At 41.4% G+C, this 139267-nt stretch overlaps 4 protein-coding genes across 6 annotated transcripts; 3 read left to right on the top strand and 1 right to left on the bottom strand.

Moving 5' to 3' along the window:
* Positions 1–6601: 6601 nt before the first annotated feature.
* On the top strand, positions 6602–28102 carry LOC124135349 (flavin-containing monooxygenase FMO GS-OX4-like). Its single transcript, XM_046500637.2, has 5 exons — positions 6602–6876; positions 8536–8674; positions 24047–24186; positions 24574–24751; positions 25496–28102. Exons 1-5 carry the CDS (start codon positions 6677–6679, stop codon positions 26144–26146), a joined length of 1308 nt encoding a protein of 435 aa, XP_046356593.2. The 5' UTR covers positions 6602–6676; the 3' UTR covers positions 26147–28102.
* Positions 28103–30421: 2319 nt separating this feature from the next.
* Positions 30422–63018, bottom strand: LOC124135350 (methyltransferase-like protein 17, mitochondrial). Its single transcript, XM_046500643.2, has 15 exons — positions 62882–63018; positions 61861–62044; positions 61016–61147; positions 58903–59017; positions 58141–58222; positions 55137–55210; positions 54102–54196; positions 53832–53902; positions 53248–53355; positions 48251–48319; positions 47565–47609; positions 37798–37890; positions 37474–37540; positions 32762–32882; positions 30422–32458 (listed from the first exon to the last, which is right to left on the bottom strand). Exons 1-15 carry the CDS (start codon positions 62972–62974, stop codon positions 32119–32121), a joined length of 1689 nt encoding a protein of 562 aa, XP_046356599.2. The 5' UTR covers positions 62975–63018; the 3' UTR covers positions 30422–32118.
* Positions 63019–63046: 28 nt separating this feature from the next.
* Positions 63047–77130, top strand: LOC124135351 (diphosphomevalonate decarboxylase-like). Of its 2 annotated transcripts, XM_046500645.2 has the most exons (13): positions 63047–63244; positions 63722–63792; positions 64746–64813; positions 65515–65561; positions 66133–66270; positions 66748–66802; positions 67733–67877; positions 69053–69220; positions 69880–70002; positions 72185–72343; positions 73920–73956; positions 74191–74219; positions 76715–77130. In XM_046500645.2, the coding sequence occupies exons 1-13, from the start codon at positions 63193–63195 to the stop codon at positions 76796–76798; spliced, it is 1176 nt and encodes a 391-aa protein (XP_046356601.2). In that variant the 5' UTR covers positions 63047–63192; the 3' UTR covers positions 76799–77130. The 2 variants fall into 2 exon arrangements, with proteins under 2 accessions (XP_046356601.2, XP_046356600.2); XM_046500644.2 differs by lacking the exon at positions 74191–74219 and having other exon boundaries at positions 63048–63244; positions 73920–73985.
* A 17374-nt stretch (positions 77131–94504) lies between these two features.
* Positions 94505–132131, top strand: LOC124135352 (b(0,+)-type amino acid transporter 1-like). Of its 2 annotated transcripts, none has more exons than XM_046500646.2 (13): positions 94505–94968; positions 105995–106162; positions 107352–107453; positions 108219–108482; positions 110457–110582; positions 119311–119410; positions 121533–121577; positions 123416–123539; positions 125158–125261; positions 125985–126081; positions 127211–127360; positions 128917–129085; positions 131595–132131. In XM_046500646.2, the coding sequence occupies exons 1-13, from the start codon at positions 94956–94958 to the stop codon at positions 131660–131662; spliced, it is 1530 nt and encodes a 509-aa protein (XP_046356602.1). In that variant the 5' UTR covers positions 94505–94955; the 3' UTR covers positions 131663–132131. The 2 variants fall into 2 exon arrangements, with proteins under 2 accessions (XP_046356602.1, XP_046356603.1); XM_046500647.2 differs by having other exon boundaries at positions 94506–94968; positions 105972–106162.
* Positions 132132–139267: the final 7136 nt, after the last annotated feature.

The following is a 139267-nucleotide window of genomic DNA, read 5'->3' on the forward strand; positions in this document are numbered from 1 at the left end:
GAAAATAATCGACTACATGGAACTTCTGTTTTATACCAGACATAAATTTATTGCTTTGCAGCCAGGATTATATGGGTAACCCGGTATATTTTGATTCAACACTAAACATATGGCAGAACTAGTGAAAAGAAACCCACTTAAAGGGGCACTGATCTAACGCAATTCCCCGGGACTGGTTGTTGCCTTTGTTATTGTTTTTTCCCAGTGAGAACCCGGATGAATAGCAGAAATCTAGACTAGTTCGCGACCTCTGCTGCGCCTTTCGTAAGCGCATTAGTCACTTTTATGGATACTGGTAGTAATAAGGGCGTATGGTCACATTGATCAACAAAGTGAAATACAGTTTTCGAGATAATAAGGAAATGTAGTTATCTTTGTGGGTAGCATCGGTAATGGTGACGAAGTTTTGATAAGTCACTTGCTTGGTAATTTTGCGATTTTCGTTTACACTATTTTGACTTGCAACACAAAGTAAATATTTCACCTGAGCATTGCTTTTTTATAGTGTGTATATTATTTTACTGTCAAAATGTGTAACATATTTATTAAACGTCTAAATATTCAGTTATTTTACAAATTGACTGAAAAATATTTCCATCTCTATTATTATGATAACGAATTCCAAACATTTGGATGTTAAATGTCATCACCAAGAGACTGAAAATGGTACGTTGAAAAGTACATTTCTATGTTGTTTGGCTTCTAATCCTACATAATAATCTGTTGTGATGTTTGTAGGCCCTTTTGATAGTCTTAATCAATCTGGACAGACTTTTTAGTCAAAATGACTGAAATATTTACACATTTTATAAATTGCCTGAGAGAATCACATTTTACAAATTGACGGTAATATATACACGCTTACAAAGGAAAAGACCTGTGAAAACAATGTCTATCGCGCATTGAAGAATTTCCCAACCAAGACGTAGAGAAACAAGAACGAATTATCGGTTTAAATGAAGGGAAACAAATTGCAAATACCATAATTACAACCTACCAAATTTATGTGTATAAATGTTAGGCAGCTTCCTTGTTCGAGGAATGTATCCGTGAATATCCACACAAAGGAACAATATCCCACTCGTCTGCAGCTGTACAAAGAAACTTATTTGATGTCACGTGTCTCAGTAACAATCAAATATTTTAAAAGATATATATCGTTTCGGGATATTATAACCCGTGTTCGTTTCTCAACTGATCACTTGGATTGTTTCAGGTGTTTCACATAGGTGTCAAGTCTCAAGGGTCGGCTGAGAAGGCCCACGTGACAACTATTTTCATAACGTCCACGGTTCCTAAAAAGTCCATTGAGTGATAGATAACAATGATCAATCAATCAACGTATTATCAGTTTACCCTTTGAACAAAGTATGTTGTTTTTACATCGGCACTTCACGCCATGATATGAGTGTATTCCCTTTGTTTTAGTAAACCTAGACATGTAAACACTCACTTTTGACATGTCCACTGTGCAAGATAACAGTGATTAATCAATCAACGTATTTTCTGTTAATCCTTTGATGACTAGGAACGATCCGTTGATTTACAAAAAAAAGTAAATCAACTGATCATTCATCTCTTGCTGGGCTGCCACGTGCATATTACATAACACCCATTTCACCTCACTTCAAACCTGGATTTAGATTGAATAATATTACCCCAGACACAATAAATGCCAAATGGGAACCTTTGTCAGGTAATCTCAGTGGTGCTACCACTAATTGTACCTGTAATAAATTAATTAACTGAGCATCAAGTGAATGACGACAAATACACAAGTGTAGGGTTATACGAGAAAACGTGGATGACAACAAGGGAGTAGTAATCGTATTATCGACGCAATCCGAAATCCGAAAATGCTTTCACTGCATGGATACTTTTTTTAGTATTAAACTATAACCATCTGGGGTATTTCCAAATGACGACATCCGATGAGCTCCGCCGTTCTTTTTGTCTGTTTGTTCAGGCTGAAGAAATTAATTAACAAGCGCCCTCTGTCAAAATCTTTATAGATCACAGTTAACCAATCAGTGTTTATGCAAAAATGCGTAAAACAAATATTGCCTCCAGCCTCCAAGTTTATTTAACTGTCCTTGCAGACGGTAGCCCAGTCTCTGGTCACGCTCAGTTGCGTTGCGTATCATCCGGGTACTCACGGGGAAAAAACAATAACAAAGGCAACAACCAGTCCGGGGAATTGCGTTAGATCAGTGCCCCTTTAAAGCACAGTGTAATTCACGTAGTAGACCTTGGTATTAAGAAATTTAAAACAGTAACAGTCTCAATGAAGAGAGGTAGAAAACTTCCTAGACTGCTTTTCTAGCTCCTCGAGTTAAAGAGAACCCAAGCTTAGTAGGGGGTGAGTAATAACTTCATCGTAGCTTGTTGTTGGTACACTTAAATTCTAAAGGACACACCTTAACTTCTATATAATCACCCTGTAAACTTGAAAAATAATACATTTCAGTCCCATTCATCACACACCCAACCTCAATGCATCCCTGCTCACAGTGTCCTAATCAGCTCGAGTCATCTTGTTTACTGCATAAATGGCTACCAAGTCACTTGTTAAATTACCACTTAACAAGATCTGGGGTAGAATAGGTCTTCAGCAACTCATGCTTGCCGTAAATGGCGATTAGTCTTGTCATAAGAGGCGACTATCGGGATCGGGTGGTCAGGCTCGCTGACTTGGTTGTCATGGTATCCCAGTGGCGTTGATCGATGCTCATGATCTCAATCACTGGATTGTCTGGTCCAGACATGATTTCTTACAGACTGCCATCATATATACTAAAGGGTAAAAACAGTGTTCGAAATACCTGCCTGCCCAACCGTCCGAGACGGGTTGATTTCAACTCGGGCTGCCAGATTTTCAAATCCCCCTGCCCGACGGTCGGGTTATATTTCATATGTGACAATATTCTAAATATTTCCCGATGATAATCATTAATTCACATGTAAAGATGAATGATAAAATGTAACCAAAAAGAAATCCCGTTAGCTTATCCTGAGAAACATATGATTATAGTGGGCAGGCAGGTTTTGGTCAGGGCTGGCAAGTATTTCAGCTAGCCAGTCCTGTTTCATACCCTGGTAAAAAGTAACTGTTTAAGTTGAAATTAGATAATGCATCTTTCAATACATATTCATGAAGACATGTCCTCAAGTTGAAAGTGCATGCTTATGCATGACCTACAATTTGAATGTTTTCTGTTTGTTTGGAATATGTCACTAACACACATGTTTTTTAAATGTGAACAGCACACAATGATTGTTTAGCTATCAAGTGCTCATAGAAACACTTATTTTTTAACCTCAAGTACATGGAGTAAACTGACTATAAATGTCCACCCTTTCTGAACAAGGCTGGAATTTTGGAGTTATATTTTGGCTGGACTAACGAGTCTATGGATAGTCCAATCGCGAGTAATGAAATCGACATCCGGTTCGTAAGCTGCTGTGTAGATTTCAGTTGATTGCAGTATTTGAAAAGTATGTGTACCGTCAACTTGGCGTCATCAGATATTTTCCAAATCTTTTCATGTTTTTAATTGAGGTGCTTGTGGGATTTGATGCACTTCACGAAGTAAGACCCATTTTACAATATACATTTTACAATATAGATCTTGATTATCGATCTTATTGTCTTGACTGAGCGCCACCATTTTGTTTGAAGCAAATGCAAGTGATATGAGAGGTGGGATCTGATTGGTCAATAGGATGGACACAGAAGGGAAATTATATGATCGAGCCACAAAATTCCAGTCTAATTCGGCAAGGGTGGAAATTGGACAGTTACAGTCAGTTAACTCCCCTGTCTCGGGAAGATGCCCCTATGTAAGGCTTACAAAATGTCATGGCTTGCTGAATATCAACATTTACATGCTGTGGGTATGGGAGGGAGGGGGGGGGGGAGACGGGAGGCCCAGTCGTCTGATTCGCTGTGCAGAGTTGCGTCCCTATGATTGTGGGTTTCAATCCCAATTCGCCCTGATTATGTTTCGAGGTTTGTCAGCACCATACCCATGCCCGTGGGTTTCACCGAAATGCTAAATGTCTGAGACCTGCATCACTTGGGGCTTTCCTCCCACATAAAACTGACATGCCGTGATATAACTGGAATACTGTTAAAAGTGGCGTTAAACCCAACTCACTCAATCACTTCAGCAGGGTAACACTTATGATTGCCACGGGCTGGTCATCAACGTGTGATGTTGTGTCAACAAGACAACCATATACAGATGGTGCATCTAGGCATTCGATGCCAATCTGACACATTAACAGCTCAGACAATTCTTGGGTTGAGACCAATTAGTGACAGAACAAAACACAACTGGTTGAGGGAGCACAACATCTGGCCCCGAAAGTCAATGATATGTCCATTTTTGCTTCCATGTCACCATCAGGGGCAATGTGGGCGAGGGAGGGGGATGGAAGTGTAATGGTATGGTGGCATCACAACTCATCATTGTTAATGACACATGCTCCCAGAATGACATCGTTTGAGATCATATTCTACCCTTTGTGCAAATGCAGTGATGTAACATCACATTGCTGCAGGATAATGCCTGCCCACATGCTGTAGCAAACTGTTTGAGGCAGCTTAACATTGCTGCACTGCCATGGCCGGTTGTCTCTCCAGACCGCTCCTCCACAGAACATGTCTGGGATGAGATAGGACACCTATGACAGGACCAGAACCAGCCAGCTCAGTTGGACCAAACTTTGGTTGACATTTTGTACAACATCCAGGGATAATGTACGACTTTATGAATAACAACCTCTGGTTTATTGCATATAGCGACGTTTTGCTGTAGATTCTTACACCATTATCAAGCTGGAGTGACAACAACCAAGTGATGAGAGGTATATATGCAAGACATGTTGTGCCAATATTCGGCCCCACATCCGCAGCATATGTATTTAAAAATTCCTGAATTGGAATTATGAATTTCCCAATTCATGTAATAACCAATAAATAATTTCATGGCTTTGGAAGGTAACCTGTATTTCACTGATACCATTACCAATTAAGAGTAAGAGGTTTAATGCTAAAAAACTAAGGAAATAAGAACTTTAAAATGCTCAAATTGCATGCCAGGGGCACTTTTGAAACCTAGATAAATACCTGATATCCCCCAGGCTGTTTTCTGTCATCTTATTGTTAAGTGCTGTGATAGACAACAAACAAACAAAGACTGAAGCTTCATGTCAAAACGACCGCCTCCGTGGTCTTGTGGTAGGGTGTCCGCAGAAGGTCCGGGTTTGATCCCCGGCTGCGTCATACCGCGTTAAAAGATAGTACTTGTTGTTACCCTGTCTGGCACTCGGCATTAAGGGACTAAAACAAGGACTGGTCTGCTTGGAGTCAGTATACTGTGTCTGAGTGGGGTATTCATGTTAAAATGCGGCATGGTTTCTCTGTGAGCTAGCACTATAAATCGGCATCAGTCTGGACTAGTACAAGCAGCCAAATACACACGTGCATGCACGTCGCTATATAAGCGCAATAATCTTGGACGCGACGTTAAACCCAATTTCACCTCACCTCACCTCACCTCACCTCACCTCACCTCACCTCACCACACCTCATGTCAAAACAATAGTACAGAGCAACAAGAAGTCAATGTTATCAACATATTCATTCAAGATGACGTGAATCAATTAAATCATGTTCAGCTTCATTCACACAAACTGAAATCAAGGGAGATTATGGGTTAGAATTGGTTCCTAGCAACACATGTAGGTTGCAAGAGATAACTTAATGGATCCTGGTGGTCTGACTCGGTGGCTTGATTGATGGCATGTCATGGAAGTTTCCAGGCTAAATTACAACACTGCTATAGTACAGGGTTGAGGGAATGCCACTTGCCTGACCTGGTGGGCTGGTAGTCATGTCAAACATTCCTTTTAGTTGACCCTGTTCAAATTACTGACTCGTATCTCAGTACAGTTTTAGTCTGCATTTTCAGAAACTTTCTATAGATGGGGATAATAGTACTTATTACATTTGTATTATTAATATGCAAGGTGTGTTGTATGTGACTAGTAAAGCAAACAGTGGCTCTATTCATAGCAGATTTAACTGCAATTGTCACCAAATCCACTGCATAATCAGAAATATATTATGCCTATAAAATTCCTGACAAGAGGTCATCAATGGATTTTGATAGTTTACTTGCCCATGTAAAAGTGAACATTTTTCCAATTCCTCACTCTTGTAAAATATATTGAGGCAGGGAGCCAAGTGGCTCCTATTTAAAATACATCAGGAGCCATTTGTATCATATATAGGCCACAAGATGAAGGAAATTTAACCCGAGAAAAACCCCTATATGAATGTCATGAGATGCTTAATCTCCATTCTGATAGTCAAACTATTACCCCTGGTGTGAGTGTCACGCGTGGTGTATGGCCCATCTGCAGCTCACACTTGTCAAAAGAAGAAAGATGGTGGCAAGCCCTGAATAAGTACTTTGTCAACAATACAGTGGTATGGAATATTAGGCACTTTATCAGTTGGCACAAAGAGAATGAGTAGGTTGGCAGTTGGGATATTCGCCTGGGTGAGCTGGCAGGCTTTCTGCTAAGTTAGTCATCCATAACTATATATACCTGTGTTGGGAAACAAGCATGTTGTTACAAGCTGTCTCTATGTTGTAGGTAGTTCAATATGGTGATCCGTGTGGCAGTTATCGGTGCTGGTCCGGCAGGTCTGTGTGCCATGCGGCATCTACTGGCTCGATCTGATGTGTTCGAAGGAGTGTGTTTCGAGCAGTGCTCAAAGCTGGGGGGCATGTGGATCTACAGGGACAATGCCCTTGAGGATGAAAATGGAGTGCCCATGTTAGCTTGTGTGTACAAAAACCTCAAGTAAGTAAACAAAATGGCAGATGGGATATGGACACATGTACATGAGAGGTAACAAGTTGGCTCGTGGGAGATATCAAATTGACAGATGGTATATCAAACTGATACAATGTGGATATCAAGTTGATATAACTATGGTAGATGTCAATTTGATGTGTGGTGTATCAAGTTGACACCTGGTAGCTATCAAGGTGACACCTGGTAGATATCAAGTTGATATAACTATGGTAGATGTCAATTTGATGTGTTGTGTATCAAGTTGACACCTGGTAGCTATCAAAGTGACACCTGGTAGATATCAAGTTGATATAATTATGGTAGATGTCAATTTGATGTGTGGTTTATCAAGGTGACACCTGGTAGCTATCAAGGTGACACCTGGTAGATATCAAGTTGATATAATTATGGTAGATGTCAATTTGATGTGTGCTGTATCAAGCTGACACCTGGTAGATATCAAGTTGATATAATTATGGTAGATGTCAATTTGATGTGTTGTATATCAAGCTGATGCTTGGTAGATATCATGTTTGCAAAAAATGGTAGATATGAAGTTAACATTTGGTAGATATGAAGTTGACATCTGGTAGATATCAAGTTGACACCTGGTAGATATCAAATTGACACGTGGTAGATATCAAGTTGACACCTGGTAGATATATATTTGACACCTTATAGATATCAAGTTCACACCTTATAGATATCAATTTGACACCTGGTAGATATCAAGTTGACACCTGGTAGATATCAAGTTGACACTTGGGACACATGACCCAGTGACTGATCCAGTAAATGGGAACATGACCCCAGTGATTGATCCAGTAAATGGGAACATGGCCCAAGTGACTAATCTAGTAAATGGGAACATGACCCTAGTGACTGGTCCAGTAACTGGCATCTTCCCGAGGAAAGAGAGTTAACTGACTTTAAAAGACAGTTTCCACCCTTACCGAACTAGGCTGGAATTCCTGGGCTCGATCGTAGCGACACCAGTGGTTATTACGAGTTATGTCCCTTCTAAGGTGAGGTGAAATGGGGTTTAACGTCGCGTCCAAGATTATTGCACTTATATAGCGACATGCATGCACATGTATGTGTGTGTGCGGCTGCTTGTACTAGTCCGGACTGATGCCGATTTATAGTGCTAGGACACTGAGATACCATGCCGCATTTTAACATGAATACCCCACTCAGACACAGTATACTGACTCCGAGCCGACCAGTCCTTGTTTAAGCCCCTTAATGCCGAGCGCCAAACAGGGTAACAAAAAGTACCATCTTTTAACGTCTTTTGGTATGACGCGGCTGGGGATCAAACCCCGGACCTTCCGCTCTCCGGGCGGACGCTCTACTATTAGACCACATGTCCCTTCTAAGCCTCTCCTATGGACCAATCAGATTCCACCCCTCATATCACTTGGCCCCAGTGACTGATCCAGTAAATGGGAACATGGCCCCAGTGACTGATCCAGTAAATGGGAACATGGCCCCAGTGACTGATCCAGTAAATGGGAACATGACCCCAGTGACTGATCCAGTAAATGGGAACATGACCCCAGTGACTGATACAGTAAATGGGAGAGGAGTCAGTAATGGCTCTCTCTTTGGTTACTTTGTGGAATGGTTCAAACTGAGATGAAAACATTTTTTTTTGATTTCTAGAACAAATATCCCCAAGGAGATAATGGCATTTCCAGACTTTTCCTTCCCGGAGGGCCTGCCCTCCTTTGTTCCCCATGAGACGGTGCTGCAGTATATACAGGACTATGCCGAACACTTTAACATTGCAGGCAGGATAAAGGTAAGGTCAGATCAGTTGTTTTCTTGTGGATTTCGTGGCGAAAAAGACAATAGCACATTGTTATTAGGGTTTATTGGAGGTTAATTACTCAGAAGTGGCAGTATTTGATCTCCCCAAACATAATTTGATGTTCAAACGCGATTTGTATTGATATTCTTCATTTTTAGCTTTTACCATTAAATACTCGTGTGTGTGTGTGTGGGGGCGGCGGTCGGGTAGCCTAGTGGTTAAAGCGTTCGCTCATCACGCCGAACACCCGGGTTCGATTCCCGACATGGGTACAATGTGTGAAGCCCATTTCTGGTGTCCCCCGCCGTGAAATTGCTGGAATATTGCCAAAAGCGGCGTAAAACCATACTCACTCACTCACTCATGTGTGTGGGTACAGTCTAAACTACAAGATGGTTACTCTTACTGAACAAGAGCAGTGCATTAGATGTGAGGTAAATACAGCTTCAGGGCTGGCTTTTGTTGTTGGGAAAATGGTTGTATCTTGTTCAGGGGTCACTTTTGGCATGATTCTGTGATTTTGTCTCATTACATTCTCTGATCGTGCAAAGATTACAAAATTATTACAAAACTATTTTTGAAGTACATCATTCTGACAGAGACCATATACCGATATATGGTCTCTGATTCTGATCATTCTGGGCATGTGATACAGTAGCTGTCAGTGGTAAACAGTAGCTGTCAGTGGTAACCAGTAGCTGTCAGTGGTAAACAGTAGCACTCAGTGGTAAACAGAAGCTGTCAGTGGTAAACAGTAGCTGTCAGTGGTAAACAGTAGCACTCAGTGGTAAACAGTAGCTGTCAGTGGTAAACAGTAGCTGTCAGTGGTAAACAGTAGCTGTCAGTGGTAAACAGTAGCTGTCAGTGGTAAACAGAAGCTGTCAGTGGTAAACAGTAGCTGTCAGTGGTAAACAGTAGCTGTCAGTGATAAACAGTTGCACTCAGTGGTAAACAGTAGCTGTCAGTGGTAAACAGTAGCTGTCAGTGGTAAACAGCAGCTGTCAGTGGTAAACAGTAGCTTTCGGTGATAAACAGTAGCTGTCAGTGGTAAACAGCAGCTGTCGGTGATAAACAGTATCTGTCGGTGATGATAAACAGTAGCTGTCGGTGGTAAACAGAAGCTGTCAGTGGTAAACAGTAGCTGCCGGTGGTAAACAGAAGCTGTCAGTGATAAACAGTAGCTGTCAGTGGCAAACAGTAGCTGTCAGTGGCAAACAGCAGCTGTCAGTGGTAAACAGCAGCTGTCAGTGTTAAACAGTAGCTGTCAGTGGTAAACAGAAGCTGTCAGTGGTAAACAGTAGCTGTCGGTGGTAAACAGAAGCTGTCAGTGATAAACAGTAGCTGTCAGTGGTAAATATTGACTGACAATGGTAAATATTAATTGTCATTGGTAAACAGTAGCTGTCAGTGGTAAACTGTAGCTGTCGGTGATAAACAGTAGCTGTCAGTGGTAAACAGAAGCTGTCAGTGGTAAACAGAAGCTGTCAGTGGTAAATAGTAGCTGTCGGTGGTAAACAGAAGCTGTCAGTGATAAACAGTAACTGTCAGGGATAAACAGTAGCTGTCAGTGGTAAACAGAAGCTGTCAGTGAAAAACAGTAGCTGTCAGTGATAAACAGAAGCTGTCAGTGATAAACAGTAGCTGTCAGTGGTAAACAGCAGCTGTCAGTGATAAACAGTAGCTGTCAGTGGTTAATATTGACTGACAATGGTAAATATTAATTGTCATTGGTAAACAGTAGCTTACAGTGGTAAACAATAGCTGTTAGTGGTAAACAGTAGCTCTCAGTGGTAAACAGTAGCTGTCAGTGGTGAACATTAACTGAATGTGGCAAAGGTCAACTGACAGTGGTAAATATTAACTGACAATGGTAAATATTAACTGTCAGTGGTAGGAGTAGCTGTCAGTGGTAAATATTGACTGACAATGGTAAATATTAATTGTCATTGGTAAACAGTAGCTGTCAGTGGTAAATATTAACTGACAATGGTAAATATTAACTGTCAGTGGTAAACAGTAGCTGACAGTGGTAAAAAGTAGCTGTCAGTGGTAAACAGTAGCTGTCGGTGGTAAATATTAACTGACAAATTGTAAATATTAACTGTCAGTGGTTGGAGTAGCTAACAGTGGCAAACAGTAGCTGTCAGTGGTAAACAGTAGCTATCAGTGGTGAACATTAACTGACTGTGGTAAAAAATAACTGACAGTGGTAAATATTAACTGTCAGTGGTAAATATTAACTGACAGTAGTAAATATTAACTGTCAGTGGTAACATTAACTGACAATGGTAAATATTAACTGACAATGGTAAACATTACTGACAGTGGTGAATATTAACTGTCAGTGGTAACATTAACTGACAACGGTAAATATTAACTGACAATGATAAACATCAACTGACAATGGTAAATATTAATTGTCAGTGGTAACATTAACTGACAATGGTATATATTAACTGACAGTGGTAAGCATTAACTGACAGTGGTAAATATTAACTGTCAGTGGTAACATAAACTGACAATGGTAAATATTAACTGTCAGTAGTAACATTAACTGAGAATGGTAATTATTAACTGTCAGTGGTAAATATTAACTGACAATGGTAATTATTAACTGTCGGTGGTAACATAAACTGACAATGGTAAATATTAACTGTCAGTAGTAACATTAACTGACAATGGTAAACATTAAGTGACAATGGTAACATTAAGTGCCAATGGTAACATTAAGTGACAATGGTAAGTATTAACTGACAATGGTTAATATTAACTGACAATGGTTAATATTAACTGACAATGGTTAATATTAACTGATAATGGTAAACATTAGGTAACAGTGGTAAACATTAACTGGCAATGGTAAACATTAACTGACAATGGTTAATATTAACTGACAATGGTTAATATTAACTGACAATGGTAAACATTAACTGACAATGGTAAACGTTAACTGACAATGGTAAACATTAGCTAACAGTGGTAAACGTTAACTGACAATGGTAAACATTAGCTAACAGTGGTAGACGTTAACTGACAATGGTAAACATTAGCTAACAGTGGTAAACTTGAGCATCCAAAAGAACTCCAGATATTTGTTCAATGCTCATTGAATAAGACAGATTCAATGTAGTCTTTGCAGGTAGCAGTTCATTGACAATGAGAATACAAGCAGCATGAAAAGCTCACACAGGCCCCTGGATAACACATTACATGTATTTGCAAATTGTAACTGGACTAGCTAGTGAGAAAGTAGCATCTTGCATATAGTGAGGAAATATCATTGTGAAATAATTTTATGTTACTTTTGTCTACTTTTGGTTTTACAAGACTTGTTTATTATTATGGAAGCACTGCCAGACGTGATTGTGATTTTCGAGAATTGATTCAAGAGTGTGAAAATGTAGTACATATACATTATCATGTTTTGTTTTCATGTATATATATATATATATATATATATATATATCAGTAGCAGGAATTTGAAATGTTGTATACAAAATGCATCCTGATCATTGATATTTAAAGAGAAAGGATGACATAGATTGTCTTTGAAATGTTATTTCACAAAAATACAAAAGAGAAAACTGCAGAAATGATTGTAAAGTAGCGTTGATGGAAATGCCATTTATTCTGGCACAAAAGGGGATTTTCTCCCATATAGACTATTTTCCAGGGTATACCTTGCTGGTGCCCTCAAAAGAGAAGAGTAGACCACACCTAGTGGCCTATGGCTAGCTATGTGGTAAACTAGATTAACATGAACATAACACCACATCACAAGACCACAATATGATGAAAGGTGAGAACAGACATGCTTGTAAGTGTATTAACGGTGCTTCTCATAATGTCCACTTTAACATGAAGCTGGTTGTGGCAGGGTCTGCTGACTTTGTGGATGCAAATCCCAGATTCACCCTGATTAATCTTTGTTGTCAGTACCATACTCATGCCTGCTTGTTTCATCAAAGTGGTAAATGTCTACAATTTTACCTTATCCTGACTGATACTAAGTATCTTATCTCTTCTTCCCGAAAGGTAGTGGAAACGACCTGTGCTGTGTTTCCAGTGAACTGAAAACATCTCACCCAAACGCACCCACTCACACACAGGCGCAACAGAACTACGTGACCAACCTATCTGACTCATCACTCTCTTATTCTCGCGCCATTATTCTCAGTTAGCTGGGTGGGAATTTTTTTCTCACAATTCGAATCAACCTTTTTATTGCCCTCCCCGATTAGGTATTTGGTTTCGATTAACTTTTCGATGATTTTTGTTTCAAATTTTAGCAAAACAAAACAATTTCCTTTTTTGGCACTTTGAAAATCTGCCTGTTTTCATAATGAAAACATGTACTGTGTGTAGGCTACGTATCTCCGATCGTGATCCCCATCCCATTTGTCCTACTTGCTCTACACACCACTGTACGGCAGAACATAAATGGGAATTCTGCTCCCCCAGGATGATGAAGAATTTGCTGAATATATTCATGTTGTGGAGTGGAAGAAAATAGGAAGAGATCTTCATGATCTCCTTCATAGTCTGAGACCATCTCCAAGAAGCAGACAGTAGAGCGTCAGACTGCATCCTCCCCTTTCAGATGAAGAAGCAAGGGTTCAACATCAAAGATGATATTCAGATTGATCTTCCCTTGTCGCAGACTGCTCCTGTCGTCTCAGCTCACATTTCTTCCCTTGTCAGTAGGAGGCTTGACTCACTACTGAAGGGCGCCTCAAAGTCAAAAAAGGAATCTCCAGCTATCTTCTGACCCTGGCAAAACTTCAAACATGGGCGAAGAAAAGACAATTCATTGTCCTCTTCGAAGGCCTTCAGCTCCACGAAAACAAAGTCATTACCTTCACGAGGGGTCCCACAAAACCTTCCTCCTTTGGGAGTGAAGATGCTTGTGAGCAACCTACCACCACGCGCAGTGTCAGACCTTGTCAACATCTGACTTTGACACAGGCTCATCCTTTCACACAGACACAGACACAGACACAGACCTTTGTGCAGCCTCTAGCTTTCGTGCAATCTCCGACTTTTTGCAACAGTCTGCCTTCACACAGCCTTCAATGTTTTGCGCAGCCTCCCTTTTTTTGCCGGTCTCTGAACCTGTTTTTTCTTCAAACATTGACTTGGCCGCCAGTGTTGTGCAGTAGGTTCTTTTAGCCATGAAACAGCAGCAGCCTTTGGGCATACCCTTGGCTCAATCGCCAGATTACTCTAAAGCAATTTCCTGGCCGTCAGTCAGTCTTCCACAGCCCTTAACCGAAGTACTTCTTATCGCTTCCAAGAGGAGGACTTATTTGAACCTGACTATGAGTGAGTGAGTGAGTGAGTTTGGTTTTACGCCGCTTTTAGCAATATTCCAGCAACATTACAGCGGGGGACACCAGAAATGGGCTTCACACATTGTACCCTTGTCGGGAATCGAACCGCCCTGAACCTGGCTATGAAGAGGATTCACCTCACTCTTAAGAATATCCTTCTTTCAATGAAACTCACGAGGTGTTGGCATTGGTTGCTGATGGTGTACTTATTTCGTATCTCCAAAAAACATACAAGTTCAGAATGATCCACCTACCACAACTAAAACAAATGATAAAACAGGACAATTATCTGGCAAGCATCAATCTGCTGACCTTCACATCCCAGCCTCCAGGAAATATCTACATTTCCTGTACAAGAGTCAACATTACCAATGGACAGTCCTGCCCTTTGGAATTTTAACGCCCTGTGGTTATTTACACGGGTGACCAAACCATTTGTAGTCTTTCTGCACAAGGGGATCTGTTGTGCTTTCTATTTGGATGACAGGATTCAAGCTCATCAACAATTAGAGCTACTCAGACTCTACTGAATTTCACTCAGAAATTACTAACACAGTTAGGATGGTTAGTGGATTATCAGAAGTCCAATCTCCAACCATCCCAAGATCTCAATTTCTTAGGGATCAGGTTCCTGAAGGGGCAGAACCTTGTTCAAGTTCCAGAAGATCGTTGTCCACAGTAATATTCCAGCAGTAATTCACAAACAGATATAGGTCGACCAGTGGGAAGTGTCTACTCACTTCTGCCCAAGCTCTGACAGTATGGGGCAGACTTCCCCTGCATCCCACATATATTAATTCCACAAACCATTCTTAGATCAACACGAACTCAAACTTCTTCTTCCACAACACCTAAAGAAACATCTCCAATGGTGGGCAATCATGTCGATTGTTTGCAGAGGAACTTACTTGAACGTCCTGGAATACAATCAACATCTATTTGTAGAAGCCTCACTTCAAGGATGGGGCACCCACCTAGACTTGAATGTAGCATCAGGGCTGTGGCCCGCAGAAGAAAAGCTCCTCCACATCGACCCCCTAGAGTTCGAGGCAGTAATCTGGACAATATCTCATTTGTCACCACAGTTGAGAGACTTTGCCAGGTTCACGTGTGGATCTTATTACGGAAATCCTTACAAGACGAGGCTACTTGACCAGGGCAGCTAAGGCAGTCTCCTTAGCACTTCATAGCTCCACAAGGAAGCAGACAAGTGGAAGAGATTTGACCAGTTAGCGAGAACAAAAGTTTTCACAGCAGCAAAAGCTACTTCACCACTAGTGGCAGATTTCTTGTGTCATCTCTGGAGCACAAGAAACCTCATGGGTTCAGCCTTAAGAACGTATTTGGCAGCAATCAGCTCCATCTTACCTCTGACTTTACAGAGAAAAGGTCACTAAAGCCCTACTGAGATCCTACAAAGTTGAGGATCAACAGAAAACGTTTCGAGTCCCAGCTTGGGATTTAAATATAGTGCTGCAATATCTTACCAGTGATGTTTACAAACTACTAGAAGAAGCTGACTTCGAACATTTGACACAAAAGACATTGTTTCTCCTGGCACTACCTACAGCAGCCAGAATGTCAGAATACATGTGCTCGACTTAGGCCTTACCAGGTTTGACAGCGGTAAACATGCATCGGACCATCTTGGCTTGAGAAAAAACAGTTACCTGGACAACCAGATGTCATGTCCCAGTGCTTTCGGACATTCTAGGATCACAGGACATCAAAGACTTGTCCCTTTGCCCAGTTAGGGCATGTATCTTCAAAGGACAAGCTCTAGAAGAAGAAGAAGACTGTGAAGACTGTTCATCCTGTTAACAAGATATGCTTATTGAGAAGTTTCCAGAACAACTTTCTGTATGAGAGCAGTCATCCTTTGAGCTTACAGGGCAGCAAGTTAGGACCCACCTGAAGGGTCCATCCCATATGAAATCACTGCGATAGCCCAACTGCTCTATTCTAACTATTATGGAAGGATGCTTCTGGAGATCAGACTCTGTCTTTGTGAATCATTTCCTCAGAGACTTCACCACCGAAGAAGTCACGGACCATTGGTAGTAGCGCAGCAACTAACGGTGCCCACCAGAAGATACTGGAGGTTCTTTCTCCCACATATCACGCTGACTTTGTGACATCAGGTTGCTGTCCCATAACCACCAACTAAGAGTCCATGTTCTCCTGTATTACGATGTAATTCAGAACATGAGTGACAACGACTGTGCTAAGATTACGTTCTTCTCTTGACACTAAAGTTGTTTATAAAGCAAGCTAGAATGATATTCTATGTAGCAGGGCGTGGTGTCATTCCACAGATGACACCCTTACCTTGTCACCACACGAAGTTTCCACTATTTTTCAGGAATGAAAAGAGATATGCATATTAGTTTAAGTCAGGATAAGTAAAAATGACATTTTTTATCATATAAAAAAGTCATTTTTGAGTATCTTTCGGCTTTCCTCTGAAATCCAGCTGACCTGCCAATGTCATAAAAATCGAAAATGTTACTCCGATACAATACCTGTATGAAGATCTGAGGACGCTCCCATAGAAAGTTGTACATTCTAATAAGCCAATCGGTGTCAAGGCTTCGACATTTTCCATACAAATGAACCAAGCATCCATCAGCACAGATTTTTGTATCTCGAAAATGAAGTTAATCAGCCTGTTCTGATTGGAAAGGATAGAGGCCACACCATTATGTTGTTTGGATATTTTATGCACTATGTCGTTTCATGGCATCTATACCCAAAAGGGAGTACCATTGAAGGATTACTTGTTTTCTGTGTGGGTTTTCTTTTGTTAAAATCGAAGTTTCTGAATTTAGGTGTTAAAGAAATGGAGCAAATCAGTTTAGGTAGCATTTTCATTTAGATTAGGTGGTCAAAGACGCGACTTCTTATGGAGGTATTGTCAGATCTTCATGCCCAGAGGTATTGTGTCAAAATATAAGATCTAATTTAAATGAGATTGGCTGACATGCCTATGTATAATTGAAATAATGCTTAAGCAGTGTTAAACACACATGTGCAGTCAGTGTTTGACTTATTAGTGACATTAACCTTGATATGTTTACAAAATTCAGGGCTTAGCTTGAAATAGACTGTCACTTGTCTATATATACACATAGAAAAAAGTATTGCAACATCCCATATTTGTCATGGTACTTTATCCAATGTAATCAAGCATCAGTTTACAGCACCATCATTATAATTTAAACTTTATGGAGTAAATGAAAGGCAAAGATTATCTCAGAAAAGCTATTTTCTTATGTTCATGTGATGGGAAATACAAGGCAGAAAAATGACATGTAATCATGTGTTGACAAGCCATGCAGGATAACTTCATGAACTGTCACTGACTGTATGAAATGTTGAATTTGACACCAAATTCCTCCCATTCCTGCTTGGTCCAGTTGGTCAAGACTTTACGACTGATAATGTCCCAAACATGCTCCAGTTGGTCAAGACTTTACGACTGATAATGTCCCGAACATGCTCCAGTTGGTCAAGACTTTACGACTGATAATGTCCCAAACATGCTCCAGTTGGTCAAGACTTTACGACTGATAATGTCCCAAACATGCTCCAGTTGGTCAAGACTTTATGACTGATAATGTCCCAAACATGCTCCAGTTGGTCAAGACTTTATGACTGATAATGTCCCGAACATGCTCCAGTTGGTCAAGACTTTATGACTGATAATGTCCCGAACATGCTCCAGTTGGTCAAGACTTTACGACTGATAATGTCCTGAACATGCTCCAGTTGGTCAAGACTTTATGACTGATAATGTCCCGAACATGCTCCAGTTGGTCAAGACTTTATGACTGATAATGTCCCGAACATGCTCCAGTTGGTCAAGACTTTACGACTGATTAAGTCCTGAACATGCTCCAGTTGGTCAAGACTTTACGACTGATAATGTCCTGAACATGCTCCAGTTGGTCAAGACTTTACGACTGATAATGTCCTGAACATGCTCCAGTTGATTAAGACTTTATGACTGATAATGTCCCGAACATGCTCCAGTTGGTCAAGACTTTATGACTGATAATGTCCCGAACATGCTCCAGTTGGTCAAGACTTTATGACTGATAATGTCCCGAACATGCTCCAGTTGGTCAAGACTTTATGACTGATAATGTCCTGAACAAGCTCCAGTTAGACAAGACGTTACGACTGATAATGTCCCGAACATGCTCCAGTTGATTAAGACTTTATGACTGATAATGTCCCAAACATGCTCCAGTTGATTAAGACTTTATGACTGATAATGTCCCGAACATGCTCCAGTTGATTAAGACTGTATGACTGATAATGTCCTGAACATGCTCTAGTTGGTCAAGACTTTATGACTGATAATGTCCCGAACATGCTCCAGTTGATTAAGACTTGGAGTCCTGACAAGCCAGGGAAGCGTTGATATTACCTCCTGATGTAGGAATTAGATGACACTGCCGAGTGTTGTCGCCAGTGAAGACTGGCCTTCTTAAGAGAGGGTGGTGGTCAGAATGTGGTACAACCACCCTGTCTAAGATGTCTGTAAGGTGCCGTTGTTCATTTGGATTTTGTTTAAGAGAGGGTGGTGATCAAACTATGGTACAACCACCCTGTCTAAGATGTCTGTAAAGTGCCGTTGTTCACTTGGATTTTGTTTAAGAGAGGGTGGTGATCAAACTATGGTACAACCACCCTGTCTAAGATGTAAGGATTTTGTCTGACTGTGTCAGGCTCGAGTTTACAGTCACATGACATGCAACTCCATACCATCATTGAGCCTCGACTATATGGAACATGCTTTAAAATGTTTCTTGAACACATGCTTTGTTCCTGCTCTTCCATTGGTTGTAAAGAAAAGAAATTGACTTTGTCAGGTTTTTCTTTCCTTATATCTGGCTAATTTTGCACTGTTTTGTCAGACAGGAAACCATCAGTGCTTTGCAAACGATGCACCGTGATTCACCTTACAACGGTGCGCTAACTTTCAGCCGCTTGCTAGCGCAACAACCGCTGGCTGAGGTGGCTTCATTCTCAAACCAAAATGGCGGCTGAGTTTGACAACAGAACAAGAAATTCTTGACTGAATCAGCTGGGAAATTAGCAAAGGCAGCTAATGTGGCACCATCCTCAGTCTGCTCCACATCTACAAAGTAGTCATAAATGCATCTCTTCTGTTACATTCTTCATTAGGGCAAGACAACCAAGTGGTTGTTGCACCGCCATTTTGGAAGAGTGTGCAAGCGCTTCGAGCTGTCCCTGGGTGAGCAATTACTTTGCTTAATCTAAGCGATTCATGGCTTGCAACGCGCCCCAGAGAGACATTTAATACTGGCATTGCATTAATTTGCCGTCTTTCTTCTAGTGTGAGTTCCATTGTGAATTATCAACACAGAAATCAATTGCTTTTTTCAAGAGTAATTACAAATCTTGAAACTTGGTTTTTACCATGAGGGGAACATGTATTGCATGTGCTGTCGCCCTATAATCATGTTTCTTTGTTTGTTGTTTAACGCCACACTCAGCAATATTCCAGCTATATGATGGCGGTCTGTAAATAATCGAGTCTGGACCAGACAATCCAGTGATTGACATTATGAGCATCGATCTACGCATTTGGGACCGATGACATGCATCAACCAAGTCAGTGAGTCTGACCACCCTATCCCATTAGTCGCCTCTTACGACAAGCATAGTTGCCTTTTACGGCAAGCATGGGTTGCTGAAGACCTATTCTACCCGTATCTTCACGGGTCCCTATAATCATGACAGTTGCAAGCCCAAACATAATATATGCTCCGAAATAGTCAGAATTGTCCTTCAAAAAGAAATCATAAGGGAAAAATATCAAAGTGCAAATGAGGGCAACCAATATGGGTTTTGCGATACTCATTTCCATGTGTATATATCTTCCATTCTGGATAAATCTGAAGATCACTTGGTCAAAAACTACAGCAGCATACATAACCTTTTTAATCGCTTTATTCAGTTTGTGAAAGCAATGACCTTTTTATAAATATTTTTGTTTACCTTTTCCATAATATTTTACATTCCATTGTCATCCATAGAGTGTGCACGCATTAGATGTTACATTTAGCATAGTTATTATAGCGAGATGTGGTTTATTCTATAAAGACCAAGGCCAAATTAAAAGATAATTACAAAAATACATTATGGGCATGTTTGTGGCATGGACAGATCGAATGTCATAATTATAAAGGGTTTCTAAATAATACCTGTATATTAGACCAGCAGGCAGGGAAACTTGCATAATTACGATTTGAACATGTAGTACATTTTCTAATTTCATGTATCAAGTATTTCTTTTTGAATTATTAAAAATAATTTTTTGGGCTTTTTTTTCTATTAGATGTGTAAAGAATATATTTTGTTAATAATTACTGTTTGAGTGAATTGTTATTTTTCTTTCTAAGTCCAAGCAATATGTGTTCATTACTAAAATTAACTCTGGTGGTATAGTTTCCATGCCAATCTGAAAGTTTCATCCATATATATATATCAGCAGCATAGTGACAATTACATAATACATGAGTAATTGTTTCAGATGGTATGTTACATAATGAACAAACTGGCGATTAAACATATCCAATTTTAAATAAATAACAGTTAGTACTTAAAACATTAAGTATAACATTTAACTGAACCCATCTTAATTCAGTACTTTGTGTACACCTTTTTGCCATAAGGTAAAAGTTTATCCCTGTATACTGTTTCAAAACAATCTTCACATTTACTGTAACACTTTCGTTTTATGAATTCAGGGTTTAATAGGGCTTTATAAAATACATTGCCTCCCTTTTTATTGTTATTTTTTATATATTATTTGGCACCATAGGCCTTTGGCAAACTGTAACAATGTTTTTTATTTTTATTCTGTAAAAAACAGGCTATTGGTATTTTACTACTTGAAAGGTAAAATATTTTGTCTTCAAACAGTACTTTTGTTCTTATTCGTCAAAATTACATAATTTCCCTGTGTCATGAATGAAGTCATGTATACATGGTATACCCTTTTGGTGCCACTGTAGACATAAATAGACTTACCATCAACTTTGTTTTCATTATCATGCCAGACAGATTTGCTCATATCGTCAACAGATGGTTTAACATCATCACAACAATTCAAGTTTACTGACCACCATAACAAAACTTCCTTCCAAAAGTTATGATTAATGTTTGGAATAATATTTTGTTAATATAAGCAGTATCTGCCAGGTAAATTACATTTGCATTGACTACAGTTTCAAAAAAGAAAGCTGCCCATGTCAGTGTTCCCGCTGGCGTTCGAAACAGCCAGTCCACCAGGACTGGCAACTTTAAAATTTACCAGGCCCACCTAATCTTTGTCAGTCCCAACTTTCAACAAATAAATAAAAAAAAGAATAAATTGCCTGGTTTTTATTCTTTCAACATCATGTTCAATGCATTGACGTCATCTCTGAAGTTACTTAGCTAGATCTACATGTCATTCACGCAAAGTTCAGTCACAATTTTCTCTTTTGTTTTTGAGTATTTCGAGACTAAGTCACTACAAGTATATATACTCCTCAAAAGAAGTTAAGGATCACCTGATTCTTTCATATTACAATAGTTAATCTCTCATGCCATGACAGATTAACATTACCAATATGAAAGAATCGGGTGATCCTTAACTTCTTTTGAGTAGTATATTTAACCTCAAAGCAAAGCAAAATGTTATTTCCTTACACTAAAAATAGACAAGAGAGAAAATATTTCATATTTATAAGGTACTTTATTTGCCGGTCCACAGGGACTGGCAGTCACATGAATTACCGGTCCAAGCCTAATTTCACCGGTAAAAAAACTGGTAATTACTGGTAAACGGGAACTCTGCCATGTGGAATAATCATATATCAGTCTCTTAATCCTAATTCTAGTTGTAGAAAATATTTTGAGTGTTTTTCACCTTGTTCTAGCCATTTAGCTTTTGATCTAATAAAAGAGCCTTCAGTTCTTATTCTATGCAGATTTAGCTGTCTTTAGTTGTTCCATTAATTCTCCCTTCACTCTCTCTGTATTTGTTCTCCTAACTTATTTTCAAGCCGATTTAAGTCTTGTTCTATTCAGGATTCCAAAGGTACATTCTCTTTTTTACGTGTTGATGAGAATAATATTGACCTTCCCCTAATATTTAAAAATATCATTTCCCAAAGTAGTTGGTCATCAATACTCTCTCATTTTTAGCTATCTTGTCTTCATATTGATCAAGAGTATCATTAATTGTCTTTTTCACCCTTGCAACAAAGTGTTTAGCTTTCAAAAGTGAGTTATTAAATTTCCAAAAGCCTTTTCCCCTTTGTATATCTGATAGTGAAACAGCAAGAGATATGATAGAATTGTCAGAATTTATACTGGGGATTATATTGCTGTCTTCAACTTAATGTGGAACATTGTGCAAGATTAAAAAATAATCGAAATGAGCTGGCTTTAGTGGTGTGGGTTGTCGCCAGGTGAATCTCCTTGTAGATGGATATAATTCTCGCCATGGGTGTTAAGATCGGTTGTCTCCAAAGGTTCTTTCTTTGCTTTGGGGTTATTATTATGTTAATAATTACAAGAATTCCGTTTGATCAATTAGTAAATTCCAATCTCCACATGTAATGATTCTTTCTCCTGTTTATTCTTCAGTTAGTTCATTTATTTTTTAATACATTCTGGTTTGTCGGAATTTGGTCCATATAAGGTAATTATATAGAAACGGGCTCCGTACGTCCGTCACATTTCGTTTCCGGAGCATAATTCATAAACCGTTCAATATTTTTTCATCAAACTTTGCAGGTCTGTCAGGTACATATGCTGAACTGGTGCCTTTTGCTATTTAGAAATTTTAGAAATTTTTATTTTTTACGCTTCCATGGCAACAAGATGGACTTAGGTTCTGTGAGGGTAGGGTTCGTTTCCGGAGCATAACTCATAAACCGTTCAATATTTTTTCATCAAACTTTGCAGATCTGTCAGGTACATGCTGAACTGGTGCCTTTTGCTATTTAGAAATTTTCTAAATTTTTATTTTTTACGTTTCCATGGCAACAAGATGGACTGAGGTTCCAAACTCATCTTTTTTTTACAATTTCCGTGACAAGTTCCACCTCGGTTAAAAAAGGTTAGGGTTTGTTTAGATTTAATTATGTCATAAATTTCTGCAACTGGGGCGGGGGATATAACCATGTTAGTGGCAAACTCTTGTTATTATTATATTTTTCTTTTATTGTTTTTATAAAGACGTACCTGTAACATAATATGCGTTTCCGCCCAGGGTAGCAGAAAGCCCATCACGTACAGCACAACTTATCAGTACATCTTAGTTTTTTTTACAGAAAATAACATACTTCTCACTCACACATTCACTCTAGTAATACAAAAATAGTGCATATATAAAGTATGCATAAACTATTAAAGTTTATATATCATAATTATGATATTGCAGTGTAGGAAAGTACATGGTCTTAAACATTAAAGTCTTAAGTATAAAACTAAAATTAAAATGAAAGCTGCTCCTCATTTTTGAAAAGTTGATGATACAGCATCCAAGCACCATAGAATTTCTGTTGATTACCGGTCTTGAAAGCAATATCTTTTTCAATGTTGTATCATGAAAAAAGCTTCCTTTTTATAAACATGAAAATAAGGTTTTGTATTTTGGAATTTGCATCTATAAATATAGATACGAGTTAATTATTATATATATATTTTATCAATACTAACATCTAATGCCACAAAGTTACCTTCATCTTTATCTGTAATTGAATTAACTTGTTATTAAATACGCATTGACCTTGATGGGATATATAGGTCACTTATGTCTTGAGTTTTGTATGAACATGTTTTTTTGAGGGTATGTTCTTGGGAGTAACCCCTCACATTTGACTTTAGTGAAGCTATCTCAAACATGTTTCTTTACAAATTCAAAATGATTGATATTGCTTGAAAGGGTGAGATAATGCAGTAATTTGAAGAAACTGACAAGTATCTTTCTCATTCTCGCTGACAGTTTAAAACTCAAATTGAGCGGGTCAATCCAGTCAAGGGAGACAACTCTGAAGCAGTCCGATGGGAAGTGACCTACAGTGATGTAGTTCATAGAGAGAACCGGACAACGGAGTTGTTTGATGCTGTCATGGTCTGTATTGGGTAAGAAAGTTGTATTAGTATTTTCTTAAGCAGATATATTTCAGTGATCAATCTTTGCAACATTATTGGAAAAAACAATGCCATTGCCTTTTATCAGGTGTTATTATTGGTATCTTCACACGTCGTCTTCTGAAACCCCCAGATTGATGAAGTGGACATTTGTCATGCTTCTTCCCAAATATTGACACTGACATTTCTGATGTAAGTTTGATGAATTTCTTAAAGGCAACCAGATTGTATTATATACATGTAGTTTGTAGTGAGGATAACATTATTCATTAGAAAATACTGTAACGGTTTCTCGTGCCTTGAACAAAAGGTGACGAAGGGTTTGTTTCTGTTTTGGAAATACTTGCAAACACTTTTCTAGTTATCTGCTTTTTTCAGAAAATCAATGAATCCACGAATGCCAGACCAGCCTGGCCAGCACCGGTTCGAGGGACAGATCATGCACAGCTGTTGTTACCGGGAACCGGAGCCCTTCAGGAACCAGGCGGTTGTCTGTCTTGGTGCACAGATGTCGGGGCTGGATCTAGCTGTCGAGATCAGCAGTGTTGCAGACAAGGTTGGTCAATAGTAAATCAATGAGGGAGGGAATGAATGTTATAGCACGCTGAAATTGGCAACATTCCAGCTAAAGTTCGGGTCAGACAAGGTAGTTGTTGATCTCGTTAGCAATAAGCAACGTTGGGTACAAAGATCCACGCTCAGTACAAAGTGAGTGAGTGAGTGAGTTTGGTTTTACGCCGCTTTTAGCAATATTCCAGCAATATCACGGCAGGGGACACCAGAAATTGGCTTCACACATGTTGGGATTCGGCGTGACGAGCGAACGCTTTAACCACTAGGCTACCCGACCTCCCCCTCAGTCCAAAGACAAAGACATGACCTGGGTCTAATTATACTATTAAATTACACTTATATAGCGACGTGCATGTGTGGTTGCTTGTACTAGTCCGGACTAATGCTGGTTTGATAGTGCTAGCCGTCACCGAGATGCCATGCCACTGTTCAACATGGATAACCCACTCAGACACTCTTTACTTCACAATCTTTTAATGTCTTTTGGCCACTCTCCAGGCAGATGCTCTATACACTAGACCAGGAGGCAGTACTTATTGCATGGTTTCAACAGATATTCTGTATGTCATTGGAATTTCAGGTCATATATATTTTTGTCCTTTCTCAGTTTCTATGATCATTATGAAAAATGAATTACTTTTGAATTACACTGACTAGTCAAAGTGTGAAGTTTAAAGATCCATCTTTATACAATGACAGCATTGATGTTTTGATTTTAATCTTGTAGGTTTTCCTCAGCCATAACAAAGACAAACTGACAACCGTCCTTCCTGCTAATGTCATTGAAGTTCAAGGAATCAAGTCCTTCAATTCACACTCGGTTGTTTTCTTGGATGGTCTGGAACAGCCAGTGGATTCTGTCATCTTCTGTACAGGATATGAAAATAGCTACCCCTTTCTCACAGACAACTGCCATGTCAACCTGCAGTCGGGCAGTAGAGTTACCCCCCTTTACAAACACCTAATACACACTGAGTTCCCGTCCTTGGCCTTTGTAGGACTTTGTAAGATGGTGAGTCCCTTCCAGATCTTCCACCTACAGACTCTTGTAGTGCTGGCTGTGCTGGAGGGGAAGCTGACACTGCCTTCAAAGGAAGAAATGGATCAAGACACCGAAAAGGATTTTCGGGAGCACTTAGCCAGTGGTTTGCCTGTTCATGATGCACATAGTTTGGATGATCGCCAGTGGTCTTACAATGACAAGTTGGCTAAACTGGCAAACTGTCAACGTCTTCCAAGGGTGATTGAAAAGATCTGGAAGAAATATCAAGCTACGTATCATGAAAATACACTGACTTATAGAAACATGAACTTTACTAGAACCAGTGATGAGTCTTTTGATATGGTTTACCAAAATGACATCTCATCGAATCTTTGACAGTTTGCACTCTTCAGGAGAGGTGGTTTGGACTTTCCAGACTATCAAGATCATAATTATTTTTTTTAATGATAATGTTTTATATAAACAATATTTGGTGATGGAAGTCTTGTTTAAGTGTTCCAGACCAGAAACCTAACACTTATGTGACTGTTCACATCACCTTCCCCACCAATAAAACACTAACGTGACAGCCCTCCCCACCAGTAAAACACTAACGTGACTGCCCCCCCCACCAATAAAACACTAACGTGACTGCCCTCCCCACCAATAAAACACTAACGTGACTGCCCTCCCCACCAATAAAACACTAACGTGACAGCCCTCCCCACCAATAAAACACTAATGTGACTGCCTTCCCCACCAATAAAACACTAACGTGACTGCCCTCCCCACCAATAAAACACTAACGTGACTGCCCTCCCCACCAATAAAACACTAACGTGACAGCCCTCCCCACCAATAAAACACTAACTTGACTGCCCTCCCCACCAATAAAACACTAATGTGACTGTGCCTCCTACTCATCAAAAAATGATTTGTGCCCTCTCCACAAATGAAAAACCCTATTGAAACACTAATGTGATTGTGCTTTCCCCACCAATGAAAAACTACTGCGACCGCACCCTCCCGCACATCAGACACTGCCCTCCCACATGAAATATGCCCACATAACCAACAAGCAAAGGATAGTTGAAACATTTTGACTTGTGAGCAGAACCTCCTGCCCATGAGATTACAATCTCATTAAAATCAGATCTAAGTTCTCGCTGCCGCTAAACAAAGATCTGAGGACATCCCTTTGCAGGTCACATCAGAACGACCTTTTGCGAACTTTGACCGACCACTGAAATGAACAAGAAGTCGACATCACCCAATTAGAAAGCAGCTTTCTCGAGCTTAAAGGCACTCGTTTCAACCTGGCGACCTCCATTTCAGTCTATGCTTGAAAAATATGTTGACACAGTTCTCAATTAAGATTTTGATGACTTAACAAACGAACATTCCGGAATGTCTAATATATGTTAGAGATTGCATGGCAGTGCTTCCCATGTACTGTGCAACGTCTCCTCCGTTCAAATGTTTTTCCCACGGAAACGTGAGAGATAGACGATAGTTTTGACGGAATCAGTCGTTCTGGCCGAAACTGTCGTTCGGAATACCCTGTGTTAACGTTTTTGAGGTTGCATGATTAGATAACACATTCCAACTGTCACTTTCATGATCTGGTAAGCGATGCTTTGATTGGTCGGATGAAAGGTTGTTCTGATGTTGCCCGTAATGGGATGACCTCATATCTTTGTTTAGCGATAGCGAGAACTAAGATCCGATTTTAATGAGATTGCACATCATAAAGACACGCCCACTATGTGTGCAGCAGGAGAGGAGTCATTCTGTTGTCGATACTGAAAGTCTTTTAGACTGCAAGGAGTAGCCCTTGTCACCCACTTGGCAAGAGCCAGATGGAGTGGCCCATGTCACTAAACAGTGAACAAAACCTGTGAAGTGAAGATGGATCTTAATAGTACTTAACTTTTCTTTATTCATATATTTGGAAAACAATTTTCATATATCTGTATGTACACATGGAAAATTGTGAGGCACCATTCTTTGTCATATCCTGAACTTTGATGTTTCTGTTGAAAATATCTATTTACTGGTATGGCATTAATCTCATTTTGATAACTGGACAGTTGTAGTCGAAAGGACACTTCTAAAATTTCTGTCTCTTTCAAATTGCTGTACAGGTCTATTAAATGGGGTATCAACATTGCCACACACTTCAGTACTGACTTGCTGTGTGTGTATTAGTTCGCTGGAGTGAGAAGAAACATCAGACCTGAATTTGTTTGTTCACTCAGCCGGGTTAAAGCGACGATATTTAATCAGGAGCATGCAGACCTTTTCCGAAGTATGCACAAATCTTTATTCAAGAATAAAGTGTTTAAATGATCACCACAGATTTGTATTTATTCACGCTAGGGAATTCCCAGATTGTTCCTAGGGAATGTGGAAGTACTACCCGGGTACCCGACCCGACCCTACCTGCTTTAGGTGGTGTTTGTTCTTTAATGCCACACTTAGCAATATTGCATCTATATGATGGCGGTCTGTAAATAATCGAGTCTGAACAAGACCATCCAGTGATTGATATCATCAGCATCTATAAATGAGATACAATGACATGAACCAACCAAGTTGGAGAGCCTGACCACCCGATCCCGTTAGTCACCTCTTACGACGCTATGTACGGCAAGCATAGGTTGCTGAGGACCTGTTCTACCCTGGATCTTCACAGGTGACCTGCTGTTGGTCTCAGAGTGGAGCCCTGGCAAAAGTATTAAGATACAGATAAATCGATCTCAATCATCTGGTCATGCATACACTGAAGCTTTATCTTGATTCAGACATATAAAAGGAATGCGTGCATACTCAGAAAGTAATGCGAACATTGGCGACTTGCAGTGTAACCATGGATAGAGTACCTGAATTACACGTCCCAGCCCAACTGTCTGTGTTTCTCTCTTCTAGGACAATTTTGTGAAAAACATACGCTACCGAAAAAATGGCGTTTGTAAGAGTGACTGACCTCTCGTTCAATCAAACAGCAGTATATTGTGTGAAATTCACATTTATGAATTATTTCACAGCTGTAACCTGTGTACATAGTACAATATCGCTATGTAAAATTTGGATTTGTTCTAATTTAAAAATTTAATCTTCCTTTATCCCAATTAAACACCCTTTTGGGATTTTGTTTTTATTGATGTGCTTCTACACATCTCCATATTATACATTATTTTGACCGCAACTACTTCAGGTTCATATTCTCAAAAATTAAAGTCAGTAAGTTCTAATAGGAGCAATGAGCAGGATGAGTGAGTATGGTTTTATGCTGCTTTTAGCAATATTCCAGCAATATCACAGCGGGGGACACCAGAAATGGGCTTCACACATTGTACCCATGTGGTGAATTGAACTCAGGTCTTTGGCGTGATGAGTGAACGCTTAAACCACTAGGCTACCCCACCTCCTCCAAAGGGGCAATGACCTTTGATAGTTGATCCATAGCTAAGGCACACAAGTAGTCATTTGGTGATTGCTGAAATTGATCTGCTGATGTTTTTGGGGTTAAAGAATATTCAAACATCTCACGGAAAAATCCACACCTGATCAAGATTCACAGGTACCGGTAGTTGATTAAGATTGGAGGACATTGGCTTGAAAACCCTCCGATTGACCTTGACACAAAATAACAACACAGAGTAATCTTTCTTGGTATCCTTCATGTAACAATCACGGAAGAGAATCTGCGAACAAAATTTCCACGACATTTTAGTGACCACAAGTGTGTTCAAATCTGATGGCTTCCCCAATAAACACCCCCAAATAATGGACCACGCTCCATAGCAAAGATGTTTCAGCTGAAAAGGAAAATATCCATTCTCATCCCTGAACAATAAATAAGCATGACAAAATAACAAACTGATATTTTACTATTCTTTGCAACACTGACACATTGACTGGGAAACTTGCTGTGTCAGCAAATCTTGACTCTGTGTCCATCACACTGATGCTTTATGCTCATTATCATTATCATCCCCACAACCCTGCGGGACTCCTGGGTTAGAGTATGTCCTCAGCAACCTGTGCAGGTCATAACCTACCGTATTCGACATAATAAGCGCCCCGCTCTAAAAAGCACCCACAGCGATATTTGCTAATATATTGGCAAGTGAACAATCCCAATTAGCACAAATTCCAATTGATCAATGTAAACAAGACTTATTTATTCACGTATAATACGTACTCGTGCGTTATGTGCACCCTTAATTATGGGCAATTAAATTCTGGAAAAATATATCTGTCATATATAAACATTTTAGGCTGTCAGCATAAACCATAAAATTCATCTTTTAACTCTGTTTTTTCCACAAAAATAATATTCTAATATGAGCCCCCTATTTTGAATTTTGAGAGCGCCCTGGGTGCTTATTACATTGAATACGGTATAATTGGTTTATTGCGTGTCAACTGTACCCTGACAAAGTGGATCATTGCTCACAATATCTGGTCCAGTCTCAGTTATGTTTCATACAGCTAGAATACTGCTGTGTCAGTGTTTAAAAACATAACCAAACAAATTATCCCCACAAATTCATTAAATTGAACTTAAATATTACTGCAAAATGCCTCTTCACGATCAGTTGGAGAGAGTGAGTGGATTTGGTTTAAAGCAGCTTTAAACAGTAAGAACAAGGCATGAAAACCGTGAAGTCTTTGATGTTTATCACTTGGTGAAGACCACAAGCTTGGGTATGGTGGACATAACTACAAATGACCAGGGCAAATCTGGGATTCAAACTCATGATAACATGTTTCTGGCACACCAGGTTTCCTTTCACAACTGGGCCTGGATCATTCCTGTTCAGTTGGACACTGAAACCAACCAATCCGTCGACAACACCACTACATTGTATTCACAGGAAGTGTCTGATACATTCTGGATTATATATTCTACAAATCATCCGTAGCCACAATGAAGCACTATCCAACAGCACTAACCAGCAAGGGCAAACTTCCCTTCTTATTCTATGTATCAGTGAATGGCCTTTTGTGTCGGCGACTAGACCTGTAGGTAAATCACAACAATCTGCTAATTTTACAGCTTTATCACACTGGTCTACCAATGATGCAGTTCTATCACACTGGACTACCAATGATACAGTTCTATCACACTGGTCTACCAATGATACAGTTCTATCACACTGGACTACCACTGATACAGTTCTATCACACTGGTCTACCAATGATACAGTTCTATCACACTGGACTACCACTGATACAGCTGTATCACGCTGATCTACCAAATATAGTTACCGTATTTCGCATTGGTCTACCAATGTTACAGTCATATCACACTGGTCTACCAATCATACAGTTATATCACACTGGTCTACCAATCATACAGTTATATCACACTGGTCGACCAATCATACAGTTATATCACACTGGTCGACCAATCACACAAAGTTTATCATATGACAGCAATACCATAATGGTAAGTTAGTCTTTCACCAGAACTGGAGAAGACAAGCATTGGATGCAGCACTAGTACTGATGAATGACCTTGGGTAGGATGACATATCTGTTCAGCCTCTACTGATGACAGCAAGTCTTTTCTCACAGGAGGCCACCAGACACTAGCGTGAACTGATACTTGTAGGACGCAACCTCGCTTATCACCCATTTCCATCAAATACAATAACAAGCACTGTGTCCGGTTGTACCCAGATCAATGGGGCTTGCATAATGATCACAATAATGTCGTTGATTAGCACCATGTTTGACCATTTCCTTTTAGGACATCCTCGGGGTATACAACACTATGTTGGTGATGAGAACAGTCTGACAGGCACCCTCCACGTAGGCATCCTCGGGGTATACAACGCTATGTTGGTGATGAGAACAGTCTGACAGGCGCCCTCCACGTAGGCATCCTCGAGATATACAACGCTATGTTGGTGATGAGAACAGTCTAACAGGCACCCTCCACGTAGGCATCCTCGAGATATACAACGCTATGTTGGTGATGAGAACAGTCTGACAGGCACCCTCCACGTAGGCATCCTCGAGATATACAACGCTATGTTGGTGATGAGAACAGTCTGACAGGCACCCTCCACGTAGGCATCCTCGGGATATACAACGCTATGTTGGTGATGAGAACAGTCTGACAGGCACCCTCCACGTGGGCATCCTCGGGATATACAACGCTATGTTGGTGATGAGAACAGTCTGACAGGCACCCTCCACGTGGGCATCCTCGGGATATACAACGCTATGTTGGTGATGAGAACAGTCTGACAGGCACCCTCCACGTAGGCATCCTCGAGATATACAACGCTATGTTGGTGATGAGAACAGTCTGACAGGCACCCTCCACGTAGGCATCCTCGAGATATACAACGCTATGTTGGTGATGAGAACAGTCTGACAGGCACCCTCCACGTGGGCTTCCTTGTTGTCTCTGTCCTCACCGTCTCCCTCCAGGATTCAGACACGAATGTCTCACTGCACTTGTTTAAAGTCACATTCTGAAGCCTGTCCTCAGAATAGCTTCCAGAATCAACAATCCCCGGTTTGGCACTGGAGTCGTCGCACACATCTGCAGTCTCTCCTTCCATACCGTCTGTGTCACCACCGCCGGGGTTTGTGTCGGTGTCACAGGTGTCACCGGTGCTGCCGTCCTTCAGGTGGATAGGAAACAGGTCTCCCCAGTTGGAGGCTCGCACACAGCTGTACACGTCCCTGCAACACAACACCACATACGTGTTACCAAGGGTGAAACGCTATATATGGTCCTTGATTTGATGCATGATACAAACAGACCTGTATCATGATACATTATCATACAAAAAAGGTTGTGAGTGAGGGAGTGAGTGAGTGAGTGAGTGAAAACATTTGAAAAATAAAAGGACATTGGGATGTTGATCATTTACAGACTGCTGTCACATAGCTGGCATATTGCTTTAAACAACAAACAAACAAACAAACTTTACATCAACAATGATGTGAGGTGTGACCTTTAGGAAATGGGAGGGTGATACTCACTTTCCATGTTTCCTGGCGGTGAGGATATCGTGGCTGAGTTTGCCATCCGGCCAGCACAGGTGACAGTGGACATGCTTGGATGCCCGGACAACTTCCTGGATCACACGAGGCCATGCTGCATCTGTCAGAAACATATAGACGGTCAGCCTTGATATAAACTTATTACATGTGCTGAGCTCTCTTGAGCTACAGAAAACTCCTTGCCTCCAGCACCTAAAACGTTCCTCCACCAAAATTACAGCATTCATAAATTCTTTTAACCATTGCATATTTACTCATTTTGGTAATCGGGTATTACTTGTTTTCTTTCTGTATTCAATATATTTTCACTCCCTTGGGTCCAGTTGATTGGATATTTTTAAACCAACGAGTAGAATTTTTTTTAGATAATTCTCTTTAAAATGCTGTTTCAAGTGACCCAAAATTGGTATCTGTTCATGTGCTGCTCCTAGTTTGTAACAATTCACATTAACTCAACGGCAACGACATACGTGTCCAACAATAAGCAAGTCAAGCATTTTCCATGCATTGTTCACTGCAGTAGAGTTCACGTCAAGGGTGAGACCGGAAACTTGGGTACTCGGGTCAGGTGGGTACTGAGTAGGACCCGGATACCCACCGAACTACCTAGACCTGTGGTTAGTCACATGATTATATTGTTTAATGGCAAAAACTATCTGGAACTCTATGGTTACACTATAAGTGACAAATGTTCACATTTCTTTCGGACTTTACATGTTTGCATAAAGATAAAACTTCACTCAGCTTCAGTGTATGCATGACCAGACCGGTTTATACATGTATCTAAATTTATTTTGACAGGAGTACGGTCAAACGTTTCCCAATCGGACATTTTGTACCTATCTCTTGAGACCCGGGTAGGGTCGGGTAACAGGGGGATGGGTACCCGCATCGTAAATTTGGACTCGTGCCAGCCCTAGTTATAGCATTGGTTTTTTAAACTGTACACAAGCTTTGAATGAAGTAATGAACACACAATGACATTTTAGAAAGTGGTCAAATGTAACAAAAAATGTTATACTTGGGATAACACTTTCTAAGTAAAGTACAGATTCTAGTACCTTTTTGGGTTGAATCCCACCTGGGATTCGAACCCACGCTGCCTAATTGAGGCACCTAATCGCCAGCACACAAAGTCAGTGATCTTGCTTTAGCTCGCAATGCTGAATGCCAGGCAGGGAAGTACTTTCTTTGGTACTGTGAGAGGTAAGATTGAGGACTGTGAGAGGTAAGATTGGGGACTGTGAGAGGTAAGATTGGGGACTGTGAGAGGTAAGATTGGGGACTGTGAGAGGTAAGATTGAGGACTGTGAGAGGTAAGATTGAGGACTGTGAGTGGTACGACTAAGGACTGTGAGAGGTAAGATTGGGGACTGTGAGAGGTAAGATTGGGGACTGTGAGAGGTAAGATTGGGGACTGTGAGAGGTAAGATTGAGGACTGTGAGTGGTAAGATTGGGGACTGTGAGAGGTAAGATTGGGGACTGTGAGAGGTAAGATTGGGGACTGTGAGAGGTAAGATTGAGGACTGTGAGTGGTACGACTAAGGACTGTGAGAGGTAAGATTGGGGACTGTGATTGGTAAGATTGGAGACTGTGAGAGGTAAGATTGAGGACTGTGAGTGGTAAGATTGGGGACTGTGAGAGGTAAGATTGAGGACTGTGAGTGGTACGACTAAGGACTGTGAGAGGTAAGATTGGGGACTGTGAGAGGTAAGATTGGGGACTGTGAGAGGTAAGATTGAGGACTGTGAGTGGTACGACTAAGGACTGTGAGAGGTAAGATTGGGGACTGTGATTGGTAAGATTGGGGACTGTGAGTGGTACGACTAAGGACTGTGAGAGGTAAGATTGGGGACTGTGATTGGTAAGATTGAGGACTGTGAGTGGTACGACTAAGGACTGTGAGAGGTAAGATTGAGGACTGTGAGTGGTAAGATTGGGGACTGTGAGTGGTACGACTAAGGACTGTGAGAGGTAAGATTGGGGACTGTGAGAGGTAAGATTGGGGACTGTGAGAGGTAAGATTGGGGACTGTGAGAGGTAAGATTGAGGACTGTGAGTGGTAAGATTGGGGACTGTGAGAGGTAAGATTGGGGACTGTGAGAGGTAAGATTGGGGACTGTGAGAGGTAAGATTGAGGACTGTGAGTGGTACGACTAAGGACTGTGAGAGGTAAGATTGGGGACTGTGATTGGTAAGATTGGAGACTGTGAGAGGTAAGATTGAGGACTGTGAGAGGTAAGATTGGGGACTGTGAGAGGTAAGATTGAGGACTGTGAGTGGTACGACTAAGGACTGTGAGAGGTAAGATTGGGGACTGTGAGAGGTAAGATTGGGGACTGTGAGAGGTAAGATTGAGGACTGTGAGTGGTACGACTAAGGACTGTGAGAGGTAAGATTGGGGACTGTGATTGGTAAGATTGGGGACTGTGAGTGGTACGACTAAGGACTGTGAGAGGTAAGATTGGGGACTGTGATTGGTAAGATTGAGGACTGTGAGTGGTACGACTAAGGACTGTGAGAGGTAAGATTGAGGACTGTGAGTGGTAAGATTGGGGACTGTGAGTGGTACGACTAAGGACTGTGAGAGGTAAGATTGAGGACTGTGAGTGGTAAGATTGAGGACTGTGAGTGGTACGACTAAGGACTGTGAGAGGTAAGATTGGGGACTGTGATTGGTAAGATTGAGGACTGTGAGTGGTACGACTAAGGACTGTGAGAGGTAAGATTGAGGACTGTGAGTGGTAAGATTGGGGACTGTGAGTGGTAAGATTGAGGACTGTGAGTGGTAAGATTGGGGACTGTGAGTGGTAAGATTGGGGACTGTGAGAGGTAAGATTGAGGACTGTGAGTGGTAAGATTGGGGACTGTGAGTGGTAAGATTGGGGACTGTGAGTGGTAAGATTGAGGACTGTGAGAGGTAAGATTGGGGACTGTGAGTGGTACGACTAAGGACTGTGAGAGGTAAGATTGGGGACTGTGATTGGTAAGATTGAGGACTGTGAGTGGTACGACTAAGGACTGTGAGAGGTAAGATTGAGGACTGTGAGTGGTAAGATTGGGGACTGTGAGTGGTAAGATTGAGGACTGTGAGTGGTAAGATTGGGGACTGTGAGTGGTAAGATTGGGGACTGTGAGAGGTAAGATTGGAGACTGTGAGTGGTAAGATTGAGGACTGTGAGAGGTAAGATTGGGGACTGTGAGTGGTAAGATTGGGGACTGTGAGAGGTAAGATTGGGGACTGTGAGTGGTAAGATTGGGGACTGTGAGTGGTAAGATTGAGGACTGTGAGTGGTACGACTAAGGACTGTGAGAGGTAAGATTGAGGACTGTGAGTGGTAAGATTGGGGGCTGTGAGTGGTAAGATTGAGGACTGTGAGTGGTACGACTAAGGACTGTGAGAGGTAAGATTGAGGACTGTGAGTGGTAAGATTGGGGACTGTGAGTGGTAAGATTGAGGACTGTGAGAGGTAAGATTGGGGACTGTGAGAGGTAAGATTGGGGACTGTGAGTGGTAAGATTGAGGACTGTGAGTGGTAAGATTGGGGGCTGTGAGTGGCAAGATTGGGGACTGTGAGTGGTACGACTAAGGACTGTGAGAGGTAAGATTGAGGACTGTGAGTGGTAAGATTGGGGACTGTGAGTGGTAAGATTGAGGACTGTGAGAGGTAAGATTGAGGACTGTGAGAGGTAAGATTGGAGACTGTGAGTGGTAAGATTGGAGACTGTGAGAGGTAAGATTGGGGACTGTGAGAGGTAAGATTGGAGACTGTGAGAGGTAAGATTGGGGACTGTGAGTGGTACGACTAAGGACTGTGAGAGGTAAGATTGGAGACAGTATGAGGTAAGATTGGGGACTGTGAGAGGTAAGATTGGAGACTGTGAGAGGTAAGATTGGAGACTGTGAGAGGTAAGATTGGAGACTGTGAGAGGTAAGATTGGAGACTGTGAGAGGTAAGATTGGGGACTGTGAGAGGTAAGATTGGAGACTGTGAGAGGTAAGATTGAGGACTGTGAGTGGTAAGATTGGGGACTGTGAGAGGTAAGATTGGGGACTGTGAGAGGTAAGATTGGGGACTGTGAGTGGTACGACTAAGGACTGTGAGTGGTAAGATTGGGGACTGTGAGAGGTAAGATTGGGGACTGTGAGAGGTAAGATTGGAGACTGTGAGTGGTAAGATTGGGGACTGTGATTGGTAAGATTGAGGACTGTGAGAGGTAAGATTGGAGACTGTGAGAAGTAAGATTGGGGACTGTGATTGGTAAGATTGAGGACTGTGAGAGGTAAGATTGGGGACTGTGATTGGTAAGATTGGAGACTGTGAGAAGTAAGATTGAGGACTGTGAGAGGTAAGATTGGGGACTGTGAGAAGTAAGATTGGGGACTGTGATTGGTAAGATTGGGGACTGTGAGAGGTAAGATTGGAGACTGTGAGTGGTAAGATTGGGGACTGTGAGAGGTAAGATTGGGGACTGTGAGAGGTAAGATTGGAGACTGTGAGTGGTAAGATTGGGGACTGTGAGAGGTAAGATTGGAGACTGTGAGTGGTAAGATTGAGGACTGTGAGAGGTAAGATTGGGGACTGTGAGAGGTAAGATTGGGGACTGTGATTGGTAAGATTGGGGACTGTGAGAGGTAAGATTGGAGACTGTGAGAGGTAAGATTGGGGACAGTATGACCAGGCTTACCGTGCTTCCTCTTGCCTTTCCTCAGGATCACATAGCTGTATCTTGACGTCTGCTTAGCTTCAGTACCCTGGAACACATTGGCTAGATGAGAACGACACTCCTTTACATCCTGGCAAAAGTGCGTCAGTGAGTGAGTTTAAACTTTAAAGATGCTTTGAACAGTATTTCTGTTTCATCACGTCATGTCAGCTTGATGTGAGAGGAAAACAATAACGATCATAGGTTTCTGGCACACCTAAGGGGTGTAACTCTGCACAGCGAACTGGGGCAGCTGAGTCGTCTGGGCCACACATGCCACCCTACTGTGATGGCATAGCTACTTACTTGTGGTGACATGTCGAGGGGCTTGTAGGTGACACCAAACATGCAGGGGCTGTTTCTTTCTGCCAGTTTGGGACATGCCTTCTCGTGGGGACACTGAAACATTCAGTCATCCATCAAGTACATAACATTCACCCCAGGGTGGGTAAGTCGGTGGGTGTTATATTGTGACATAATATTCCAGCTATATCTAGGTGATCAGTAAGTAGCTAAGTCTGGACCAGGCATCCCAGAGGTGTAGGCTATGAGCAATGATGACACACACTGAGTCAGAATTGAGATTGTAACCAGTCAATTACTTGGCCCTCGGTCAAGGATGGTGAGGTGTGTGTAGTGTGTGTGTAGTGTGGTGTGGTGTGGTGTGGTGTGGTGTGGTGTGGTGTGGTGTGGTGTGGTGTGGTGTGGTGTGGTGTGGTGTGGTGTGGTGTGGTGTGGTGTGGTGTGGTGTGGTGTGGTGTGTGTGTGTGTGTGTGTGTTTGTTTCTGCTTGTACTAGTCCGGACTGATGCCAATTTATAGTGTTAGGCCACGGAGATACCATGCCACAGATTAACATGAATACCCCACTCAGACACATTTCACTGACTCCGAGCAGACCAGTCCTTGTTTATGTTTATGCCCCTTAATGCCGAGCGCCAGACAGGGCAACAACAAATACCATCTTTAAACGTCTTTTGGTATGAAGCGGACGGGGATCGACAGTATACTGCCTCCGAGCCGACCAGTCCTTGTTTTTGCCCCTAATGCCAAGCGCCAGACAGGGGAACGACCCCTGGACCTTCCGCTCTCTGGGCGGACGCTCTACCACTAGACCACGGAGGTGGTCTCTTAGTGAAGGGTGGGGTGCTGGGTACTATTTATTCTATCCCAGATTCCTCATCAACATTGCTCATGAAGGATGGAATACCAGCGCACTGTTCTACAACACATTCCCCACCTTAAGACTCCCCAGTTGTTCTATCCTGGAATCAAGCATTGGGATGGTGTGAATACTGTTGGGGCCAGGAATACAGGGAGATAACAATGTGGAAAAACCTGTAGAATTTTCCTATTCGGATTATTCTATAAGTAATACGTTACCACTGTTATACCGAGGCTGTTGTCCCCCACAACTGTTCTTATAGCAAAATCTTCCAAAGAGATCTCAATCACCTCATGCAGCACGTGCGTAGCCACCTAGCTGCCATGTGACACCCTTGACTCTTGCCTCTTGCGAGAGCAAGTGCTCGGGGGACAGACGGGCGGGCAGCAGCCCAGTGGTAACGTATTACTTATAGAATATTCCGAATAGGAAAATTCTACAAATTACATTAAGTAATACATTACCACTGTTATACCGAGGCTGACTACCACAGTAGGCGGTGTGGGGGCACCTACAACCCGAACCTGACTGCTCGTGTTCCTTCCGACCAGCGGAAGTAAACAACAAGGTGGAAGCACTCGATGCGAATGCTCCCAGCTTGGCGTTACCATATAGGGATACCAAAGCACTGTCAAGCGCATAACGCAATCGAGTTGTGAGTTATGTCAGCAGTCCGATTAGGGTTACACGATATGAACAGACGGTCACGCCCTTTTCTACGTTCATTCGAAGCCTTAAGATAAAACTTAAGGGCCCTAACCGGACACAGCGATCTGTCCTCGGTATCAGCAGGATGTAAGATTTTTTTTAGGGATCTTACAGTAAATTCTCTCTCAGTTTGGCCAAATTTCTGATTTTTAGCGACGAAGCCCATGAGCAGGCCCAGGCGGACCGCTCCTTCGTCGCCCCTATCGAATCGTACTTTGGTGACATCGAGTGCGTGTATTTCCGACACTCGTGCCGCCGTGGCAAAGGAGAGGAGAAATGCTGTTTTCCAAGTCACATGCCGGAACGAAAAACTACCCAAGGGTTCATACGGAGCCTCCGTAAGTGATTTCAACACTAAGGAGAGATCCCAGGCCGGTGCCCGAAGGCGGCCTTTTTTAAGATCTTGCTGTTTGAAACCCTTGATAATACCCCGTATCACCGGCTCTTTGGAGAGACTGGTACCCATAGCAACGTCCCGTACCGTAGCAACGGACGAGACATAGTTGGCAATGGAACCCCTGGAGAGTTTCCTGGTCTCTCATAAGTGAAACATGAAACGAGTAATATCCTGCACAGATACCTTATCTGGCGAATGAATGTGATGTTTACAACACCACTTCGTGAAAATAGCCCAACATGCATTATACACCTTCTGGGTAGAATCACGATGCATACTAACGTATGCCCGAGACGCCCGACGAGAAAAACTTTTACAAACCTGTAGAGGTTATGAATTCTCTGATGAAATCCTCCTTGGGGCACTTATTGCATTTTCCTTGCTCAAGAAAATCTACATGACATAGTTGTAACCATTTTCCTTAATAAAAAATGTTACCACACAAAAAACTTCGTTTTTGTATGATATACGACCACCCTTACGGGGCCTCACCCCCAATGGCGCCTCACGCCAGGGGGAGCAACTCTCACCCAAATCACTTTCCATATGTCAAATGCTGACGGAATGTGGGGAGGTGGGTGGCCGTGCCCCAAGGAGGATTTCATCAGAGAATTCATAACCTCTACAGGTTTGTAAAATTCTCTTTCTGATTAAATCCTCCTTGGGGCACTTATTGCATCAAGACAGACTCCCAAAGATAATCTAGGAAGTGGCATCCGTCAGCAACAGGCGTAAATAAATACATCGTATTTGATTATTCAACAGAATAAAATATTGAGTTCAATAAATGGAACCAACCTTATCGTGAGGCACCACCGTCGAAAGGCGGGGGCTAGAGACAGGGCGTGGTCGACCATATATTATGATAAAGCCTGTTTTTGCGGCTTGTCATAAGTTGGGAACTCGAAACACCTCCCACCCCCCCACACTTTTTTTTTTTTGAACAAGTGATATAAGGGCGTAGATCATGAGAGACCATAACCAGCGCTGAGCTAGGCCAGAGGGTCCCCGAGGATCGAAGGAGTGCGTGCGCAAAATACGAGTATTATCGAGTAGTAAGGACTGATATTTATCGACCGCAAAAGATAAAATCCGGACCATTACTGAGCAGTATAACTGGAAGACTGTCTAAAATCTCGAATGCTCAATCAGCTTGAGATTAGAACTTTGCCCAGTTCGGAGAACTGACTGAACAAACCGAGTACGCTCGCTTGAGTGTTTGTCGAGTTGGTAAGGTTTGATGAATCGTGCTCGGCTGGCTCCAAATAGCCGCGGAGCAGATCTGCTCAATGGGCAGAGCCGTGGCGTACGCTTTTGACGCAGCCACTGCTCTAACCTAATGAGCCTTCAACCTGGTAGGGGGGTCCCTGCCTGTAAGCGTATACACTGTACAAATGGTTGAAACTATCCACCTCGAGATAGATTGTTTACTCGCAGGTGAGCCAACCTTCCTACCGCAGTAACAGCAAAATAGTTGGTTATCCTTACGGACACCCATATTTCTGCTGATATAGGCCTTGAGAGTCGTGCGGACATCCAAGACATGAGCATGTCTTGCAGTGGTCCCCGACGAGGAAGGCTGTGAAAGAGCAGGTAGCTCAATAGGAGCCGTTCACGTGGAATCGTGTGCGACCCTAGGACGGTAATAGTCAGGTAGACGAAAACTGACTGTCCCGGTGATATTTATCGACCCCATGGAAGACAGTTATTTTGGGATTGGCTGGCATAACACGAATGTCGCCTACCCGTCTGCCGGACGTTACCACCACAAGGAACGCCGTCTCCCAGCTCAACAGCTGAAGAGAGAGAGACGACAGATCCCGAAAGGAAGGACCGGACAGCCAATCGAGAATGATTGACAAGTCCCAAGGGGGACTGATCCGCCGGACTGGCGGTCGGATCCTGTCCACACCTGCTAAAAAGCGCTGCACTAATGGGTGTGCACCCAGAAGTGCCCCGTCGACAGGGACGTGAAAAGCTGCGATAGCTGTAGAGTACCCTCGGACTGTTGATGCGGCCAGGCCGTCATCTAGTCGCGACTGGAGAAACTCAAGCACGGATACGAGATCTGCAGAAAAAAGATCTGCAATCCCTCTATCGACACACCAGGGCGCATAGCAGGCCTATCTATCGTACTGAACGTTTGTCGAATCCCTCCGCGAAGCCAGTATTGTGTCTGCAACTCGTGCAGGAATACCGCTCTTCTGGAGGCGATTCCTGACAGTGGCCAAGCCACCCATTGAATCCTGAGATTCGGGTGGAGGGCCCCGTTCTGGGATAGGAGGTCCGGTGTAAAGGTAATATAACAGGAGGCTGAGCCAGAAACCTGAGTATTACTGGAAACCCACTCTGCGCCGACTAAAGAGGTGCCAGGAGCACAATTAGTCGCGCAGGCTGAGTGCCTAGCTGAGACAGGACCTTGGAAATCAGAGGTACTGGGGAGAATGCCCACAGAACTGTCCGTCCAATCTAGCTGAAAGGCGTCCGGTGCCACCGACCTCGGGTCGTGAACTCGGGAGCAGAACGTTGGTGTCTGGTTATTTAACCCAGACGCAAACAGATCCACCTGTAACGACCTGTATAACAGGGAGAAAATCCCGAATATCCCCGGGTCGAGCCTCCACTCGTGAGGAGCGAGGATCCGGCAAGACAGAGCGTCCGCACGGACGTTGTCTACCCCAGGGAGATAAACAGGTAGCACCCTGATATCGTTAGAGTCGCACTATAGTAGAAACTGCCACGTCTTTCTTCGAAGCGACGGAGACGCCGTTCCCCCCTGCTTCCGGATGTAAGTCATCGCCGTTTGGTTGTCCATCTCTAGACGAACCACTTGGCCACGAAGCAGATCCGGGAAGCGTTGGAACACCAACCTGACCGCTCTCAGTTCTAGCACATTGATATGCAATTTGATCTCCTGCTGGGATCATAGTCGCGAGGCAGTGTGATCATTCAGAACGCCTCCCCAGCCGGAGAGTGACGCGTCTGTTTGAACTGTGAGAGACAGAACGGGAGTGATTCCCGACCTCGGTCCACCACTGGAGGTGTGTAATGAGCCACTACGGAGTCTCGAGCACAGTCTCGAGATCTTCCGAGTTCGCCCAAAGTCGTCGGAGTGCTTGTTGAATGGGACTCATTCTCAAGCGCGCCCGCCAGACCAAATCCACTGTCGCCGCCATGTTGTCCAGTAACTGGAGCCATGTACGAGCAGTGTGACTTGCGCTTAAGGGACTTGATATCTTGTGACAGAGATACACGTCCTCTCACCGTGTTGAAATTAGCCACTAGGAAGACTAGATTCTGAGTGGGGCTCAGATCTGACTTCTTGAGATTGACCATCCACCCTAGAGTGATCAGAATATCTATAACTTGTTGTGTAGCTATCTGACTCAGGGATTGCAATAGAGCTCTTAGTAACCAGTCGTCGAGGTACGGATGGCAGAACCGACCTTTTGACCTGGCCACTTGGGCGGGAATCAACATCAGCTTGGTGAACACCCTCGGGGCCGTGGAGATCCCGAATGGTAGAACCCTGAACTGATAACACCTCCCGTCGAAAGAAAACCTCAGGTATTTCTTGAACTCGGGGTGTATTGGTATGTGGAGATAGGCGTATTTTAAGTCTATTGACGTTAGCCATTCTCCTGTCTCCACAGTTGAGATCACTGTTTGGTGACTAGGAAACAAGTCGAGTAGAAGCCATCGCTTTCCTGTCCCTCGGGACCCGGTTCGATCGCAGCTTTCATAAGAAGTGCGTCGACCTCGGCACGGAGGAATTCCGCCTTCTCTCGGGTAGCAGACACCGGAGTGTGCTTTATCCCGGAAAAGTGGAGGAGCGGATGAGTTTTCCACCGAGGCAAATGGCCATCCCTTAAAATGGACGGGGTCCGGGGATTGTGATGTAACTGTCTCCCATTCCTTCAGGAATATAGCCAGTCGGCCGCCTACGGGGACATCCGGCTGGAGGCAGTGGACCCCGGCTGGAGGCAGTTCGATAACTTGCGACTGTGGGTTCACCCGGGGCTCTTCGGGCGCTAATGGGAACCCATCGTTCCCAGCCCCGCGAAAAAGCTGTTGGCCTCGACCAGCTGCCTTGCCCCGGCCCGTGCCTCTCTTGCTCCTCCCGGCGCCCTTATACCTGAAGGAAGCGGCGGCTTCCAAGCAGGTGTGGACGTCTGACCCGTGCGTTAGCGTAGGAGGGGACAATTAGAGAGGCCCGCTTACGCGGTTTTAACGCTTGGTACCTCCAACAAGGCCTTATGAGTCTTTGATGGAAGTATACAATTGAGCAGCCTCTCGGACCACCTGCTGAGCCCCAGGGAAGAGGGTGGCACCCTCTTATACGGCAAAGCAAGTAGGTCTTGGCGTGTGTAAGTCGAGTATTTAGATACCGACATCCACCACCTGCGCATGCCCATAACAGCGCACATCATCTGCGAGGCACAGCTACGAATAGCGTCCCGCGCAAGATAACTGAACTTCCGTTAGTTGCGCGGCCAACTCCGAAGAGTCGGCCGGCCCCTCTCCCGCTAACTCCCTCTGTACAGCCGACAGATACGCGGAGTGTACAGGCACACGGAGCTGTTGGCATGCATTATAATATTGCTCCTCGAAGCATATGAAAGCAGCCTTCAACTCCGCACCGCACACGGGAAAGGGGGGGCAAACGCGGGCCCTGCTTGACCTTAGTCAAGTTGGGTGTCTCCGACTCTGGCATGGGCGCAGCCACCTGAGGCAGTACCTGGACAATCCTGTCCCGCACGTGTCTCTGCACCCGGCCCGAGGCCGAGTCCCGGTGCCGAGGTGCCGGAGGTCCAAGGGAACCCCCCTGGCTCCGGGCTACGAATCCACTAGTGAAAGCCTCGGCCTCGGAAGAGGCGTCTGGCTCCGCTAGGGAAAAATTGTGCGTCGGTAGTGCACGGGCCGGCGCCCGCCACCCCTCCCCTGGGAAGCGACCTCGAGCCGGCGCCGAAGCCCGGTCTGAGATCGTCCCCGAGACCAAGTGGCCTGCCTCGGCCGACGCCGGGCATATCACAAGGTCTCGAAGCCGCGTCCGGCGCCGACAACGGGGAAGGCTCGGTCCGCATCTCCTCTCGGAGCTGAGACTTTACCTCCTCCATCATCGACGCCATCTGCGACTTAAGTAACACAGAAAAGTCTGCCAAAGACAGTGCAGGAGAGGGTGCAGTGCTTACTACGGGGACCCTCGAGCCTTCTCCCCCGGCCCCCGGAGAGGGAGCGGGGGAGACAATCTCGGCAGCTTTTTTTACCCTTTTTAGATGGGGAGGGGATGTCTTAGTAGATCTGATATCTACCCCCGCCTTTAATAGACCTCTTTAAAGTGGAACAAGTCAACTTGTCTCTTTTTGGGGGCCCCGGGGGGTAAAGGCAATGTCCTCCGCCAGACATATTAGGCAGCGTTCGCGCCTGTCTTAGAACAACCCGTACACAGTTTGAAGGTCTTGTAAACAAGACCGTAATTTCTGAGGTTGGCGGGAAGGGTATCAACGTGTATCAGTGCGATATAAAGATCGGAAAGAAACGTGCATAAATTGTGAAACTAGAAGCAAAGGCGTAATGTAGAATGCGATTTGTAACGCGATACTAATAGCCAATGTCGTAGTATAATTATAACACCAAAGGGGCGTGTTACGCGCTAAGGTGTAAAACCCGTAAAAAAGGTAAGTGTAGTTTATGAATTAACACACCACCTTGGGTTTTGTAAATGAAAAAATTGTAGACCAATGCTGTATGATATAACAAAACCCCAAGCCGTTTCTTAATGGCCTTGGTGTTACATGTATCAGCCCGTGGAACTACAATATGGACGCCATTACGGCCATTTGAATTCAAAGGTACCGTGCACGTGGCGTATTATTACAACTCTATAACTTCACAATGCGAGGTATTACGCCTTTGCAATGAAAGAAATGTACCATACATACAGTTTGGTCAGCCATGGTTCTTGTCGAACGATAGATTTCTCTTATTTTTTGTCTTGTGTGAAAAATCAACACGTCTGTCTCTTACAGATGACATAAGGAAAGTGATTTGGGTGAGAGTTGCTCCCCCTGGCGTGAGGCGCCGTTGGGGGTGAGGCCCCGTAAGGGTGGTCGTATATCATACAAAAACGAAGTTTTTTGTGTGGTAACATTTTTTATTAAGGAAAATGGTTACAACTATGTCATGTAGATTTTCTTGATCAAGGAAAATGCAATAAGTGCCCCAAGGAGGATTTAATCAGAAAGAGAACTTTACTCCTCAGACGCTCGGTGACGACATCTACGTGTGCAGATTGAACTGCCCTGCGTTTGGATGAAGCTGACGGGTGTGAGGGTGGATCAGGAGATCCCGTCTCACAGGCAGTGGAAGTGGCGACTGCGTGGCCTGGGTCAGCAAGTCGGGATACCACGTTCTGTTCGGCCACATGGGTGCGATCAGTAACATTCTACAGCGAACTCCTTGGAGCCAGCTGAGAATGAGTGGTATTAACGCCGTCGGCGGGTAAGCATAAGCGTCCATGCCCGTCCAGTCTAACGCGAGAGCATCGTGATCGATGGCCTTCGGGTCCGGGACTGGTGATACAAACAACGGGAGTTGATTGTTGAACCGTGTTGCGAACAGGTCTACCATCGGACGACCCAAATGTTCGCACAGCCACTGAAACACTACTGGGTTTAGCATCCACTCCGTGGGGCTCGGATCCCGAGGCCTCGATAGAGCGTCGGCCAGTACGTTCCGCACACCTGGGATGTGACGGGCGCGTACCTGGCACGGGACACTGTCCACCAGAGCGTAAAACTCGAAGCATGAGCCGGGCGTCGACGAGACGATGCTTCCAGTGATTGACTGCGTTGATCACTGCCTTAAACTCGAGACAATTGATTTGAAGACCTAGTTTGTCTACGCACCACAGCCCTGAGCTCACCTCCCCCTCTAGATGGGCGCCCCAGCCCACTAGAGAGGCGTCTGTATACAGGTTCAACGTGGCCCGGTAGGGCCGCATAGAGACTCCTGATAAGACGTTGTAAGGGACCGTCCACCACTCCAGATGCGGCCGGAGCCTATCCGGGAGGGCGACGGTCGCACTGTTCTCCTCCTGTGCTAACAACTGGATTAGAAACCGTTGCAGCGGGCAGAGTTGGAGACGAGCCCGATGGGTGCAGTCCTGGGCTGACGCAAGTAGCCCTAACAGCTGTTCCCAAAAGTGAACAGTCTGTTGCACCGCTAAGACTTTGGCAATCATCGCCTGAATCTTGTGCCACCGGTCTGGGGGGACAAAGAGGTGATGGGTCACCGTGTCGAACCGACCTCCGATGAACTTTAAGTTCTGTGAGGGGGTTAACTCGCTCTTGGGGAGATTGACAATCCACCCCACGATATACCACTAAAGGTGGACGGAAAACACAAAGTGCCGACGCCGCACCCTGTTAGTAGCGAAAAAAAGGCGGGAAACTTTTCTAAGCGCCGTATAACGAACGCCCCGTAAATTACAGTTTACTTAGGACTAAGAAACAGTAATAAATATCACCAAGGATAGCAGGAGGCTGGTAGAACGCAGAGCAGTCGATATATACGTCTTGCGAAGGCAAGCAAAGAGACAAGAGTGAAGGGTGTCACATGGCAGCTAGGTGGCTACGCACGTGCTGCATGAGGTGATTGAGATCTCTGTGGAAGATTTCCCTATAAGAGCAGTTGTGGGGGACAACAGCCTCGGTATAACAGTGGTAACGTATTACTTAATGTAATATTATCTTGTTGTACATTGTATTTTACTAGTACCCCGGTATTCAGAAAGTGTACTCACAGGTGCAAAAACATGACCCTCTAGTTCATCATGTTCTTCAGAAAACTGAAACATAAAGGCATTATTCCTTATAACATACTGTCACTGACAAACAACTGTACATAAATAAGAAAATAAGGCTAAAAGAATAATAATCTTGGTTCTCAGACACCGCCCGCATCATCACAAAGTCTGCCGCACGTTTCGTTTTTATTTCCATGTAAAAACCCACTAAAAATCCTTAAATATTCCGAATCCAACAGTAGTCAAATACTGTATTCCAGTATTTTACTCATCAAGGAATACATTTATGTAGTGAGGCCCTTTCCCAGGTTGATTGTACATAACTTTTTATTTGGTTATATAACTGTTTATTTGGTAACATACTAGTTTGAACAACCAAAAACAAAGACACTGACGCTAGCACTATATTTTCAAAAACCAGTGCCTGAGAACCAATTCTTTTATTTTATTGAGCCTAATGTAGTCCCAGAAAAGGTTTGTTTCCATGTAAAATGCAAACATTTGAAACAAACCAACATTCTGTGGTCACATCGTATAACGTATTTTGTTCTTAACAACTTCAGAATATGCATCGTCACAACCATTTTGATAACGATATATTCATTATATTTCGAACTGGCAATATAACATGGTGTTTAATGATGGTTCTGTTTATTGTCAACAGTAGACAGTATGGAACTTACTTGAAGCAGATACTCTTTAGCCTCGTCGATCAATTGAAAACCTGCCTTACTGCCATTTTCCACAAGTACCTGAAATGTCCAGATTCCTATTTGTCAGAGAAATGAATGAATATGGTTTTACACAGCTCAGAGCACTATTCCAGCAATATCCTCGCAGGGTACACCAGAAATCTGCCTCTCACATTGCACAATGTTGTACCCAAGGAAGAATTGAAATAGTAAGCAGAATTAGTAATATCTAAATATTTTTTACATTTGTAGACTTATCATACATTACTCCTAAATGCATTTACTGCTATTTGTTTACAGAAAGCAGAGCCTGTGTGAGGTTCAGCTGAAGAAGAAGTTGTTCCAACTAGTTGTCTGGCTAATCCCACTGCACACAGCCCACGAGACCACAGAAGTGATGACATCATGAATCTTCACATTACTGCTTAATCGCAACATGTTAAGACAACGTGGGGAGGCAGCTCTGTGACAGGTGGGCCTCTTTAGATGTAGTAATGCAGGATAAGTATACAACTGTAATAAATATTTCGATTTTACTAATTTTTGTACCTTTTCCTGCATTACTCAATGGATCTGAATTAACGGTATGGAGGTGGGCATACCTTCATATGTGATCCTCAGGAGACCCTCGTCAAAAAGTCCAGAAAACTGTTCCAGCATCCTTTTGCAATGATCGGTCCTGCCAGACAAAAACGAGAGTGAGGAATGTTTGACGTCCAGGTATAAGAACAGTCATTGAAAAAAGCGTACGCTAAAGTCTAGGACTGACTTACTGAGTCAATGCTTGCAGCGTGTAAACCTTTCTGTCTGGGGTGCAGGCGCTAGAGAGTTGAAAGGTCGCCTCTGGACTGCTGGAGAAATTAATGACATTTGTGGTTGGTGACCAAAACTGTGGATGCCCGTGACGTCCTCCAAGGCCACGTCTTTCAGGTATTGGCTGGCAAAGACTGTGTAGGATCTCCAAAAACAACTTTCCATGATGGATCTGATGGAGATATTGCTGTTGAGAGCCATGGTAGATGAGGCTGCTCAGATAGGGTTGTTGGTCCTGGGACGATCCAGGCCAGCGGCCTCATAAGCTTGCAAGATGATCGCTCGTATCCACAAAGATATTGTGTTATGGCTAACTTCTGTCTGGAAAGCCGTGGAAACAGGAATGAATAGTTGTCTCCTTGAACCATGTTGAGCCTTAGATCGGCGGATGTAACACCTCAATGCACGAAACGGGCACAAGTGGAGTTCCTCCTCATCTTCAGCACCCACGGTCGAAGAGAGTGGTGGGATGGTGAAGGACCTGTTGGGCTGTCCTGGAAGTTGATTCTTGGCTATGAATTCCCAGCACAGCCCAAGGTGAACGGCTCCATTCGCCCTGCATGCAAACCGGACATAGGTGATGTCAAGTGTGAGCAACCCGCTTACCCTTGCCGCTGTAACCAGAGCAAAGAGGAATACCGTCTTCTTTGTCATTTTGTGATCTTCCAGGAGAGCCAACACTGAGTTGAGGGCCACCAGGTAGGTAGTAATGGTGCTGCCTGTGAGAGGGCGGGGGAGATGCAGAAGTGAGGTCCTGATGCTTCTCCTTACAAAAAGACTCAAAGAATCGCCACTTGTCGTCGAGAAGTAGGTGTCAAGGAGACTCCTCCTAAGACATTCGATTCCACCGTCCACCACGGGAGTTGAGGCTTGAGGTATGTTGGATGATGGAGACCAACTGATCCTGGTGCCTGATGAACTAAGCTAGGAACTCCTGAATTGGGCACAGATGTAAGCAACCTCTGGATGTTCGATCCTGCACCGAAGTGAGTTGGCCCAGAATAACTTGCCACTGGCGATGGTAAGAGGCTGTTGCAGAGCTGAGAGCCGATGGCGCTGGACCTTGTACCAATTGTCCCTTGGGACAGTCAGAGGTCCTGGTCTGTCTTGAACAGGCCTCCTATAAACTGGATGGAGTGAACTCCGACTTCAGCTTGTTCACAATACACCCAGCTATTGCAAGGTGCCTGGTGAAACCCCGGTGTAGCAGGAAAGTCTCCGAGTCCTGGGTGCTGTGGAAATGGCAAATGGGAGTTTCACATATTGGTAGTGGACACCATAGAAGAGGAACCGGAGGAAACAGCTGTTGCTGGGGTGGATAGGCACAAGCAGGTAGGGTTCCTGCAAGTCAAGGCTGACCAGGAAATTGTTGGAGTTGATTCTGGTCCTGAGCAGCGTCAACATTGTCATGTGGAAATGTGGCAGGAGTTCTAGGTAATGCTCATTGAAAATTGACAGATTTTGAATCAGCCATAGCTTGTCAGAGTCGTTCTTGGGAAAAAGGAATATGGGAAAGTAGAAGAGGAGAATCGGTTAGCAGTGAGAGACGATACCCCTGGGTGAGGATGTTAGTCACATGAGGGTCCTCCAAGATGGCACAATTTTGCCAAAATCAGCCTAGTCTCTCTCCTACTGGTGTGTTGATGACTGGAATGACTGGGGGTAAGAGTTCCCAGCAGTTTAAGTGCTTCCCCTGCCTTCGGCACCTCTGCCTTGGTACATGTCCCGGCAAGGCAGGTAGCTACCCCGACCTTTGCCATGAACAGATGGGGTGTCATTGTCCTTGAGAGAAGTCGGACGTGGCTGATAGTTCCCAGACATGGAAAACTTGTGAAAGACGTACTGGGACATACTTTCGTAAGCCTTGCGGGCAGTCTCAACTCGAGCATAGGTAGAGACAAAGGAATGTGTCTCAGATATCTCTCCATTGGAAAGTGAAGAAGCAGACCAAGATTGGTATTGTAAGTTCTCTTAAATTCAGAGTTCCACTCAGTTAAAAGCCAGGTAGCTAGGATGCTAAGTTGTAGTGATCTCAGCAAAAGCAGCCTTGAGATGATTGCACATGTGATCTATTTGGCGTTGTTGGAAGGCCATAACTGTCCTCAGATGATCCACACAAATGGGATTAGTCTCTATTAAGTTCTGATCAATGGCTCGAGAAGAAGATGCAAGAGCAGACAAGGGTTCAAGGGAGCAACAAATCTCTATAAAAGCTAGTCATGTGTCTGGGATTTTGACGGTCGTAGGCTTGGAGGAGCCAGTCGTGCGATGGAGATCCTCATTAACGGCATGAGCCACATCTGCCACTTCAAATGCGGGGATAGGGAAATCATCCTTCCAGAATCAAAGAGCTTTGAAATCCGGCGTGGGAGACAACTTAGCAAAGTCCTTGTCCAATGCCACAATCATGGTCTTTCAACATTGTGTCCAGTGAATTGGAGGTAGACTGGGACCCGATAGTATCCTTCTAATCCACACCTGGGCCCAGGGAAGGAGCAACGGTCAAACAGTCAGCCATCCAGTCCAGCACCTGGCTTAGGCTTAAATGAGTGTTCTTCTTCGGGGAGGAACCCCCATTGTTAGGAACGAGGGAACCTTCTGACGAGTCTGAGCTATAATTGTATGATCTGTGGACAGGGGAATGGCTCCTGAAGCGGCGGCTGGACCTTGATGACCTAGTGCTGCATTGAGAGGAGGTGTAAGCAGGAGGTGTGAGCAATAGCGCTGGCGGGACTGGAGGCGCTACAGATGTAGGGACGAGCTGAAGTGCATCAACTGCGGAAACATGGACTCCATAAACGTCTGCATCCAAGAGGGATGCATGTAGGCCGCCTGTAAATGCTGAGGTGGCACCTGCTGGAACGGTAAGCTAGGTGGTAAACCGAATGCAGGAGGCATCAGCGCTAAAGGAGCGATATGCAGTCACAAAGCATAAGAGTGATATAATCGCAAAAGAACGTTGAAAAAATAAAACAAGCAAATGGATGCCAGTGGAATAGCTATATTGTACAGGACTTCTCAGTCTGGTTGACAAGCAGCTTATGTGAAGACACGTGACATCATCACTTCCATGGTCATGTGGGTGCTGTGCGATGGTATAAGCCACACAACTAGTTGGAATAACTTCTTCCTCAGCTGGACCTAACACAGCTTCATCTTTCTGTAAAAAAATAGCAGTAAATGCATTGCGGAGTAATGCAAGACAAGATAAAATAATAAAAATTTATCATTCAAAACTGGCTCCAACAGGAGATATCTCCTGGGAGATGTTGCTACAATAAACTTGCACTGCCATGCTTTGCACACCATGTCAACTACATCAGCTTCCATGACGTCACATCCCATGACATCACCAATATCACTGCCACGGAATCTGGTTAGCTGTACTTTTTACACTCAAGACACTGGTTATAACTGTTTATGATCAGAAAGTGAGTGAGTGAGTGAGTGAATGAGTTGGGTTTATCGCCGCTTTTAACAGTATTCCAGTTATATCGCGGCGTGTCAGCTTATTGTGGGGGGGAAAGCCCGAAGCAATGCAGGTCTCAGACGTTTACCACTTCGGTGAAACCCACCAGCACGGGTATGGTGCTGACAAACCTAGAAACATAATCGGGGCGAACCGGGATTCGAACTCACAATCATAGGTTTCTGGCATGCCCAAGGGACGCAACTCTGCACAGCGAATCGCGGCGCCTTAGACGACTGGGCCACCCGTGCCCCCATGATCAGAAAGAGTTGGAAGAGTGATTTTGGATCATAGAGTCCAAATTTACTACCCGGGTACCCGACCCCCTATTACCCAACCCGTGTACCCACAGTAGGTCTCAAGAGTAGGGAACAAAATGTCTGATTGAGAATTGCTCTGGCAAGAACTGTTTAGATACATGTATCAAACGATCAGATCATGCGAACACTGAAGTTGACTGAAGCTTTAGCTATACTCAAACATATACAAGTCAAAAGGAATGTGTGCATCGTCAGAAAGAAATGTGAACATTAGGGACTTGTAGTGTAACCACCTAGCTACAGTGAGTTTTGGTCATTGAACAATATATCATGTGACTAACCACGGGTCGGGTAGTCGTGTGGGTACCCTGGCCCTACTCAATATCCACCGGACCCGAGTACCCGAGTTACCAGTCCCAGCCCTAACATAAAGAGTGGGTGATTACCAGGAAATCGTCGGTCATCTGCCACAGGGACAGTAGAGTCTCGAGTCTCTTCTCTCGACTGGGGAGTTCCAGCAGAGTGTAGGAGCTGGTCACGATGTTGAAGGAGTTCTATACAACACAGAAACATCACACGTCATGTAGGGGACCACCAAGTTAATACTTTCACATACATCAAGATAATGCTCTTTATTTATGTTTTTCAAATCCCACATATACACTGAATATATCTTTGACATAAATCTGAAAAAGTTCAGAGCTGCACCTACCAAAGTTAGATATAGTTCACAAGATTTAAACACTGACAAGGGCAGATGCTTATACCAAGTGAAATGGAATTGTGCAAAAAATCATAAAAGCAGACAAGTTTCACTTATCATTAGTCTGCAGGAAATATGAATGTCTAAAAAGAAAATACTTTAAACACAAATGGTATGGTGTAAAAAATCATAAAAGCAGACAAGTTTCACTTATTATTAGTCTGCAGGAAATATGAATGTCTAAGAAGAAAACACTTTAAACACAAATGGTATGAAAACCTAACTCTTAAATGCTTAAATGTACTGTATGTATATACACAGCCCTACCTGTTTTTGAGATGGCAGGAACTGACGGAAATACACGCCACTGATTGTCATGTCTTTCTTCTCTTCACCTCCTGTAAAATGTACAACACGCTGAACACTCACTCACTGTAGAAGATACTCAATGGCTAGGCACAAATGCACAAAGCAAGTTACAATCTTCTCCCAGTTACACCAACCTTCCATGTTTATACATCTACAAACTGGAGTTTCATGAATCAGTCAGTCTGGATGTGACACAAACAGACACAAGTCAATGTGCTGAAGGTTTACCTTGCAACAGAAGTCTGGCCAATGTGTTCATATCTTGGGATGGGTCGACGCAATAGTATTCATAAATGTTCGGTCCCCACACTCTGTTTCCAGCCCTGAAAAGTACACCAAATGTTACAAATCAGTTATCCATTATCAAAAATTTGAATTCAACTACATGTATTTGATAATGTTACATCTTAATCTCTGCATATATAACAGTGATTAGCACAACAAGAAATACAATTGAATTGGTAAATCATCATGTCAAGTGATGTTGAATCACAAATATCATATTTCCATTTACAAAGTTTGTTATCTCTTTTTAGTTCACCAAGGGTTAGAAATTGGCACTAGTCCTGTAGTCCTTGCCAAACTACCCAATAGTTAAGGTATCATAAGGACTTGTAGAAATTTGCCATTTTTAAGTGTTTTGCTATTTGTTATCATTACAAGGACTAGTGGACTAAAAATGTTAAGTTTCTACCTCTGTAATCACCTAATTACGACATAGTTTCTGAAAGGGCACAATTCACAATTCCGGAAATAGCAATTATACTGAAGAGCACAATAAAATATGACATTACCTAACCAACATTCCATGTATAACGAGGGAGTCTCATATATGAGGGTCATCCATTGACCTCAACACATTATGGCAAGGGATGACTGGATCATTGAAGTAAAACCCTAAACTTTATCATGATCCTGTCAGTTTAAAAAAATATACAATGTGCTAAATGATGTCACTTCAATAACACAAACAAATGTTTACGGACTCATGTCAACAGGATCCATTCAGAGTGCAGTGCCATCATCCTACAGTAATGAACATTCCAGATTGGGACAATTTAAATAAACATTTAATAATGAAGCACACTCAATAGATAGCATATTCATACCATTTGAGAAAAACTATAATGAAAATTCAATAAAAAATCCAAACATTCCAAAAATATGCTTGACAGATGAAATTCTGGGTTCAAATGCTTTTGCCTTGTAACAACTTTTCAACCAATCAGATCTTCGCACATATTTACACCATAAAGTACCTACCAGACGGAGGAAGCCAGGCCAGAACCAAAGTCAAACATGGATTTAGGGCTGTACTCAGGATCTCTCCGAGATATCTGACGACAGGAAAGGTAAGTATTTAAAGGCAACTCATTAACACACAGATTAGTTTGCTTGTTTGTCTGTTGTTTAATATTGCACTCAGAAATATTCCAGCTATATAATGGTCTGTAATTAGTCGAGACTGGACCTGACAATCCAGTGACTGACAACATGAGCATCGATCCACGCAATTGGGAAGCAATGACATCCAATCCAAGTTAATGAGCCTGCCTGTATGACAAACATAGGTATCAGCCTCAGCCTTTACAGGTGCCCTACATGCATCCGTCTTGGTTGCACAGAACTGAGGACAGTTGATGTGCAATGTCTTGACCAAGTATGATAAGTTAAAATGCAGTACAATTATAGTCGGATCATAGGTTTTTGGAAATCATACGTTTTCGGACGGCCTCGTTTATCACAATTACACAAACTATAACAAGGGAAGTGGTATCACACAGACATTGTAATTACCCAGATGATGGCTTGTTTTTAATATTAAGTTGTCTTTTATAAGTGTGTGAGATGTTTTACAGTTGTTCATGTGATTAGCAAGAAAACTACGAATGTTTCAAGGTTCGAAAATCTATACTCTGCAAAAATGAATAAATGCAAAAGTGATGTTAGATGTATATTTTAGATGAATATTTTATATATCATATAAATAATCAACAGATGGTAATCGATTGTTCAAAATTGGCACACATCATTGTCATTGACCCAGGCTCCATAAGGCACACATGGAACAGTAGATTTTCAAGGTGAAGGTCATCTGTTCTCAATATCTTGTATGGCCACCATTAGAGTCCAAAACTGACTGACGTCTTCGTCTCATGGAAGCAGTCAGATCCCGAATTTTGGCCTGGGGAATGTTCACTCACTCTGCCTGCGGAGCTTGTGCTATTGGTCGGAGGTTCTGTGGTTGTTGCCGATGTGCTCGCAGTCATTGATTCAGTGCATCCCATAAATGTTTGATTGGGTTTACATCTGGAGTCCTGGAGGGCCATGGCGAGCCTGGATGTTGTGATTCCTGAAAAAGGCAGCTGTCAGTCTTGCACAGTGAGGTTGTTGGAAAATGATGTTCTCTTGTTTCGGATGTGGGGCTGAAGAATCTCATCCCTGCAACGCTGTACCGTTAAATTCCCTAGAACTTGCACCAAGTCTTTTCTACCAGTTTTGGAAATGGCTGCCCACATCATCACACTACCGACACCAAATCAGTCCTCTTCCTGTATGCAGTTTCGTGCATGACATTCCCCGCGATTTCTGTAAACATGATGTCTACCATCTGCATGGCGAAGAATAAAACCGTTGTGGCCATACTCTGTGACCTTGACACCACTGACGTTGCAGCCGATGATGTATTTCCATCAAAATGACATCTTGAACCGGTCGTCTAGCGTGAATACCTTTGGTGCGTAAATGGTTCCTCTCTGTCTGGGCTGATATCCTACACAATCCTGGTATTGACGCAGTTGTAGAGGTGGCCATGGTGGTTCTTTCACATAATGTTACATGCATCAACCAAGTCAGCGAGCTTGACAACCTGATCCCGTTGGACGGCTCTTACGACAAGCATAGTCACCTTTTACGGCAAGCATGGGTTGCTGAAGACCTTTTATCCACAGTCTTGTAATGGTGCTTGGTGCTAGATGGACAAACCTGGCTACAGCTGAAGATGAATTTCTTGTTTGCAGTCGGCCGATGGCGTTGTTGCGTTGGGTTTCTGTCAGTCGTGGCATGTATTGCTGTTCACTTGCTGTAAAGTGATGTTGCACGTGCATGTCATGTTGGCGTGTTTTGGCGCCAGGCTCTCACCTGGTTGTCTCATTCTTTCAACACAAATCAATCCCAATCCATGCAGAAATGACCAATTCATTTTTGGTATTAATTTCGTATGGATGTTGGCAAGACTCTGTCTGATATTTACGATTTTATTACTTTTATGTTTCTCTTGTTCATAACACGGATACTTATGGTTAACAATGTATTCAGTCAAACCACTGCTGTCCATTTCCCATCCTTGTGTGTGTGTGTGTGTGTGTGTGCGTGCGTGCGTGCGTGCGTGCGTCTGTCTGTCTGTCTGTATCTCTCTGCTATTATGATAAATGCCCAGCATCATTCACCACCATAGCCAGTTTCAAATGACACAATGCCATCCAATCATATTTCACTATTCTTTTATGACTAAAAGAAGGGAAGGTATATCACAAGTACCGGTACTTGGTATTCAACTTAGCTTATTATTCAACAGGCTTAAATTCAGCAGGGAATGCCTGGCAGCATAAGGAGTTCCCTTCCCCTGTCTCAATATTCAGGAAATCATATTTTCCAGTGAAATAATGTATTACAGTCTTCTGATTTGTTGCAAACTCCTCAACACGCATGTATTGAGAGCTTGCTTTGAATGTATTGCTATGCACAATGCACAAAAGAAAGTCCGTCATAAGGGAGAGGGAGACAAAATGAATCTATGTTGGCAAAAGGGTCCAACTCTATTATCTTGACAGAATGGAGATAAAATACATTACCTCATCGAGTTTGCTTCTGATCCCTCCAAAATTTCACAATTTAATAGTCCCTGTTTGTCCCTAACACTCAAACTCTACCTAAAGTCTTAACATGCTTTAAGAAGTAAAGAACAAGTCCCCATAATGGCCATAAAACAAGTACTGTAAGTGATGAACTGAGTTAGATGTAACATAATCTAATATCATCTTGATGTAAGTGGAAAGTTTTAAGTGAGGCAGGGCTTACATGATTACTAGATTGCTGAAACCCATGAACATGGGTATGGTGCTTACAAACCCAGCACAGGATTCAAACCCATGATCATAGGTGTCTGGCACATCTAGGGGATGCAACTCTCAGAACCTCAGACCAGTGGGCCACCTGTGTCCCCCCGAACAAATAGTGTTGTGATATCATCATGACATATGCATACCTCAGTAAAACACTTCATCATGACGCTGTAGTTGTGTGCCATCCGACTGTACAGATATGTCATACATGTAGGGGCATCAAATCTGAAACACAGATTTTATCATGTTAATACATCGTGTTAATCGAGGATGCGATAATTATCATTTTGGTCCACAAAATCTCTAACATATCTTACAACAAGAGTTGAGATACAAGAGGTCTGTTTCTGCATACCCAAAACCTTATATTACATTAGACTGTAAAAGTCACGTTTCCACCTTTGCTAAACTAGGCTGGAATTATAGAGTTAATATTTGGCTGGCCTCACGAGACTATGCATAGTCCAATCAAAATCGGGTAATGAAATCGACATCAGGTTCGTAAACAACATGGATTTCAACGTGCTGTTTGGTCGACTGCAGGATTTGCAAAGGATGGGTACCATCAACTGGGCATTGATGGATATTTTCCTAATCTTTTCATGTTTTTAATGAAGGTATTCATGTGATTTGATTCACTTTGTGAGGTAAGACCCGTTTTATACAATATAGATCTTGATCATCAATCAGATCGCATTGACTGGGCGCCGCCATTTTGTTTGAAGTGATATGAGAGGGGTACTCTGATTGGTCAAAAGGAGGGGCATGGAATGGACATAACTCGTAATAGTCACCGGTGGTGCTACGATTGAGGCCAGAAATTCAAGCCTTGTCCGGCAAGGGTGGAAACCGGACTTTTACAGTTAACTCCCTTGCCTTGGGAAGATGGTTTAAGTGACACTTACTTGAGGGGCACCCAGTGGTACTGGGTATAGCGAAGCCTCTTCAAGACCTGGAGACTGATCTTCTTCTCATACTGCTTCTGTTCCTCGGGGGACATGGTGGAGGTGTCAACTTTATCTGGGACAAGAAAAATAATTCAACATCAATGTTTGGGACAACTAACTCATAAAGCAAATCAAAGTTCTTCAACTTTGTCAATATATCTTGGGTTTGAATCCCAGATGAGCTCCAGTTATGATCCTTGGTTGTGCCTGTTGCCATCACAAAAGACTGTATAACTGGTGAACATCTTTGACCTCCTTCCCTTTGGGTTTTCTTCCCACAAGAAAATGATCCATAATTACAAATAAACACAATGGTATAAAAATATTTTGTAAAAGACTATTTTCTGACAGTATACACAAGTCATCACAGGAAACTATACTACCCATCTTTTGATATGGATAATCAGTTATGTCGGATATATTTATTTATTACTTGCCCATGAAGAGATCATCCGTCAAGTGATCACCTGTTTAATAAACATACAGCTGTATTACACATTGTGTAATACCAAAACGCGTGCTTATGTACTCTCGGAACACGTTTCATGAACAAATATTGAAAGCTCTCAACATCCCTTGGCTTATTCAACGACATTGCTTGTGGAGATGATAGATAACTGAGAGGAGCTTATGCACACTATCAAGAGTGGAGTAGTATATCATGCTTAAGTTTGTCAGTTGGCTCACCTTTACTAAGGGACTGGCCATTTATCATAGGGAGGGTGGGAGGTGTCATGAAAAAAGTGCTACATGTATTCAATGAAGGGGTTGTGGGAGTCAGCAAATATAATATGGTCCTAAGACCAAGTCTACTCACTCCCCCCTCACACCCTTAATAATACATGACAAGTCCCAATCTCATTAAAATCAGATCTAAGTTCTTGCTTCTGCTAAACAAAGATTTAAGGACATCCTATTACGGGTCACTTCAGAACGGCCTTTCGTGAACTTTGACCGTCCAATGAAACTACAATTAAGGAATCGACATCAGCCAATTAGAAAGCAGCTTCCTCGAGCTTTAAGGCACTCGTTTCAACCTAGAGACTTCCATTTCAGACTACACTTGAAATTTTGAAAACTGAACAAACTACCATTCCGGAATGTTTACTATATGGCTGAAGGCTTCCCACATACTGTGCAAGCCTCCTCCGTTCAAATGTTTCTCCCATGGAAGTGAGAGATAGGCCATAATTTTGGCGGAATCAGTCGTACTGGGCATAACTGTTGTTCGGAATACCCCCTTTTAATGTTTCGAGGTTGCATGATTAGAAAACACATTCCAACTGTCACTTTCATGATCTGGTAAGCGACGCATTGATTGGTCTGATGAAAGGTTGTTCTGACCTGTAATGGGATGTCCTCAGATCTTTTTTAGCGATAGCAAGAAATAAGATCTGATTTTAATGAGATTGTTACAAGTTCCTAAATATGTTTTGGATGGGCTTCTATTCATCACCTGGTACCTTACTATTGCGATTTGTATTGTATTGCAACAAAGCATATTGTTACAGCCCAAAGTGGCAATGCACTTTTATCAACTAGTTTGTTGAACTCAGCAATATTCTAGCTATATGATTGCAGCTCGCAAATAATCTAGATCAGACAAACCGGTAAATCACATAATCTAACTTCCCATCCTTTCTGCTGAGGAACTATTCCAACGAAGAATCGGGGGGCACGGGTGGCCCAGTCGTCTAAGGCGCCGCTATTCGCTTTGCAGAGATGTGTCCCTTGGGCACGCCAGAAACCTATGATTGTGGGTTCGAATCCGGTTCACTCCGATTATGTTTCTAGGTTTGTCAGCACCATACCCATGCTCATGGGTTTCACCGAAGTGGTAAATGTCTGAGACATGCATCACTTCAGGCTTTCCTCCCACATTAAGCTGACATGCCATGATATAACTATAATCCTGTTAAAAGCGGTGTTAAACCCAACTCACTCACTCTCTCTAACCCAATAGGGGGCTTCATCAAATAGGCCTGCATAAACCATTGACATTGGTTCTGGCTTGCTGCACTTGTGCTGTTTTCACCAATTGCTCTGCCCAATATTGATGCTATGTACTAACCCTTTTCTTTAATGTTATTTTGTATTTCCTGGGCCAGTCGAGTGAGAGTGTCTTGCTCTGTTGGGGGATGTCGGGAGTGCAGGTAGTTGTTCAGCTTTTCACTCCGCTTGTTCAGGTTCTGTACAGGAAAGGCTAATAACAGACAGTAAAATGTTTAAAACACCAATAGTATCTCAAATATTTTATGACAAAAGTGACATTCATTATCAACCTCATTAAAATCAAATCTTTTACACTGATTTGCAAAGAGGTCTCAAACTGGAGTAATCAATCTCTGCAGAGAGGTATCTAATCGAAGTAAAAGATTTGATTTTAATCATGTTAATATTTTGCATTCATAATAGTTCCTTTTTGGACAAACATTGCATTACCGTAGGTATTATGAGAGACGGAACCCCTTTCTTATGATATAATGATGATTGAAAATAGGCAGCCATTTATTCAGTTTATTCATCCAAAAGTTTCACTTTCACAAAAAATTAATGATACATATGCAGTATGTCCACAACTAGTTTACCAATCTAATGTCCAATATAGGCAAGAAAAAGAACAATACTGGGATGGTTACAAAAGCTATAGAAAAACACGAGAAAAACACATACAGCAAACTATGGTTATAATGAACCCAAAGTGACCACTAATTTTAGTTCGTAATAACCATAGTTTGTCATAAGCATTTACACAGCATATATACAAAAAATATCCGGGACTAAAAACTAAGTTCGTTATATTTATCAGTTTGTTTTAAACGTGTTTGTTATAAACATAGTTTACTGGGTTTCTTTTTTGGTATGAAGCATTGTGTTTCATATGTCATCAGGTTGTTTATTTCTAGTGTAACGTACTGTCAATAACTTTCTTGATGGTGGTGCTCAGCTTCTCTGGCATCTTGACTGGCCTCAGAGTCATTATCCCAGGGTGAGTTTTGAAACTAATGCCACCCTTTGTCATAGGTTTAGCAACATCCGGATCCACACAACACTCTCCAGGTTTGATGTGCCGTGCTTGTTTAACTTTTGAGGAACAGCTCTGAAATAACATGTGGTTGACAACATAGTTACAAGAAAAAAATGTACTGAACATGCTAAAAGTCTGTTAATTAGGGTCAAATCCTTTATATAGTCGACACAGATTGTATATTTACAGATCAGATGTAGACAAGTTGTGATAAAACTGGAACTTCAATTTACAGCATCAAGATTTGCATTTTTGTATAAGAAAACATGTAACTCGACCCACTATATATTCCTCTATGACCTCTAGTAAAGGTAATGGTAATATATTTATAATAAAAAGTTAGAATACAAGTTACAATTAGCTTTTGTCTTTGGCAAATCAAGCTCAAGACAAACATTCGTCAAATTTATTCATTATTTTTCATGTGATCAGTGGTCGGGTCAGGGAAACTTTTTGTTTGTTTGTTTGTTGTTAAACGTTGCACTCAGCAATATTGCAGCTATATGACGGTGGTCTGTAAATAATCGAGTCTGGACCAGACAATCCAGTGATTGATATCATGAACATCGTTCCACACAATTGAGATACGCGATGGTATGCCCACACCACTCAATAAAAGTTGATTATATTATTGTGATCGTGTAACATTGTCAAATATTTGTCATTGGGACACTGGACATGTCCCTTTCTAGAGCATTTAGGCCAAGCGTTTTGATTGATTACCCAAATACATTGATTACATTATAACATTAACTGTTTTTATCAGCTGTTATGCATGAAGTAATGTCAGCACACATTCAATGACAAAACCTCTGCCTATAATAAATGCGATATTTTCAAAACCAAACAAGTAAAAAAGTTGATTTGCGAAATGTCGGATCTGACATGTAACAAACAGATGATGTGTACCCTTAAATGTGATTTTGATGCTTCGCGTGTCAGTAATGACGGTATACGATACAAGCAGCATGCTTGTGTTTTCATTCTCATGGACGCGGCCATTTTGTAGGCTCGCACCACTTTTGATGAATACTTCCATTGGTCAATCAACAGGCACCTGCTAAGGGTAGGTAACTCCCATCGTCTGCTTAACCAATGATGAAAACGAGTTGGATCACCTCATGTGTGTGGCCTAACCATGTAAACATCAGCTGTTGATCGGTCAGTATAGTGATGTAGATATCAGAAGTTTGAGAAATCGGCACGATATAGACATCAAGATGAGATCTGTTACGTGCACAGCGCCTGTCAACATAGCTGTCATCAAGTATTGTAAGTCAGATTAACTTTGTGTACACGCTGTAGTAAGTTCTGAACTAATATGTGTAGTTTGGATCTTGAGTATTTCCAAACGGTGACATAGCCAATAACATTTTATATTGTTTTCAGTGTAGCAACATAATAGTTTTCTCCCAAGTTTATTTCTAATTAACCTAGCCGAGAGCCACGATGGGGTCCTACAGTAGCGGCTCCCGGCTATGTATGTAACCATGTTAACTAAATCAGTATTCAATGGACTTAAAGAAACTATCAAGGCAAGTATGTGTATAATATCCAGCATTCAATGTGTATTGATCAAAACAGAAATGAAATTGGGTGATTATATCAACTATGATTATTATCAGGAAAGTTTTAACAATTGTAGTCAATATTGTGAAAGAAAGAGAAGATGTAATCGGGGATGTAGTGCATAATATAGAACATATTGAATATTGAAAATTAATCAATATTGTTTTTCATACATTGCAGGGGGTAAACGAGATGAGACTCTCATTCTGCCTATCAACTCTTCCCTCAGTGTCACACTGGGACAAAATGAGGTCAGTCACCATGTCACAGTTTGTAGTAATTTCATATTGATTAACAAGTTAATAAAGTGAAGTTTGTTATTAATGTATTTACAAGGAACATGCTGTAATAAATGAGTAAAAACTGATGTTTCTAAAGCCTTGATAATTGTGAGTACACAATATATGTTTTTTACAAGGCAGTATTTCATACATACATTGTCATCATAGTAAATGAAATTTTAAAAGGGAACTTTTTGTTAAGGAAAATAAATAAATGAGGTTTGCTCTCATTTCATGTTCATTGTCCTTGATTAACCTCTTGGAGTGGTTAAGTATCTGAAGTGTATCAATAACATGCCTGAAAATAATGATTCATGAGAAATTGAAGTTAGTTTTCCAATATGGATACTGGTTTATTAGAGGGAATACATCTCTTTCAATTCCAAGACATCATTCTCTACATCTTGTCTGTTTCACCTTGGAGTTGAGGAGAATGTCGAAACGTGACCACTGACTGTCTAATATGTGGCAACTTTGCCATTCGTGTTTACGATAATATGAAGTCTTTGTCAGTTATGTCAAAAGTGTGAGACATTGTCAATGTGGCAGGGTGTAGATCATCCCACAGATGACATCCTTACCTATGTCAGCTTGCTGATGGGGTTACCTCTTTCAGCATGTGGACAAGGCGTCGGACCTCTGATCAGAAGGTCCAAGGTTCTAACTCGGAAATTTTATAGCCGCTACATTGGCACCCAATGAGTCAAGGTGTGATTAAGGAAACAACTAACACTATCCCAAACCCAGTTTTGACACAAATGATGTTAAAACACAGAAAAACAAATGTGTCTATAAATCTATGATGTTAAAGCCTGAGATAATATGAACATTGTTTGGATTTTCAACATCACTGAATGTATTGTTGGATATTGTTTTAAAAAATAGTTGAAGCTTCTGTCATGTTACATTCTTCTTCCCCTCAGCTGAGAGCCAAGACGACCGTTGCTATAAGTAAATCCTTCAAAGAAGACAAGATATGGTTAAACGGAAAGTATGTTTATGATTTCATACTATGAACTATGAACACTACAATTGACAATATATGTTTTCAATAACCAATACTCCTCACATATAATACAGAACTGCATGGGCATTATGTATTCACAAAGTTTTGAACCAAGTCTGAGGTCATAGATGAGGTGAGGTGAAATAGGGTTTAACGTCACGTCCAAGATTATTGCACTTATATAGCAACGTGCATGCACGTGTATGTGTGTGTGTGGCTGCTTGTACTAGTCCGGACTGATGCCGATTTATAGTGCTAGCTCACAGAGATACCATGCCGCAGTTTAACATGAATACCCCACTCAGACAGAGTATACTGACTCCAAGCCGACCAGTCCTTGTTTTAGCCCCTTAATGCCGAGCGCCAGACAGGGTAACAACAAGTACAATCTTTTAACATCTTTTTGTATGACGCGGCCGGGATCAAACCCCGGACCTTCCGCAGACCCAGACAGTCTCGGAGGTCATGGAGGTAGCTTATTGGATGGAGAGCTAGTATAGGAGTGCTTCTTCGTACATTGTGTTAATACACTAGTTGTTTGTTTGTTGTTTAACAAAGTAAACTGCCGCCCTTACCGTACCCATACTTTACCATCTTTAAAGTCAATAAACCCAACGCCCACAAAAGAAGAATTGTGTTTTACTTCTACAAGATGGATCTGGCTACACATGTGTTTTGTTTTCCAGAGAACAATCTGTTGATTCTCCAAGAATACAGAATGTTTTGAAAGAAAGTAAGTACTCATAAAAACTGCTCTTTACGTATCATTTATAGTCCAGACTGTTCTCTTGTTATGAGATGTGACACAAACAATAGATTGTTCTGTATATATGACCAAAACAATAGATTGTTCTTTAGATATGACCAAGACAATAGATTGTTCTTTAGATATGATCAAAACAATAGATTGTTCCATAGATATGACATAAAGAATAGATTGTTCTATATATATTTATGACCAAAACAATAGATCATTCTTTAGATATGACCAAAACAATAGATTGTTCTTTAGATATGACCATAACAATAGATTGTTTCATAGATATGACCAAAACAATAGATTGTTCTTTAGATAGGACACAACAAACAATATTCACCATGTTCACCCAATGCATCTAATCAGAAACTGACAAATGAAACGGAACCGTGTTGTAATAAATGTAATATTTGGAAGAAAGTGATACATGTCTTAGAATGATCTGTACATTATTGATTATGAATATTGAAAGTTTTCTTTTGACAAATAGAAAGACATGTCAAATAACAATACATGAAGCCGATAATAAGTGATGTTTCTTGTCAAGTTCGCCGTCGAACACGGAAGCGGTCAACTGGAGATGTCAGAGAGGAAACCTTGAACATGAAGGTTCACATCTGTTCCGAGAATAATTTCCCCACAGCGGCAGGTTTGGCCTCTTCTGCTGCCGGATATGCCTGTCTTGGTAAATATACTTACTGCCTTGGAATACTTAAAACAACATTGCTCATAGTTTTGTTTTCATTGGTGGTTTAGGGGGTGCATAGGTGGCCCAGTGGTGAAGGGTGCCAGATGCTGCTGTGCGGTATTGTATACCTTAGCCAAGACGGGTTCCACTTGTTGTAGTTTTGAAACTCAGATCTGTGCAGTTTGGGTAGCCTAATGGTTAAAGAGTTTTCTCTCACACTCAAGACCTGGGTTGAGGTTACCCACATGGGTACAATGTGTGAAGCCCATTTCTGGTGTCCCCCACCATGATATTGCTGGAATATTGCTAAAAGCAGCGTTAAACCATACTCACTCACTTTCATCCAGATGTCTACACACAGCTCCACAGGTTGATGTAACTGAGACACTCACTTTTGTTTGGAAAGACTATACTGTAGGTATGTTTTGTTTGTAGTCACATGTTTTATCCATTTTTATGTTATTTCTTCAACAGTCTATTCTCTGGCTAAGCTATTTGGTGTGAAAGGAGAGATTTCTGATGTTGCAAGGTAAGTAGTAAATGCTATAGCAGCTCTTATTGCTTCGGGTTCTCTCATTGCTAAGGATGGTTTTGATAAAAAATGTCTGTTCCTTAAAATTCTGGACAAAAGTACTTAGGTTTTATGTACTCAGCATTTCAAAAAAGTGAAGAAGGAAGAAACAGCCTTAAAAATGCCTCCTCAGTCAGGATCCAAGAGGTGACTAAATTTGAAACCCGTGTGGATTGCATGTTAGAACTGGTCCCAACAGCCTATGCTGGTCGTAAGAGAAGACTTAATGGAGTGGGTGGTCAGGTTAGGTGGTTTGGTTGATGACATACCCAGAAGGCGTGGGTCTTTGCTCGTAATATCAATCACTGGATTGTCTGGTTCAGACATTTTTACTGGCTGCTCTCATATTGCTGAAATAATGCTGAGTGCGGTGTTAAACAACTAAAACACACTCACGAAATTCATCTGTTCCCATGACATACTGGATATTCTGAAAAAAATGTCTGTTGGGTCCATCAAAACGGTTTGCCCAGTTGTCTATTTTCTGTGCAGATTTGCATTCCTTCCGTGTGCCAGAAACCTGATCGTGGGTTTGAATCCTATTCGCCGTGGTTATGTGTCTAGGTTTGTCAGCACCATACCTATGCTCATGTGTTTCCTTCCACATGAGGCTGTCCCTTATGTACTTGCTGGGCTATAACTGAAATACTGTTCAAAGCATTGATAAACTAAACTCACTCACTCTGCAGGGGTTGCATGAGGAGGAGACACTAGTCACTAGTCCGGTCGTATCAAGGCTGTTGAAGACCTTGGATTACTACTTCTCAAATCTATGTTTGTGACGTAAACCGCCTGTCTAAATTGAGTTGTTTTTTTACATGTGTCTACCACTGTGACTAACATCAGTTTAACCTGCAACTGCTGAGTCACATGTACATATCCTTGCAGACAAGGGTCTGGCAGTGCCTGTCGGAGTGTCTATGGTGGCTTTGTGTTATGGGACATGGGCAAGGAAGAGAGTGGGAAGGACTCACTCGCCAAACAAGTTGCTCCTGCTGATCACTGGCCCCAACTCCGGGTTCTCATTCTAGTGGTGAGATAAACTGAATGTGTTCTATTTTCCACATCCCATCATCAGAGACACAGCCTTCACACCCTTCACACCCTTCTTCTCTTGTAATCATCCACACCACTAGTTCCTCCCTTATATGAATGGGTGACCTACTCTAAGACACTGAGGGATGGTCAGGTAGCGTAGTGGTTAAAGCGTTCACTTGTCACGAAGACCCAGGTTCGGTTCCCGACATGGGTACAATGTGTGAAGCCCATTTCTGGTGTCCTCCGCCTAGAAATATTGCTAAAAGTGGCATAAAAACATACTCACTCACTCTTAAGACCCTGCAATTTGCTGTGCAGAGTTAAGTCCCTTTGGAGGGCCTGAAAACTTTGATCCTGGGTTCGAATCCTTGTTCACCTTGATTATGATGTGTTTGGGCTTGTCAGCACCATACTCATTATTGTGGGTTTCACCAAAGTGGTAAAGGTTAAAGTGAGTGAGCGAGTATGGTTTTATGCTGCTTTTTGCAATATTCCAGCAATATCACGGCGGAAGACACCAGAAATGGATTTCACACATTGTACCCATGTCTTCGGCGCGACGAGTGAATGCTTTAACCACTAGGCTACCAGACCGCCCACTACAAATGCTAAGAGGCATGTTCCTCGTGAACTACCGGAAATCACAAATGCCGCGATACGATATCAAGGCAGGGGACACCAGAAATGGGCTTCAGACATTGTACCCATGTGGGGAATCTCACCAAGATCTTCGGCATGCAAGCGAACACTTAAACCACAAGACTACCCCACCGCCCCATAAACGTTAAAGACTATGGGGTTTCCCCCCACATGAGTTTGCGATGCTGACTATTAGTTGATACTGTTCAGGCAGTGTTGAACCAAACTCGCTCACTCCAGTTAGATTGTATGCACATTAAACAGTGAGGTTTTACAACTACGTCTTCTATACAACGGTATTGTTACTGAATCATTGTTCAGGTGTTGCTGAGGTGTTGCTTAGATATCATGGAGGTATTCTGGCAAATATTCTAATCAAAGCTTTCTGGCATGCACAAGGGACACAACCCTTTTGACCAGGGAGTGACATTGAATATTGATTGCATGAGAAGAAAGGTAACTATTTCATATAAACGTGTTATGTTCCCTGGGGCACATTTGGAGTCCACGATATTTGTGTCCCTGCTGCAGGTGAGTGACCAGAAGAAACATACAAGCAGCACGGAGGGGATGCAGACCAGCGTCAAGACGAGCGAGCTGCTCAAGAAGAGGGTGGACGTTGTGCCACAGAGGGTCAACGACATGGTGGACGCCATCAAACAGAAAGACTTCCAGATGTTTGCAGAAATTACGATGAAGGTGAACATGTCTTCAGTTTACTTAGAAACAGAGATTACATTCCAGATTACATTCCATTCCATCTGAGAAGTCTATTAATGATAGGCAGTTTGTTTTTGGACAATTTTAAACATGCATTTAAAAGTTTGCATTTCTTTCATGTTTGTGGAATAAGACACAGCAGTAAATTTGTTTACTATGTATTAAAGTTCTTTTTTGTTCAATTTTGCCTCCAACTTCATTGCATGGATCATTGTTCACTTTATTATACCCCGGACCTAAAAGGTCGGGGGTATATAGTTATACCAAGGTTCCGTCCGTCCGTCTTTGAAAACTTTGTCCGTGCGATTTCTCTTAAACTATTCAGTGGATTCATCTCAAACTTAGTACACATAAGCTATGTCACATGGAGGGGTGCAGTCAAAAGAAAAAAAATATTTTTATTAATTTTCCATTTTTTTATGAATTTTTCAAACCCTAAATCTATCCTAGCTATATAATTTGAAACTACTGACACACTAGGCGGGTCGGGGGTATTAGTGAGCCACGCTTACTTTTGCCCTTGTTAATCACAGGTTTGTCAGGCCAGCTTAATTATTTACAGGCCTCCACAATATAGGTGGAATATTGCTGAGGGCTGTGTTAAACAAACAAACTTATGAGTATGTTTTGTGTTGAAGGAGAGCAACCAGTTCCATGCTGTTTGTCTGGACACATACCCACCCATCTCCTACATGACCGACACATCCAGACAGATAGTCCGACTGGTCCATGCCTTCAACAAACAGTGTACACACACAAAGGTATGGACAGAAATCTGTCATTAAACTTTATCCATTCTTGCTGTCTGTGTGGCCTGTTTCTGTCTTGTAAAATCCCACAGAAGTTGACTGGCTGGCATGTGCATATAAAGCTGAAAAAGAAACAAGGTCACGCCAGCTATTTCCTGATTGGATGAAACTAGATGGGGGCGTGTGTTGCATTGTTGTGCTGAATGATGTCACTGATTTTATAAGGTTGTCTACAGTTAGATTTGTGTTAATTGTTATGTCTTCTCAATATACCACAGTATATATGGTTTGAAGATAGTAGGTTTATTGTGCTGAGTGTGGAGTATACATCCACATGGTCAATCAAGCTCCTTACAGCGATAGTCCGTTCGCGGAGCTCTCTATACCATCGCTGCCACCAGTCAAAACTCCCCACTGAGATAAGGTGGCCCCAAACATGCTTGGAGTTGAACTCGCAACTGAATGATCGTTATGTTTACAAACAAGTGACGACTGTCGTGACGCCGAATACACTTACATCTGATAAATTACTTTCTTTCTTTGTCAATTTGAATTTCTATTTCATTAAAAGTATCATCTTTAATTGATATAGTAAGAATGTAAGTGAGAGGTTGGTTGATTTTCCGTTTTCTGCAATCTCGAACCAATCTGATCATTAAAACAACAAAGTAAATTCATCTGGAAAACATGGTCAGTCGTAAACCTTTTCAAAATTCACTATGATGGCATTCTCAAAGACATAAACAAAAGTATAAACGTTACTAATATGGGGTTAGAGGACAAATTTCAAGATTCTTGTAATGGCCGCGCCAACACTGGTGGCAGCGATGTTACCGAGAGTGTAACGAAGGTGTCATACGCTGGGAAGGAGCTTGATTATATAAGGGAGATTACTCTCACCTCTCTACAGTCATGCATAACAGAGCTAGCAGTCTTTAGGCGGTAGATCACCTAACCATTGTCATATATAATATGTATAACCCTACATTAATCATTACATTAGCAATCTATGAAATTATTTTTGTTAAAAAACAATGCGCAAACTTTTTGTAAATCCGCTATTGAAGTCAATTCTTAAGTAAGTTTTTGACCCTCATCATGGGTTTTTATACACTACATGTAGGCTAAAACAAATAGTAGTCTTGGTTCTCAGACACCGTCCACATTATCATAAAGTCTGCCGCACGTTTCATTTTATTTCCATTTTAAAAAAAAATAAAAAAAATCTTTAAATAATCTTGTATCGAACACACAACCCCGGCAGTTAAATGCTACAATACTCAAGAACAACATGATTTCCCCGAAATTATTGTAAACAAAATTTGGTAGCTTGAACACTCCCAAAGCCATTGCTTGAGAACCAATTATGTTGTTTTTTTAAGTCTGTCCATCAACTGTGAATGCAAATATTGTGCAAGTCCCTTGCACCTAAATCAGTCAAACCAGGTTGTGTTGCACCAATGGGAACAGATATATAGTTTGACTTGTCCAAGGTTCAACTCATCTGACTCGACCTTATAACTATCTGACCTAGCTGTCAGATAACGTCAGACAACGTTACACATCATGCACGTTTATGCAATCATCACTGCTTCTCATACTGAATGTGTTGCTATGAGTTAGTTACAGACACATTGTGTTCAGGCCATTATACTGGGAACATGTTCTAGCTTGTGCAAAGTTGTGTTCTTCATAGGTTTTTACTTTGACTTATCATGGTCAGGTTTAACTCTGTAATTTGAGTTTGAGACAAAAGGACATTTGACATATCAAGTTTGACACATCCAGGTTATTAAGATGGTGATAAATATGGTAAGAGTTTCCCGGGACGAGACTGTGAGTTTGACACAACCAGAGATTCGACAGATCTGAGATTGAGACAAAACTGTGAGTTTGACACAACTGGGGATTTGACAGATCTGAGATCTAGACAACATGGTTTTACTGTATACCAAACTATATCAGTCCCGCTAACATTGCTCTATTTGTCACCTCTGTGTGTGTTTGTGCATGCAAGTGTGCACACGTGTTATTTAATACATTTTTTTTCCATTAAGATGTTTGAGTTGGTTAGTTTAGTTGAAAACAATAATGCTAATTCTGTTTAAATTGCAGGATGTTTAATATTTTTTGGGTAACCTATAATATATATATTCTGTTGAAACTAATGCTTGAATTCTTTCTGATTTCATAGGTTGCATACACATTTGATGCTGGGCCAAATGCATGTTTGTATTTATTGGAAGAGGATGTAGCAAGAGTTGTGTCCCTTATTAAATACTACTTCCCTATGAGTGATAACAATACTGACCTTGAGGTTAGGGGACTGAGTGTGGAGTCATCATCTGTAGAAGTAAGTTGGCAAATAGTTTAGAATGCTTGTACAACAATAACATTACCAATATGGTGTCACATTGTCGTATCTATTTAAATTTGACAAAATGATTGCACAATTTTTAAGAGTGGTTAGTCAGGCTTGAGTCAGTTGGCACTCCCAGTAAGCATGTGTCAAGGCATCAGCTATTTGAAATTTTATGATGTAAATCATTCAGGAAGTTAACAAATAGCCATGGCACCGATCATGTCTCAGTTTTACACATGGCACCGATCATGTCTCAGTTTTACACATGGCACCGATCATGTCTCAGTTTTACACATGGCACCGATCATGTCTCTGTTTTACACATGGCACTGATCATGTCTCAGTTTTACACTGATCATGTCTCAGTTTTACACATGGCACTGATCATGTCTCAGTTTTACACATGGCACCGATCATGTCTCTGTTTTACACATGGCATTGATCATGTCTCAGTTTTACACATGGCACCGATCATGTCTCAGTTTTACACATGGCACTGATCATGTCTCAGTTTTACACATAGCACCGATCATGTCTCAGTTTTACACATGGCACTGATCATGTCTCAGTTTTACACATGGCACTGATCATGTCTCAGTTTTACACATGGCACTGATCATGTCTCAGTTTTACACATGGCACTGATCATGTCTCAGTTTTACGAAAGGAACCGATCATGTCTCTGTTTTACACATGGCACTGATCATGTCTCAGTTTTACACTGATCATGTCTCAGTTTTACACATGGCACTGATCATGTCTCAGTTTTACACATGGCACCGATCATGTCTCGGTTTTACACATGGCACCGATCATGTCTCTGTTTTACACATGGCACTGATCATGTCTCAGTTTTACACATGGCACTGATCATGTCTCAGTTTTACACATAGCACTGATCATGTCTCTGTTTTACACATGGCACTGATCGTGTCTCAGTTTTACACTGATCATGTCTCAGTTTTACACATGGCACTGATCATGTCTCAGTTTTACACATGGCACCGATCATGTCTCAGTTTTACACATGGCACCGATCATGTCTCAGTTTTACACATGGCACCGATCATGTCTCAGTTTTACACATGGCACCGATCATGTCTCAGTTTTACACATGGCACCGATCATGTCTCAGTTTTACACATGGCACCGATCATGTCTCAGTTTTACACATGGCACTGATCATGTCTCAGTTTTACACATGGCACTGATCATGTCTCAGTTTTACACATGGCACTGATCATGTCTCAGTCTTACACATGGCACCGATCATGTCTCTGTTATACACATGGCACTGATCATGTCTCAGTTTTACACTGATCATGTCTCAGTTTTACACATGGCACTGATCATGTCTCAGTTTTACACATGGCACTGATCATGTCTCAGTTTTACACATGGCACTGATCATGTCTCAGTTTTACACATGGCACCGACCACCACGTGTTGACCTAGACTGGAGGTTAGTGCCAAGCAGTAGATCATAGCTCATTGACCACATCCGCCAAGTAAAGATGTGTTTTGTTGATGAATGGTAGAAAATGATCTTTGTGTTTCATCTTTCCAGGAACACATTAATAACTTTGAGATGCCCCGGACTCCAGATGCAATCAAGTATATCATACATACTCAGGTAAGTCTAGATGCAGTCAAGTATATCATACATACTCAGGTAAGTCTAGATGCAGTCAAGTATATCATACATACTCAGGTAAGTCTAGATGCAGTCAAGTATATCATACATACTCAGGTAAGTCTAGATGCAGTCAAGTATATCATACATACTCAGGTAAGTCTAGATGCAGTCAAGTATATCATACATACTCAGGTAAGTCTAGATGCAATCAAGTATATCATACATACTCAGGTAAGTCTAGATGCAGTCATGTATAATCAAAGATACTCAGGTAAATCTAGATGTTGTCAAGTATATCATAGTTACTCAGGTAAGTCTAGATGCAGTCAATTATATCCATACATACTCAGGTAAGTCTAGATGCAGTCAGGTATAATCAAAGATATTCAGGTAAATCTAGATGTTGTCAAGTATATCATATATACTCAGGTAAGTCTAGATGCAGTCAGGTATAATCAAAGATATTCAGGTAAATCTAGATGTTGTCAAGTATATCATACATACTCAGGTAGGTCTAGATGCAGTCAGGTATAATCAAAGGTATCCAGGTAAATCTAGATGCAGTCAGGTGTATCTTACATACTAAATTAAGTCTTGATGCAGTCAAGTATATCAAAGATTCTGTGTTGTGACTCTGACTGTATGACTGTTGTGACTGACTGTATGACTGTTGTGTCTCTGACTGTATGACTGTTGTGACTCTGACTGCATGACTGTTGTGACTCTGACTGCATGACTGTTGTCACTCTGACTGTATGACTGTTGTGTCTCTGACTGTTGTGTCTCTGACTGTATGACTGTTGTGAATCTGACTGTATGATTGTTGTGTCTCTAACTGTATGACTGTTGTGACTCTGACTGTTGTGACTCTGACAGCATGACTGTTGTGACTCTGACTGTATGACTGTTGTGACTGACTGTATGACTGTTGTGACTCTGACTGTATGACTGTTGTGACTCTGACTGTATGACTGTTGTGTCTCTGACTGTATGACTGTTGTGACTCTGACTGTATGACTGTTGTGACTCTGACTGCATGACTGTTGTGACTCTGACTGTATGACTGTTGTCACTCTGACTGTATGACTGTTGTGACTCTGTATGACTGTTGTGAATCTGACTGTATGACTGTTGTGACTCTGACTGTATGACTGTTGTGACTCTGACTGTATGACTGTTGTGACTCTGACTGTATGACTGTTGTGTCTCTGACTGTATGACTGTTGTGACTCTGACTGTATGACTGTTGTGACTCTGACTGTATGACTGTTGTGACTCTGACTGTATGACTGTTGTCACTCTGACTGTATGACTGTTGTGACTCTGTATGACTGTTGTGAATCTGACTGTATGATTGTTGTGTCTCTAACTGTATGACTGTTGTGACTCTGACTGTTGTGACTCTGACAGCATGACTGTTGTGACTCTGACTGTATGACTGTTGTGACTGACTGTACGACTGTTGTGTCTCTGACTGTATGACTGTTGTGACTCTGACTGTATGACTGTTGTGACTCTGACTGTATGACTGTTGTGACTGACTGTATGACTGTTGTGTCTCTGACTGTATGACTGTTGTGAATCTGACTGTATGACTGTTGTGACTCTGACTGTATGACTGTTGTGTCTCTGACTGTATGACTGTTGTGACTCTGACTGTATGACTGTTGTGACTGACTATGAATGTTGTGACTGACTGTTGTGACTCTGACTGTATGATTGTTGTGACTCTGACTGTATGACTGTTGTGTCTCTGACTGTATGACTGTTGTGTCTCTGTCTGTATGACTGTTGTGACTGACTGTATGACTGTTGTGACTCTGTATGACTGTTGTGTCTCTGACTGTATGACTGTTGTGACTATGACTGTATGACTGTTGTGACTCTGACTGTATGACTGTTGTGTCTCTGACTGTATGACTGTTGTGACTATGACTGTATGACTGTTGTGACTCTGACTGTATGACTGTTGTGACTCTGACTGTATGACTGTTGTGACTCTGACTGTATGACTGTTGTGACTCTGACTGTATGACTGTTGTGACTCTGACTGTATGACTGTTGTGTCTCTGACTGTATGACTGTTGTGACTCTGACTGTTGTGTCTCTGACTGTATGACTGTTGTGACTCTGACTGTTGTGACTGACTGCATGACTGTTGTGTCTCTGACTGTATGACTGTTGTGACTCTGACTGCATGACTGTTGTGTCTCTGACTGTATGACTGTTGTGACTCTGACTGTTGTGTCTCTGACTGTATGACTGTTGTGACTCTGACTGTTGTCTGACTGTATGACTGTTGTGTCTCTGACTGTTGTGTCTCTGACTGCATGACTGTTGTGTCTGACTGCATGACTGTTGTGTCTCTGACTGTATGACTGTTGTGTCTGACTGCATGACTGTTGTGTCTCTGACTGTATGACTGTTGTGACTCTGACTGTTGTGTCTCTGACTGTATGACTGTTGTGACTCTGACTGTTGTGTCTCTGACTGCATGACTGTTGTGTCTCTGACTGTTGTGACTCTGACTGCATGACTGTTGTGTCTGACTGCATGACTGTTGTGTCTCTGACTGTATGACTGTTGTGACTCTGACTGTTGTGTCTCTGACTGTATGACTGTTGTGACTCTGACTGTATGACTATTGTGACTGACTCTATGACTATGTTGTGACTCAAACTGTCAACTGTATGACTATGTTGTGACTCTGTGGCTCTGTTCCCCAGGTTGGTGAAGGTCCCCAAGTGGTGGAAGACTCCAGTGAATGTCTACTGGATAACCAGGGCCTCCCCATAAATGTTGTCTCCTGATGGACCCCAGTCATTCACTCATCACTTTATCCAAGCCAGTATTGCTTCTGAATTTCAATACATATCATCTTTGGATTTGTTGAGATTCTTACTTCTGGAATAATTCTCACAGTTAGAGTTACGGGTTACTAGTCTCAGTAGTGCCTGATCTGTTTCCAAACTCTCATTGTTGAGGTGTTGTTACAAGTACCGACATATACACAAGCTGTTCAAGCATCTCATGTCTTCCAAGTCATTGTAAACTGTATGGTATGGTTGTTATCAGAGTAACTGTGTGTGATTGACAGTTGAAAGTTACATATAAATGATTGAAATAAAATTATTTGTTATTACTCAATTGTGATTGTCATTGATTTAGATATCAATTCATATGACAGTTACCTCAGCTGGTCCTGGTCTTTGCATACGATTGAGTGGCACAGTGTACACCTGTCATCTGCAGACCCAGTGGTACTGAGTTTTGGTTTGGGGATAACTCAAGCAGATATCATGGATGGCTGTGAATCAAAGGACAAGGTTTGATAAGGCCCTTTTCATCTTCCTGAGGCAAGGGAGTTAACTGATTATGAAAGTCCAGTTACCACCTTGCTGAACTAGGTTGGTATAGTCAACGTGCATGTTGACGGGGAATTAGCTCTTTGGGGAATAAAGGACAAAATCGACATCACTGTCGCGGAACACTTTATGCACAACATGTAAACAATAAACAACAATTGCACAATGAGCAGAATACCTGCTCTGACAACACAAACACAGCGATGAGCGGACCTTCCAGCTCAGGCATACATGAGGTGAGCGGAGCTCCAGCTCAATCTCAGGATGTTTCCTACGAGTGGCACATCCTGCTCGAGGTCGTCCCTAAACCAGCACTCGGAAAACCAAGCTTGACTGACACCGTAGTAACTGTGTAATGGTAGTACATATATAGTAATGAACAGCAATGGAAAGACAATGAGGTTGCTCTGGACATGGGACTTCTGGGGGTGATGAACCGACACAGCTCAGGGTATGAACCACGTAAGGCAATAAATGTCATACTATAAATAACAGTAATTAACGGGAAGTGATATAGTAGCCCAGGTTGGCTGTCAGTCAATATACAATTAAATGGTGAGGATTAACAATGGGGATTAGCGCCTAAAACCTAATGACAAGTTATGGAGACATGGCTACATGGAGTCAAATGTATTTCAGACAATGGTAGTCGTAAATCACTCACTATGACAGTATAATGAGTTTCATTTTGGCTTGACTAACGAATTTTGTGCATAGTCCAAGTCAAAATTGCATAACGAAATGAACATCCGGTTCGTAAAATTCAATGCAGATTTCAGACTTTTGCAGAATTTGCAGAGCATGCGTTCCATCAACTTGGCATTGACAGATATTTTCCAAATCTTTTCATGTTTTTAATCAAGGTGCTCAGCTGGTTTGATGCATTTTGTGAAGTAAGACTGGTTTTATTACAATAAATATCATGATTATCGATCAGATCGTTTTGACTCAATCTCATTAAAATCAGATCTTAGTTCTCGCTACCGCTAAACAAAGATCTGAGGACATCCCAATTGGGGTCACGTCAGACTGACTGACTGACTGAGTATGGTTTTACACCGCTTTTAGCAATATTCCAGCAATATCACGGTGGGGGACACCAGAAATGGGCTTCACACATTGTACCCATGTCGGGAATCGAACCCGGGTCTTCGGCGTGACGAGCGAACGCTTTTACCACTAGGCTACCCGACCGCCCCGGGTCACGTCAGAACAACCTTTCATCCGACCAATGAGAGCGTCGCTTACCAGATCATGAAAGTGACAGTCGGAATGTTTTTTCTAATCATGCAACCTCGAAAACGTTAACACAGTGTATTCCGAACGACAGTTACGGCCCGTACGACTGAATCCGTCAAAATTATCGTCTGTCTCTAGCTTCCGTGGGAGAAACATTTGAATGGAGGAGGCGTTTGGCAGTACGTGGGAAGCACTGCCATGCAACCGCAACCATATATGAGACATTCCGGAATGTTCGTTTGTTCAGTTTTCAAAATTTTAATTGAGTACTGTGTCAACATATTTTTCAAGCGTACTCTGAAATGGAAGTCGCCAGGTGGAAACGTATCGTAAAGCTCGAGAAAGCTGCTTTCTAATTGGCTGATGTCGACTTCTTGTCAGTCGTTTCAGTGGGAGGTCAAGGTTCGAGAAGGTCGTTCTTACGTGACCCGTAATGAGATGTCCTCAGATCTTTGTTTAGCGGCAGCGAGAACTTAGATCTGATTTAAATGAGATTGGTTTTTACTTCACGCCGCCATTTTGTTTGAAGCAAATGCAAGTGATATGAGAGGTGGATTTTGATTGGTCAGTAGGAGGGACATAGAGGGACGTAACTCAAAATAGTCACTGGTGACGCCACGATCGAGCCAAAGAATTCCAGCCTAGTGGAAACGGGATTTTTATAGTCAGTTAACTCCCTTTTTGGCCCATAGGATATGCAAAAATTATAAATGAGGAAAACCTTTTTGAAATCATCATGAATACAAAGTTGGCATATGTGTTCATATGAATAAGAACTAGACTTTGTTCTCTTGAACTCGATGTCTATGTAATGTTAACATGTGTCAAACAGGATGATGTTAGAGGTTTTCAGGAACCTTTTTTTCTAATTGAAACATGAGCAAATCTTTGACCCCAGCTGTGTTTGTCGGCTATGTAGATAGAAACAGTACAATCATTGGGTAAAAAAATCATCTCAGGCCACAGAATTTGTGTTGAAGTTAAAAAACCTTCCAGTTTAGCCAAACATATGTAGGTGGTCATGTCAGAAACTTGAAAACTTCAAACGCCATTTGTCATCCATTTGAACATGTCTGATAATTGTCATACCAATATTTCAAAGTGTTCAACCATCTTTGAACAGAATGTAGGATCCTGCGTCGCCCTTTTGCTTGAAGACAATCATCCTAAACAGGTCAATTAGGAGAGAAGGGGATGTCTATGTGTGGGTTGGTCCTATTCTGTCCGTGAAATACACACTGGGGTTACAGTTTCAGGTGTCCTTTTGGAAAGAGATGTCAATTTGTAGTTGTTATTAGTTTAATAAAAGCCTAACCTATTAAAATCAAAGAGGAATAGGTAGACTCAAGTAACAACCATCCTTCCCTAGAAATGTGTTGTTTCTCCCTGCGTCAAATTAAGATATCTGTGCATCGGTTCAAATGTGGAAATGAAGGAGGAGGCCATAAAATATATTATGTTGCAGCTAAGGGTCTTACGATGATGCGGGCATAAAATGCCGCGATGTCTGTGTTGTTTAACACCACAGTCAGCAATATTCCAATCACAGCAGTAAGCACAGTGGCCTGTAGATAATCAAATCTGTGCAAATCCAGACATTGATCATAAAAGCTACGACCGACACCCAAACCACCAAATTGCAATTTAGCCGCTGAATTTGTGTTCACACGTCTTCGCCCTGCCTGCGGGATAAGTTGGCATAAGGCACTGTAAAGAGGGTGAGGTTTTTCAAACGGTCGCTTCTTCATTAAACAAAGGACATTTGAACCAATAGTTTGCACCTTAAAACCCGATAGAAAAATACACATTGTTTGACATTTTCAAACATACAGACGTTAAGGCCAAATTTGTAAACTTACTTAAATTACGTTATTGAAGGTGAAATGCGTTTCATATTAGGAACCCGTTTAAATCGTTTAATTTGTGCAAACTGATTTTAATAATCATATCTCTATAAGATTTCTTTTAACAGTATTAATCGTATTATTAATCGGCAGTAGTTTAGACACTGGGGCTACGGCGTCACCCTACCCTGGACCAGATCCAGGTCCTGAAAATGCTTCCTTGGAGGTCATAAGTTTGATCAATTATGAGCTGTCGGTCATTTGATCGCCATCCATATATAGCAGTTTGCTACATTCTGCTAAGCGGTTACTACATTTTACCGTACCCTCACTGCGTATGCGACTTCCACAAACAACGCTATGATGCTAAATTATGAACCATTTCAGTAAATTTACTATCCAAACGTTAGACGGAATAAAAGCTTAATTTTCGAGGTCGTCATGTCAGTTGTGGAAATGAGAATATTATGGTTAATCTAACGCGTCATGTTATACAATTTGCAGGATACAATAATCGACTTATAATTATTCATATATAATTATTATAATCCTAATTTCACTTTGTTTACCGCCGTTGCCATGGTCGTTTCCGTTTTTAAACCAATCGATGATTTAACGATTCAGACTGTTTTTGTTTATAATTGTTTAAGACGAAAGTTGCTAATTTTTAGAAATAAAGAATCATGAGTGTTTTCCTTTTACCAAAGAACCAAACATTCTGATCAAATGAAAAACATCATTACATGATAAAGAACATATCGGACTACATGCCACTCATCTACCAGAGGCAAGAGATTTAACTGACTATAAAGGTCCAGTTTCCACCCCTGCCGAACTAGGCTGGTATTTTGGAGTTACATTTTGGCTGGACTAACGAGTCTATGCATAGTCCAATCAAAATCTCGCAACGAAATCGAAATCCGGTTCGTAAACTGCCGTGCAGATTTCGGTCGATTTGCAAAGCATGTGCACCGCCAACTCGTCAACATATATTTTCCAAACCTTTTCATGTTTTTAATCATTGTGCTCGCGTGATTTGATGCACCACGCGGTGTAAGACCCGTTTTATCACAATATAGATCTTGATTATCGATCAGATCGTCTTGACTGGGCGCCGTCATTTTGTTTGAAACAAATGCAAGTGATGGAATCGGACTGGTCCATAGGAGAGGCTCAGAAGGGACACAACTCATGATAACCACTGGTGGCGCTACGATCGAGTCCAGGAATCCCTAGGGCCTTCACAAATCGTCTGATCCACTCAATGTACAGGAGATGTGTGGCAGTGATCAATGCTAATGGTGGTCACACCAGGTATTGACTGACATTTAGGGTATTGGCCCGAAACTGTGTAAGCCCTTAACATTTGAAAAAAACAATTATGTCATCCGCCTTTTAATCCATTAAACTGTCTTCAGTCATATTTTTGTCAATCTTGCCCTATTAGTATTTCTTGTATTTACTGTTGAAAGTAAATAACATGTATACTGCATACTCGACTTGCGTTTCTTTCTGCGTGTGAGTATATTAGTAGAAAATTCACTGGCATTAACACAGCCTTCGTTTAAGAATTAGATCTAATGGACACCGTTTTTATCGGGGAAAATGTATTCACCTCCAAAACAAAGTATGCGTGTTTATGCAGCTTCACACACTGTGGGCATTACCGTCAAAAATACAGTAACTACGTGTAAAGTTATGTTGGTATAATGTCCATTGTTTTTCTCACAGTAAAATTGGCCTTTCTGTCCATATTCGCGGCGGCAAACCGTAGCCATGGCATGAGAACCAGCAAACGGTAATGAGCCGTGCGATAGATGCATTCGGGGACAGCAGTTGGCGACCATTCTTTTAGACTATGTTTGGTGCAGGTAACATTCCAATGCCAATAATCACGCTCATAATACTCATAAACAGAAATAATGTGTTTGTGTCGAGACGGAAATCTGTTGCCAGTGTTCGTCGTAATTGCTTGTTTGACACAGTCTTAAACAAAAAAATATTTCATATTTGTATCGACTGTGTGTCATTGCGTGTCCACAACATTTAATCAGCTGACACCATCACCTTCACAACACGCGACGTCGAACCACGCGCACCTGTCCAGACGACAAATTCACGTATACTAAGCCAGCTGACGGCTAGGCACCATGAGGGTTAAACTCACCTGCCCCCGGCCTCGAAATAGGAACTCTTTTAAAGAAGTGAACGCTAAACTTCTAATGATGATGATGATGTTGATGATAATAATTATATGCACTGTAATATATGTATTTGTAGAACATATAGTATCTCGAAAGTCATGATAATATCATCTGCTTCAGGACAGACGCATGGCGAAATAAACATGTTATTGGCGAGAATTGATTCCCACATACCCCGCCTCCCACAAGAGATTGATATTATTGCCTAGCCCCCACACAACCCCCGAACCCTCGTGATGACGTTCTTTCATGCAGGGTCTGACTTCAACGGTGTGTTTCGAGGTTTGCATCGCTTCAACGGTGTGTATCGCTTCAACCGCGTGTATCACTTAAACGGTGTGTGTCGCTTCAACGGCTACTACATTTTGTTTTTATTTTGAACGATTTCATACAAATAATTAAAACATATTGTCATGAACGAAGGCAATTAAGGTATTGCAAGTAGTCATAAATACTTATATAATTTTTTTAACCAACAATCAGTCGTTTAGAAATAAAATGCATGTCAGTCATGCCATAATCATTTTACAGTCAGTTTATCAGAATATTTACTAAATGACCACATTGAACCTAAATGTATCTCTTGTGACGTAAGATTTACGTCACAGGCACGCATATGTTACTTGGCAGCCATGACTGTGCCTTTCTGTTGTAAAGCTGAACATCTAAAATACCCCTGTAAGCGAGAAATCAGTTTTATATTAAATTTGTGATATTTAGTAAGGATACGAATTTATGGATAAACAACTTCTTTATTACAAGTAAGAGCGACGTTTCGGTGTAGGTTCTAACACCGTTATCAAGCAAGTGATATACAGATTGTAGTAGGCAAGTATATATACAAGTAGGAGGCAATGTCTATACAGTAGAGTAGATATTGTTATGTTGGAGAAGAGAAGCCTGTTATATACACACAAGGGTAGTGATGACAATCATCGGTGAAGTCACTGACTCCTACTTGTATATATACTTGCCAACCACACTCTGTATATCACTTGCTTGATAACGGTGTAAGAACCTACACCGAAACGTCGCTCTTACTTGTAATAAAGAAGTTGTTTATCCATAAATTCTTATCCTTACTTGGTACTCAAACTTCTAAATGCCTATCAAAGAAGTTGTGATATTTACCTTACTGTGAATAATTTTTATGAATGTATAATTTTGTATCGTCACTATTTGACCCAAATAAAGCCGGTGCGACATTAATTATTAATTCACTCACTCATTTGACCTCTCCATGGTTGCTAGGTACATTCCAATTGTTTTGTATGAGCAACTTTGCTATTTGAATTACTTGATGACTCGATCGATCGATATATCAGTGTTACAGCTGGCATCTCAATGACAAACGGTGTGCTTTCTGTTCTCAAAGGCAAGCTAACTACTTACTGAAATTGATAATAATTCTGATGCTATGGGCCTTGCAGCTTCACGTATTGATCATTCCTATATTAAACCTGTAGCCTGCAACCTCGGGTTATCGCGGTACTTGTCCTGTACGCTAAACAGAACAAAATGCGCTCACTAACCTTTATGATTATTCGTGTTCTCTTTATCAGATGTCATTAATTTTATCTAACAATGCATATTTTACTGATAAAAGTTCATTATTTACATCAGTAGCTCTGAGTAAAAGCCAGGCCTCGCGCTCAGTTTGACAAGGGAGAGAACTCCATCGTATCACCGTACAGAGAAAAGTTGTGTATGGAGATCCGAATTGGACAAAAAGAGGACATAATTCTGCCAACCACTTAGTATGATCATGCCAGACATCAGTGATTTGTCCAGACAAGGGACAAGGGCAAAGACAGGACAAGTAAAATTTTAAATGTGTTATCAGTAATAGTTATTCAATGCATATTTACCGAAAAGTAAGAGAAAAATATTTAAAAAAATGATATTCTAAGATTGTTTTAAAAAAAAAATGGATGACAACAATTTGTCACAAAATGGAAAATGTTAAAAGTCAACAATAAATATATCAAAAGCACTCCTACTAAGCCCAAAGTATGTATTTATCTTTTGGCTACAAGTGAAGAACGTATTTCTAAGTTTGGCATTAAGGCCCTTATGATCTCCCAAGAGATTCTGGGCACAGAGCGGGAAAACATGTGCGGACTACGTAACTTCCGTTACGTTATTACTCGCCATGAATATGCAGACGATCTAGTTCAGGCAGCCTGGTTCCCTGGGTATGCTGCGCTAGCGCTACACTGAGCATACCCAGGGAACTAGGCTGTAGTTCAGGTCGATAGAGAAAGTTTACTTTGGGAACTGCGGGTTATATCATTGGCCATTGATAGATGGGGGTAAGGCAATATTTAAAAAAATGCCAGAAGTAAGTATCATCGCATTAATAACTCCTTAATTTTACTTACAACAGACGGAACATTCCGTGGAAATTAAAATTGTTTATGAAGTGAGCACTTCCTGGTTATTGATTTTCATTAATAGACAGCCGCTAAGAGGCGTGTCCCGCGTGAACTACCGGAAATCACAAATGCCGCGATACGATGAATGCCGCGGTACCACGGGTCCGATTATTCATAATAAACCACCAACCAGGGTAGCTTGATGCAGTTTTAGTGCAAATTGTCTCCTGCAAATGGGCTGCACACATTGTAACCATGTGGGGAATCGAAACCGGGCCTTCGGCGTGTCGAGCGAACACTTTAACCACTGGGCTACCCCATCGCCCCTTTTCAACTAAAGAAACTAAACTAAAGAACACAGAACCCTGGGCGGAATTCGAACTGAAATTATTTTCATTTTGTTCAAAACACACGGAGACGTGGATTCAACGGTTAGACTATACCAGGCTAGTAATTATAAATTACATGTTACAAGTACAATGTATACTTATTCCATGTATTCTTTAACAGGTCACACAATACTTACATCATACACAGGATAAAAAACAACATGATTTATGCTCACCAGATGTTACAACTCGTTTCAGTTAAAGTTAATCGAACCTGAAAGTTGATCTGTATGGGCTTGAGTCAAACCTTTAAAGTTGAAAAATCGTTTGATAAACTGTGTGGTAATTGTGTTTCCCTGTTTTTTTTCACGTACGTGTGCATACAGTTGTGTTCCGGCGTGCAAGTGAGGGTTTATTGAGTTTGGTTTAACGCTGCTTTGAACAGTATCCCAGTTATATGACAGCGTGTCAGGGTGCTTGATGGGGGCGAATAGCTCTCGGTTGTGCGGTTCCTTAAATGTTCACTACTTCGGTGAAACCCACGGGCACGCTAATGGTGCTGACAAACCAGACAACATTATCACGGCAAGAAAGGAATGAGGCCCTCGATCATTGGTGCCTGGGACGCCCAAGGGACGCAAATCCGCACAGTAAATTGCGGCACCTTAGGCGACTGTGACACATATTGTGAAATGATGTTTGTTTGTTTGTTGTTAAACGCCGCACTCAACTGGTGTTGTGTGAACGTTGTAACAACTGTGGTGTTGTGTGAACGTTGTAACAACTGGTCTCGTGTGGTGTGTGAACGTTGTAACAACTGTGGTGTTGTGTGAACGTTGTAACAACTGGTCTCGTTTGGTGTGTGAACGTTGTAACAACTGGTGTGGGTTGAACGTTGTAACAACTGGTGGTGTGTGAACGTTGTAACAACTGGTGTGGGTTGAACGTTGTAACAACTGGTGGTGTGTGAACGTTGTAACAACTGGTGGTGTGTGAACGTTGTAACAACTGGTGTGGGGTGAACGTTGTAACAACTGGTGTTGTGTGGTGTGTGAACGTTGTTACAACTGGTGTGGCGTATGAACGTCCTGAGAATTTCTAGGGCTTTGTTCCTGTGCCACATTGAAACACCTGGGCAAGTGACTTTTTTCAAACGATGCCCCTGATCACCGAGCAGTGAATGTATCCGGTAAAATGAAATGGTGATGTTACTGTTAACCTCCTAGTCCCAGCTTGGAGTGTCTACTCCCCAGGGAGCCGAAAATGGAATTCGAGCGCACTCCACGTAGCGCTTCCATCTGCCACTTGAATGGAATCTCAGGCATTAAAAATTAAGCTCATTGTTTAATATATGTACAATCCCAATGACAGTAACAGTACACCAGCTTGTTTATTCGGAGAGTAATGGAAGCAGCACGAATGCGCATCTTTGCCAATCATAATAAAATGCGATGATGAAAATAATGTAATTGCCAGCTGTACGTCCATACACTCGTGGTACAATGTATATAAATGTAGTTTCCTTGATTGCTCGAGGACCACCAGCATATATAATAATTTTGAATATAGTTGACACTAGTTGGAAGAATGCTCGAGATATATTGCAATATCTGCTGACTAAAATCAAAAATATTTGTCGGTATGACCAGTCATACTGACCACAGGCTGCGTCAGTGGGAGGGTTACTGAGTTGTGTGTGTAGTACCTGCTGTTTGCTCCACGTTACCACTGGGAGCGCGCGGCCTGTTCTCTCACCGATTTCAACCGGATTGAGCTTGAACTCCATTGACACTGACATTGTTTATCCCATACATAACACTTACAGTGGCGCATTGAAATATATACAAGAAAGTCATTAGAATAATAGAAGCATTCGCGTAAGTATGAGAGTACACATTAGAATTTTTTAAGTATACACGAGACAAATCTGCTGAGGTTTCTTAGCAGTGAGACTATAGCAGTACAAAATAGTTGTTGAAGTGTATGGTAATTAGGCTAGACATAACAATACCTTTTAAGAAATCACTGACGATCAGTTTCCTGATTGGTACATCCAAACAAGTAAAACACTCCGACAGTAATATTACAAAGTGAGTGAGTGAGTTTGATTTTACGCCGCTTTTAGCAATATTCCAGCAATATCACGGTGGGGGACACCAGAAATGGGCTTCACATATTGTACCTATGTCGGGAATCGAACCCGGGTTTTCGGCGTGACGACCACTAGGCTACCCGACCGCCCCTAATACAAAGTGAACTGATCCAAAGTAGAGTGAATCCATCCATCGTCCCCTCTCAACAGGTAGAGGGTGACTGCTAGTTCTAAACTCAATGGCAGCAAGTTTTTGTTATTTTTATAAATATAGGGTTCAAGGCCAAATTCTGGTTTGATACTAAGTTTAGAGTAAAATGTACCTCTTGATGACATAGTTTGATCATTGTGCCATACCTGTATAAACTGGTCTTTAAGCCTACTTTCTACAGTGGACAGCTACCATTGTCTGTTACTAACACTTTGATTTTTCCATACAAAGTGAGTGAGTGAGTGAGTGAGTGAGTATAGTTTTACGCCGCTTTTAGCAATATTCCAGCAATATCACGGCGGGGGACAGCAGAAATGGGCTTCACACATTGTACCCATGTCGGGAATCGAACCCGGGTCTTCGGCGTGACGAGCGAACGCTTTAACCACTAGGCTACCCGACCGCCCCTCCATACAAAGCTTAAACCACAACAATCCAATATATCCTTTATACACTTCATCCATTTAGAATGGTAATTGTTTGTGATGTAGATATGATAAAGTATGCCATAGATAATGACAGTAAGCTTGTTATTATTCATACATGATTGATTTTTATACCAGAATGCAACCTTTGCCTTTTTGATACTAATTGAGAAAGGGATTCTACCAACCCCACCATACAACATACATGTATATGATGAAGTACATTTTCTTAAATGCAGTATGTTCTTCAGAAACATTTCACGTACACCTTCTACGCAAGTGAGGTCACTGAAACCCCACACTTCACAACCATACATTGCTATAGGTGCTATCTTATGGTTAAAAACTATTAATAATCATTCTATTGGCAGACATACATTTCTTGGTTTGGATAATAAAACAAACGTGGCTTTTAAAGATTGTTCTCTTAGCCTTTTAATGGCTTGTGTAAAAGATAATATTTTTATTGAAAGTATATCCTATTTAAATATGTGTAACAATCTGTAATTTCGATTATTATTTTTTTGGAAGTGCCTGAACCAAAGATTACTATGTTTGTTTAATTAGATTCACCTTCAATTTCCATTCTTCACAATATTTTGCGAACACTCAAAAATGTTACAACTTCATTTAAATATATTACAACACACGATTTTATATTTAAATACATGTTTTGAATAAGATTAAATATTCTTCCAGAGATACCATGTGATTGAACTTTTGCCATAAGCATATTCGTCAAATTTTTTTAAAAGGCCTTTTGAAAATCCACAAATCCCAAATGGCCTACTTTTGGTATTTCTTGGAAGGGTTAGAGGATTGCATGATGTATGTCATCATAGTAATTACCCATGTCTCCTGTGTTATGATAATGATCTACTCCAGCAACAGATGATAGGTGACGATATTTGTATTTGGTAGGCAGCCCTGTAACAGTAATCTCAGTAGCATCTGCATCAACAGGAAACGATGGTGCTGATCTCGAAGTCTGAGCAGCTGTCGGTCAATGTACACACGTCTCTTATAGCTCCACGTGTCAACTGGACAAGGTGTTATCACACACAATCATTGTAAAGTTCAATGGCGTGCCTTTCCATTTCGGCAGATAAACCTCAAACCATACATCTTGCACACCAGCAGGAGACAGAAGAGGCAGGGCAGCAGCACGTCTCACAAACTGCTTGACGTCACCATTCTGTTCATAGAGGCATACACGCCCTCGCACCGACTGTTTAATATATGTTTAATACATATGTGTACCCTACTCACACACATGAGTCCCAAAGAAGGACAGGTCAGCTGAAATTGCTAAGGCAAAAGGAGACCTCTTAAACACTTAAAGCAACAACAAAACAATTAATATATGTGTGAACCATCAAGTAGAACCACCTTTCTGTGACTGAACACTCAACTCTAGACTGACATTTAATCCCAGAAATAAAGTTAAAACATTTAAGTTTAAAATCTATTTCTCCTAAATATAAGATAGAATCCAAATGGAGCCAAGAACAATCCTTAATTTCAGAGCTGAGGCAATCAAGACTAGCCACATCATTCTTGACTTCAGTTGGACTTTATAATTTATTCTCAAGGGTCTGGGAGACAGACTCAACTCTTGCCATTCCTTCCATTTCGAGGAATGGTGTACGATGAGGAATGGGGAATGGTATATACTGAACACTTTTATTTGGGATAATGAATATTTTGTTTAAATCTTTCTGAAATTCTATGCTCAGTCCTATAATAATTCAACTTGTTTTTGCTTCAGAATATTTTTTATTAATACTGATACCAATATACCAATCGATAAACATAAACAATTTATTATACCCAAAGTAATTATATTGACTGATTTAACTGGTTTATTGTTTTTAATAAAATATATGAAACAATTGATATTTAATTCTCTCCATCAAATGTATACATATGTAATGTAGATCCAATCACAGACAACACAGGATTAGATTGATTAAATTAGTGAAACCACTGTATCAATTTTCTGTAAAAGTTGATTTATTAACGTAATTAATGTTTCACGCTTGTAACAAGATAATTTTGTCAGTGGTGGTTTAGATTATTGGGATTAATTCTGGACAGGCCATTTCGGTAGCGCCTTCTATACAGCTGGAATATTGCTGAGTGCGGCGTTAAACAACACACAAAGCAAAGGACAAATTTTGTCAATGCCAAGACAAGTTGCAACATTGGTTGTAGTTAAGAAAAAAACTACCTCAAAGTATTTTTTACATATCCAATTGAATCCAATCCTAAACCAATTAATGATGTACCTAAGTGTATTCAGTGCATGTTTGATGTATTCAATGTCTTTTGTATCTATTCCTGTTTACCGTTTCACAGCTGAGGTCGCTACAGCCTCTAAAGTTCATCTCGTTAAGATATCTATATTTTATCTTTATAATGTGATTTTCGTATGAAACCATAGCTACCGGAAGTTTTGCAGTAATGTGAGACATCGTTGACACAGTTTTACATTTGCTTCGCATGTCCCCGGTATTGAATTTCACCCCCTCCACCTTTATCTTACTGTAACCAAACCTCAATCCTCATTCCCGCTCCCTACACACATCCCTACCTTCTCTACACGACCCCCCCCCCCCCCCCCCCCCCCCCATACGAGAACGTCCTTCACACACACCTGCCTCTGCATCGTTAAGTACGGAATATCATCTATGAGTAGAACTATACTTTATTGTCCAGAGTTAGTTTTTGTATCAATATGTTGTTTTTTTGTAATGAAATACGTACATGGAATCTCGAATTTCCATCATGCAAATAAACACAACGTGCTGTTACAGGCGGATTTAATGTAAAATGGCTTGATGTTAGGCTGTCAACGTATTGCATGATCCATGGTGACAGCAGGAAGCAAGGCACACGTGTCATCTCACACGTCCAGGTGTCACCGCACAAGTTAATGTCTGCAGATTGATCCTGATTTAAAAAGGATGGAATTAACAGGGACCTCTTCGCCATTAAGTACATTTCCTGTCTATTCCTTTGTTAAGTTCTTCTCAAATGGAATTATTGCATGCAAATAAACGGATTAAAAGAATGGCTAAAGGCCGCTTTGAACAGTATTTCAGTTATGCACGGCGTGGTGACGATGGTGCCAACAAACTGAGAAACATGATGAAGGCGAGTTCATGCCAAGAATTCAGATGACACAAAAGTCAATGTAAAATCCATGAGCACATGGAGAGTCGTGTCAGTTTACTGTACATAATATACGCTGGGTTTTTTAAGGAGTGAGTGAGTTGGGTTTAACGCCCCTTTTAACTGTATTCCAGTTATATCACGGCGTGTCAGATTAATGTGGGATGAAAGCCCGAAGTGATGCAGGTCTCAGACGTTTACCACTTCGGTGAAACCCACGGGCACGGGTATGATGCTGACAAACCTAAAAACATAATTGGGGCGAATCGGGATTCGAATCCACAACCATAGGTTTCTGGCGGTCAGGTAGCCTAGTGGTTAAAGCGTTCGCTCGTCACACCGAAGACCCGGGTTCGATTCCCGACATGGGTACGATGTGTGAAGCCCATTTCTGCTGTCCCCCGCCGTGATATTGCTGGAATATTGCTTAAAGCGGCGTAAACCATACTCACTCACTCACTCAGACATAGTGACTGAGTACCCGAAAGTAGACAGGTCTGCTTAAGTGTAATAATGCTTTTATTACATTACGACTTTAGAAGTGTAAAATGATATATTTTTGTACAGTCTGCATAGATCTACAAGGCGATTTTTACGGAAGCAGCACGACGTCAAACGTCTTTCTGTATGACGTCACAGCACAATTGTATCCTGTCACTTATAAGGTCCCTTTTATCCTGGCGCGTCACATATAATAAACATATAAAGGACCTATTATGGACATATGGTGAATATAATAAAGAAATGAAAGAGAAATATATTGAATACATGAAGAAGATATGACGATTCAGAACATATTATGAACACATGATGGATATATGGAGGTTATCACGCGAGTGTGTTTGGGGATGGTAAATATCCTGCTTTAGGAATAAACATTGTATTTAGCGAGCCTTGGCGAGCTAAATACATAGTGTTTATTCCTAATACAGGATATTTATCATCCCTAAACACACAAGCGTGATAACCTCTATATATCCATCATGTCATTCTTTAATTTTGTGCTTGAAAATCGCTTTGCCTCTCTCACAAACATTACAGAACCATTGCGAGTTTTCCTGGAAGGCTCGCATTAAAATTTATTACGTCACAGGGTAAGTGATGTGTCAGTCGGACAGTGACAGTAGCCAATATAGTTCTAACTGAAATCTGTTTCTTACAGTGGCGAAGCAACATATACGCAAAACAACAATTGTTTTTACTTGCATTTCGCGGCAATCAATCGGTCTGTCCGCTAGAGTAACTGCCCTTTGTCAAAGGGAAGCTACTCTAACCCTTGTCTCTGAGACGTCACGGGCACGTTCAGACGTTGTTGACAGTCGGCCTGTCCTGTCATAACGTTAAGAAGTGCAGTCAGATATACACACAGCGAAAAAACGAAACAAGGTAACAATTCAAACATATTTCGGCCAAATCCAACTATTTTAATTTGTGGAAAAGGTTTCAAGCCGCAGAGGTCTACAAGCACAGATATGGCGACTGATCCCGCTTGGCTAGGCCTCGTGCCCTTGGCAAAATGTTTCGAAATTTATATCGCCAAAGTTGCCAAAACTTGTAAAATGCCTTAGCTACGTCACAGTTAGACATTGATTTTCAGTATATGCCGTGATATAACTGGAATACTGTTAAAAGCGGCGATAAACCCAACTCACTCACTCACTCACTAGGCTTGTAGATATCTACTCATTGCATCAATGGCAGGCATAAAGTTCATGAGTGGAGTAGGGCTCATTTGATTTGTGTGTGTAATACTCGTCCACATTTTATTACCTGTCTACAAATATATATGTGTTACTATTATTATGCATAGCTGCCATACATAATAGGGGTGAATGAGGAATATAGTGTACTAATACCCGTGGAGTATTGACTTTGGATGAAGCTAGGTGTTATTGCAGTATATTGCCATACACATCAGATTCAGTTTGTCCAGTTTCCACCCTTGCCGAACTGGGCTGGAATTACTGGGCTCGATCGTAGCGCCACCAGTGGCTATTACCAGTTATGTCCCTTCTAAGTCTCTCCTATGGACCAATCAGATTCCACGTCTCGTATCACTTGCGTTTGCTTCACACAAAATGGTGGCGCCCAGTCAAGACGATCTGATCGATAATCAAGATCTATATCGTGATAAAACGGGTCTTACATTGCGGCAGAGACCATATAATAGACTATTTTCTCTGATTGCGGTGCACATTCTTTGCAAATCCTGCAATCGACCGAATTCTGCACGACAGTTTACAAACCGGATTTCGATTTCGGTGCGCGATTTTGATTGGACTATGCATAGACTCGCCAAAACGCAACTCCATAATATGAGCCTAGTTCGGCAAGGGTGGAAACTGTACTTTTAAAGTCAGTTAACTCTCTTGCCTTGGGAAGATGTAAGCTGACACGCCGTGATATAACGGGAATACTCACTCACAATTACAGCTGCCACTATGACTATTGCTACTACTTCTAATACTAGTCAACCGCCTCCGTGGTCTAGTGGTAGAGCGTCCGCCAGGACAGGTTTTATCCCCAGCCGCGTCATGCACAAAGACCTTAAAAGATAGTACCTGTCTGGTGCTCGACATTAAGGGGATAAAACCAGGACACTGGTCGGCTCGGACTCAGTATATTGTGTCTGAGTGGTGAATTCCTATTAAAGGGCGGCATGGTATCTCAGGGGCCAAGCGCTATGAAATCGGCATCAGTCCGGACTAATACACACAAACACGTGCATACACATCGCTATATAAGTGCAATAATCTTGGACACACACGCACGCGCGCGCACACACCCCCACGTGCATGCGCCCCACATCACCATTTAATTCTAGTCCTACAATTATTTAAATCAAAGTCATATAGCTGCAATAGTGCTGAGTGCGGCGCTAGACAAAACAATCTTTATTGCACCATTAATATCTCATTACTGCTACTAGAGAGCTGGAATAGTGCCGAGTGCGGCGCTATACAACACAGTCTTTATTGAACCATTGATATCTCATAAACGACTGCTGCTACTTCTACAGCCACTATTACAGCTACCACTATGACTATTACTACTTTTATGTCTACTGTAACTACTATTACAACTACCGTTTCAGCTACAACTATAATTAATACCATTTCTGTCACTATAGCAGTATTGCCAATACTAGTCCTACAGATACCACTGTTAACAACACAGTGTGATCATCACCAGCAAACTGCTCCCACGTTGTTGCATCATTGATACCTCATTAACATAAGCCGCCAGGTGTGTTGCAGTTCAACACTCACCAATGTCAAACTCAGAAAACAACATCCAGCACACTGGTGCACATCTCCATGTAATGATGCAACCACCTTTCAGTGAAACTCGATTATTTAGCTCTCATCAGTTGCCTGGCAACGAAATAGACACCTCAAACCGGAGATGTTTCTGAACTTTACAAGTTGACGCGTGTACGTACAGACTGTTTGTTAACTAACAAAGTTGAAGGGGGCAGTAGTGACACATTTATGCGTGCGTCCGCTCGCAGCATGCTTGTATAGTGATGTCAGCCACTGGCTCTATGTTATCTGTGTGAGCGGTATTCAGAGTGCTTCCCTTCCCCGCCAAATGCATCAATGGAATATCGGTGAGTTCACTATAGCTTGGCGGGTTCGACCACGTGGTATATCGAGGATTGAACGAACAGCTGGCGTCAACATCACAACCAACGTGGACGAGAGGAGCGATGGACGCTGAAGGTGAGTTTTGTTAATGTAGTAATTAAACGGTATGGGTTATAACTTAGTTTAATAAACACACACGGATGTATGTTGCATTGACGTATCAGTCACAACTTTAGCAGATCAGGGATATTGTTAGTGTCCGAAGCCCAACACTTCCTTTCTGTACGGTTCAGCTGCTTTCGCTTAGGACGAAAAGCATTGATTTTACTGGGATGACCCTTGACTCTTAGGTATAGATTCATGCCTTTCTTTTAATGGGCGCTTCATATGTACATATGTTTCAAATGCTTTCTGACCACATTATGAGTCTAGTCGACACGCTCGACTGCCAGCATCCATAAGTCAAGTATTTCATCAGCCAGTGCACAGACACGGATATGTAAGGTTGAATGGGAGTGGTGTAAAAACATTCAATTCACTCACAGGTCGGGTGCTTTATGAAGTTAAAATCGCTATCTGACACTGTGAATACATCACTGTGAACAAAACGAGCCTGAGGGTGAGCAGGTGAAAGATTTGCAGTGTCTTGTTACTCCGGCTAGAAAACAATGGTTAGTTGAGGTTAACTTGACATGCGTATATATATATATATATATATATTTAGTTGAGGTTAACTTGACATGCGTATATATATATATATATATATATATATATATATATATATATATATATATATATATATATATATATGTATGTATGTATGTATGTATGTATGTATGTATGTATGTATGTATGTATGTATGTATTTGTGTGTATCTATGGATGTTTGTAAATATGTCGTACTGTCCTCTTGGTACTGCAGGACGGAGTGAGTTCATTGATCAATATGCTCATCATGTTTACAGTTAAACGCACACATGTGAGATCCGTTTAATGATTTCCATAATCAATTTATTTCACTAAAAGCCAAACCCTAGCTTCAGGAAACACAATTAAAGTACGTTAACGTCATTTTCCCGACAGAAGTCTAAATACAGAGATATCGTTACTTTGTCTGATAGAGTCGTCGAACCATCAATGGCGTTTCCTGGTAGCATAACATGTCGAAGTCGGGTTACGCTGGTTGCCGTGTTGATGGATATTTTCTGCTAGTTATTTGTATATAGTTATGTGTCTTGTATCCCATTTGCTCCAGGCAACATGTGCGTTATATTTACCAGGGACCGTCGACACTCTGCCAAGTCAATCATAAAGCTGTTTTCAGCCGAGTGTACTAATCACAATAAGGTATTAACGTCTTATGGTGGAGGTTTGATGGCGTTATATAATTGACCCGTTCATAGCAGTAATATGTTTGCTGTGACGACCCGACTCATAGTGATAGCTGGCCCTCTGAACACAGCCATACGTATAGCTGTGGTAGCGTAGCTCGGATTTTACTAACTGACATCCAGTAGTCCCTTTTATGTAAATTGCATTCTGATGGAGCTTGTGAAGGCCGGTGCAATATCGGACTTCAGTAGAACATTACGAATCGTAGTTATGTGTTTGTGCGGATGTCGGAAATAAGGTAAAAACGGAGCAGTACATACGATTTTGCATACAATTATTTCGAAGCTGCTTCAAGCACTGCCAAACCTAATGTAATATTCTCCCCTATAAGAGACTGTCATATCTGTGCATGTCAAACGTTGGTAATCACGCAAACCGCTATTGCTATCTCCGAACCCCGTACTCCAATACTACTGATATAGCCAGGCCCCGTTAAGATTCGGCTAGAGTTGGTCTTCAGCAACCCATGCTTGAAGGAGGATGCGACTGACGGGATCGGGTGGTCAGACTCGATGACTTGGTTGATTGCTTGTCATGATATCTCAACTGCTCATGATGTCTGTCACTGGATTGTCGACTGAATATTTACAGACCTCCGACATATAGCTGGGATATTGCTAAGAGCGGTGTTAAACAACAACTTACAAATAACAGCCTTCATGTGTGACTGCGACGGTTGTCAACCCAACCTGGCCACGCCTATACCACAATTATCAGTCAGTACGACAATCCACAGGCCTTTCAACTGACTGTTAATCCGCCCTTCCCCATCAAGCACCCCCCCATCAAACTTCATTTACCCTCAGCCCCTTTGTATTCTCCGTGTCACTAATAGAACTATCATAAAGTTGACAGTACACCATGTTGGCAACTTTGAAGTACCGTGTCTGTTGCTTGATATGATTGTCTGCTCCATCTGTGTTGGATGTTTGTTATTCTGAAGCAGATATATAAGTATTTATATTCATATAATCATTGGATAGCTCATCAGTCCGGCACCATGACCGTGGAATATATTAAATAATAATAAATAATAAATAAATAAATGGAATAAATAAATCTAGAAACGCATACAAATGCAAGTCTAGCCAGCTCAAGCTAGCTCTAAGGGAATTTCTTTTTATTTCTAGAGTCAAGAAGGATATTGTGTAATATAAGATTTCAGACAAAATGTTAGTCTACTCACCCATGTGATTCTTCAGATAAAGTGTAATTGTTGTTGAACAATGCACTAAATGTGGTGTTAGTAAAATCCACCGAATGTAATTACGGAACAATTATTCCTGCTTAAAGCATGGTATAGGATGACGTTTTCCACATGGACGATGTTGCTCTTCGCTGTCGTACATCGGTATGCAGGGGACACAGTGCAATTCGAAAATGCATATATCAAAACATACATGCGCCATTGCTATGGAGAAACGATTAGTATTCTATTCAGATACTACGTTGTCGGGCGTTGCCGACTGTTACAACAGGTTTGCTCTGACATAATAAGCAATCCAATCCTGGCTATATCCTAATTGTCGTCCATGGTGTGTTCGAATGCTTTATAGCATCTGGAAACATCTCGACTGCTTGGAGACATCGTTTCAATTATTTAAATTGTTTTAAAACAACAGTACTTTGCATTTTATAAAAACACACACTGTAACATGTGTTTAGAATGGAAACACGTTGTAAGACATGTTTAGATCTAAACAGAATAAACATTTTGTGTGTTCTTTCTATACAAGTTTAGGGTCTAAACACACTAAATAAGCTATCGCTTCACAGCCTAAACATCACCTAAACACAACATCCCCATAATGTAAACATGTTTAGAATTTTAAACGTTAAAACATTTTTAATTACACTTCATTAAACGCTAAAAAACATAATTTTAAAAATTACCGACAATGAATTACAAGTTATACGGGCCGTTCACATATGTAGATACTAAACACGTTTAGCTGTTAAACACAATCCTAAACATGTGAAAAGTATGGGGCAAGGAACGTGTTTAGGTTTTTGTTTAGGATCTAAACACATTTTTACAGTGCAGTGGGGCAGCCTAGTAATCAGCGTTGGCTAGTCACGTGCAGTACCCGTTGTCCATTTCTTGATGTCCCTTGCCTGGATATTCCTGGGATATTGGCAAAAGTGGCGTAAAACCCTACTCACTCACTCTACTAAGATGACTGGTACATTCCAGGCTGTCAAATACCGGGTATAAAAAAATTAATTGATGTTTCAAGTTTTTATATAGAAAATGAACAATTCACACGACAGTTACGCAGGTTTATCAAAGCATATGGGTGTTGTTGTTTGTTGTTTAACGCCACAATATTCCAGTTAAATGACGGCGGTCTGTAAATAATCTAGCCTGGACCAGACAATCCAGTGATTGACATCATGGGCATCGATCAACGCAACTGGGATACGATGACATGCATCAACCAATTCAGCGAGCCTGACCACCCGATCCCGTTAGTCGCCTCTTACTACAAGCATGGGTTGCTGACGACCTCTTCTAACCCAGATCGTCACGGGTATCTAAGCATATGGGTGAGAATTGATATCAGTGAGTTGTGTAATGCCTACTACAATTGAATACAGCCTTTCTCGCTTACGCATTAGATACAAATAATAAATCAATCTTATGAATGAGTTAATTGTTGTTAGTTGTGGGAGAATGGGGAGGATATATGAGCAACATAGACATATGTCATCAGACATATTAGGTCATTCAACAGCGTGCGTGGAATGTTGATCGTCACTAGTGTTGGTTGTGTTTCCCGCTGCCGAGCTAAAGGATAAGGTTTACTGGCGGATTCTGAATTTAATGAACTTAGTGATTTCGATGCTTGAAACATAATACCACCACTCTATTTCGAGGCAGGGCATAGTAAAGCATGGATATCTGTAACCCATGCGACCCGTGTATAGCGCACAGGTCACAAATCAGGTTCGGTTGTATACTGTCAAGGCACAGCTGTGAATGAAAATCAAGTGCACACTGATCCAGTGACAGGGATAATAATACTGTAGCACATTGAGCATGTCCCTGTGTGCTGTGGAAATACAGCGCGATATAAATAGCATCATCATCAGCATCGCCGTCATCATCATCATCATCATCATCGTCGCCGTCATCATCATCATCATCATCGTCGCCGTCATCATCATCATCATCATTGTACAGTTGTGCGTTAGTGGTTATTGCATCATTTGGTTCCTACCCACTTGCTTTGGTATAATTATGAATTGACACATATCTAGTTACTATTGTTCTCTCATCAATGTTCCCTTTCTCACTGCCGAGGTTCTGATGAATGTGGATATTTATTTACATACTACTAAACACTAAACTAAACACGATCCTTACATGCTTCATTTCGTTAATACTGCAGTGAGAACAGTTTAGTAGTTTTCTTGACATTTTGACTTGCATTATTGGTACAACAAAAGCTATATCTAGTAATGTCTCATGTATAATTTATAATTTCTTCTTGACAGGGAATGCAAGTTTTGGGCCTACATAATTGAATGTCTTGCAGATAATGCACCCGTACCCACTTATCATTCTCATTAAAGAAGGGGCGGTCGGGTAGCCTAGTGGTTAAAGCGTTCGCTTGTCACGCCGAAGACCCGGGTTCGATTCCCGACATGGGTACAATGTGTGAAGCCCATTTCTGGTGTCCCCCGCCGTGATATTGCTGGAATATTGCAAAAAGCGGCGTAAAACCACACTCACTCATTAAAGAAATGTACTGAGTACAAATTACAACTGCAAGTTAGAATTACTCCGGTGTTTGCGTACCAGGTATTTGGCGTTTTCCGTGTTCGTTAAGCCGGGAGTGTTAAGCTGGCACTGATAACGTGCAGCCTTCTACCCCTCATCTCCTGGATCCACGGGGTTTAACTCGCACCACATATATACTCTAGCATGTCGGAGACTGGAAACCATGTCTGTCCACTTAAGCCTGTATTGGTTACTTTCACATGATTCATATTTCGCTCTGGTGACAGAGTTGAAGTGTTTAATCGGCAGATTTATGAACACATGCCTCTTTGATGGAGGGATATGTACTTAGCGTGCACGTGCTTCCTTCGTGGGTTGGTAGGTCCCCTGACCTACTTTGGTAGTTTGTACACAGTTGCTAATCCCAGGTCGGCGAGAAGGTTAAGTCTAAGCTCTGTTTAGAATGAAAATGCTGATATGTAAAAGGGGATTTTGTAATTCTATCCATACGCTGCTCACGGACCGGAAGGATGATCGCCACAGCCACAGCTGTTGCCATGGATACCAGACGGCCATATCAAGGTCAAGTGGGGATTTGATGCATGGCAAGATTTACACGGTTGGCGGGTTACCCAACTGCTAGTCTCAGCAAATGTTGGTTTCGGTGCTTATGTTTGTTATCCTTAGCTTGCTGTGGCAACTGAGAGTTTTCCTCGGACGCAACGCCATGTTGTATTTGAAACACTTGTTTTCAGATATCTATGACATTCGTGAGCAGAGAAGATGTTAATTCAAGTATTATGTTTTCGTCAGTTGGTAGTGTATGGGCAAATTAAAACATTTTGTCACAGTTATTCTGTTTTGGAATCTGCTAAGGAATTTAGTGGGACAAGACAGACGGTGCGGCAGGGGCGTCCAGGTACCCGGGGTACATAGTGTGACAGAAGGATTCACCCAGAGTATATAGTGTGCCAGTCGGATCGACACACCCAGGGTACATAGTGTGACAGAAGGGTTCGCACACTCAGGGTACATACATGTAGTGTGACAGAAGGGTTCACACACTCGGGGTACATAGTGTGACAGAAGGATTCACACGGTATATAGTGTGCCAGTCGGATCGACACACCAAGGGTACATAGTGTGACAGAAGTGTTCGCACACTCAGGGTACATACATGTAGTGTGACAAGGGTTCACACACTCGGGGTACATAGTGTGACAGAAGGGTTCACACACTCAGGGTACATACATGTAGTGTGACAGAAGGGTTCACACACTCAGGGTACATAGTGTGAAAGAAGGGTTCACACAGGGCACATTGTGTGACAAATATCCACACACACAGGGCACATAGTGTGACAGAAGTATCCACACACTCGGGGTACATAGTGTGACAGAAATATCCACACACAGGGCACATAGTGTGACAGAAATATCCACACACACAGGGCACATAGTGTGACAGAAGGGTTCACACAGGGCACATAGTGTGACAGAAGGGTTCACACAGGGCACATAGTGTGACAAGGGTTCACACAGGGCACATAGTGTGACAGAAGTATCAACACACTCGGGGTACATAGTGTGACAGAAGGGTTCACACAGGGGACATAGTCTGTCATAAGGCTTCTCACAGGATACATGGTGTGACATGGGGAATTTCATGTTGCACAATAATAATGGCCGTCATGGCAGCTATCATAATATGTCTGTCTGTTTTATATCTATTGTATTTGTTAAGTCATCCTACTTGAACCGGTCCCTATGCAGAGACGTAAGTAGATGTCTTGGGATCTCTCTAGTATTTTACTGGATGACTTGGAAGGTCATTATCTCTGCTTATGAAATATGCATACAGACTTTGTATGCCCCGAATAAATTTAGCTTTAGTAAAGGTTATCAGACTAATCAGACATCCACACCATCGTTGACAAGGTCGGCAGTTGAAACATCGTTTGACTTTGTGAAAGGTCAAAGTTGAACAAAGTTTAAAAAAGCAATGATCATAGGTATTGTTTGCAAATGACTCACTGTGTGTTTTACTTCTCTAAAGGAAGCGTATGTGGAAAACTCAAATTGTGACGTTTTGAAGGATTGATAACTGCCAATTATCATAACATTGCTGCTTTGAAGTTTCGCTGTCATTAAAACAGCTTCTATGCTTCGTATATCATTTCTTACGTTCAATCGCTACATTATAATGTTTATATTATATATTCATGAATTAGCTTAGCAGTAGAGGAGAACAAAATACACGAGTAAACTTTCCTCTTGTTCAAATGTAAAAAAAAAAAACAACCTTTGACTACGATTCAGCAATATTGTTTTACAATCAAGACTAATAGCGAGAAATAGGTACTTATTTGGCTGCTGGAGGGATTGTAACATATATGAAAACTTTGAGATTGATTTGACTAACAAGTGTCACGTGACCCATGGTTGCTCAGGTATGAAGGAAAAACTAGGTCAGGTTTGTAGGACGAAGAGATCAAAAATGGCAGGTTATTTGTTTTTGTTTAGCGGTCAATGACCCCAGGGAATCTCAAGCACGGGATATGTTGAGTGCCTAATATTTTGCCTATATATTCTAATATGCCTATACATGTATTTACCGTTATAAGTCCTTTTGATAATGTCAGTCCTCTACAACTTTGGCATTGCGGATGTGAAATAAATAGTCACCGTTTTATCACGACAATGTTGCTTACATCTCATTTAAAGAGGGCCGGTTAGTTAGTCCAGTGGTTAAAGCTGGGTTTGATTCATGGTGTCCCCCGCCGTGTTATGTCCATCATGTTGCTGAAGGAACGATCATTTGATATTTTCGAGGGAGGGTGGGAAGACATCGGGGCGATCATAGGTTTTTGGTTTGCCTGCCGGACCCAACCCTCCACGCATGCGCTATCCGTCTGTGTCTACATCACATTGCATACATTGCATTGCGTGTGATTTGGACATAAGATAAAAGAGATCGATGATTTTCAGAATACCAGTTTTACGTCATAGTGCTTCGAAGCACATGCCATTACAGATGTATTACCAGTTTAGATCTACCAATTTCCCATTCCCTTGTTTAAGTCCTCGGTACGATTAGTTTTTTGTCTTTTGATCTACAAACATCCTCGTGTATATCTTCTGTTAATGAGTAAGAAAACAGAAATATATCACCGAGGCAATTTACGAAAAGTAACATTTTAAAGTAATTTTTATTTTTTTTCATTTATTATAGCATGATAACGTATTCCAAACATTTTTCTGCTCTATGTCATCACACAGTTACTGAAAATGATAGGGTTAAATGAAAACGATTGTCAATGTATAGTTTTTTTTAAAGTTTTAGCTTCTAATCCTAATATGATTAGTCTATTGTGATGTTCTTAAGCCTCTTTGAACTATCGAAAAAAATAGGGTTAAATGAAAACGAAAGTCAATGTACAGTTTTATAAAGTTTTAGCTTCTAATCCTAATATGATTAGTCTATTGTGATGTTTTTAAGCCCCTTTGAAGTTCTTATCACAATTCGCTGTACAGTGTTACGTCCTTTAGGCAACCGTGTAAGACACCTATGATAGTGGGTTCGAATCCCGGGTCTTACTGATACCGGTTCTAGATTTGTCATACCCGTGCTCGTAGGTGTCATCAAAGTGGGAGACGTCGACGACCTGCATCACTTCGGTCTGTCCTCCCACATCAAGCCGACACGCTTCAAATGTGTTATTGCCATTGCATTATATCTAGAAGCCCTACGTAGAAGATAATAGGTCCTCAAAAAGACATAAATAGCCTTGTGCACAAAAGGACGCTTCCGAAGCTCTGCCGACTGCGCCGCAGGCTTTTATATGACACTAATATAGACAATAATTATACAGCCCTTAGTTCGCGGCCTATGGCTGTGTAAGTGCAGGTTTTAGAGCATAGTACACGCGCCTAAACTTCAGCTTCATATAATTAACTCAAGATGAAAAAAATGAAATGACATTCAGGTAGGTTCGACAGGAGTCTGGAGTAAGTAGTGTATGACTTAATGGCATCGAATAGTTATATAGGTCTGCCAGATGACAAACACCTGCTACGGTAAAAGAAGAGAAATTGCTAAGATGTCTAGATATTGCATTGTGATGCATGTATTGTCAATTTTAATCATTCTTCGACCGCTTAATGAAGCGATTCGTGTCTAACATGGCATAATATAGAAAGCCTCTATCGACCAATGCAAGCTGATGATTCAGAACAAGACGTTGGCAGATGTGTTCGGAGACACCCCACGCGCATGTTTTTATTCGACGTCGGGGAGCACCTTTAGAATACAGTACCACAACTTCTCGTGAGGACAATCTTTGCCGAAGGTCACATTATTTAGTCGGTGTACCTGGCAACAAAATAAATAGCACATTACGTCATAGTGTTTTGTGACGTGTTTGTGGTACTGTATTCTAAAGGGAGGCCAATTATACATGCCAAGCTACTTGTGTATATATGATGAATAATTAAAAATATATATATATAAATGTGCAGGGTGTTAGAGACTCGACGTAAACAGTCGTTGTACCTGGACATACGTGTATTTGCAGGATTGTAGAGACTCAACCTTTACAGTGTTTGTACCTGGACATGCCTGTATTTGCAGGATTGTAGAAACTCGACCTTTATAGTGTTTGTACCTGGACATGCCTGTCTTTGCAGGATAGTAGAGACTCGACCTTTATAGTGTTTGTAACTGGACATACGTGTATTTGCAGGATTGTAGAGACTCGATGTTAGCAGTTGTTGTACCTGGACATACCTGTATTTGCAGGATTATAGAGACTCGACCTTTATAGTGTTTGTAACTGGACATGCCTGTATTTGCAGGATTGTAGAGACTCGATGTTAGCAGTTGTTGTACCTAGACATTCCTGTATTTGCAGGATTGTAGAGACTCGATGTTAGCAGTTGTTGTACCTGGACATACCTGTATTTGCAGGATAGGAGAGACTCGATGTTAGCAGTTGTTGTACCTGGACATACCTGTATTTGCAGGATTGTAGAGACTTGGTGTTAGCAGTTGTTGTACCTGGACATACCTGTATTTGCAGGATTGTAGAGACTCCATGTTGGCAGTTGTTGTACCTGGACATGCCTGTATTTGCAGGATTGTAGAGACTCCATGTTGGCAGTTGTTGTACCTGGACATGCCTGTATTTGCAGGATTGTAGAGACTCGATGTTAGCAGTTGTTGTACCTGGACATGCCTGTATTTACAGGATAGGAGAGACTCGATGTTGGCAGTTGTTGTACCTGGACATGCCTGTATTTGCAGGATAGGAGAGACTCGATGTTGGCAGTTGTTGTACCTGGACATGCCTGTATTTGAAGGATTGTAGAGACTCGATGTTAGCAGTTGTTGTACCTGGACAATTTTGTGTGTTTGTGCACACTGTATAAAAAGTGTTAACTAAGCTTTTTAACGTTAATATGGTACAAAGTTCGTTGTAAGTCCTGGTGGCATATGTGTTATGTAAGTGCCTGTGTTTGTTTGTGTGTTTCTTGGTTAACACCAGGCAATCCAGTGATTGACATCATGAGCATCGGTCCACGCAATTGGGATACGGTGACATGCATCAACCAAGTCAGCGAGTCTGACCACTCGATCCCGTTAGTCGCCTCTTACGACATGGCAAGCATGGGTTGCTGAAGACCTATTCTATCTTCACGGGTGGAAAGTGCCTGTGAATATGATTTGCACATCTAATTTCAATAAATATTATACATTTTATCCATATTTGACTTAATGCCCAATAATATTCACTTTATTAAAACATGTATAAATTCTAAACATGTTTAAACTCTAACCATGTTTCGATTATAGGGATAGGGTTTTGATTGTGTTTTTTATTGTGTTCATGTGTTTTGACCCCGAGTGTGGTCAGGATTTATACACATTCCTAACCTTGATAAGATCTAAACATGTCTTGTATGTGTTTGTATTCTAAACACATTTAAACTGTGCAGGCTCTAATTGGGTCTGTATTATATTAAAGTGATGTATTTGCCCTTGTTTTAGGCACACACGATAACGGTGCGCGTCAAAGAAATCCGATCCCATCGACCAACGGGAGCTCGCAATCCGGGTCAGGTAACGGAGAGGATGATGACTCTGGTGAAGGGGTGGAGCTCCAGAAGAGCGTGGGACTCTTTAGTGGGATCACCCTTATTGTTGGGACCATGATAGGTAAACGCCATGATGTCAGATGTTTTGTATGACTGTAAATAATCGAGTCTGGACCCGATAATCCAATAATCGATATTTTGAGCAACAATCTACGCAATCAACTTATTGCAAGTCACCGAGCCTGACCACCAGGTAAAGAAATCGCTTCTTATGACAAAGTTGCTGGGTACCTATTCTAACCCGAAATTCATACGGGGTCAAAATAACATGATATTGTAGACATGAACATTTTGTATGGATAACAACCTCGAGCTCTTATTTGTTCGTAACGACATTACTTCTTGTCCCGTCATCAGATGAATACTGAGTAAGCGCGTGTAAGTTAATATATCCCATTGGATTCCCACTTATTTGGTTATCTTTGCATATTAATCAGTAATCACCTGATGACGTTAAAGTTGTTACAGTAAACTACGGTTATAGCGAACACGCTTATAACGAACTGACGGATATAACGAACTTACTTTTTGGTCCCGACTACTTGCTGTAGTCATGCTGTATATGTACTTATAACGAACTACGGTTATAACGAGCTAAAATTAGTAGTCCTGTTGAGTTCGTTATAACCGTAGTTTACTGTATTCATGACACGTTTCATGCCTCCTCTCAATTTCTCTATTTCTTGTGTCCCTTCCGTACTATTGCCGGAATATTGCTAAAAACGGCGGAAAACCACACTCACTCACTCACTTCCAATATAAATGCCTATCACATATATGATATTGAACATTACATCGAGTTCGCCAGGGTGAAAACTGAGGGGTCAAATGACAGGAGGAGGCTGGTTTGATCCTGTGCCCTTGGTCAAAGTCATTCTTTGAGGCCCTTAGTCGTGCATGGTCATTGGTGGTTCAAATCCAGATCCTGTCTTATAATGATCCTTGGTTTGTCATTACCATATCCATGTTCTCGGGGTTTATCAGATAGATAAACATGTACGATGTGTGGTACACTGCAGTAAAACTAGCCCACTTATTCCTGAAATCTGCACTTCCTTCAAAAACGTCAAACGTCCCTGACGCATTTCGGTACAAGATATCTTCTCAAAATAATACGAACCGTTTCTTTAATCCTTTTCTTTTCACACAACGAAATTCTTTAAAGAAAACATGTGATAGGACAAGTTCAGAATGTATTACGATTATTATTATTAAGACAGTTTGTCTTACATTTGCATTTCTTCGTCTAGGTTCGGGTATATTCGTGTCTCCCCGTGGCGTTCTCATTGGCTCGGGGTCGGTCGCAATGAGTCTCATTGTGTGGGCAGGGTGCGGAATTCTAGCCATGATGGGTAAGTGGTGGTGCAAGGGCCAATGGCAGTCGCTTTCCCGTGTAAATAAGGAACCGCATTTAATATCCCAAACTGGCTGCCACAGGAGACATCGCTTGACTGGCACCAATCGATGTATTATAAGAGATAGTGCTACAATGAAATTGTATCTCATCGGCTACCATGATATCACAATTAAATGACATCACTATTCTCTCTGCCACGAAAGACGGTTAGCGGTACAATTAACGCTCAAGACACTGGATATTACATAGAGAATCTCACCCGAGTGTCTTTTGATATCAAATATATCATGACTTTTTCCACTTTTCAACGAATGTTGATATATTTTATATGAAAAGCCACGAGGGTGAGATTATATTTATCATCCAACAGTGGCAGAGCCATTAGTGATGTCATTTGATTGTGACATCATGGTAACCAATGACGTCACAATGGTCTGCAAAGCATTGTGATGCAATTTCATTGCAGCGATATCTACAATGTAGATATCGTTTGATCTCACCTAAGCGATATCTCCTGTTGGAGTCAGTTTTGGATGATAATATTTATTAACTGAAGAAGTTTAACTAGAATCTCACATTTGTGTCTTTTGATATTAAATATATCAAGACTCGTTGATAAAAGTATAAAATAAAAGAAATACCATCGGCAAGCCTCGGATACTTGTAACTTGTCGTCTTGATACATGTGATCTCGGAAGAAACTCTGCTGGGATTATCTATACGTATTCATGGGATTGAATGTGTATACTTTCATTTACAGGTGCTCTCGTATATGCCGAGTTGGGTACGGCCATTGTTAAATCCGGCGCCGAGCATGCCTACCTACTGCATACGTTTAAGCCAATGAGCAAATGTTGGGGACAGGTGCCTGCCTTTCTGGTAGCTTGGCTCGGTATCTTCATCATCAGACCGTCCATGTTTGCTATCATGGTGCTCAGTCTCGGGACGTACGCAACCCAGCCCTTCTACACGCCGTGTGAAGCCCCGCTCCTTGTCAAGAAACTCGTAACATGTGCAGCTATGTGTAAGTAAACGACAACCTTATCGTCATTTATGTCTACAAGCCCGACCTCTGTCACAGGTCTGTCCCTATTAATTTGTACTCAGTATAAGCCTTAAGAGGGCCTCGCTTGCCGTCAGTGAAGGTACGAGGCACCTAAAGTCGATCGGGATCCCAGAGAGGCCCAGCTTGACGTCAGTGAAGGTGTAGGTCACCAAAGGTAGGCCTCCACAGGTTTCAGAAGACAAACAGAAGTACTTCAAGAGGACAACTCCCCCCCCCCCCCCCCCCCCCCACACACACACACACTTGGTTCGCTAGGAGTTTGTTCTCATTGTATGTAGAATAACTACGGTAACCACTACCTTCCCTAGCTTCAAGAACCTCAACCCCCATTTATACTGAAGGATGGTTCCTTGTTGTCATTTAACTGTCATTAACAAAATCTGTGAGATTATCCATGGGAATTTGTTCAATGCCTCCTCAATGGTTTCCATGGCGACATTTTACGTCCTATCAAACCTATAAAGGCGCTTTGAAGTTTTTAACGAATTTATTCATTAACAAAATGGTGGAAGGATGAGGTAGTCATTAGAAGCCGAGCATCATTCATTTAGATATAAATTATTTGCAATTGAATCCCTGCTTTGATTGGCTAAGCAAGCAAATTTCGCTTGCGTTTCCATAAACCGAAAATATACTTAGACCACGTCTGCTAATGGACTAGTTTCCTGATTGGCTGATAACAGAATGGGCGGGGCTTGTGTTGCATGAGGCCACTGATTTTGTACTGTTTCTATAGTTTCGTTTATGTCACTGATTAAACAAGTAGTCTGTGCACATCGCTGTTATGTTTATACATCCATAAACGCAAACTAAATACTAATAAACTAGCACGCCTACCGGAGGTAAAACAATTGTAATGGATGACACACATGTAGCGCCTATGTCACCAGACTCCAGTAGTGCCATCAGTAGGATTGCCAACACGGTTAGGGTAGAACATATTGCCAAAACAAAAAGTTTAATTGCGAAAATAAGTGAGCTTGAACCTCTAACCATAATCTTCTTACGATGACTTATTGTTATCGAAGTAGGTGACAGGTGCCCAACGGACACCATATTTAATTGTACGTAGAAACGTTCTTGGTAAAAATGTCAATGTTTACATTTCTCGAGACCCGTGAAGATCCGGGGTGGAATTGGTCTTCAGCAACCCATGCTTGCCGTGAAAGGCGACTATGCTTGTCATAGGAGGCGACTAACGGGATCGGGTGGTCAGGCTCATGCATGTCAATGTATCCCAATTGCATGGATCGATGCTCATGATGTCAATCAATCGATTGCTTGGTCCAGACTCGATTATATACAGACCTCTGTCATATAGCTGGAATATTGCTGAGTGCGGCGTTAAACAACAAACAACTAAACAAACGTTTCTCAAATTTCTAAATCAAACAACCACATAATTTGCAAATAGATCTGAATAAACTGTGTCAGCAGTGAGTTTTGTTACTCCAAATTGAAAGCTCAATGCAAGTTGCTGGTGGTTTATTAGTCCGATTCCCTAAGCTTTCAAATATTTCATTTATGGCATATCGCTTCTCAGATATTTGCAGGCTTGGAATATTTCCCATTGAACACTTTAGGATACCAATGATGGAATGCGGACATCTAAAATATAATAGAGATTTTATTATACGCCATAATATTCCATGGGAAGGTTAAATAACAAGGAGAGTAATTCCTGAAATATGCCAGTCACACATACCGCTTTAAACACAGTCATGATCGATACCGACAAAAAGAAAGGTTATATGAATGACTTGCATTATCTGTGTGTTAATTGTAGTAATGCGGACCAAGCATCGCAATGAGGTCATCGCGCAAACGGAACATATCCATCCTATACACAATCAAGAACTGGAAATCCTGAAATCTTGTTCCGTTGATCTTCTGCTGTGTCTGTATTAGATATTTTCGCTGTTATAATTTCAGTGTTAATCCTGCTGATAAACTGCGCCAGCGTTAAAGTGGCAACCAAAGTCCAGAACATTCTGACCGGAAGTAAATTGGTCGCCATTGCCATTATATCCATTGGGGGGATCTACAAGATATCTACAGGTGAGAAGGAGTCAATACCTGGCGATTGAGAGGTTAAGGTGAGGTGAAATGGAGTTTTACGTCGCGTTCAAGATGATTGTACTTATATAGCGACGTGCATGCACGTGTGTGTCTCTGTGTGTGGCTGCTTGTACTAGTCTGAACAAATGCCAATTTTATAGTGCTAGCACTCTGAGATACCATGCTGCAGTTAAACATAAATACGCCAATCAGAAACAGTAAACTGACTCTGAGCTGACCAGCCTTGTTTTAGACCCTTACTGCCGAGCGCCAGGCAGGGTTATAACAAGTGCCATCTTTTAACGTCTTTTGGCATGACGCGGTCGAGGATCGAACCCCGACCTTCCGCTCTCCGGGTAGACTTTCTACCACTAGACCATGGAGGCGGTCCTTCCGGACGATTACTCCTGGGTACACTTACGTGTATACAATGTAACTTTATTCCGTTAACAGCATTCGTTAATCCGGATAGATAGTTCCAATGGAAACGCTACCTTTGTGATTAATGAAATTTCACTGTATATCAAACACATAATATATCGGTAAATTGAGCAAACTTCACTTTTCGGCTTATTTCATCCTCAGAGGATCTTGCATCTGTGAACATGTGTAATCTTTGTTCGTCCTTCGAGTGTAATGGTAATGGCTCTTGAGCGCCACATGTGATAATTAGGAGGAAAGGTCCAAGGACCAGGTTGGGCATAGACACGGTTCATTGACACAGTGGCTTTCCAGGTACCAGGCAACTGCAGCTTGTACAATATTTGTACAATTTGTAACAACCTGGAAGGTTATACAATTTGAAAACCACTGGAAGGTTATGAAATCTGCCGTACGTTGGAAGCTATAACGATCTGTCTTACACTGGAAGGTTATAAAATCTGCCATACACTAGAAGCTAAAACTATCTGTAGTACACTGGAAAGTTATAAAATCTGCCGTATGTTGGAAGCTATAACGATCTGTCTTAAACTGGAAGGTTATAAAATCTGCCGTATGTTGGAAGCTATAACGATCTGTAGTACACTGGAAGGTTATAAAATCGGCCGTATGTTGGAAGCTATAACGATCTGTAGTACACTGGAAGGTTATAAAATCGGCCGTATGTTGGAAGCTAAAACGAGCTGTAGTACACTGGAAGGTTATAAAATCTGCCGTATGTTTGAAGCTAAAACTATCTGTAGTACACTTGAAGGTTATAAAATCTGCCGTATGTTGGAAGCTAAAACGATCTGTCTTACACTGGAAGGTTATAAAATCTGCCGTATGTTGGAAGCTATAACGATCTGTAGTACACTGGAAGGTTATAAAATCTGCCGTTTGTTGGAAGCTATAACGAGCTGTAGTACACTGGAAGGTTATAAAATCTGCCGTATGTTTGAAGCTAAAACGATCTGTCTTACACTGGAAGGTTATAAAATCTGTCGTATGTTGGAAGCTATAACGATCTGTCTTACACTGGAAGGTTATAAAATCTGTCGTATGTTGGAAGCTATAACGATCTGTCTTACACTGGAAGGTTATAAAATCTGCCGTATGTTGGAAGCTATAACGATCTGTAGTACACTGGAAGGTTATAAAATCTGTCGTATGTTGGAAGCTATAACGATCTGTCTTACACTGGAAGGTTATAAAATCTGCCGTATGTTGGAAGCTATAACGATCTGTAGTACACTAGAAGGTTATAAAATCTGTCGTACGTTGGAAGCTAAAACGAGCTGTAGTACACTGTAAGGTTATAAAATCGGCCGTATGTTGGAAGCTAAAACGAGCTGTCGTACACTGGAAGGATATACGATTCGCGAATCGTTGGAAAGGTATTCAGATTGTAATACGTTGGAAACTTATTCTGTGTATAATTCACTTGAACCCTTTACAGTGTGTAATTCCCTGGAAGGTTACCAAATTTGTAATTCATTGGAAAATTATATTGTCTGAAATGCACTGGACCTTATACAATCTGTAATACACTGGAAAGTTATAAAATTTGAAATTCACGGGAACTTATACAGTGTATAATTCATTGGGAACATATACAGTGTGTAATTCATTGGGAACATATATAGTGTGTAATACCCTGGGAACATATATAGTGTGTAATACCCTGGGAACATATATAGTGTGTAATACCCTGGGAACATATATAGTGTGTAATACCCTGGGAACATATATAGTGTGTAATACCCTGGGAACATATATAGTTTGTAATACCCTGGGAACATATATAGTTTGTAATACCCTGGGAACATATATAGTGTGTAATACCCTGGGAACAAATACAGTTTGTAATACCCTGGGAACATATATAGTGTGTAATACCCTGGGAACATATATAGTGTGTAATACCCTGGGAACATATATAGTGTGTAATACCCTGGGAACATATATAGTGTGTAATACCCTGGGAACATATACAGTTTGTAATACCCTGGGAACATATATAGTGTGTAATACCCTGGGAACATATATAGTTTGTAATACCCTGGGAACATATATAGTGTGTAATACCCTGGGAACATATATAGTGTGTAATACCCTGGGAACATATATAGTTTGTAATACCCTGGGAACATATATAGTGTGTAATACCCTGGGAACAAATATAGTTTGTAATACCCTGGGAACATATATAGTGTGTAATACCCTGGGAACATATATAGTGTGTAATACCCTGGGAACATATATAGTGTGTAATACCCTGGGAACATATATAGTTTGTAATACCCTGGGAACATATATAGTGTGTAATACCCTGGGAACATATATAGTGTGTAATACCCTGGGAACAAATACAGTTTGTAATACCCTGGGAACATATATAGTGTGTAATACCCTGGGAACATATATAGTGTGTAATACCCTGGGAACATATACAGTTTGTAATACCCTGGGAACATATCCAGTTTGTAATACCCTGGGAACATATATAGTGTGTAATACCCTGGGAACATATATAGTGTGTAATACCCTGGGAACATATATAGTGTGTAATACCCTGGGAACATATACAGTTTGTAATACCCTGGGAACATATACAGTTTGTAATACCCTGGGAACATATATAGTGTGTAATACCCTGGGAACATATATAGTGTGTAATACCCTGGGAACATATATAGTGTGTAATACCCTGGGAACATATATAGTGTGTAATACCCTGGGAACATATATAGTGTGTAATACCCTGGGAACATATATAGTGTGTAAAACCCTGGGAACATATATAGTGTGTAATACCCTGGGAACATATATAGTGTGTAATACCCTGGGAACATATATAGTGTGTAATACCCTGGGAACATATATAGTTTGTAATACCCTGGGAACATATATAGTGTGTAATACCCTGGGAACATATACAGTTTGTAATACCCTGGGAACATATATAGTGTGTAATACCCTGGGAACATATATAGTGTGTAATACCCTGGGAACATATATAGTTTGTAATACCCTGGGAACATATATAGTGTGTAATACCCTGGGAACATATACAGTTTGTAATACCCTGGGAACATATATAGTGTGTAATACCCTGGGAACATATAAAGTGTGTAATACCCTGGGAACATATATAGTGTGTAATACCCTGGGAACATATATAGTGTGTAATACCCTGGGAACATATATAGTTTGTAATACCCTGGGAACATATATAGTGTGTAATACCCTGGGAACATATATAGTGTGTAATACACTGGGAACAAATACAGTTTGTAATACACCGAGGCTATTTTATGTGTCGAGTGAAATATCATGTTTCTCTCATCGAGTGACTGGTTGAGAGAAATATGATTTTTCATTTGACACATTGAATTTCCTATTTATTATATACTTTTTGTGTAGTTGTCTACCGGAAAATTATTTTTCTGCATTACAAATGTAAAACCTTGAGATTTCAATTCTCCCTACCTAACACGCATTGACTTTCCATCACCCTTGTAATATCGACTTAAAAAGTAGTTTCGAGATTGCAAAATCTTTAACATAATAATAAAAATAATAAACACATATTTGAAGTCAGTAATTCTTTATCATACATTTGATATAATTATATACAAAATCAACATCAGCAGAAAAGCTACGAGACAAAAGCTGGGAACTTATACAGTGTGTAATAGACTGGGAACGTATACAGTGTGTAATACACTGGAAACTTATACAGTGTGTAATACACTGGAAACTTATACAGGGTGTAATACACTGGAAACTTATACAGTGTGTAATACACTGGGAACTTATACAGTGTGTAACACACTGGGAACTTATACAGTGTGTAATACACTGGAAACTTATACAGTGTGTAATACACTGGGAACTTATACAGTGTGTAATACACTTGGAACTTATACAGGGTGTAATACACTGGAAACTTATACAGTGTGTAATACACTGGAAACTTATACAGTGTGTAATACACTGGGAACTTATACAGGGTGTAATACACTGGGAACTTATACAGTGTGTAATACACTGGGAACTTATACAGTGTGTAATACACTGGGAACTTATACAGGGTGTAATACACTGGGAACTTATACAGTGTGTAATACACTGGGAACTTATACAGGGTGTAATACACTGGGAACTTATACAGTGTGTAATACACTGGGAACTTATACAGGGTGTAATACACTGGAAACTTATACAGGATCAGCAGCCAACCCTAACGCCTTATTGTCATGATAATGTAGAAACTACACTGAATGATTTTGTATGATTAATATTAGATGCAGCTAATCGTATAAACAGACTTCAATGTGAACGCCAGTCACCCATATCATTGAGTTTACATAACCCAACTCGAGGCGAGGAGGGCATTAGGAGTGAGTGAAAGAGTTGGGTTTAACAACACTTTTCACAGTATTCTAGTTATATCACGGCGTGTCAGCTTAATGTGGGAGGGAAGCCTGAAGTGATAAAGGTCTCAGACGTTGTGACGTTAACCTAATTCACAGACACCATGTATCGAACGTTGCTTCAAAATATCAAAGTGCACTGTCTACCCCAAAACCTGCAATTACATATGACATGCCTTTAGGTGTGCCTGTTGAAATGACAGTGTGTGCAATAAAGTAAACAGTATTTCGACAAGGAGCATATATGCGTGTTTTGTCAAAAAATTGGACGTCTACACTATTTGATAGTTCAAGATACATGTATGTCATTTACAGATATTTATATACTAGCCAATCATACAACAAAAAAGTACCATCAACTTTAAATAGTAAAAAAAATGAGAATACTTTGGTTAGGTTTAGACTAGATAGAACGATAGAAGAGAAATAAAATTCAACATTGGATGAAGACGGCCGCTGCCAAATTATTTGAGACCTCAGATTTTAATCCCTTCTGAACCTGTCATTGAGGTGATCAATAGTTTATACTCCACATATGTGTGAATCCTAAAATAATTTATAGAAAAATCCACCCCCGTTAAGTCGTTTCAGGGGCGGTGGAGTAGCCTTGAGATTTAAGTGTTCGCTCGGGGTCGATTCCCCACATGGGTACACTGTGTCAAGTCCATTTCTGGTTTCCCCAATGATACAGCTTGGATATCGCTAAAAGTGGCGCAAATGCTATTAATTTCAGTGATCATATATGCTGGGAGCATACCGGTCTCCAGAATAAAGCGCGATGCTTTCCAGAGCACACACTCTGAATATCTATATGAAGGAAATGCCATCCCTTTGCCATAAACCCACGAAGAGTAATTTAGAAGGCTGTCAGCTACACGTATTCGATGTTAATTGCATGTTAGACGTGGCGACCATGACGTATAGCAACATATGTCTAACGTGCCAGTGACGTGTATTCCGCCATCATGGTGACAGTATATTACTCTCGGCGTATTTCAGCCGTGTAGCACGTGGTAGCGAAACGCGATAGCACTGGACGCACTTGCAGGTAGTTGGGTCTGTCAGCCGAGAAATATCACATGTCCAACTTTGGGTCGCTTTTACTTTCCTGGTCACCTGTGGGTCAATTGTCCAACAATTGATAACTGATAGCCGGATCATAAGATCCATGTATGATAAGATCCCATGGTTGACAGGGAATTTTGAATAAGGCGATGATAGTCGGTAGGATGAAAAAGCCAGGTAATCTGCTCTAGATACAACGATGTCACATACCTGCTGGCACAGGAAATTGATATCATTATGTAGATACTAAATAATGGCATAAAGCAATCATTTTCACATTAATTGGTGAAACTGGACATTTAGATGCGTTCTTCAATGACATAGTACATACCTCACACACGGGTGAATACAATCGTCTTCTCCCAGTCCTTATATAGAAATTGTATCCCTTTTCACTCCTCTAACCTTTGAGGAGTTCCTTCTCTAATCTCAATTATATTTGCTTTGTGAATAATAAATCTTTTTACACTGTAAGTTGTGGCAGGATGAAGAGGGGTGTATGGGGTATTATGCGTCCCGCGTAAGGTTTAATAGCACGAGCCGGTTATTACCCTCCAAGGCGGGTGACACAGTGTTTTATCGAAATTGTATCCCTTTTAACTCCTCTATGATATACAACAGGTTCTACCATAAACTTAAATGCCGAGTATAAATCATATCTACTCCTTGATTGTAGACTACCTAACCACTCTTGAGGTAACATATCGCTAACTCTTTGTTTGAAATCCACCAGAAATAGTTGAACGCTGCCCACTCTCCTGGAAGCAAAACCAAATCTAAACTGGACAACACATTCTTGACATAAGCACAATCCAAGACATAAAGTATATCATATGCCTTAGTAGTATATCTATTGCTGGGCATATGTATAAAGCGAACTAATCCAAAACTAAATACACCTTAGCAAAGAATTATAATGTTTAGGGTATCTTCCACATTCTCCCAAATCACAGCATTTGGAGTTATATTACTCATATGCCGTAAATGTTTACAAGCAATACATTGTAGAAAATGTATTCAGATCCTAAACACAAACCTAAACAAGTTACTTATTCCATACTTTTCTAGTTTAGGTCAAAACATGTTTAGGATTGTGTTTAACAGGTAAAGGTGTTCAGGGTTTAAATGTGGGAAAGACCCGTACACCCGCATTGAGACCTTGATACTATACCTCCATTGTAGGTAATTATACGCGCTTTCAATGGCTTTTAGCGTTAAATGGGGATGCAGAAGTAGGGGGTGTAATTAAAAAAATTAAGGATCTATCGTAGTAATCAGACATACTTTCATTATCAGCTTCAGTTTCCTGAATGAGACAAATACTAATATTAATACAGCAACATTTATAAACACAACACTAAACCAAAACACACAAAACCTCGGCGGGATACGAACCTGCATCGTTTGTAATCCTTCACGCTACCACCTGTGCTACGGAGACAATTTTCCTTGTCACCATAAACCTTGCTATTTGTACATGTTTATTTTAACATTGTACCAAGTTTGTTGGTCGTATTTGTGTGATGCACTTACCTGTGACTCTGATTTGCAGACCTAATTTCAATATATATTATACATCTTATCCATATATACATATTGCATAATGATATGCATTTTATTCAAACATGTTTAAATTCTAAACATGTTTAAAGGAGTTTAAATTCTAAACATGTTTAGATTATGGGATGGTGTGCTCAGGTGGTGTTTAGGCTGTGTGTCGACTCCAAACGAATTTAGCTAGAACACACCAAACGTGTTTTCCGTTTTGGATTTAAACAAATTTCTAAACGTGTTTGGATCTAAACATGGCTTGTATATGTTAACATTCTAAACACATTTTACCAGAAGAGTAAACTTGGCATTATTTGAATCAGAAAAGAAGTAAATAATGTATGGAAATTGGTTATAACAATACATCGTATTGAGCATATCAAGTAATGCTTCCCTGGCCTTTAAATTAATGTCAACTGTTTTCTGCAGCAGTTCACGTCTATTACACGAATGTTAACTGTTTGCTTCAGCAGGTCACGTCTATTACACGAATGTTAACTGTTTGCTGCAGCAGGTCACGTCTATTACACGAATGTTAACTGTTTGCTGCAACAGGTCACGTCTATTACACGAATGTTAACTGTTTGCTGCAACAGGTCACGTCTATTACATGAATGTTAACTGTTTGCTGCAGCAGGTCACGTCTATTACACGAATGTTAACTGTTTGCTGCAGCAGTTCACGTCTATTACACGAATGTTAACTGTTTACTGCAGCAGGTCACGTCTTTTTCACGAATGTTAACTGTTTGCTGCAGCAGTTCACGTCTATTACACGAATGTTAACTGTTTGCTGCAGCAGTTCACGTCTATTACATGATTGTTAACTGTTTGCTGCAGCAGGTCACGTCTATTACACGAATGTTAACTGTTTCCTGCAACAGGTCACGTCTATTACACGAATGTTAACTGTTTGCTGCAACAAGTCACGTCTATTACACGAATGTTAACTGTTTGCTGCAGCAGTTCACGTCTATTACACGAATGTTAACTGTTTGCTGCAGCAGGTCACGTCTATTACACGAATGTTACCTTTTTTGCTGCAACAGGTCACGTCTATTACACGAATGTTAACTGTTTGCTGCAACAGGTCACGTCTATTACACGAATGTTAACTGTTTGCTGCAACAGGTCACGTCTATTACACGAATGTTAACTGTTTACTGCAGCAGGTCACGTCTATTACACGAATGTTAACTGTTTGTTGCAACAAGTCACGTCTATTACATCAATGTTAACTGTTTGCTGTTGCAGGGAACGCGTCTTATATCGCCGAGGGCTTCCAGGACACAGAGAGCAACCCGTCCATCATCGCACTGGCTTTCTACAACGGCTTGTGGGCATATGACGGATGGTGAGGTGCAAACGTTGCTTCCGTTCACAATATCACGGTATAGTGTAACATATTGACACACGTGGGGACAGCATTACGAAAAATACCCTGGATCTCTTCTCTACCGAGTAAAATTCGAAAAGCATTACGCTAAAAACAGTCAAATTATGAACGAGAGAAATTCTGTGAAATAAACGATATGATCATGACGGATTGGGGTGGTGACGTTACTTCACTTCCGAACTGAAGCTGGGGTGACGAATAGGGGTAGTGGATATTTATCATAATGAATGAAGATAGAAGGGGCTGTCATGTATTACATGGGGTGGTGGTTCAGAGCTTTTTTATGTATTATTAAATAGTAACCTTCCCCTAATGCTTGTCATATTTTTGGATGACCCACTTCATGTCGCTTTACATTTATCCCTCCCTCCCTCATATATAATTATGTATACTATTTTAAGACCCTACCATAGAAACGGTCATATTTTTTGGTGACCCTACCTCCATTCCATCTGACCCTAGTTCCCTATTATAAATAACCGGTCCATAATACGGGATAATCGGTGAGAAGGAATGTATACAAGTCTGTCGTAGTGAGATATGAGAAACTTCCTGATATTGTCAGACGAAAATTACAAGTTTGTTTGTTTGTTTGTTGTTTAAAGCCGCGCTCAGCAATATTCCAGCTATATTACGGCGGTCTGTAAATAACCGAGTCTGGACCAGACAATCCAGTGATTGACATCATCAGCATCGACCCACGCGATTGGGATACGATGACATGCATCAACAAAGTCAGCGAGCCTGTCCACCCGATCCCGTTAGTCCCCTCTCACGACAAGCATAGTCGCCTTTTACGGATGGGTTGCTGAAGACCTATTCTACCCCGGATCTTCACGGGTCGAAAATTACCAGTAGGAATGTTGGCACCTGAGCTCTGCGTTCAGTACATACCTTGGGAAGTTATTTCCCCAGAGCTAGTACCGAGAAGGTTCCGGGAAGAATAGGAACGTATCAATCGATCAATGTTTATTGTGTCAAGGCCAACTGATCAATAATCCGCACCATCACAATAGTCAAATCTTGTAGCACATACACTTTTACATCACATCACCACGAATTGTTAAGGGCATGTAGATATTTTCCTAACATGAATAATCAATCAGTGTTTGCAAACAGGGTACAGCCATATTACCTATTGTAATTGTCAGGAGTTCGCAACAGCCTGGTTCCCTGCGTATGCTGCGCTGGAGCTACATTGGGCGCAGCATACCCAGGGAACCAGGCTGAAGTTCGTAATTATTCATTATAATGGGCTATGAAGAAGAATATGTTCTTCATCTTTAATGACGTTACACAATGAGACAATCAGACAATCCAGGATTGCCATCTTGAACATCGATCCACGCAGTTGGGACACGATGACACGCAATAAAACACCGGTCCATTTAGTCGCCTCTTTTCGACAGGCACTGGTTGCTGGGTCCTATGCATTTACCCACATTCCCACGTATGAAGAGCCCTTAAAACCTACAGTGGTCTAAAGATTACAAAATTCCTGAGTGGGCGGAACTTAAATGACAATAAACTACATGTTATAAACCTGGTGTGCAGGTGTGCAGGTGTGTTGCGAATGAAACAGCCGAGACGGCGATGCGTTCGTTAGACGTCAACTAGTTTTGTGGAAGATAGTGTCACGTGATCACATAAGCTCCTCCCATTCATTGTACACTTAAGACCATTATAGGTTTGAGGGCACAACACACGTACTGGCTCTTTAGTGGGAATTTCACCTTGATCTATGGCTGGCGAGAAGGGAAGGTGTGAAGTGTCTGTTTCAGCGTGTCATCTTGTTAAACAACGCTCGAACTATTAACAGCTCCCATTCATCATGTCATACACTACTGGCATCTGGCATATGAACATGATGTCCACAGACATCAGAGCCCACTCAGGACATTCACCGCAAATAAAATAGATAGTTTACGTGCGCTTCAAGTTTAAGAATGGATGTTGTAGGTTGCTGAAGACCCATTTTACTCCGGATCTTCACGGGTTTTAAGAATAGATGAAAATTCGGAAAACGTTGAACATGTTCATAGTATCCTATATATATCTAAATAAACACATCCATTTTCAGGAATAACCTCAACTTTGTCACGGAGGAATTAAAGAATCCACGAAGGTATGCGGTTTATCTGAGTAACTATATATAGCTGACAATCGTAAGCAAGGGGGATTTATTGTGCCACATGTTTAACACACTTCAATTTATCTTTCAGTAACTGTTAAAACTATATCCATGTGATATTCGTAACATTTCTTTTGTGGCGTCACTTTTATAGTGTCACGGTGTGCACAGTACATATAACGTTCTTTTGCACAGGCAAAAATGCAAAACTCAGATACTCCATGACACAGCACAGCTTAAAGTGTGAAAACATATATAATATAATATGATATTTTTTACAGTGTGGAATATGTTTGAGAGACTGATATTTCTCATGCGGTAACCATAGAACATTCCGAGCAAGAGTACATATGGGTGATATGACGCATTTAATGGAATAGGACGAACTAACATGAAATAAAGTATGCAACTAACTTCTTAATAACCAGCGAGACTCTTTCTTATTAACGTATTCATTCATATCCATTCATAAATTCATAGATTAAGGTTAAACGTCGCCTCCAAGATTATTGCACATATATAGCGACGTGCATGCACCTGTGTGTGTGTGTGTGTGTGTGTGTGTGTGTGTGTGTGTGTGTGTGTGTGTGTGTGTGAGAGACTGTTTTTACTAGTCCGGACTGATGCCGATTTATAGTGCTAGCCCACTGAGATACCATGCCGCAGTTTAAACATGGACCCCCCCTTTCAGTCGACCAGTCCTTGTTTTATCCCCTTAATGCCGAGCGCCAGACAGGGTAACAACAAGTATCTTCTTTAAACGTCTTTTGGTGTGACGCGGCCGGGGATCGAACCTCGTACCTTCAGCTCTCCGGGCGGACGCTCTACCACTAGACCACGGAGGCGGTCCCCTGGCGATTGAGAAACCATATCAGCCTGTCGTTAGCGTTTTCAGTTTAACCGTGAATGTGAATAATCAGGGGATCAAGGGGCAAAAAAGGAAATACCACCTTACAGGGAAGGATCCCCGGGAGTCCAAACCGACCCTGTGTGTATAGTTGTCTCCAGGAACCAATGTTGGTGACCTGTGGATCTATGTCTCCAGGAACCACTGTTAGCGACCTGTTGATATATGTCTCCAGGAACCGATGTTTGTGACCTATGTCTATATGTCTCCACGAACCAATGTTAGCGACCTGTGTATATATGTCTCCAGGAACCACTGTTGGCGACCTGTTTATATATGTCTCCAGGAACCACTGTTAGCGACCTGTGTATATATGTCTCCAGGAACCACTGTTAGCGACCTGTGTATATATGTCTCCAGGAACCACTGTTAGCGACCTGTGTATATATGTCTCCAGGAACCACTGATGGCGACCTGTGTATACATATCTCCAGGAACCACTGTTAGCGACCTGTGTATACATGTCTCAAGGAACCACTGTAAGTGACCTGTGTATACATGTCTCCAGGAACCACTGTAAGTGACCTGTGTATACATGTCTCCAGGAACCAATGTAAGTGACCTGTGTATACATGTCTCCAGGAACCACTGTTAGCGACCTGTGTATACATGTCTCCAGGAACCACTGTTAGCGACCTGTGTATACATGTCTCCAGGAACCAATGTAAGTGACCTTTGTATACATGTCTCCAGGAACCACTGTAAGTGACCTGTGTATACATGTCTCCAGGAACCAATGTAAGTGACCTGTGTATACATGTCTCCAGGAACCACTGTTAGCGACCTGTGTATACATGTCTCCAGGAACCACTGTAAGTGACCTGTGTATACATGTCTCCAGGAACTAATGTTAGCGACCGTGTGTATAAAAATGTCCACAGAAACCATTGTCAGCATTTAGTAGAAATTCAGGTCACTGTTTCAGAAATCTGCCTCTAGCCATTATATTTGGTATTCCGCTGACGACGATATGCTACGTCCTCGTCAACATAGGCTACTTTAGCGTCATCTCGAAGGAGGAAGTCCTGCTCATTGATGCCGTGGCAGTGGTAAGTCCATGTACACGTATGTTGTTAGAATTGATATCGAATTTGTAGTGGTAGACGAAGTGTAGGAACCACTTTTAATACTCAAGCTGATACTGGTCGAGTCACCACAACCAAACTTAGCGACCTTTACTGAAACACAAAAACCCACTGTGTGACACGAATAGCTCCCTTCATAAGACTTTTAGTCTGCTTGGATGTGGTTGCGTGTGTAAATTAAAGTGTCAGCTTCAGTTCATACACTGTAAAAGATTATTAGAAATGGGTTTCAGTTCTAAACGGAATACACATTTAGTGTGTTTTGTCTTAACGCATTTAGGTCTATGAGCTATCGTCTCACAGCTTAAACACAACCTAAACACAACAGCCCCATAATCTAAACATGTTTCGACTCCACACAGAGATGTTACAGGTTCGCATCCCGCCGAGGTTTAAAATCTCTGTGACCATAAGTATGTTGTTGCTGTGTGACTGATCGTATTTATCTCATACAGGGAGCTGACAATGACAGTATATCTGATTTGTACCATAGACTCTTAACTTTTTTTAAGCTAATACTACCCACCCCGAAATTAATCCAGTTTATATTACCAAAATAGCTCCCCCCTCCTCTCCCCTCTCCCCACACACTCATTTCTGTATCCCTGTTACGCGCTAATAAAACCATAGAAAGCGCCCCTTTTTAAATTACCTACACCGAATTTCAATCTGGTATACACATTTAGAACCTAAACAAGTTAAACTGTTAAACACAATCCTAATCATATTAAGACCTTAACATGTCAAAATTATGGGACAAGGAACATGTTTAAGTTTGTGTTTAGGATCTAAACACAATTTTTACAGTGTACAAAAAAGGACGGAAACACGATTAAACATAATTGATATATTTTTCTTGAGACTACAGGTTGATTGTGGTTGTTTCAACAAAATAATTTTGCATGCGTCCAGAGTACAGTCGATATAGCCCTTCGTGGATTCGAAATAAAGGAGAATGCGCGTCGTTAGATGTATCATGTCTTATAACCCTCTGTCATCATTCATTTTTGTAGCAAAAAGATACATATGTTACGAATAAAATACGTCCATAGTGTTTGATGTTTGACGGTTAGAGCGTAAACATCAACGCCAGAAAATAATCAATCTATTATCTTCCGAAACAGATTCCAATGGACAGTAAAAGGCAAAACAGCGATGAAAATAATATAAATGGATGATTGAAAATCAGTGATGACACCAGGTGTTCGCGAAAGGCTGACCACCCATCCCCATTTCAGACACTTTGGGCCTGAAATCTCCACTGCGTTTTACTTAAACACTCTTTTAACCGCTTAAACCGCTTTTAAAAGATGTATATATTTGTATTATATATTGAATCTTCACATGCATTTACACAGCATGGATATACACAAACAATAATAATATAGCAACGAGGTTAGAAGAAGCTAGAGTAGATATATTCACTTACACATTTGGAGCGTGAAGCGTTTCTGGTAAACTTTCTGTTAAGCAGAGACCATAGATATATATCGCTGTGACATTTGAGTGAAATTTGCTATGCTCTTCTGTCACACAATTTTGTTACATGTTCATTGTGCATGTGTTACAATTCTGTTTACAGACTTGGGGAAACAAAATACTTGGAGTTATGACGTGGATCATCCCGTTTTTTGTCGTTCTGTCCTGCTTCGGCGCAGCCAATGGGTCGCTGTTTGCAAGTGGGAGGTAGGCTCCGTCGCCCATAGGTTGGCTGGTTGGTTGGTTGGTTGGTTGGTTTGTTGGTTAACGCCGCACTCAGCAATATTCCAGCTATATTACGTCGGTCTGTAAATAATCGAGTCTGGACCAGACAATCAAGTGATTAATATCATGAGCATCGATCCACGCAATTGGGATCGATGACATGCATCAACCAAGTCAGCGAGCCTGACCACCCGATCCCGTTAGTCGCCTTTTACGACAAGCATAGTCACCTTTTACGGCAATCATGGGTTGCTGAAGACCTATTCTACCCCGGAATCTTCACGGGTCCGCCCATAGGTTCTACCGACAATACCTTTACTGAGCAAGTGACCCACTGACTGGGGGATATGCCATCCTTGTCGTAAATACACCGATGTTTCATGGTTACTGCAGTTTAACTGCTCGTACATATGTTAGGTACGGATCGGTACCCCCGTGCTTTTGTTTGCGCCGGTCGCCATGTTGGAACTCTATTTTCAGAATATGTTCAAGATATTTAATATAAAAACTTCTAAATAAGTAACTATGCATATATAAGACTAACGAAAATTAAACACAGATGAACAGATAACGCACAATCTGGGCATTTCCTATATTCGCAGCCGAGTCTTCATTGCGGTTACGGAAAGAGGCGAGATTTGCCGATTGCCCTCATTCATGTTTAAGACAAATGTTAATAAGGTTGGTGTGTTATTTTGTTGCCAGATTGTGCTACGTGGCGGCAAGGGAAGGGCATCAGATGCAGGTGCTGTCCTTCATCGATATACACCGACGGACGCCAGTCACGGCACTTATATTTACGGTAAAACCTCTTCGTTATATATCAATATATAATTTCAGCCGAGGCAAACACTGCTACTCGCGGAGAAGCCACACACTGTAAAAGATGTGTTTAGAATGTAAACACATAAAGACACATTAAGGTCTAAAAATGTTTAGGAATGTGTTTAAATAGAATACATATGTGTGCGTGGCTTTGTGGAACAAGGCCTACCAAGAAGAAATTGAACCAGCGAAATATATACTCACGGATAAAAGTAACCGTGCTTCATATAAACCTGTGTAAATGTTATGTTTTTGAAAATGATAACAAAATATTTTGGTAATTTTTTTGTCAGTGTTTTATCAAAACAATTTATTGACAAAACCTAACCCTGGTAGAAATCGACAGAGCGACACGATCTGAAATAGGGGCGGTGTAACAACTCAATTAACAATGTCAGTATCTGGTATGAGGCGAGGCAGCTGCGGCGCATTGAAGATACCAGATGTTTGAACATCCTGGGGATGTTGTTCCAAATGTCGACCAAAGATTGGCCCAAATAAGCTAGTGTTATCGGCAGGTTCTGGTCCTGTCGTTGGCGTCGCACTATCCCATCCAAGGCATGTCCTGTGGGGGAGAGGTCTGGAGAAACAGCTGGCCATGGTAGTACAGCAATGTTATGTTGCCTCAAAAAGCATGTGCAACACGTGGACGGGCATTACGTGACGTACATCCCTGCATTTGCACAAATGGTAGAACATGAGCACCTGTTAGCTAAACAATAATTGTTGTTACATTAAATAACCACGTGTGTAAGTACCATACTCCCAACAAACACACAAACATGCAAATTGTGCGTCATGCAGTAACATACACGTGCAAATTATAAATCACGACCCTACAACCCAAGATATGTACTTCATGAATATGAATTGAAAGATGCATTACTTTTTTCAGAATTTTATTTTTATAGAACTTTATATGAATCAAGGTTACTTTTTTGGTGTTAGTATGGCTACCCAGAGTTTGGCCATGGGCGTAAATATTTCTACTCAGGTCGGCTGTATAAATAATGAATAACCCCTCAAGAAAAAAATATATGTGTCAATGTAATGCGTGTGGATACTGGTAAAGTGATTATTGATACATTGACTACATTCTATTGCAGACAGCTATGGGCATGCTGATGATTCTGCCCAGTGATCTCAGTAGCCTCATCGACTTCTTCGGGTTTGCTGCTTGGCTGTTTTACGGTCTCACCTGTGCTTCGTGTATAGTACTACGCTTCACCCAGCCAGACCTGCCGCGGCCCTACAAGGTTGGTGCTCGTCCACACTACATACAGCCACGCTTAGTGAGAGAGTGACTGAGTGAGGTTTTACGCCGCTTTTAGCAATATTCCAGCAATATCACGGCGGGGACACAACAAATGGGCTTCACACATTGTACCTATGTCGGGAATCGAAGCCGGGTCTTCGGCGTGACGAGCGAACGCTTTAACCACTAGGCTACCCCCCCCCCCCCCCCTAAATGAAAGAGTAATTACAAGTTATTTCATTTTTTCAGTTATTTGACGGTCTGTCAGCTAAATGTGGGAGAAACGACCGTGGTGTTCAAACCCATAAACAAGGCTTGGTGCCGACAAAGCAGGGATCATAATATAGGATTCGAACCCACTCTCAGCGGATCCTGTCACAGTTTTGTATTCAACTCTCTGCACTTTGCACGTTAGGTCAAGAAAACTTTGATTCATAACCAAAATCATAAGCATGAACAGTTTGTTCAAGCAAATGTTTCCCGTAAAAGTATGTATCAAATTTTACCTTGAATTAGAAGAAAAAACAATTTGTCTATTTTTCCGATAGTTCCGAATGTAGTATCTGGATCGGTACCAATAGATGTTCATAGTTGCTGCGTTTTAACGTAACATACGCAAATGAATGTATCATTACCCAATTAAGTTAAGTTGCTTGCGTACAAATACTCATTAAAATAAAAAACAAACGCAATCATATGATGATCCAGAGTGGCCTCTTCAGATTGCATAAGTGGAATTTCCTTACCTTTCTTATTTGTTTATAGAAAGTAGATAAACGTGAAAAAAAAGACAGTTTAAACTCGAAAAGAGTCGCCGAAACACTACAAACTAAAGGTCGAAAACACAACTCTGATACCCGTATGAAATACATCACCATCGAATAACCATTCACTTATGCTCATGATATTAATGACTGGATTGTCTGGTCCAGACTCGATTATTTACAGACCGCCGCCATATAGCTGGCATATTGCTGAATGCGGCGTAAAACAACAAACAGTCAAACAAACAAACATTGTTTGTTTTATTTTAGTCACTATCAAACAAAGATGCATTATTTCTTTTGCCCGGCAGTTTATCTCAAAACGTAGTTAATATTACAGGGGTATTTTAAAAACAATGTCTTTTCATTATCATTGGTTTTAAAATACCAAATAAACTAATAAACTTTGAAAGACCAGAAACACCCAATGCGAATGATTAGGTGTGAGTAAATACTCAATGGCTGAAAATATATTCGGGATCGCTGTCAACATGACCTCGCCTAATACTACAGGACCCGTGAAGATCCGGGGTAGTATAGGTCTTCAGCAACCCATGCTTGCCGTAAAAGGCGACTATGCTTGTCGTAAAAGGCGACTAACGTGATCGGGTGGTCAGGCTCGCTGACTTGGTTGATGCATGTCATCGATCCCAATTGCGTGGATCGATGCTCATGATATCAATTACTGGATTGTCTGGTCCAGACTCGATTATTTACAGACCGCCGTCATATAGCTGGAATATTGCTGAGTGTGGCGTTAAACATCAAACCAACCAACCAACTAATGTTACAGGTTCCCATCGTCGTTCCTATCCTGGTGGTGTTGGCGTCAATATACCTCGTCATCGCTCCCATCATCCAGGATCCCCGGATGGAGTTCTTCTACGCTCTGCTGTTCATCGCCAGCGGATTGCTCTTCTATTTCCCCTTCGTCTACCATAAGTGGTCTCTACCCGGTGTAGGTACGTACAAGCCTCGCTCTGACAATCACATAACTATCTCGGCCTTCATTGAGGAGATTCCATATTGGAAAAGGGAGTTGGATGTGAGTATATCGCGATGTCAAATTGTATTCATAATTAATATGAACCGTAAACATTTTTTTTCTCAAAATCGGCTTGTACGAGATATTGGTGGAGGAGTCGGTCAGTATGCGGTTCATGTAAAATCATGCTACATCACTACTGCACTGCTGCTCGAGGTGGTATGCAGGTACCCATATTCCCGAGGAAAGAGAGTTAACTGACCATAAAAGTCCAGTTTCCACCCTTGCCGAACTAGGCTCATATTATGGAGTTTCATTTTGGCTGGCCTAATGAGTCAATGCATAGTCCAATCAAAATCGCGCACCGAAATCGAAATCCGGTTCGTAAACTGTCGTGCAGATTTCGGTCGATTGCAGGATTTGCAAAGCGTGTGCACCGCCAACTCGTTGTCAACAGTTATTTTCCAAATCTTTTCATGTTTTTAATCAAGGTGCTCACATGATTTGATGCATTTCGCGATGTAAGACCCGTTATATAGATTTTGATTATCGATCAGATCGTCTTGACTGGGCGCCACCATTTTGGGTGAAGCAAACGCAAGTGATACGAGAGGTGGAATCTCATTGGTCCATAGGAGAGGCTTAGAGGGGACATAAATGGTTATAGTCACTGGTGGCGCTACGATCGAGCCCAGTAATTCCAGCCTAGTTCGGCAAGGGTGGAAACTGGACTTTTAAATTCAGTTAACTCTCTTGCTTCGGGAAGATGGCAGGTACCCGAATCATCTTTTCATCTATTTGAAGTTATCGCGTTAAATGAGGAATCTGTGAATCCGTCGTTGTGGAAAGTGGAAACTTTAATGTGCTTGTTTTGTGGCTTTATACTAGTGATCAAATGTTACATAACGCAGCGCACGTAAAATATATTGTTCCCCGTGATGAGGTGTAGCTACAGGTCTTCGGAATGACAGCTATATGACGTCGACCTGTAAATAATTGAGTCTGGACCAGACCAGGTTTTGGTTGATGGGGTGGGAGCTTCAATGTTTTAAGTTATACAAACTAAAATTGTTCATCAGACAAGCTGGATGTTCTGAAAATAATTATGGCTCTTCTTTTCTGAGAAAAAGTGTCTTGAAGCGATGACTAACAAAATATGAAACCGTCTCAAACAAACATCCCAGTCATCACCCCCGTCGCCATAATAGTCAGTGGTAGCTCCCCATCTATACTGTGCCTCTATGGAGTATAGAGACCGGACTCCTTCCATCATCTTCACGAGTCAAGGGAGTTAACTGAAAGTTTAAAAGTCCAGTTTCCACCCTTGTCGAACTAGGCTGGAATTCCTGGGATTGTAGCGCCACTAGTGGCTGTTACGAGTTATGTCCCTCCTATGTCTCTCCTATGGACCAATCAGATTCCACCTCTCGTATCACTTGCATTTGTTTCAAACAAAAAGGCGGCGCCAAGAGAAGACGATCTGATCGACAATCAAAATCTATATTGTGATAAAACGGGTCTTACATCGCGAAGTGCATCAAATCATGTGAGCACCTTGATTAAAAACCTGAAAAGATTTAGAAAATAACTGTTGACAACGAGTTGGCGGTGCACATGCTGTGCAAATCCTGCAATCGACCGAGCTCTTCGTGACAGCTTACGAACCTGATTTCGATTTCGGTTTGCTATTTTGATTGGACTATGCATAGACTCGTTAGTCCAGCCAAAATGTAACTCCATAATACCAGCCTCGTTCGGCAAGGGTGGAAACTGGACTTTTATACTCAGTTAACTCTCTTGCCTCGGGAAGATGCCTTTCATTCAATAAATAATCTTCCTCTACTTCGATGTCATGACAAAGGATCACTCAGTTACGTCCTGGCGGCAGTCCAACATATTGACCATGTATAATTCCCCTCTTGGTGGGAACAATGGCGTTTTTACTTTATGCGTAGGGATAATAATTAATCAGCAGGTCAATAGTGCAGCTTCTGTGGTAGAGAAACAGGACGTGTGTATAAAGAGATAATATTGTTTATCTCTTTACATCGCTGCACGCGGTCACGCTCATGGTCCGTGACCGCGGTCGTGACACTACGTAGGCGTGAATAGATATGTATGGTTATAGCTTTGTAAAAGGTTAGAACGAGCTTTCAAAACTAACAGCTCCACTGACCATAAATAACTTATTGAATCTGCTAGACTGTTATGGAAAGAACCTGATTTGTGTCGTTTTGTGTCTATTGAATGAGAGCCGTCGCACCATGGAGGAACATCCATGGGTTTTCTCCCACAAGGACAATTGACACAAAAAGTGTACCACTATCAACTCAACGAACGAACGGGTTAATCTTTTACCTCAGGAAATCTGTATTTGCAGCACGTTCGGTCCTAAATTTAATTTAACGTGATTAAATCTATAGGTAGCCTCTGCATTGAAAACGCAATATGTTTATGAATAATGATTAATTATTTTATCTTTTCAGATGCATTCACGAGATTTGTACAAATGGTGTTTCAAGTGGCACCTTCACACTCAATACACGACCACTGACGGCCTTTAGTATGTGGTGCAGAACACGAGAGTATAACTGGGTAAAGGTCAACGCTGGATGCTCACAGAAGCAAATCACGTTCTAAGCTCTTAAAGCACCAAGGGCGTGGATGACTATTTCAAAACATGTCCACACATTACGTAGAGACACAGACAGCACGTCCGCCTGGGTCACCTGTCTCTTCATTCAGTTTCCATGACAGTCGTTCATGACAGTACTCATCACCTGTTAATATGCCATTTTCCTCACAGTTCGAGTCATGTGTCATTACTCGTGTCAAATTTATGACTGATTGTCGGACTTATTATTCAGCGAATCGATGTTAATCAGTCTGTCACCGATATCAGTGAAATGGAACACGGGGCTGATGTAACATTGACCTTCTACGAATACAACTTTATGACGGTGTGGGATTTATATCGAAACGTCGCTAAATGCAATAAACCAGAAGTTGTTATCCATAAAGTTGTACGTTTTGTCATTTTGGGATAAACAAATATTGTATATGGGGCAATGTCAATTGAAATTTATGCTGATGTTCATCCGTATTCAACCGGAAGGTCGGACTATCAATGTTGACAAGTGTTTCAAGACGGTTGGGCAGTGAGTGAGTTTGGTTGAACACTGTCAGTATTCCAGATATTATATTACGGCGTGTCAGCTTAATGTTAGAGGAAAGCTCGAAGTGATGCAAGTTTCGGACGTTCACACTCCCCCCCCCCCCCCCCCCCCCCCCATCTCCATTCGTTGACTACTATTACTGTGCATTCCTTCAATGAGGTTCAATGCAGACCCGCCAGCAGTACCCCTCTCCCCGTTTCCATCAGTGAAAACTTGCTCTATCATCTGTGCATCGTCAACTTATTTGTAACCTTCATCGGTCGATCCCTGTGAACTCGATTGTTCATTAGGATGTGGTGCCAGGATGGTGACACAGCGGCAAAGTGTCAAAATACAGCTCCAGTGCCTTACACCAGGAGGACTTCGACGTCGATATTGCTATGTGCCTTCAAGTTTACTTATCTGCTGTCAACGAAACGTGTTGAAAAGAGACCCCTTCATTCAGAATGAAGAATATACAACAAAGAATAAAATAAACACACAGAACACATAAAACTAGTAGGTGCGATGTCTGTTTTGTTGAATGGTTACGGTAGCCCAACAGTATTACCATCCTCGATAATCCAGATATATCTCCATTTTAGTTTGATAAACACCCCAGGCCGATTCTCTACTATACAGTAAAGTACGGTTATAACGAACTCAAAGGGACTACTTATTTTAGTTCGTTATAACCGTAGTTCGTTATAAGCATATATACAGCATAACTACAGCAAATAGTCGGGACCAAAAAAGAAAGTTCGTTATATCCGTCAGTTCGTTATAAGCGTTTTCGTTATAACCGTAGTTTACTGTAGTTTGTTTTCGGAAGAATTCCTCTCGTTCACAAAAATATGTTGCTTGTAAGGCTATTTCAGCGTCATGCCATTCGAATCAGGCTCTGTACCAAAGCGAAGCTATGGTGACGTAGGGATCAAGGGCTTTTATAAAAATAGAATGGAGATAATCCACTGGATAATCGAGGATGATTTATAACTCGTTTGTTATTTTAGAAATTCTCTGATTATCCTTGACATGTATTAGTAGTAAACAGTTGTTTGTGTTTTATTCTCATCTTGTATATATGCATATTGTTGCATCTCTTTCAGAGGGGACCCCAGGCAGAGCAGGTCCTCAGTGTCTCATACTTGTAACAACCGACTTCAATGGGTTTAGGCTGTAATCTTTCTGGTTTTTGTTTACCGTTCTCTTGTCAATATCCGCTGGTCTGGATTAGATCAGTTACAAACCGTCGTCATGTAGCTGTAACAGAAAAAGGAAGTATACACTTAAAAACATGATTTTACCAAAGTGAGTGAGTGAGTGAGTTGGGTTTGACGCCGCTTTTAACAGTATTCCAGTTATATCGCGGCGTGTTAGCTTAATGTGGGAGGAAAGCCCGAAGTGATGCAGGTCTCCGACGTTTACCACTTTGGTGAAACCCACGAGCTGCGGGTATGGTGCTGACAAACCTAGAAACAAAAACAAAAAACACAATCATAGGTTTCTGGCGTGCCCAAGGGACGCAACTCTGCACAGCGAATCACGGCGCCTTAGACGACTGGGCCACCCGTGCCCCTGATTTTACCAAAACATTACAAACGTTATCAAAGCGTCTCTGGGCTGAAAACAGTCGCCGAAACACTCCAAATACATCAACATCGAAGAATAACAATTCATTATTCGTCTCATTAATAGCCGCCATCAAACATGGGTGCATACTTTCTTTTGCACGGCAGTGTATGTAAGGTTTAATAAATGATTACCACACACTATCTGCTTTTGTCATTCTTGTACAACATAGTGGCGGTATTTGTTATATTCGTATATTACTTCAGAGGTAATATCTTTTCAGGCACAAATTCATTACATGAATCTGTTCTTTGAAAGGAGAAGTTGAAAAGTTCATGTTTTTATTCAAAACATATTTTTTCAGCTAACAATTCTTTTGTTCGCTTGAGTCAATATATTTTTTTCTGGAAACAAATTATTTAAAAACAAACCCAAGCTTAATGACTGAACGATTCCTATTATAATGATGAAAATATATCATTATGTCTTTGCCGGTGGATGTGTGTGTAAGTGTGTTAATGTGTGTTGGTGGGTGAGCGAGTGATTGATTTTGGTTTAACGCCATTTTGAACAGTATTTAAGTCATATGGCGTCTTCAAATTTTAATATTAGATATAGTTTTGTGTGGAAAATCACCAGGACATTTGACAAACAGTAGACCCAAGCCAGAAAGCAAGGGAAGAAATAGGAGTAACGCTAATGTGCAGTGGTCGCGTTACAGTTACAACAAGAGTTTGCCACTAACGTGGCTATATCCCCCGCCCCTGTTGCAGAATTTATGACATAATTAAATCTAAACAAACCCTAACCTTTTTTAACCGAGGTGGAACTTGTCATGGAAATTGTGAAAAAAAGAAGAGTTTCGAACCTAAGTCCATCTTGTTCCCATGGAAACGTAAAAAATAAAAATTTCTAAAATGTCTAAATAGCAAAAGGCACCAATTCAGCATGTACTTGACATACCTGCAAAGTTTCATGAAAAAATATTGAACGGTTTCTGAGTTATGCTCCGGAAACGAAACGTGACGGACGGAGCCCGTTTCAATATCCCCCGCCAACTTTGTTGGGCGGGGGATAATAAATCGCCTCAACGGACTTTGAACACAGAACGTCTGTCTGGTCAGCGGAAGATCAGTGGTTCGATCCCCAACCTCGTCATACTAAAAGACATTACACTGACCGAAATTGTTTGTAAAGTTTACTAACTAATTTCACTGTCCACTCAGACACTAATATGTTAGTAGACTTTACTAATAAGTTAGTATTGTTTTAACTAGGTGGCTTATAGACACTAACTTAAAAGGTTAAGTAGTAATCAGACAAAGTAGACACAATTTATAAATAACAATCTCTTTACTTTACTGTAATGTCCTTATACCGATGTCAAGCAAGGCGGAACATGAACTGTGTACAACATATATGGTAGGTGGAGGATAAGCAGTAACAGCAAACCTGAAACAGACAGAAACGACAACAACACCTCCGCCAAGTCTTCGCTCATCTCATCAATTATCCACCACAAAGTCATCTCCACTGTATTCCAGCCCACACCCAGATCTACGACCTCCAAACCTGAATCAGGGCCCTCCCGTTCACTGAAAAAACCCCACATCATCAGCCGCCTCCTCAAACAGCAAGCCTGTTTCCAGGGTATGAAACTCCCCAAAATTTCAGCCAGACCACAGGACTGGCTAGCTGAAATACTTGCCAGCCCTGACCAAAACCTGCCTGCCCACTATAATCATATGTTTCTCAGGATAAGCTAACGGGGTTTCTTTTTGGTTACATTTTATCATTCATCTTTACATGTGAATTAATGCTTATCATTGGGAAATATTTAGAATATTTTCACATATGAAATATAACCTGACCGTCGGGCTGGGGGATTTGAAAATCTGGCAGCCCGAGTTGAAATCAACCCGTCTCGGACGGTCGGGCAGGCAGGTATTTCGAACACTGCTGTTTCAGTAAACTGCATATCATTAGGCAATAAGACAAATATGGATAAGATGTATAATATGTATTGTAATTTGATGTGCAAAATAGATTGACGAGCACTCGCATAACACATATACAAACAAGACTGCCAAAACTTGATAGAACATTAACATAAAAATGTACAATTTAACCAAACACGGTTGATGGTGACTATGAAGATTGGCATTAAAGGGCGGTGTTAACATTTAGACCCTAAACACGTTTATTTGTTAAACACAATCCTAAATATATTAAGACATTTGACACATGTCAAAATTATGGGACAAGGAACGTTTGTGTTAAGGATCTAAACGCATTTTTTACAGTGTGGAATCTGTTTGAGAAACTGATTATTCTCATGCGTTGACGTTTTAAATTTACCACAGAGTATTTCGAGCAAGAGTACATTTGGGTGATAAAGCGTATTTAATGGGATAGGACGAACTAACATGAAATAAAGTATGCAACTAACCTCTTAATAACCAGCGAGACTCTTTCTTATAAACGTATTCATTCATATCCATTCATATATTCATATATTCAGAGCTTAACGGTTTAACGTATGCGTGTGTGTGTGTGTTTGTGCGTGTTTGTGTGTGTGTATGCGTGTGTATGCGTGCGTGTATGCGCGTGTGTGTATGCGTGCGTGTGTGTGTGCGTGCGTGTGTGTGTGTGTGTGTGTGTGTGTGCGTGTGTGTGTGTGTGTGTGTGTGTGTGTGTGAGAGAGAGACTGTTTTAACTAATCCGGACTGATGCCGATTTAAAGTGCTAGCCCACTGAGATACCATGCCGCAGTTTAAACATGGACCCCCCCACTCAGTCGACCAGTCCTTGTTTTATCCCCTTAATGCCGAGCGCCAGACAGGGTAACAACAAGTATCATCTTTTAACGTCTTTTGGTGTGACGCGGCCGTGGATCGAACCACGTACCTTCAGCTCTCCGGGCGGACGCTCTACCACTAGACCACGGAGGCGGTCCCCTGGCGATTGAGAAACCATATCAGTGTGTGTGCTAGTCCGGACTAATGCGGATTTATAGTGCTGCAGTTTAACATCGACCCCCCACTCAGCCGACCAGTCCTTGTTTTATCCCCTTAATGCCGAGAGCCAGACAGGGTAACAACAAGTACCGCCTTTTAACGTCTTCCGGTTTGACGCTCTCCGGGCGGATGCTCTACCACTAGACCACGGAGGCGTTCCCTTCGCTGTTATGGCAATGGGGTGACTATTTATAGCCAAGTATAATACTGAAACTGTTTCTAATGAACATGCAACATCATCTGAAGTCAGGTTTGCTGGTGACTGAGTGAGATTGGTATAACGCCGGTATGAACAGTATTCAGTGTCACGGCCTGACAGTTTCATGTGGGAGGTAAACTCGGACTGATGCAGGCCTTAGACGTGTGCCACTTTCGTTAACCCATGGGCACGATATTGTGTTGACAAACCATGAAACATAATCAGGGCGAACTGGGATTCGAACCCAATTTCATAGACTTCTGATATACCTAAGGGACGTAACTCTAAGCAGCGAATTGCGGCGCCTCAGACGACAGGGCTACTTATGTCACGCAGTGTTTCTGTGAGAAAAAAACGACAAGCTGAGCCAATAGGAACCGAGATCCCGATGTGTTTTGAAGGCAGAGTGAGCCATGTTACTCGATACACTATAGACGACCATATCGTCTCCTTTTATCATATCATATCATATCACCTTTCTCTCAAGGAGAACTCCCCTCCCCTATTCTCCCAAAAGAATATAGTTACTATGGGTAAATTGAAACCGTTTGAAATAATTACAGTCATCAAGAAATAATCGAAATCATTTAGGATAAGATTAACAGATTTGATGGTAAATGAAAGAAACATTATGTCCAGGGATTGTAAAAAGTGAAAAAGGATAGTCATGTGTCATTGACGCTAAAAGGCAGGTTACTATACAAGAGGGTGATGATGATGATGATGGTGATTATTATCATCATCATCATCATCATCATCATCATCATCATCATTATTATTTACAGATTTAAAAAAAAATGCAGCAAAGAGGGTTTGGGTAATACTGGCACAGTCAGGCTGGATAGGCTCTTCTCCCAGGAAGCGCTGCCTAGTCAAACCCAGCCAGAACTTTTCGGAGAATGTGCAGACTCCCCAACACTGCATCCTTCTGCATTACCCACATTGTCAGAAGGGCTGTATTCCGGGCAGCAAACCCGGGTAGTCTTCCAATGTCAGTCAACAGATTGGGAGGTACCAAACCTAAGGCACCGAGAACAATGGGGAGTCGGACAACTTGGTACCTGGGATGCAAGCGTGACTTTTTCGAAAGCGAGGTCCGCATATTTGCCAAGTATGACCCTCTCTACATATTTTGGGTCGTACCATGGATGGACCTCTGTGTCAAAACCACAAGCATGGCGAAGACGGTAATAAAACGATCGAGCCACTCCACCATCTCGCTTAAGATGCTGTGTTTGTGCCAGAGCTGGGCATCCCCTGACAATGTGTTGGACAGTCTCCTTAAATTCATTGCATAATCAATATTTCATATTTCCATTTTGATGCAAAATCACACATGGGAAGTGACTGGTCCTGATCAACAAACAGAAAGCCTTCTGTTTCACTTTTCAGGCCAGTCGACTTCACCCAAGCGAAGGACTCTGCAGGGTTGCTGATCTTCTCAACGCACTACACCTAAACTCGATGCAGGTGTCGTTCAGATAGCCTCTCCCTAAAAAACTGAGTCTTGGCCGATTTGATATGGCACTTCGCTTGGTTGACACACATTTCTGTACCGTCCTGCACTGACATTGAGAATATGTTTATTTGTTGTTATAATAATTATTAATAGTATCGAATACTGTTATTTAGGTTCCACTTTGCTACTCAGTAAAGAATTGCTCAAAATCAAAATAATGCTTAAAAAATTGATATAGTCGCAAGAGTACAATAGTACTTTTCATCATGGAAAGGATTTTGATTTACATTATGTATACATGTAACATGAGATGGAAAAGAGTTTGTTTGTTTGTTGCTTAACGACCGCCTCCGTGGTCTAATGGTAGAGCGTCCGCCCGGAGAGCGGAAGGTCCGGGGTTCGATCCCCAGCCGCGTCATACCAAAAGACGTTAAAAGATGGTACTTGTTGTTACCCTGTCTGGCGCTCGGCATTAAGGGGCTAAAACAAGGTCTGGTCGGCTCGGAGTCAGTATACTGTGTCTGAGTGGGGTATTCATGTTAAACTGCGGCATGGTATCTCAGTGTGCTAGCACAGTATATCGGCATCAGTCCGGACTAGTACAAGCAGCCACACACATATACACGTGCATGAACGTCGCTATATAAGTGCAATATTCTTGGACGCGACGTTAAACCCCATTTCACCTCAACTCACCTCACCTTGTTGCCGAACTCCAATCTTCCAACTAGATGCTGGCGGTCTGTAAATGATACTT

The sequence above is a fragment of the Haliotis rufescens genome, unplaced genomic scaffold (assembly GCF_023055435.1).
Source record: "Haliotis rufescens isolate VD_foot unplaced genomic scaffold, xgHalRufe1.0.p SCAF_19, whole genome shotgun sequence".
NCBI lineage: Eukaryota > Metazoa > Mollusca > Gastropoda > Lepetellida > Haliotidae > Haliotis > Haliotis rufescens.

What these genes read in the sequence shown, in the direction of transcription:
- LOC124135352 (XM_046500646.2), top strand. An exon ending in TTGTGGGCATATGACGGATG is followed by an intron (nt 119,411 to 121,532) that starts GTGAGGTGCAAA and finishes ATCCATTTTCAG; the next exon opens with GAATAACCTCAACTTTGTCA. An exon ending in GAATTAAAGAATCCACGAAG is followed by an intron (nt 121,578 to 123,415) that starts GTATGCGGTTTA and finishes TCACTGTTTCAG; the next exon opens with AAATCTGCCTCTAGCCATTA.
- LOC124135350 (XM_046500643.2), bottom strand. Translation starts at nt 62,974, where the DNA reads ATGGCCGCGTCCATGAGAATGAAAACACAAGCATGCTGCTTGTATCGT. An exon ending in CATCAAGAAAGTTATTGACA is followed by an intron (nt 61,148 to 61,860) that starts GTACGTTACACT and finishes GTCTGTTATTAG; the next exon opens with CCTTTCCTGTACAGAACCTG. An exon ending in CCCTCGACATGTCACCACAA is followed by an intron (nt 37,541 to 37,797) that starts GTAAGTAGCTAT and finishes AATGTGTTCCAG; the next exon opens with GGTACTGAAGCTAAGCAGAC.
- LOC124135351 (XM_046500645.2), top strand. Translation starts at nt 63,193, where the DNA reads ATGAGATCTGTTACGTGCACAGCGCCTGTCAACATAGCTGTCATCAAG. An exon ending in ACAGAATGTTTTGAAAGAAA is followed by an intron (nt 65,562 to 66,132) that starts GTAAGTACTCAT and finishes TTTCTTGTCAAG; the next exon opens with TTCGCCGTCGAACACGGAAG. An exon ending in TCCGGGTTCTCATTCTAGTG is followed by an intron (nt 67,878 to 69,052) that starts GTGAGATAAACT and finishes TCCCTGCTGCAG; the next exon opens with GTGAGTGACCAGAAGAAACA.
- LOC124135349 (XM_046500637.2), top strand. Translation starts at nt 6,677, where the DNA reads ATGGTGATCCGTGTGGCAGTTATCGGTGCTGGTCCGGCAGGTCTGTGT. An exon ending in TGTGTGTACAAAAACCTCAA is followed by an intron (nt 6,877 to 8,535) that starts GTAAGTAAACAA and finishes TTTGATTTCTAG; the next exon opens with AACAAATATCCCCAAGGAGA. An exon ending in TCAGCAGTGTTGCAGACAAG is followed by an intron (nt 24,752 to 25,495) that starts GTTGGTCAATAG and finishes TTAATCTTGTAG; the next exon opens with GTTTTCCTCAGCCATAACAA.